The sequence below is a fragment of the Astyanax mexicanus genome, chromosome 4 (genome assembly GCF_023375975.1).
Source record: "Astyanax mexicanus isolate ESR-SI-001 chromosome 4, AstMex3_surface, whole genome shotgun sequence".
In the NCBI taxonomy this organism is placed as follows: Eukaryota; Metazoa; Chordata; class Actinopteri; order Characiformes; family Acestrorhamphidae; genus Astyanax; species Astyanax mexicanus.
In genome coordinates this window covers 30,054,467-30,174,405 of record NC_064411.1, presented here as the reverse complement: position 1 = coordinate 30,174,405, position 119,939 = coordinate 30,054,467, and the positions used below count along the sequence as shown (strand labels likewise).

The window sequence follows — 119,939 nt, the reverse complement described above, 5'->3', positions numbered from 1 at the left end:
TATATAAAATGTTTACACACTAAATTATAATATATTTATGTTTGTTACGTTTGAGCTAGGGCGCCGCCATGTTGCCCGTGCAGCGCTGGTGACGTCACGAGGTTGGTTGGTTAAAATCCCAGGCATATAGCTAGAGGAAAAGCGCTTATTGTTTGTGGAGATTATGGATGAAGATGAAGCTGAACTAGGCTAACATGGAGCATTTACTCAGAGATCTTTCCTGTATAAACCTGAGCAGAACTTTTCAGATGCTTTTCTGAGAGCGAGGGGTTTTGGGAGTGTTTATTCTCTCTCTACGTGGAGCCGTGCAGAACCCTGCAGCGCGACCACAGCAGGTACTACCATCCAGTTAACCAGCTATTTTATATACATTTAGCTATTTAACATGTAAAGTCCAGAGTCTATTAAGACTGAATGAAACGAACATGATTTAAGTGGATATTGAAACACCAAGGCGCTGTTTGGTTGATAAACCGTTCAGTTTAGAAGTTAGAAGGCTTACTGGGTAATTAGCTTCATCTAGTTAGTGTTAGCTAGTTAGCTAGCTATAATAAGATAGCTAGCTAAGTATCCAGCGCTAATGCTCCTGACTCAAACCCCTCTCCTTCACATAGTCCTGGTCTAGAAAGTGCTCGCCACTAACCCCTAGCGTTGCAGCTAACCGGAGGATTCTCATGCTTCAGCGCTGCGAGCCCCTGCTGAAGGTATGAAAGTGAAAGTAAATATTTCTCATTCCTCACCCTATTAAATTTCACTACTCCCAGTATTACTACACACAGGGACAATACAAAAGTGCCCCCCCGATCTGCATTGAGTTTTGGTTTGGATTTTATGATCTATTGAGGATCTAAATTACGGTATTCTCATAGATTACAGTAGTGAGGCGTGCGAGAACCAACCTCGTGACGTCACTTTCAGCGCTGGGACAAGATGGCGCTGCCCTTACTTAAAAAAATGACATTTAGATTGCTTATTATTTTAATTCCGCTTCACTGACAACTGTTAAACTTCTAAAATTTGTTAGAGTGAAAATACATCTTGTGAATTATACTAAATACTTGAAGTGTTTCAGGTCCCCTTTAAGCATCATACTTATGTAGAAGTACTAAAGTATTAAACTTTTTTTACTTAAGTATTGGAATGTTCTACTCAAGTACTAAAGGTATTGTGTTGTGTACTTATTACAGAACGTTTAAATATAATATTATTTATATTATTTTAAATGTTTAAGCTAAAGGACACTCTCAATACCTTTGGACAGAGCAAGAACAGGAATGTACAGGATAGAATACATTTACATGAAAAACAAACTTAGCAAAAAGAGAAGCTAAACAACAATTTTAACAAATTCAGCATAAAAGGTCACTAGTTGGTCTATCACTATTGTAAAATCAACTAAAGCTGTTAAAGGACAATGGATTAAAGCACCTTAAAACACTGTAAATGGGACTTTCCAGGATTTTGGTACATTTCCTGTCTCACCACTTAAATTTCAAATGTACATATCTAAAATATCTAAATGACTATTTTTTGTGAACAATGTACTTGTTATAAGACAAACTGTAAAATATGGTGGAAAAAATAAGCTCCTTAGATATTATATAATAGACCGAATACCTTTGGACCACCTCAGAAAATGGCTGTTTTCTCTTGTCCCACTCATTGGGTGACCAACTCCTTTGGCAAATTTAACAATTAAAATAAGCTCTAAATAAATGACTTCCTCTTGTATATTGTTGTTATGCATCTCCTTTACTTATGAAAACAACTTCTTTGGTCTACATTGTTTTGCATGTTACAGTTTTTATGCTATTAAGCTGTGTCCCACAACATGCGCTCAACCCTGTTACCATAAGGAATTTTACCTGGCAGAGAAAAAGTTACAAATATTTGTCTACTGGCACAAAGGAAGTGACATCACAAGGACATTTTCTGCCCACATGGCAAGACCAAGAGTAAGTGCTCTAACAATTTTCAAGTTTTTTTTCCCAAATATGTTTGTCCAAGTTGTGTGTGTCACTCAGTGAACGCAACCCTGTTACTCATATTGTAAGACTAAATTTCAAAATTTACTTTATATACTTATATAACCATGTTTGTCCTTGATCTTGTATGCATAGCTAAATTTTACAGTTAGCATCTGTTCCTGGGGTAAACCACAACTTAGCCTACATTCACAACCCTGTTACTTCCAACCCTGTTACTGTAAGTTACCAAATATATTGCATAATCTAATTTTAAAAAAACTGCTTTGATACCTGAGCTTGACGAATCAAATTTTTTGAAAGTCTATTACCTGTATTTAATAAATATATGACTAAAAATGATTAAATTGAAGATCAAATTTTCAGAAGTGACCACCCCTAAAATGTACCAAAATCCTGGAATGTCCCAATTATCTCTTTGTAAACAACAACAGATCAACTAAATCATCTCTCCCTTCTCTTCCCTACTCTAACAAATAAAACATGCATTCTAAGTAGGGCCAGCAATCTCCTTCCTCACACTCACCACCACCACCATCACTATCATTTCAAGCTGAATGTGGTGTTTCTGCCTCTTCCATCTCAAAACAAACTAACAAAGCTCCAGTGTTCTTGATGCAGGCAGCAGAGCAAAAGGCAGAATGGGAGTAGCATTAGCTTGATCACTCCAAATCAGTGATCAAATTAAGTTACTTACAGATACAGTACATATAAAGCATTTTACTACTTAAGTATGGTAGTGAAGTAGTTTTACTTTGTTACTATACATCTCTGTTCACGATACATGACTTATTGTGCTGTTGTTACATGACTGATCAGTGATATGGGGTCACACAATACATTTACAATTTTTCCCTTGGGAAATCGCCAACTCGTGGGCGTAAAAAACATGTTGGCTCAATAGGTGATATGTTCTCTCTATAGGTGATCCCATTGGTTGCACGTAGTTGCTGCTTCTGACTCACAGTCGGCGACTGGTCTAGATATTAAACCTGCTGGATGTTTGTTTTGCGAGCGTCTTTAAGCAGTTCACACTACACGACTGGTCCAGCGCCGAGAGCCCAGCGTGAGCAAGGCATTATGATGCATGGGCTTGAACGCTGTGAGTGTCATTTGACTTGAGACATTTTCTACACAGCATTAGCTTCACCGTGTCGTAGATCTTGCGATTGCGAAGGCCATACAAGTATGGAGAGCAAGCACGTGGCAGCAGCATCAGCACAGTCAGGTTCATTGTATTGAGCCACACGTTAACGTCCTTGTTCAGCCTGTCGAATTTTGCTAGCTGCACAGTAAAAACCAGACAGGGTGCGAAGTACATCACCAGCATCAAAGAATGAACTAACAGAGTCTGTCGAGCCCGCGAGTAGCGACTACTCCATATTCCTGAGCTTTTTGTGACGTTGTAGAGACGAATGTAGCAGTAGACGACCAGGACAGAACAGACAACCACCCAGCCGTTGTAGTACACTTGCAGTACAAACTGTAACTGTTTTACGCATGCTAGAGCAATGAGAACCACACAAACCTTAAGACTTTCAGGTCTGCTGTCATTACTAAGCTCCGTAACCAGCAACAGAACCATTGAGACCAGTGCATTGAATGCCCACACAAATCCAATGATCTTTATAATTCGAGAACGTGGCAGAATCTTGTTGTAATGTAATGGCCAGCGCACTGCAGCAAAGGTATCAATGACCATTAAAGTGACTGTTTGGACAGAGGAGCAGAATGTCGTCACTGTAGTGAAAATTATGGCCTGACAGCAGATATAAGGGATTTCTATATCTAGAGCGTTGGAGGACACTTTGACAAGGTTGATCAAGAGGAACAGAGCATCTGCCAAGAAGGTGTTGCCAAGGAGAAGGTATCGTGTTTCCTGACGGAGGGATGAGTTCCGGAGGATGCAGAAGAGAAGCAAGGAGTCGAGCAGTAAAGTGCTGGTGGTGAGGAGAGCAGCAGGGATGAGGTAAAAATTTATTCTGGCACATTGCATGATCGTGTACCACTGCACAGCGGTCGAGACAGGAGAGGAACAATTCATCTTTGTACGCTGAGATAATGAGTAATGAGCTCTTTTTTTGAAGGGTTCTTTTTTCTTGGTCATATGAGCCACTGGGAGGAACACAAAAACTTGACTACCTACAAGAGAAAGAAAAAAAAACATTAAGAAAGTAGATAACAAACTTTAAGTTGGCTTGCGAAAGCGTGCTAATAACTTTGAAAAAAGTTTATAAACAGTATTTTTAACAGTATTTTTAACAGTATATAACAGTACAAAAGGGTGCTCTCTGTTTCTGGGTTCTACTTATGTCACCTTTGTTTGCAGTTGGTGTAATAAACGATAAACCTGTTCTGCTTTATTGACAATGGTCTGCTTTAAATATGGAGACGTCATGGTGAGTGCTTCAATCTGGCCTTTGCTGGGGAGCAATGATCAGGAGATTGCTGGTTCGAATCCTAGTTATGCAGCTTGCCATCAGCTCCTGGGGCCCCGAGAGAGCACAATTGTTCTTGCTCTCTCTGGGTGGGTAGAGTGCGCTCTTTACCCTCCCCACATCTATGGGCGCTGTGAGCAACTCATTAATGCTGCATCAGCATTCAAAAAGAGGCAGAGTCTGACTTTACATGTGTCAAATGAGGCATGTAGAAGTCTTCACCCTCTTTGTGTTGATGCATTACTAGTGATGGAGGATATACAGCTGGCTGGCAGCTGATTGGGTGGGACAAATGGCCAGACAAATTGGGAGAAAATAAGAAATAATAATTAATAAATAGCTTACGACAGTTGGTCATCCCTAGTAGTAATATGACACTATGATATGACACAGATCAACAATATATGCAGAGCACATATTTTTTCAGCATAACGCTCACGCACATACAAAAAGGGTTTCACAGGAATGCCTCTGCTGAACTAAAACACCTCCTTGGTCTGGATAAATTAGTAATTACTGCCGGATTACTTACATATATTATCATTACATTCGTATATATGAAGTTGATTCATTTTGTTCCAGTAACACCTTCCTAGTTCACTATATTTTTGACCCTGAGTGTATTTCTAAACATAACATTTGAATATGCAAATACATATTGTGAACAAGGTTGTGAAACCTCTCCAGGCGATTCTCTGGTTTGTACCTACATTTTTTAATGTTACTTTAAAATGATCTGACATATAATAGATATACAGGACAGGATTTGCAGATAACGCATATGAATTTATAAAGTTAAAGTGTTGCAAGTGCATTAAACAGACCATCAATAGTGGTTATTTAAAGTAAACTATTAGGGGATGTTCTTATCTCCCGGTACTCTGCGTATTATCTGGACTGTATTTACTTTAATAACGGATAATACACAGAGGTGATGAATACACACCTTTAATATCCGCCACTGATAACATGGGCCAAACTCTTTCTGTACACTGGTTGGAGGTGATTAAAAAAGAGAAGTTATGAAGGTTTGCCTTTTTCAGATGCAAAATGTTAACCTCCCTGCTGAAAATGAAACTCATAACCAGAGGAAAACATACCCTATGTATCAGTTAAAAATAATTTTTATTCTTTATTTTAAAATGTTTATTTAAAATGTGTAGATTAACACTTAAGTAAAAAAAAAAAACAGTATATGTTTTAGATTTTACATTTTTCAAAGTAGCATCGTATGCTTAGATGACAGTTTTGCACATTTTGGCTGGATTTTGTCAGTCAGCTTTATGAGGTAGAGTCATCTGAAATGGCTTTTTTTTAAAACAGCTGTGCTGAACTTGTGAAGAGTTAATTACTTGAATCTATTGCCTCTTAATGTGTTTGAGAGCATCTGATGTGTGTATATATATATATATATATATATATATATATATATATATATATATATATATATATATATATATATACAGCTCTGGGAAAAAAATAAGAGACCACTTAAAAGTTTTGAGTTTCTTTGATTTTACCAAATTGAAAACCTCTGGAAGACATCAAACTAAGCTAAACTGCTTAAATGTTTTGCACCAGGAGTGGCTTAAAGTTATCCAAAAGCAGTGTGTAAGACTGGTGGAGGAGAACATGCCAAGATGCATGAAAACTGTGATTAAAAACCAGGGTTATTCCACCAAATATTGATTTCTGAACTCTTAAAACTTTAGGAATATGAACTTGTTTTCTTTGCATTCTTTGAGATCTGTGAGCTCTGCATCTTTTTTTGTTGTTTTCGGCCATTTACCTATTAATAGCAAAATCAGTCTCTTACATTTTTTCCAGGGTTGTATACACACACACAGATATATATATATATATATATATATATATATATATATATATATATATATATATATATATATATATATTAAGTTTTAGAGGTGGCAGAACTCCAGTGGAGCTGTTTATTTTGTATATTCGGTGCTATTATCTTTTTTTTCTGCATATATATCTCAATATAACTGCCCTCTTTCAAACACACACACACACACACACACACTGTTTTCGACAAATCATCGACTGACTCCCTCGAAGTGACCCTCATTCACTTACCTTTTTATCTTCCTCAGCTTGGTGTGTTTAATCTCCTCAGGCAGCTCCTCTCTCTCTCTTTGGGTGTTTTTCTCGCGCAGCCTTCCGCTAATAGCTTTTATTGACGCGCGAGGCTCTAAAGCCCTCCAGCCCTCCGTGGATACACCTGGATTACACCTGAGTTACACCTGAGTTTCTACTGCCACTCAGACCCTCAGAGCTCTGATACACTACGGTACACTCCCTGTGAGAGACTTCACACAGCAGAAACCAGCAGCTCCAGTCTCCACACAGATAACAATGACCGCTTTTTACTATTAATATTACTTTTACGTAAATTATTTCCATACAACCACAAATAGTGGGATTATAAACAGGGAAGTAGATAAGTAGAAGCCCCGAAAGTAGATAAGCAGGACCAGATTAAACAGTTGAGACAAACATATTTATTTACATAGGAAAACGATCCAGTGGGTCAATATCAATAAATGGTCCTTTTATACACACAGTGAGTAACATAATAAAGGAAGATGACAAATCCTGCACCTAACATCTGGGGTTAACATTGTTGCAATTACAGCTGCAAGTCTTTAGGGTTATGTGTCTACCAGGTTTTTTCATCTACAGACTGAGCTTTTTGTTCATTTTTCTTTGTAAAATAGCTCCAACTTAGCCAAATTACATGGAGAGCATCTGCGAACAGCAATTTTCATGTCTTCATGCCACAGAAGCTTAATGGGATTTAGGTCAGGACTTTGACTGGGCCATTCCAACACATGAATATTCTTTAATCTAAACCATTCCACTGTAGCTCTGGGTGTATTTTTAGATTCATTGTCTTGCTGGAAGGTGAATCTCCTTCCCAGTCTCAAATCTTTTGCAGCCTCCAACAGGTTTTCTTCCAGGATTGCCCTGTATTTAGCTTCTTCCATCTTCCCATCAACTCTGACCAGCTTCCTTGACATCCTGCTTTACATTTAGGCCAAAGATTCAACTTCAGCTTGGTTTCACCTGGCCACAGCACAGCATCTTCTGTTCGCTGGGTCTTCTACATGGCTTGTGGCAAACTGCAAAAACTAAAGGACAGATTTCTGCAGCTCAACACATTTTCAATAAATGCCAAATTAGTGCAGCTTGCCCTGACAGGGTGGAAAAATAAGGTGAAAATATAAAAATTTAAAATGAAAAATAATTAAGTTAAGAAAAATAAGATTGAGACTTTATTCTGAATTGTCAAAAGAAAAATTGTATTTCTTTAATTTTTTTTAGGACCAAAAGGCATCATATTTTAATAACCCCCCAGTTAAAAAACATACCCTAAGCTCTCCAGGTCTTTAACATTAAACCGTGTGCTAAATTTGATCCTGGTCATGCTTGGTCTTGCATATATGTTGGTCTACAAGCTTGGTCAGGTTGATCATTAAAGTTTTTAGAGTGGTCTAGTCAAAGTCTGGTTGAGATGCTGTGGCATGACCTTAAAGAGGCTGTTCAAGATTTAATGAATTAAAACAATTCTGCAAAGATAAGTGGATTGAAATTACTCCACAAAGATGTGAAAGACTCATTACTAGTTAAAGAAAGTACTTAATTGCAGTTGTTGCCTGCAAGGGTGGCACATCCAAGTTTTTTGAATTAGGAGCAAATGCTTTTTTCACATAGGGTCAGGTAGGTTTGGATAGTTTTTTCCCTTTGCAAATGAAATTATGGTTTAAAAATGTCTTTTCTCAGGTTGATTTTCTCAGGTTATCTTTGTTTAAATGCTAATTTGAAAAATGTAAGCATGATTTAAAAAAAAAAAAAGCAAAAACTGAAAATTCTGTAGTGGGTAAATACTTTTTCACAGCACTGTAAATGGCTGCTGTAGTGTCCCAGGTAGTTGGTACGGTGTTGCTAAATGGTTGTAATGGTATACCAGGATGTCAAATCAATGGTGTTGCTAAGTGTTTAATAGGGCGTTGCTTAGTGGTTGCTATGCTATTGCTTAGTGATGCTCTGGTGTTGCTAGAAGGTTGTCACAGTATGTACTTTATGGATAGTAAAGCTTTTAGTGTGTCAAGTATCTGCAGGGGCCCCAGTGTGATTGTCCCTCCTTCCTCCCCCGGCAGTTACATCACTGGAATGATGAGCTTTTAAAAGTTTTATTTTTAATACAGTACAATTCTATAACATTCTATACAGAATTAATAAGTAATTTAAGAGCTTTGCAGCAACTCCTTCATTACGGTTCCCATCTTTGCTTCCTCCTCTTATTGTAGCCAGTGTCTTTAACATCCTCCTCCTCCTTTGTCTCCTCATCATAATCCCCACTTTTATCACCTTCCTCATCACTACCTTCATCACTGGCAGTTCTAGTGTGCTCCCGCCCTCGCTCTTCCTCAAGCTCTCGCGCCAATAGTTTCCGGAACACGTCAAACTCCTCCTGCGTAGACAAGGCGATCTTGGTCAGGAACGTTTCTTCAGAGACGGGTAGAAAGTCTTTGAGCTTGGGATTGACGATCAGCGTCTGGCCCTTCTTATCGGGTGTTTGGTACAGTCCTCTGCGCTCCAGGAACCCATGGCGGCACTGCAGCTCCTCCACTGAGAGCCTGAAGAGCTTAGCTTTCACCATCTCAGCCTGCTGACAGCCCATACGGAAGTATGCATACTGCAGAGAGATAAGAGTAAGATAAGAGAACAGTGATGCTTATAATGAAGCAGAAAATGGTGTAAATGTAGGTCAACCATCCTTTTGTTCAGCCTGACATCACCCAACATCTTCAGAAGACTATTAAGACTTTGTTTATTATTATTATTGTAATGTATTGTTCATGGGCAAGGAGAAACAGACAAACACACAAAATAAAATGGACCACTGGAGAAATACAGTCCCTAAGTGACATATACTGAATATCCTGAGAGATTCACTACAGGACAGTGTGTGAATCTGTGGCTCCTTCTAAAAGTGTATTTTTTGCTTCTACAGGTCCGTTCCAACCATTTAACCATTGAAATGCACAAATTAATGTTTTATGTCCGATAGAACTACTTCTGACCTGATTTCTAGAACAAAATGTGAATAATAGTTCACATTGTTGTCATTGTCATTTATGTTACATCATGATTTCAACCTTAAAATATGTGCAGTCATGTTCACACAATAAGAAAATAACTATGCATGAGCTGCTTACTGAATTTTATTTGAATTTGATTAAATTTTGAAATTGTTATAAATATTCATAAAGGGATCTGGGTTCTTATGGGTTAATACAAAAATGAAAAATAAAAGTAGACTATAAGGCATACCATATTATAAGGCATTTTATGTGACAATAAGTAAGGAACAAACATTTTCTTTCAAAGTCAAATGAGCATTGGATGTTAATCTACAGAGTTTTCTCCTGAAAACTGTTTATTTGGGTGAGTAAAGCGCTTTGGTTTAGCACTTTACTTAGATTTCCAATATTTTAGCCACGGATAGCAGCAGCATTAGCGCTTAGTGCTAGTGCTAATGTCGCGAAAACAGCGCTTCACTGAGAAACCCTGAGTGTTCGAGTAGCTAGTGGTTCGTCCCACGTAGCTTGTTTTAACATGGTAAACACGCAGATTACAATCCGATATGCTCACCTCTGAATGGCAAAAGTGTTAGCGCTTAGTGTGGTTAGTGGCTAATGTTAATACTGCCCCTTACTGAAATGAAATAACCAACAGTATATGTGATTATACTATTCTTTCTGTTTGTTCTCTGCTCTTTGTGTTTATAGCCTGTCCAACCAAGCATGCATGTCATTCTTACCCACTGCAAATTTAGACCCTCTCCAAAAGACAAGACAATGACTGCCCACAGGGCACTGTGTAAGCAAGATGGCAGAGTGCAGGACGAAACATTCAGATCAAGGCAACCATCCAAATATTTTTCCACCACAAACCAATACACGGTTTACAAAATTTGGAGATTGGGATTGCTGCAATGCTAACAGTCGGAGTCAGCATGGTTGGAGCTGTGATGCTAACAGACACAGCAGGCAGCCTCAACAAGGTTGAAGCGTGTTAGCCATGATGCTAACAGCCAGGGCTTGGCAGGTTTGGAGCACGATCCGAGGACACGGCAGCCAGTCTTGGCTGGGATGGTATGGGTTTGGATGTGTGTGTTGGTCTCAAGGTCTTGTGCACTCACTAACTCTTGGCATTAGCATGCATCCTGAGTGATCTAATCAAGTGATTAGTGGACAGCACAAAGTACAGGTGTGATTAGGATAAAAAGTGCATTTGTGCGATTTTTTTTGTGCGATAATGGTCCAAGATGCATATAATAATTGTGATACCGAAGCGACCATCACCCACATGGGTAAGTTGAGCACGCTACAATAACAAGATAAAAGATGTAGGTCATACTTGTTGCTTCTGTGCAATTAAAACTTGGTGCCTTTTCTAGACTTGAACCGAGGAATCTGTCCAAAGAAAACGAGAATACTCTCATAAGAGAAGCATTTAAAATGCCAGATGTGAACAATTATGCACTTTGACAAGCATTTGTGATCAGATCACCCACAATTCATGTTAATACCCAGTGTAGACAAGGCCATATGTGCATATATTACTGATATAACCCAAGTGCAAACTTTGAGGAAGGACAGTTTATGTTCCCAGGGTTTAGTGCACAATTTGGGACTAGGCTACTGTACTCATAATTTAAGAGTTTCTCGTACCTGAAACACGTACTCCAGACTCGTGTGGTCTTCCTGCAGGATGTGAGGCGAGTCCCTGAGGATGTCAGTCACCTGCTGAACTGTAAACTGGCACTTTTCTCTAAGGAGCCGAGACACAGCGTTTACTTTCTTTATGGGCAGAGACAGGATCTGAGGGTAGTGGCTTATCACCCTCTGCAGACTGCCTGATGACAGAGACCAGAGTTTACTAGCAGCTTTTGCAACGGAAAATGAGGCCGACCCACTCCAAACATTACACTTAATGTTGCCATTTACTTTCACTAATAAAAGTGTTTAATTACCACAACTGCAGAAAGAAAAGCTGGCTTATTGGCAAACAAAGTATAACAGGTTCTATAATTACAGACTGTAATCCTTCCTTTTTATGCACAATTTATTATCCTCCTCTCCCTTCTCTCAGTCCCCCCAGAACCACCACACGGTAGCTAATATTATTTGTATCGTGGGTGATTTATTCTCAGCACTGCAGTGACTGTACTGACATAGTGGTGGTGTATGAGGTGTTAGTGTGTGCTGTGCTGGTACAAGTGGATCAGGTACAGCAGCAGTGCTGCTGGAGTTTTTAAACACTGTGTTTAATCACTCACTGTCCTCCACTCTATTACACACTCGTACCTACAGCTGAAACACCTGTAGATAAAGTGAAGTCAAAGACAGAAGCACTGAATCTGTTGCTGCACAGTTTGTGTTGGTCATCCTCTAGTCTTGCCTTCATCAATAACCACAGGACACTGCCCACAGGACACTGCTGGCCAAAAATTTGTAGCTGGTGACCTATTTTCTGACCAGCAGTGAGCACTGAGGTGTTTATAAATTCCAGCAGCATTGGTGTATTTGATCCACTTTTTCCAGCACAATCCTATTTCCTTTTTGTACCCCTACCCCTTGTTTTTTGAGTTTAGCCCTTCCCCTTAGATAAGAATTAACTACAAGGGAAAATATTGAAATCCTTTTCTTAAGAATTGGGAAAAACTCTTCAAGCATCTGATACAGATGTTAAGCAGTGCAGTGCAACCTAACTGTTTAGGTTGCTGTTTAGGAAATTACTCAAACTTGTGAGATTCCTTGGTTGCTTGTGCCGCCATCTTGCCAGTCAGTGGTAGTGTCACTGCAGTGCAGAGAATGACCCACCTCCCAAATAATCCCTGCTCTGTGGTGGTCCTGGAAGGTCCTGACCATTGAAGAACAGAGTGAAAGAAATAGAAGGACTACACTCTGTAATTAAAGAAAACGGGAAATAAAGGGAAAAAAAGCCAGCTTACCTTCAAGCAGGCCGAGTTTCCTCAGATTTGCTATACGCTGCTGTAACTGAGACTCTTTCACCACATACAGGTCAGGACACTTCTCCAGGACCTTCAGCATGCTGTCGGGGTTAAAGCCGAGGACGAACAGACTTGTCAGTATCGGCACCTGGTGTTTGCATCGTTTCTTCTTTGCAACTTCATACACTACTTCAGCCTGGGTCTCAGAGAAACCCATTTCAGCCAAAGCCCTCATCGTTAACTCTGGTTCAGGATGCTGTACTTTAGGAGGTGGCGGAGCAGAACAGAACAGTCTGGGGATGCCCACTAAAGCTGCCTGCTGTTTAACAGGAAACAGCAGAGGACTGCAGAGAGAAACGCTCCTCCAAGTCCAGCGTAGGACCTGCCACAAAAGATCAAAATGCAGATGGGACAGGACATTTAGGATATCCCAAAAACACCTTCTATTATTTTTCCCCAAAATTGAATTATTAAATGAATTTTAAATATTACTAGTGATTACATTCATTTGTATTTAGAATTATTCGTATATTTAATATAAAATATATAATAATAACTGATGTATACTTTAGACATAATTCATCATCAATTACAGGATGCCCACATATTATTGACTGTGTTATAAAATCAGTGCCCCAAATTATACATTTTCTGTAGAGTATGTTATTTCAATAATTAACAAAAACAAAACAACGTTCAAATAAAAAATATGTGACCTGCACTCAGTGATATCTCTTCCTCTGGAGGGAAGTTTGTATATTTTTTTGATTATCATGTTGAGAATACACAAACAGTATATTAATTATTGGTCAAATCTGTTATGATATTTTGTAAATGTCACATTCAATTAATTAATATGTTTTTAACTAACTGAATAAAGAGGTGTGTTCAAATGTTTGAGTTGTCCTGTTTTTGAAATGCACATTGCTACTAGTCATAACTAATCAGAGATATGTTGAATTACCATTTGCAGTAGTCAAAATTGACCTATTAATATATGGACATAAACCTTTTTCTAGCCAGAATTACAGAAGGATATGTAGCTAATGATGTGAATACGACTAGTATTGCAGGGGTCATTTTAGGGTATTTTACAGCGACTTTCTATTTAATAAATGTTTTTTACAGTGTAAATATCTGTTATATCTACAGTTTTAAGTGGAACGAAGAATTAAAGCAGTAATGGAATAGCCTCAAAACACAAGCACACACACACACACACTCAGTCAGACAGACACACACTCAGTCACTCACACAGACAGACAGACAGGCAAACACACACACATACACACACACACACACACACAGTGCCTGCTGTTCATCTGCCCCACTCCTCAGCTAACCGAGCTAATGGCTAAGCAAAACCAGCCACCCAATAATACACGCTTTTAACACTTATAATGTCTAAATAAAGCAGTGTTTTAGTCACAGCAGTAATAACCTCTTCACACTCTAATTAAAACATTATTAAACTGTGTAAAAGTCTCTTACTAACCCCACAAGCCTGAGCGCTCATGTTTATCCGGAGTCAAAAACATTCCCCTAAAACATCAACCCTGATAAAGTGGTTCCACCACAGAAGCTCATTTCCCCCACGCAAAAACAACTGCGGTCAAGCCAGCCCCCACTGCAAAACGCTTGGTCAAACTAGCCCCCACGCTGTTTCTCAGAGCGCGCATACACTAAACATTGCGGCAAGCGTGAGAAGGAACACATTTCAAAATAAAAGCCCCCCCCCCCCCCCTTAATATCATTATGCTGTGGAGTGGTATTAAAAGGAATCCACATGATTTCACATGTTATGTCTGATATCACATGTCAATTTCATGTAGTCCTGGTAGTACACAAAATAAAAGCCCTGTAAATTATAAAAAAATATGTTATTTTAATAATACTACTACTACTAATAATACTAATACTAATAATAATACTAATAATAATACTTATATGTGTCACTCACTTAATAACAGGGCATTATAATGTGTCATTTCAAAATAAAGGCCCTTTAAATTATTACAATATTTTATTTTAACACAATGTTTAGACTGTTATTAAAAGGAATCTGTCTGACGTCACAGGTCAATTTCATATAGTCCTGATAGTACACCACGTGTATTTGTCACTCACTTAATATCAGAACATTTTGATGTGTCATTTCAAAATAAGGGCCACTTAAATTGTAACATTTATGTAATTTTACACAATGTTTAGACTGTTATTAAAAGAAATCTGTCTGATATCACAGCTCAATTTTATATAGCCCTGATAGTACACTACTTGTATGTGTCACTCACTTAATATCAGAACATTTTGATGTGTCATTTTAAAATAAAAGCCCTTTAAATTGTAACAATATTTTGTTTCAACACAATGTTTAGACTGTTATTAAAAAAAATCTGTCTGATATCACAGTTCAATTTCATATATTCCTGATAGTACACTACTTGTATGTTTCACTCAATTAATATCAGAACATTTTGATGTGTCATTTTAAAATAAAAGCCCTTTAAATTGTAACATTTATGTAATTTTACACAATGTTTAGACTGTTATTAAAAAAAATCTGTCTGATATCACAGTTCAATTTCAGATAGTCCTGATAGTACACTACTTGTATGTTTCACTCACTTAATATCAGAACATTTTGATGTGTCATTTTAAAATAAAAGCCCTTTAAATTGTAACATTTATGTAATTTTACACAATGTTTAGACTGTTATTAAAAAAAATCTGTCTGATATCACAGTTCAATTTCAGATAGTCCTGATAGTACACTACTTGTATGTGTCACTCACTTAATATCAGAACATTTTGATGTGTCATTTCAAAATAAAGACCCTTTAAATTTCAAAAATATTTTATTTCAACACAATGTTTAGACTGTTATTAAAAAAAATCTGTCTGATATCACAGTTCAATTTCAGATAGTCCTGATAGTACACTACTTGTATGTGTCACTCACTTAATATCAGAACATTTTGATGTGTCATTTCAAAATAAAGACCCTTTAAATTTCAAAAATATTTTATTTCAACACAATGTTTAGACTGTTATTAAAAAAAATCTGTCTGATATCACAGTTCAATTTCAGATAGTACTGATAGTACACTACTTGTATGTGTCACTCACTTAAAATCAGAACATTTTGATGTGTCATTTTAAAATAAAAGCCCTTTAAATTGTAACATTTATGTAATTTTACACAATGTTTAGACTGTTATTAAAAAAAATCTGTCTGATATCACAGTTCAATTTCAGATAGTACTGATAGTACACTACTTGTATGTGTCACTCACTTAAAATCAGAACATTTTGATGTGTCATTTTAAAATAAAAGCCCTTTAAATTGTAACATTTATGTAATTTTACACAATGTTTAGACTGTTATTAAAAAAAATCTGTCTGATATCACAGTTCAATTTCAGATAGTACTGATAGTACACTACTTGTATGTGTCACTCACTTAAAATCAGAACATTTTGATGTGTCATTTTAAAATAAAAGCCCTTTAAATTGTAACAATATTTTGTTTCAACACAATGTTTAGACTGTTATTAAAAAAAATCTGTCTGATATCACAGTTCAATTTCAGATAGTCCTGATAGTACACTACTTGTATGTGTCACTCACTTAATATCAGAACATTTTGATGTGTCATTTCAAAATAAAGACCCTTTAAATTTCAAAAATATTTTATTTCAACACAATGTTTAGACTGTTATTAAAAAAAATCTGTCTGATATCACAGTTCAATTTCAGATAGTACTGATAGTACACTACTTGTATGTGTCACTCACTTAAAATCAGAACATTTTGATGTGTCATTTTAAAATAAAAGCCCTTTAAATTGTAACATTTATGTAATTTTACACAATGTTTAGACTGTTATTAAAAAAAATCTGTCTGATATCACAGTTCAATTTCAGATAGTACTGATAGTACACTACTTGTATGTGTCACTCACTTAAAATCAGAACATTTTGATGTGTCATTTTAAAATAAAAGCCCTTTAAATTGTAACATTTATGTAATTTTACACAATGTTTAGACTGTTATTAAAAAAAATCTGTCTGATATCACAGTTCAATTTCAGATAGTACTGATAGTACACTACTTGTATGTGTCACTCACTTAAAATCAGAACATTTTGATGTGTCATTTTAAAATAAAAGCCCTTTAAATTGTAACAATATTTTGTTTCAACACAATGTTTAGACTGTTATTAAAAAAAATCTGTCTGATATCACAGTTCAATTTCATATAGTCCTGATAGTACACTACTTGTATGTGTCACTCACTTAAAATCAGAACATTTTGATGTGTCATTTCAAAATAAAGGCCCTTTAAATTATAACATTTATGTAATTTTACACAATGTTTAGACTGTTATTAAAAAAAATCTGTCTGATATCACAGGTCAATTTCATATAGTCCTGATAGTACACCACTGGTATGTTTCACTGACTTAATATTAGAACATTTTGGTGTGTCATTTCAAAATAAAGGCCCTTTAAATTGTAACATTTATGTAATTTTACACAATGTTTAGACTGTTATTAAAAAAAATCTGTCTGATATCACAGTTCAATTTCAGATAGTCCTGATAGTACACTACTTGTATGTGTCACTCACTTAATATCAGAACATTTTGATGTGTCATTTCAAAATAAAGACCCTTTAAATTTCAAAAATATTTTATTTCAACACAATGTTTAGACTGTTATTAAAAAAAATCTGTCTGATATCACAGTTCAATTTCATATAGTCCTGATAGTACACTACTTGTATGTGTCACTCACTTAAAATCAGAACATTTTGATGTGTCATTTCAAAATAAAGGCCCTTTAAATTATAACATTTATGTAATTTTACACAATGTTTAGACTGTTATTAAAAAAAATCTGTCTGATATCACAGTTCAATTTCAGATAGTCCTGATAGTACACTACTTGTATGTGTCACTCACTTAATATCAGAACATTTTGATGTGTCATTTCAAAATAAAGACCCTTTAAATTTCAAAAATATTTTATTTCAACACAATGTTTAGACTGTTATTAAAAGAAATCTGTCTGATATCACAGCTCAATTTTATATAGCCCTGATAGTACACTACTTGTATGTGTCACTCACTTAATATCAGAACATTTTGGTGTGTCATTTCAAAATAAAGGCCCTTTAAATTGTAACATTTATGTAATTTTACACAATGTTTAGACTGTTATTAAAAAAAATCTGTCTGATATCACAGTTCAATTTCAGATAGTACTGATAGTACACTACTTGTATGTGTCACTCACTTAAAATCAGAACATTTTGATGTGTCATTTTAAAATAAAAGCCCTTTAAATTGTAACATTTATGTAATTTTACACAATGTTTAGACTGCTATTAAGATAAATCTGTCTGATATCACATTTCAATGTCATATACTACTGATAGTACACCACTTGTATGTGTAACAGTCTAAACATTGTGTATAATTACATAAATGTTACAATTTAAAGGGCTTTTATTTTAAAATGACACATCAAAATGTTCTGATATTAAGTGAGTGAAACATACAAGTAGTGTACTATCAGTACTATCTGAAATTGAACTGTGATATCAGACAGATTTTTTTTAATAACAGTCTAAACATTGTGTTGAAATAAAATATTTTTGAAATTTAAAGGGTCTTTATTTTGAAATGACACATCAAAATGTTCTGATATTAAGTGAGTGACACATACAAGTAGTGTACTATCAGGACTATCTGAAATTGAACTGTGATATCAGACAGATTTTTTTTAATAACAGTCTAAACATTGTGTAAAATTACATAAATGTTATAATTTAAAGGGCCTTTATTTTGAAATGACACACCAAAATGTTCTAATATTAAGTCAGTGAAACATACCAGTGGTGTACTATCAGGACTATATGAAATTGACCTGTGATATCAGACAGATTTTTTTTAATAACAGTCTAAACATTGTGTAAAATTACATAAATGTTATAATTTAAAGGGCCTTTATTTTGAAATGACACATCAAAATGTTCTGATTTTAAGTGAGTGACACATACAAGTAGTGTACTATCAGGACTATATGAAATTGAACTGTGATATCAGACAGATTTTTTTTAATAACAGTCTAAACATTGTGTTGAAACAAAATATTGTTACAATTTAAAGGGCTTTTATTTTAAAATGACACATCAAAATGTTCTGATTTTAAGTGAGTGACACATACAAGTAGTGTACTATCAGTACTATCTGAAATTGAACTGTGATATCAGACAGATTTTTTTTAATAACAGTCTAAACATTGTGTAAAATTACATAAATGTTACAATTTAAAGGGCTTTTATTTTAAAATGACACATCAAAATGTTCTGATTTTAAGTGAGTGACACATACAAGTAGTGTACTATCAGGACTATATGAAATTGAACTGTGATATCAGACAGATTTTTTTTAATAACAGTCTAAACATTGTGTTGAAATAAAATATTTTTGAAATTTAAAGGGTCTTTATTTTGAAATGACACATCAAAATGTTCTGATATTAAGTGAGTGACACATACAAGTAGTGTACTATCAGGACTATCTGAAATTGAACTGTGATATAAGACAGATTTTTTTTAATAACAGTCTAAACATTGTGTAAAATTACATAAATGTTACAATTTAAAGGGCTTTTATTTTAAAATGACACATCAAAATGTTCTGATTTTAAGTGAGTGACACATACAAGTAGTGTACTATCAGTACTATCTGAAATTGAACTGTGATATCAGACAGATTTTTTTTAATAACAGTCTAAACATTGTGTAAAATTACATAAATGTTACAATTTAAAGGGCTTTTATTTTAAAATGACACATCAAAATGTTCTGATATTAAGTGAGTGAAACATACAAGTAGTGTACTATCAGGACTATCTGAAATTGAACTGTGATATCAGACAGATTTTTTTTAATAACAGTCTAAACATTGTGTAAAATTACATAAATGTTATAATTTAAAGGGCCTTTATTTTGAAATGACACATCAAAATGTTCTGATTTTAAGTGAGTGACACATACAAGTAGTGTACTATCAGGACTATATGAAATTGAACTGTGATATCAGACAGATTTTTTTTAATAACAGTCTAAACATTGTGTTGAAACAAAATATTGTTACAATTTAAAGGGCTTTTATTTTAAAATGACACATCAAAATGTTCTGATATTAAGTGAGTGAAACATACAAGTAGTGTACTATCAGGACTATCTGAAATTGAACTGTGATATCAGACAGATTTTTTTTAATAACAGTCTAAACATTGTGTAAAATTACATAAATGTTATAATTTAAAGGGCCTTTATTTTGAAATGACACATCAAAATGTTCTGATTTTAAGTGAGTGACACATACAAGTAGTGTACTATCAGTACTATCTGAAATTGAACTGTGATATCAGACAGATTTTTTTTAATAACAGTCTAAACATTGTGTAAAATTACATAAATGTTACAATTTAAAGGGCTTTTATTTTAAAATGACACATCAAAATGTTCTGATATTAAGTGAGTGACACATACAAGTAGTGTACTATCAGGACTATCTGAAACTGAACTGTGATATCAGACAGATTTATTTTAATAACAGTCTAAACATTGTGTATAATTACATAAATGTTACAATTTAAAGGGCTTTTATTTTAAAATGACACATCAAAATGTTCTGATTTTAAGTGAGTGACACATACAAGTAGTGTACTATCAGTACTATCTGAAATTGAACTGTGATATCAGACAGATTTTTTTTAATAACAGTCTAAACATTGTGTTGAAATAAAACATTTTTGAAATTTAAAGGGTCTTTATTTTGAAATGACACATCAAAATGTTCTGATATTAAGTGAGTGACACATACAAGTAGTGTACTATCAGGACTATCTGAAATTGAACTGTGATATCAGACAGATTTTTTTTAATAACAGTCTAAACATTGTGTAAAATTACATAAATGTTATAATTTAAAGGGCCTTTATTTTGAAATGACACATCAAAATGTTCTGATTTTAAGTGAGTGACACATACAAGTAGTGTACTATCAGGACTATATGAAATTGAACTGTGATATCAGACAGATTTTTTTTAATAACAGTCTAAACATTGTGTTGAAATAAAATATTTTTGAAATTTAAAGGGTCTTTATTTTGAAATGACACATCAAAATGTTCTGATATTAAGTGAGTGACACATACAAGTAGTGTACTATCAGGACTATCTGAAATTGAACTGTGATATCAGACAGATTTTTTTTAATAACAGTCTAAACATTGTGTAAAATTACATAAATGTTACAATTTAAAGGGCTTTTATTTTAAAATGACACATCAAAATGTTCTGATTTTAAGTGAGTGACACATACAAGTAGTGTACTATCAGTACTATCTGAAATTGAACTGTGATATCAGACAGATTTTTTTTAATAACAGTCTAAACATTGTGTAAAATTACATAAATGTTACAATTTAAAGGGCTTTTATTTTAAAATGACACATCAAAATGTTCTGATATTAAGTGAGTGAAACATACAAGTAGTGTACTATCAGGACTATCTGAAATTGAACTGTGATATCAGACAGATTTTTTTTAATAACAGTCTAAACATTGTGTAAAATTACATAAATGTTACAATTTAAAGGGCCTTTATTTTGAAATGACACACCAAAATGTTCTAATATTAAGTCAGTGAAACATACCAGTGGTGTACTATCAGGACTATATGAAATTGACCTGTGATATCAGACAGATTTTTTTTAATAACAGTCTAAACATTGTGTAAAATTACATAAATGTTATAATTTAAAGGGCCTTTATTTTGAAATGACACATCAAAATGTTCTGATTTTAAGTGAGTGACACATACAAGTAGTGTACTATCAGGACTATATGAAATTGAACTGTGATATCAGACAGATTTTTTTTAATAACAGTCTAAACATTGTGTTGAAACAAAATATTGTTACAATTTAAAGGGCTTTTATTTTAAAATGACACATCAAAATGTTCTGATTTTAAGTGAGTGACACATACAAGTAGTGTACTATCAGGACTATCTGAAATTGAACTGTGATATCAGACAGATTTTTTTTAATAACAGTCTAAACATTGTGTAAAATTACATAAATGTTACAATTTAAAGGGCTTTTATTTTAAAATGACACATCAAAATGTTCTGATATTAAGTGAGTGACACATACAAGTAGTGTACTATCAGGACTATCTGAAATTGACCTGTGATATCAGACAGATTTTTTTTAATAACAGTCTAAACATTGTGTAAAATTACATAAATGTTACAATTTAAAGGGCTTTTATTTTAAAATGACACATCAAAATGTTCTGATATTAAGTGAGTGACACATACAAGTAGTGTACTATCAGGACTATATGAAATTGAACTGTGATATCAGACAGATTTTTTTTAATAACAGTCTAAACATTGTGTAAAATTACATAAATGTTACAATTTAAAGGGCTTTTATTTTAAAATGACACATCAATATGTTCTGATATTAAGTGAGTGAAACATACAAGTTTTGTACTATCAGGACTATCTGAAATTGAACTGTGATATCAGACAGATTTTTTTTAATAACAGTCTAAACATTGTGTAAAATTACATAAATGTTACAATTTAAAGGGCTTTTATTTTAAAATGACACATCAAAATGTTCTGATATTAATTGAGTGAAACATACAAGTAGTGTACTATCAGGAATATATGAAATTGAACTGTGATATCAGACAGATTTTTTTTAATAACAGTCTAAACATTGTGTTGAAACAAAATATTGTTACAATTTAAAGGGCTTTTATTTTAAAATGACACATCAAAATGTTCTGATATTAAGTGAGTGACACATACAAGTAGTGTACTATCAGGGCTATATAAAATTGAGCTGTGATATCAGACAGATTTCTTTTAATAACAGTCTAAACATTGTGTAAAATTACATAAATGTTACAATTTAAGTGGCCCTTATTTTGAAATGACACATCAAAATGTTCTGATATTAAGTGAGTGACAAATACACGTGGTGTACTATCAGGACTATATGAAATTGACCTGTGACGTCAGACAGATTCCTTTTAATAACAGTCTAAACATTGTGTTAAAATAAAATATTGTAATAATTTAAAGGGCCTTTATTTTGAAATGACACATTATAATGCCCTGTTATTAAGTGAGTGACACATATAAGTATTATTATTAGTATTATTATTAGTATTAGTATTATTAGTAGTAGTAGTATTATTAAAATAACATATTTTTTTATAATTTACAGGGCTTTTATTTTGTGTACTACCAGGACTACATGAAATTGACATGTGATATCAGACATAACATGTGAAATCATGTGGATTCCTTTTAATACCACTCCACAGCATAATGATATTAAGGGGGGGGGGCTTTTATTTTGAAATGTGTTCCTTCTCACGCTTGCCGCAATGTTTAGTGTATGCGCGCTCTGAGAAACAGCGTGGGGGCTAGTTTGACCAAGCGTTTTGCAGTGGGGGCTGGCTTGACCGCAGTCAAAAACAAGGGTCCTCCACTCACTCATATTTACTAGACACTAACTCGTAATTCGTAATTTATTAGGAAGTATGTCATAATTACGAGATATTTAATTAATTAATGAGACCATACTCCCAGACTTACCATCTCATAATAATGACGTACTATCTCATAATGACTGGGCATCTAAAAATGACTTAGTATCTCAACATAATGATTTTGTACCTCAAAATTATGATTTAGCAACTTATAATAATGACCTACTATCTCAAATTAACGACTTAGCATCTCAAACTAATTAAGTACCTCAAAATGATAAGCTTCCTAGAATAATGACTTAGTATTTTAAAACACTACTTCCTGATTATACGTGGGGGAAAATGGGCTTCCATAGCTTCCAAATTCCAAACTCACAACCAATAATAATATAAAAAAACTACCAGGCTTGGTTTATTTCTTTTATTAATAAATAAAAATTCCTTCTAAAATATTTCAAAAATGTGCACCTTTCTGAACAATGCAAGTTTTACAAAGCCCTTTTATATATTTTCAAAAAATAAAACAAAATGAATGTCAATAAAAAATACACTTTATTCATCTGCTAAAATATTTAAAATGTGAATAATTTAGAGCTTAAAAATCAACATAAAATTAGTTGTTTACACAACTGTTTTAAATCACATGTATCCTTCATTAAGAGGCCAGAGCAGAATGTATAAATACAGCAAGATCAAACATGGTCATGCTAGATTACAAAATGTATTAATCTTTTTGTATAGGAATTTTTTTCAATATGAAAAAAATATATATAGATTCTAAGCAATTATAAGCAAGAGTGCAAAATTACATTCAAGCCCTCTTTTAATTTGTGATTTACACACCTTCTGACAAAACACACACATACACACACTCTTCTCTAACACCACACAGTACAAAACAACAGCAAAAATAACATGACTTCAAGTGTTCTACAAATCCTTTGACACTGACCATTTAGTGGATTCTTTTTTTAAACACAGCCACTTGTGGATAAATGAAAGAAGTGGATATATCTCACCCCCTTATTCTCAGAAAAGAAAAAAAAATACAACAGGCAGCAGCAGGACATGATTAGTGTGAAGCACGATTATTTTTGTCCTCCACCTTTTTTCTTCTTCGTTTGGAATGTCTTCCGGACGGTAAATCTACCTCAGCTTAAAGGTTCACTCATCAGTGAGATACTTAAGGAGTTCAGATTCCAGTGCTGCCATTGTTCTCCTTTGCTCTTCATAATCATCCTCCTCCTCCTCAAGCTCATCTTCATCCATATCTTTATCATTTAGAGGTGTGCCCTCTGAAGCGTGACACCTGATGTCCTCCTGCTGCACACTTGAGGTGTTCTCAGCATGATCAGAAGAGTCTGTGTTCATATAGTTTAGGAAAAGAAAAGAAAAGAAAATATAAGGGTTACCTGACTGAGTGCAGAATAAAATACAAAAACAAACAAAAAAACATCAACATTGTAATTTAGAGGTAGGCAACATGTCAGTACTTAATTGATAATTAATCAACCAATGACAAAAATATAAATGCACCACAAAAGAAGGAGTTGAACGAAAGAAACTTTAAAAATGTGGGAATGTAATAATTATATAAGTAAGTAATAGAGCTGGGCGATATGGCCCAAAATAATAATCTTCGATTTTTTTTTTTAATCGATTTTCGATTTTAATAGATTTTTTTCCCCTACTAAAAATCCAATTACAGATGATAAAAAATGGTTAAAAACAAGCTTTCATTTTGTTTTCACTTAAATTTCCCCTTTGTGCTTAAAGTGCAGGCAAAAACAACCAATTGTAAAAACTATTGTAAACAGTGAGAACATCTAGTAACTTTTAGAAAGCTTTCATTCTTTAGATACTGACACAATGCACCCTCAAACTTAAAAAAATAAATAAATAAATAAACACACCCTCAAAAAACAAATAGAAATAAATTAAAAAAAATGGTGCCCTTTTGGATATAATTGACAAAATAGAAAACAAGTACAATTTAATATGCTATTAACTAAGTAAAGTGACTGAGACTGAGAGAGGGGCGGGGGTGTACGCGCGGGAGGGAGGGGCTAAGCTCACTCTGAACTACGGGAGCACACAGGGCAGCGTTGATGGTGGAAATTAAAACTCAGAGAAAATCGATTTTCATAAAAACACATCGTCCTTAACTGTAAATTCAAATGAATCGATAAAATGGACTAATCGCCCAGCTCTAGTAAGTAATAATTATTTTAGATTAGTATTGAATGTAGGCTCTTGCTCCCTGTTGCTGCCTCTGGCCTGGATACAAAATTAGATATGTTTGGGTATTGAGTCATACAGCTTCCATACAGCATCCTGCAGTCCCATAAATGCTCATTTGATGCTAAATATGGCAACTGGACAGGCAAACTTTTGCTCTGTGTGGGTGAGAATTATCTTGCTGAAAAATCCCAGTTGGAAGCCCCACCATAAGAGGAAACACATGTGCCTGCATACTGAGCTGTTATTGATTCACCATCATATCACTTTCAGTGGTGACCGAAGATACCCCAGATCATCACGTCAGCAGTTGGAGCAGTGTGTTGCTCAACAGCAATGGTAATATGGAAGCACTCATCACAAGGCCTCCATACTCAAACCTGACCGTTGTCAGATCCTAAACAAAACCTTACAGTTCTAATACAGTTCCAGTCCGCAACAGTAAATTTCATTACTTTTCACGCATCCCGCAAATAAAGACATTGTCCCGCATTTTTATTAAAGGTCAGACTCCAGTTTTAAAATGCGTGATTTATAATCTTGCATTTATTAAATGGCTGTAAGAGCTGTCATCAGGGGCAGGACAGGATGTTTTATCATGACAATCAAACGAGAATGCGGATGCAGGTCAGGGGCGTGCCTACCAACACAAACCAATGCAAATCAGGTCAGAGCAGCACCAGCATGTAGCACGAGATTATGAAGGAAAGAAATGAAAATGCAGCTACAACAAAGTCTGGGAAACTGTTTTCCCCTGGATGAAACCAACGCTAGGAGAGTCTGGTCGAGTTTTGTGTAAAGTTAGCTTGAGCCATTTTTCCCATTTTACACAGAGGTGAATACGACAGACAGTGTGAGACTCACAAAAAAAAAACTTGATGCTCAAAAGGAGGTTTCCCAGTCTATGCATACATTCCTGCTAAAAACCCAAACAAGATATATAAAGTAACAGCAGCCGAACTAACTACCATTTACCACACTGTGAAATATATATATATATATATATATATATATATATATATATATATATATATATATATATACTATATATAACTTTAAATATATATCACACTATTTCACAGTCTCAAGTTAAAACACCCGACTGTGTACTATTAAACAGAACAGACACTTGTAAATAAATATAAAAAACACATTGGGTGTCCCACATTGTCCCACACAAACATAGTCTTTGTCCCACATCTGGGGAATTGAAATCTGGTCACCCTAGATGCAGGTCAATTAGTCGAAATCAATATCCAATGATGCGTCTTCTCTCAAAGTATGCCAACTAGGCAAAAATACCTTCATTGCTTCATAGAGGCAGTCAGTGACAAAAGTAGTCTCTGAGCTCCTTTTTTAGGACAGCAAGGGAATGATTTTAAATCTACTCCTAATGGAGGACACCCAGTGTTTAATCAGTAGTGTGTATGTTTGTTTGTGACGCCTCACGTGTGAGCTCACCTTGGCTGCAGGGGAACACTTCACTCCAGCTGTACTCTCCTAAGTTAATAGGCTGCCGGATCCAGGGCTCCTGAAGCAGCTCCTCCAGAGTGATCCTCTGAGCTGGCATGGGGTGGAGCAAGCCAGCGAGAAGGCCATACAATTCTGATCAACGTCAAACACAATTAAGATTAAACCTTTTTAAAATGATTTGACTGTTGATTGCGATAAATTATTGACTTTTACTCCACTTACATTATGATAAAATAATGAGATTTTCTAAAAAAAAAAATAAATAATAACATTTAAGCAGTTATATAATTTAAAGAAGAAAAGGCAACACATTTTAATTAATAAGAATATATTGACATTGGAATTGAAATATATAATAATAATAATAAAGATAGAACAACGAAAACATAAAAAACACTTTTATTGTGGTCATGTCTGTCTATGTACCGCACAATAAGAGAATAATGTAATTATCTTGATAGGTCTATACATTACATAATAACCAGCTAATTAACACCATAACTTCAGTAAGTCAAATTGGGGGAGGGGGCGCTGTTCTTGCAGAGTTGAGAGCATGCACAGGGGTTGGACAATGAAACTGGAAAACCTGGTTTTAGACCACAATAATTTATTGTCCCGATGGACAGTTCTGGTGGAAACAGGAGAGTTGAGGTGCACATTGAATTCTGCCGTGATCTGGGCAGCTGTGGTTTTATGTTTTTTAGATACAATCCGGGTTAGCACCCGAACGTCCCTTTCAGACAGCTTCAGCTCTTGCGTCCACAGTTAATCCTGTTGGATGTGGTTGGTTCTTATTGGTGGTATGCTGACATTACCCTGGATACCGTGGCTCTTGATACATCACAAAGACTTGCTGTCTTGGTCACAGATGCGGCAGCAAGACGTGCACCTACAATTTGTCCTCTTTTGAACTCTGGTATGTCACCCATAATGTTGTGTACATTGCAGTATTTTAAGCAAAACTGTGCTCTTACCCAGCTAATTGAACCTTCACACTCTGCTCTTACTGGTGCAATGTGCAATTAATGAAGCTTGACCACCAGGCTGCTCCAATTTAGCCAGGAAACCTCCCACACAAAACACACAGTTTCATTGTCCAACCCCTGTATGTTTCATTAAAACATTTAATATTTAATTCCACATATCGCTATGATACAATACAATCAAAGCCAAGCTCAGTGATTGAACAAGAGGTAGGTTTTATAATCGCTCTGTGATTGGCCAGATGGTGGGTGTTGTACTTGTTCTGAGATTGGACAGGAGGAGGGATTTAAACCAGTTTAGTGTGTTGAGTTTCAACTTAACCAGTATGTTACCATGGCGACCTACCCAGCTGAAAGGATAGCCACGTTTGTGGTAAGTCAGGGCTGAACTCAAAGTTAGCTCGCTAACCCTGTAATCCTGCTTCGTGGTTCAACCCCCTGCTGAATTATAAAGAAAACATGGAGACACCCCTGTTCCTTACTAGTGTCTCATAATGCACCTTATAATCCGGTGCGCCTTATAGTCTGAGAAATGTTTTTTTTTTTTTTTTTTTAAACACACATTCTGTACCTGAAGAGATGTTGCAGGGAGGGTTGAGTTTTGCAAGTATGGTCTCCTCCACAGTGCTGAAAGGGTTCTCACTAAACAGCAGTGTATACAGAAGCACTCCTAAAGACCACATCTCCAGCTCTGGTCCTTCATACCTGTACACAAAGCACACTATTACACTAAATATCAGTATTTTACTCAATTTTTAAGGTCCCACTAAATTGATTAACATTTAAACCTTTATTTCACTCATTCACAGTATATATCTTTCTGCTTACAGTACTGCAGTATACTGAAATTCTTTAGTACGTACGGGTTCCCCTGCAGAACCTCAGGGGAGCAGTACTCCAGCGTTCCACAGAACGTGTGGAAAAGCTTGCCTGGCTCCAGCGTGGTGGCAGAGCCAAAATCAATCAGCTTGATGTGGAAAAGTGTGTTTATGATGATGTTCTCATCTTTAATGTCTCTGTGCAACACACTTTTCCCACGCAGATAGGTCACCGCTGACACCAACTGCAACACAGGCACACACGATTAGGAACATGAGATGAGAATTTTACAAAATATTTAAAAAATGTTTCCTTAATCTGGAAATATACAACAATATGGCATCCGAAAGTTTGTTGACACTTGCTTCTGTAATGAGTCCTCTGAAATCAAGAGTATTTGTAATAATAAATAATACAAATAAGTATTTGCACTAGATCTTGAAACATCGCTGTAAACATTAAATCAAATTCAGACAAACAAACAGCAACAGTGATCGGACACTCATTTGCAACGATAAGTTCTATGTACTAGAGACTGGGCTCAAAAAAAAAACAAAAAACAAAAACAGCCCAACACGGCTTGAGCCTGTGCACGTTCTGCCCAAGCCCGACCCGACCTATAAACTGTTTTTGTGAGCCCGAGCCAGATTTAAATTCAATATTTTTTAGAGCGTTAAAACTAAACTTTTTAAAAAACATTTACAGGCTGTTTAAATGAGCGAAATCTCTTCAGAATAATGTTAATTAACAATGCAACACTGAAGAAGCATAGAATGATTATTTAAGAGAAAATGTTTATTAAGAACCAATCTTCCCATCTATTCTAACATAACTATCAATGTTTAAAATAAGTAAACTTGTAAATGTTTTATGTTCTTAAACATGTAGCCTAAGTGCAAAACACAAAAACAGCAAACAGGATACGCACTGCACACTCATTGAACCGAAACAATAACATACCAAGAACAATAACATAATTTACAATTACTTTAGTATATTCTACTTTAATTAACAATGTTTTAGAATATAAAATGTTTTCTGGACAAATTTTTTATTTTATTTTAAAGCATCTAGCCTACGTGCAAAACACATAAAACAACAATAAGGCTATGCATAGACAAGCAGAGGAGCTCAGATGTGCGCAGTGCTCACTGCAGTTCCAGAGCTGCGTGATTATAACATTTTATTTACAACACAGTTTGATTTGTTACTTTACTATATTGCGAGTTCGGGTCAGGCCTCGTGTCGGGTCAGGTTCGGGCAGAGAAACTAAGCTCTATTCTCTACACACTAAAAAAGCAGCCTATTTTACATACTTGAATTCTTCCTGTATGTGGTGGAGACTCTAAAAGATGGCTCCATAGGCAGCTTGCTGTATTAGCATTCGTGCTAACCGATGCTAGACGATAAATGACTCATACCCTTAGTCCCATCATTAATAAGGTCTTTGACTGAAGCGTTAAAGTAGGGGAGGAGGGGCAGGGTGGTTGGATGAAAATTAAGCCCTCTGATTGGACGAAAGCACTTCACTTGTGCTCAGATCTCTGTAGCTCAGCGGCATAATCAACTTCAGTGACAAACGTGGTGACAACTTAACAAAAACTGGTGAGATTGCAAGACCAAATGATATGAGCAAATTAGAACATGGAAGAGGATAAAGTGTGCCCGTTACGCAAAACGTGTACATGTTGGCAGGTCTGAAAACTGAAAAGTCCGGACCAAACAAGGTAGTTATGATGGGTGGCAGCGAGCATAACATTAAATTCACATGCTTTCCTATAGTGATTATTCCAGCCCTGTGTGGACAACAGAATGCCTGTGTCAGTATTACAGACCTGTCTGAAGATGTAGCTGGCCAGTGGCTCATCCAACCTTGGCTGCATGTCGATGAACTCAAACAGGTCGAGACCATCTCCATGTTTCTCCATCACCATCTGGAAGAAGCTCTCGTTCTCAAAGACCTCCATCACCTGCTCCACAAACACACAGCAAGTTAAACAGAGCGCCAGCAGCCGATCAGTACTGTTTAAAAATGTCATAATTAATGGACCAATAGAAATACTGCAAAATTACAAGGATGTAGAGTGGTGCTTAAATGTGTGAGGATTTTTTAATAAATCTGCATTAAATATAATATAATAATATTAATAATAATAACGGGGGTGGGGGGGTGGGGGACGCAGGCATGTGGGAGCCCTCCCAGTTCGATGCTTTGGTCAGCGCCTAACTGAGTAGTTAGAAACCGGCTGCTTCTGTCTGATTTTACCAGTTAGTTGACCAATCCTGCTTTAGTGCAAGAAAAGGATCGGCTATCTAATAAATATATAAATGAGGAAAGAAAGACAGAAAGACAGAAAGAAAGACACTACTTACAGCCGCGTGACTCTGTTTACTACGTATACATCTGCGCTGCATGTTCAAACACTGTTTAAAAGGGCAGCGTTTCAGCGTTCGGTGTTAAAGCACAGATATACGCACTGTAACACAGAATCTTCTTGCTATATATATTTTTTTTCGTATGTTTAAATTTACTCCAACACCGGACAGCTCTGACCAATCAGAGAACATAGCCTGGTTTATTGGTGCGCATTTTGGTTCGTTAAAGATTTATGTCTGTGTGAAACCAAACCAAACAAAGGAAGAAAACGCTCCAAGTAAACAAACTCATCAACTGATCCGGAACATAGAAACAAACTACAGGTGTGAAAACTCCCTGAAAAGAAAATGCGTGGATTATGCAGCAAGACAATGACCCTAAGTACACTAGTCCCTCTACCAGTTGGAGAGGACAGTAAAGTTATGTACTTTTAGGAATCGTGTGAAATTTTTTTAAAAGAGTTCACAAACTTTAAAGCACCTCTGAAAGGTACAAAGTTGAAGTGTCCAGAACAACACGTTTACCTTTACAATATTGGGATGGCTTAGTCGGGCAAGTATGGCAATCTCCTGAGTGATCAGACCCAACTCTGAATCATCCACCCAACATTCTGTCACCACCCGGCTCTTCCTGATGAACTTTACCACAACCTGTATAGAAAAGGAAGGGGGGTATTTAGTTACATTTACCAACAGCTCTATATGATTTGCAAGCAAAATGAAGAATTATAGACACACACACACACAAACACAAACACACTTTACATATCAGGTCATAAACAGTTACGTGCCAAGGCCCTGCGTATGCCCTCCAGGCCTTTTCAGATACCAAGTTAGTATTAAAAACACATGCATGCGTACGGTTATAAAATAACAGGTCAAACAGGTTTAGTGCTATCATTCAGTTCTAAATATCTAAAGAGCTGATTATTAAAACTTTTTATTTAAGCCTTCTTGTGATTCTTATTATTGTGGATGTTGCTGCCAAGTAGCCTTATCTACTTGGCCAACTGAATCAACCTAATTTTTTTTTTTCCAGTCATTTGTTAAAATACTCCTAAATTAGCAACAGGTTTAAAGGAACACTCTGCAAAAGTGTTGCATCGTTCATTGCATGGTTGAAAGTATAAAAAAAAATATATATAAATCACAATGGAAAAATATGACAGCCTGCATCATGGGAACAGACGAGTCCACATTTATTTACTATGAAATCTCATGCAGTCGTATTATTTGTACGCCAGAGGTCAGAATTCCACTAGTTCAGGTCGGAGAACCAGTGGGCGTAAGCAAATGGTGGAAGAGAATCATGATTCAAATTGAATAATGAGCAGAGTGCATCGATACAATCCTAGTAATCAGCCATTCATTTTATTAATGTATTCAAATTAATAACACCAGGGTCTCCGAAGACCTGTATCTTTGTTCTAACCTCTTGTCCATCATGTCGTCGCGAGGCAAGCCACACAAAGCCGAACGCTCCTTTCCCCACAGTGCGCAGTGGCTGGTAGGCCTCCTCAAACTGTCCGTCACACGCTCCAGACTGCTCCAGGTCCACTGAGGAGCACAGGCCCTCGCCACGGGCTGCCTCACTGATTGCCTGTAGTATTTAGATATGAAGGAATTAGTTCTCACTCCCAGTGATCTGTACATGAGTGGTCCTTTCCTTGCAATAATGTACTTTTTTTTAACGAGATTTCAAGAGAAAAGCACAATTAATTAATAAACAAATGATATACAAATAGGGCTGGGAGGTAAATCAAATAAATTTTATTAAAATAACTACTTTTTTTAAATGCGATTTTTGAAATGGGATAATGGAGCAGCCAAAGGGAATCTCAGTGGACAGAAATTTTCTTCAGTTAGAAACCTCTACAGAACTATGTGGCAGTAATTTTTATATTTTTCACCATGTTTAATATTAAACCATGTTAGCAGGTAAAGTGTGTGTGTGAGAATGTGAAGAAAGTATATAACCATAAGACAGTTCACTGTACATGTATAGCTATAATATATTTTTCACATGCTACTTTGCAAAAATCCTATAAATTCTACATACAATATTAGGGTTGCTCAGTATTAGTTAACTGACAAATGGCTGTTCTCAACTGTTTAACTTCTTCTAAATAACAGTAACATTCATTAAAAAATTAATTGTTTGATGTAATGATGTAAGATCAGTAAATAAAGTAAAAAAAAAAAACAGATGTCAACAGGTTTAGATGATACAGTATATCAGACTGACCTCTCCCAGGCTGATAGCGGAGTTGTCCTGAACTGATGACTCTGCTGTGGGGGACCGTGTGCTCTGCAGCGTCTCCTGCTGCTGCAGGAGAAGATGACTTCCACTCAGCCACACACAGAACATAACATCTCCACAGGCCAGAGTCGCTCTCCGCACGTCATACTGCACCTCTACAGGAGGAGACACAAATGAATGACTGACAACATAAAAATGACTGAAATCCACTCAACACTACAGCAAGACTTGTAGTAATTTATACAGAACAAGTACTCTTACAATTATCTGTTTTGTATTCAATGCATCCCTAGTACAAGGCTTGATTTTTATGAAGTGAAGTGGATTACATTTTTCAACAGTTTCCAATTAGTAAAAAAACACTAACTTTCTAATAATGCTGCTTTCTAACAAGTGCTTCTTACCGATGGGTGTTCCATCTCTGTGGTAGCAGTTGGCCTGGAACCAGCCCTCTTGTATGAGGTGGAGTGGAGAATGTGGTGTGCACAGGGCAAACTGTGGCTTCTTTGGGGTGGAAGTTGCTGGGGTGTCGCACATCAACAGAATTTCACCACTCATCCCCCGAGAATCAAGAACATGGTCTTTAGAGAACTCTGAAAACGGGGTCCACGGCTCCAGATCGTTCAGCTGAGGGTCAAATTGGTGATTTGAATCTTTCTGCTGTGTGCTGAGGCAACCTTCTGCACTTTTTTGATCTAGGAGTGAGCTTCCCCGTGCATTTAGGGGCTCGGTTTCAGCATCAGACTCAACCACGTATGGAGAGGGTGTACGCAGGAGTTCGGCCGTGTCACACGAGGTCAGAGAGGCATCGAGGTCACCAGGATCATTGGGAACCTCTACGCTCTCGCTCAGGTCCAGGTTTGCTATAACGTGTGTGATAACATCGCCATTTGCGTCCAGGTTTAAGAAGCAGCTGCCCGAGTCCAATACTTCCACTGCTGCTTCTGCTTCCTGCTGTGTGTCGTCCGGCCTCTCAGGCCCCGCCCACTTCTCACAGAACCCAGAAGACGACCGGCTCCCGATGGATATCACCTCAAAGCTTGAATCCTGGAGCCCACCGTCCGAACACAGGCTGCCCACTGCTGTACACTCTTTTCTTGGGCACGGTACAGACCCCACTGGTTCTTGGACCCCTTGATCACGTTTGGGTGGCTGGTGTCCGTTCTGGGGTAAGTAATCCTGAGACTCCAAAAGGGCAAAGGTCTGTAGCAGGGCTGTGGTGGACTCCTCTGCGACAGAATCATTACACTGACCTGCTGCTGCTGCTGCAGCTGCTTCTTCACAAAGTTCGGATGTGTCCTCCAACCTGTTTGGAGAACATCATTAATCACTAGAGGATCCAGGCCAGAACCGGCAATGTCTGACCTTGGAAGGCCACAGCACTACAGCTGTTGGGTGTTAAACCAGTTCTAAAAAAGACCCAGCTCAAATCACCAAGGGTGAACTGACAGCAGAGACCACAGTACACTGTTGTGCACTGCCAAACTTTTCATATTTCTGCATTAATTTCAAGTACAAGTAAAAAATAAGAACTAATTTCTACTGAATTGAGATCAGGACTTTGACTTTGGCCCAAATTCAAAACCTTAACTTTATTCACCTTTAAACATTCTTTGGTAGCAGAACTCTGTGCTTACGGTCGTTGTCTTGCTGCATGACCCACATTAATTTACTTAAAACGGTCCTGATATTTTCCTTATTTTTTTTTTTCAAATACTGGATATTATTCAGAATTCATTTCTTCACCAGTGATAGCAAGCAGTCCTAGCCAAGATACAGCAAACAATACAACAGGCCCAAACCATGATACTACCACCACCATGTTTCACAGACGGGATTAAGTTTTTATGCTGGAATCCAGTGTTTTACTTTCTCCAAACATAACATTTAGTCATTTTGGTCTTATCTGTTGGCAAAACATTGATCCAGTAGTCTTCTGGCTACTGGCCAACCCACTGTTGTTCTGATGGTGGACTCGTAATTTCTCCCTCAAATTATCTGCCAAGGTTTGCATACACATTTTGACACTTACAAATATAAAACATTGGACCAATACATCTAACAGTGGTGCTTTAACTACATATTAGTGATGTATTGACATACCTCAGTGATTAAATCATTAAAAGACGTTTTAATCATTTTAAAGTCGAGCATTTAGGTTAAAATATTATTAGTCCATGGGTTGATCCAAATTGGTTTATGATATTTATAGCACTTTTAATGTATGTTGTGGAATAATGTCCTGAGGTGCGTACTATATGTTTTAATGAGAAGATAATTAATATATATGTGTGTGTGTGTGTTCTACAGTTGCTGTTGGAAAAAAATCTGAATACTAGAATAAAACACTGCAGCATGACTTTAAATAAATAAACAACTATCCAGTATGGACTATTCTGTGCTTTTAACTATTTTTTTGATTTCTCTCATTACTGTGATAAAAGTATTATAATGAAGCCTGTGTTCACCCATGGGCACACACAAACTCACAAAAAATCATCTTTAGAAAAAACAATAAATAAGTGGTTAGATGTATGAATGAGAGAAAAAAAAAACATTTAAAGCTGGCTTCAGTTACTGGTGCTTAACTTTTTCTGTCAAACGTTTCAAAATGGCCGGCCTGTACTTTACAGACACACTGGTGCAGCAGCAGGTGCTCTCTCACCTGTCCTGAGGCTTGTATGGAAATGCAGGAGAGGAACTGGTGCATGGAGCTGTGCCCTGCAGCACCAGTTTAGTCCGGACTCCAGCAAGAACTCTTCTTCCTTTCCCAACACATTCTCTTCTTTGTTTTGCATGATACATCATCATGCTGTCTCCAACCATCGGTGATTGAGGATCTGAAAACAGATTTATATAGAAAACTGGAATAGAAAGTGCTCACAATCAGTTTATGGAATATTTTAAAACATATGCTTAAGGTGGTCATACTATGATAATGAAATATTACAATAAAACCAACAAACTATTTGTGGTAAAAAAATCTGGTCTAACAATAAGCAAATTTAGAGAGACTTGCCTTCTGCTGCAATTTACAAAGGACCTACAGTGCTGTGAAATAGTATTTGCCCTCTTTGAGAATTCTTATGTTTATGCTTTTTGTCAAACTTACATTATCAGATTAACACAAAAAAATTAATATCAGACAAAAATTACCTGAGTAAACAGAAAAGACAAGGTTTTTTAAAATGGTGATTTCATTTAATAAGGGAAAAAAACTATTCAAACAAATCTGAAATACCAAAATTACTCCAAAAGGGCATGGGCAACTCATCCAGGTCCCAAATGAACCCAGAACTCTAAAGAACTGCAGCCCTTACCCATTTCAGTTAAGGTCAGTATTATTGATTCATAAAAATTAATAAAAAAAAAAAAAAATACATAAAAAAAGTGGTCACAACAGACGGGTTATGCTTGAAAACCCTTCAATGTGTCTGAATTAAAACAATTCTGTAAAGAAGAGTGAAACTAAATTCCTGCACAGAGATTGGTAAAGTTATCGGTAAAGCTTGATTGCAGTTGTTGCCGCCAAGGGTGGCACAACCAAGTTATTAGATTTAGGAGGCAAAACCTTTTTTTTTTTTTTTTTTAAACTGCTTTTTATATTTACTCAGTTTATATTTGTCTGATATTAATCTGAAAAATGTAAGTATGATAAAAAAGCAAAGCAAGATTTCAATTATTACACAACTGTTTTTTAAACTTTGTTTCTTACAATTGAATGATGCTGGTGTTCTAGGATTACATCTACTGGCAGAAAATGCATAGAACTTATTTAAGACAGATATTAAATAATATTGTAATTAATAATTTGAATATAGTCAAATGCAGGACAGACTAAACTGAAGAACTGCAGTATGGAAAGGCAAAGCTTAATTGGGATAAGCTGTATAAAACAGATGGTGCTCCTTCATAATGTAAGAAAAACAGTGACTTCGAATCTTTGTATAGCTTAATGTACAAATGTAAAAAAGTATTTCATGCTAGTGATAATTTAATGTGTGCCTGTATGAATAAACACACAAGAAGTCAATCACTCACTGTATGTGTCTTGCTGATCCTCCTTTTCCGTAACAGCAGCAGCAGTTAGGCCTGAAGCACCGTGTCCAACACCATTACAACCTGCACACAAATATGAGACAGTTGCAGAAATGTATATCAGAGGTGTCAATTGAAATACTAGTATATACTTGAATGTTTGAGGGGAGATAATGCTAACTTGGGGCACTGGAATAAATAATGCATAATAAATTGAAATGTTGTTGATTGTAAGGTTTTCTGAATTAAAAACTTAATTTGCTCAGTATAAAAGGGCGTTTTCACAATTGTAGTTGGTTTCTATGGTCCGGATCAGTTGATGAGTTTGTTTAGTTGGAGCGTTTCTCCTTCTGTTTGGTTTGGTTTCACACAGGCACAAACCTAAACCCACCAATAAACCACTAGAGCACATTCTCCTCTGATTGGTCAGAGCTGTAAGTAAAATAGCTGAAAGTAAATATAGTGAGAAGATTGTGTTTCAGAACTTATATATGTGCAGTGTGAAGCTGCTTTAACACAGAATGCTGAAAATTTGCTGCTGTGCTTTTAAAAAAAGTTTTCAGTGGGACATGCAGCACAGAGTTGCACGGCTGCGATCAGTGAACACTGCACATACTGAACTCTTAGTGTGTAAACATCAAGCAGCAGAGCAGTATATTATCTGGATAATATCTCAGATTAAACTGCAGTTTATCTGCAATTTAGCTCAAATAAAAGAAGTATATTTGATAGCTGTCTCTTAATTGTTTCCATGTCCTTAATATTAATCTACAATTTAGAAAACTAATTAAATAAAAGACAGCTTTTTGACGGGTACTGTAAATCTGGGATGAACTGGAGTGGTCTGTGAGGCTGTCAGTACACAAAATAAATAGGTACCAGTGTTGCTTGAGGGTTTTGGTGTGGCTCCATCCCGTTGATGAGCTACAGGGCTAGTGCTCTGGTCAAAAGCACACATTCTCTCATAAAAGGCTGGAATCAAGAAGGTGATATTCTGTAAACAAGCACAGACATACAAGTGGATTACGGACGAGAACAAACCTTTTTCCCTGATCTAGACCTATAATGGTAATTAAATCATACAATATATTGTACAATATAGATTATGGTACAATATATGAATATTGTCACTCATTGTCACTGAGATCAGTACTGCACATTATATACTGTACTAAACAACTAAAAATCAATAATTGTTTTTCTAAATCAATACAGTATTGAAAAAAATAAAACTGCCATATTTTCTTTACCTCTATTAAAAAAGGGCCATAAAATCATTTTATGGAAACCTGGATATTTACTCATAGCCATACAATGATTCCATGCAATCCGCATTACTTTCATCAAACTTGCCTTGGATGCCTTGGCTTACTGCTTACAATACTTTAACTTCCTGTACCACATGCACCATTACACACTTAATTCTGCTCACAATTGTTTTTACAAATGTCTAATATTCATGCTTCATTTGTGGAAAAAATTGCCTACCTTGCCAAGCAGCTGGGCCATTGTGTAGCCAACCAGTAGGGGGCAGTAGATGCTGCTGATGCTGTTTATGGTGCCATTAGGATGGAGAGTCAGAAGGCTGCTGGTTGGAGCAAACGCCCACAGTGACCCGGAATACACCACCCCCGACTTGGGTGAGGAAAGGCCATCATTACTGCTTTCATTTCCACCTGTTGAGTGAGGAATTAGTGAGTCTCAGAGATTAAATTTAGTCTTGGACTGCACCACATTATTTCTATTATTTTCCATTGAAAGAAAAATATTGTCCTAGACTATGCCTAACCAATACCAGCTTGATTTAAGGCATGTCAGTCTGTCTTTGCTATTTTAACAAAGGAAAAAAGTATGCCTTGCATACTAATTATATGTTTTGTTATATGTTTTGGGCGTAACATGAAGTAAACCAATCAGTGTGTCACCTGCCATTCCCTTTAAGAGCCAGGTGCGCTCTGACTTTGGCGGATCACTATTTAACAGCGCAGTCCTTCTGCTCTTCTCAGCAGAGGACACTGACCTGCTCGTTTACTCTGTGAAGGTGTGGGTTGGGTTTGTGCAAGATTGCCAAGGTAGCAATGAACGCCTCATGGTTGAGCAATTTGGCTGAGCAATTTCTGCCAAGCAATACACCAGAAATTTACCTGAACAGGCTTCCCTTCCAGACCACCACGCCCATCAGTGTCGATATATTTGTATATGCCTTTTAGGGGTGGGAATCGTTTACTATCTCACGATTCGATTCGATTCCGATTTTGGGGGCCACGATTCGATTCAAAATCGATTTTTGATTCAAAACGATTTGAATTATAAAAATTTCTGCTTCTGGCTTATGAATCTTATTGAAAAAAAACCCTCCATAATATACACTGGTCCTGGAGCAGGTAATGTGTTACAAAAACAATAAAATGTGCAGGAATGTGGGTCCTCAGTGACAGAGGAATCACTGGGATATCACAATGACGTTAATGAACAATAAATAAATAATAAATAACACTGCTTTATTACCAGGCTACTAGCGGTGGTGTGTATGTGACGCTGCTGGGCTGATGTGATGATAGCAGTGGAGCGCTAAAGTTCAGGAGCAGCTGCTGATTAACTAGTTAATTTAAGGTCGTTGTATTTCTTCAGAAAGGGGGCAGGAGGTGGAGAAATTAATTCATATGGTCCATTCCTTAATTCCTCTGTGATGAGGAGCTGAAATTAGCTCTGATTAGCTTATTGTATTTTTCCGTTCCGCCTTAAATGCTGCAGCCCGCTGCCACCTGTAGCGTTATTTAAGGTGGAACTGGAAAGTTAGCTAGTTAGCTAGCTAACAGTTACTGAAACTAACTACTAGCGATCTTTTTTATGCTTGTTATGAAGCATTCTGCCATAAAACATTGAAACTACACGTTAATCTAATGTAATATAGTGCTTGTTCTGCCATCTTACCGGTGATTCTCAAACACCTACGCTCTGTGTGTGTCTGGAAGATCTCCGTTTGAAAGGACAAACGCTATCCCCAGGGTTGCCAGGTCCAACAAAAATACCCAGCCCAAAATCAGTCTAAAACCCGCCCCTCAGAATCGATTTTGGGACATTTTAAATCGATTCTGAATCGTAGTAAATGAGAATCAAGATTCTTATGTGAATCGATTTTTTGGCACACCTCTAATGCCTTTGCTATTAAAAGACTGTTGGCGGGGTGTAAGATCGCAATAAGCAGTAAGCAGGGTCCCTCCATCTTGGAGATCCATTTTTTAAGACTTTGATACAATTCTGCTGGGTTACATTGTGACTTGTCCTGACCCTAAAGTTAAACTAACTACATACAGTGTTTGTGCAATTATCTAAACATTCAGTAAAAAAAATACAAAAAAGGTGTTCTAAATTGCAACACAAAAAGACCGACCTGGTTCAGGAGGGCTGATCTCTTTAGAGTTTCTGACTGAATTCTCACTGGGACTGGATCCAGCTGATGTGTTTATTTGGTTTGATAACTTCCCACAGGACACAGCAGCCCGCAGCCGAACACACACACGCAGAGCTGTACCACTGCTGCCTGGCAAATGCAACCTCTGCACACGCGACATCTAAAAGACGATATGTACACATGCAAACACACACACATAAGAGCAGTTACAAAATCAAGTCAAATAACAAGACAGAGTAACAGTTAGGACTTGGCATCAATATGAAAACTGAAATTAGTATAAATAATTTTATTTTGGTACAAATTTCTGGACAATCCAATTACAACTATGTGATTATTAATTCCCCCAAAAGGTTTATGTTTGAACAAGCAATTTAGGAATACTATGATAATAGTGAGCAAGGACTCATTTTGCTCTCATAACTATTTGACTAAGACTAAATCTTACTTTCACTTCACTGTAAGCTACCTGAATATTGCCCATGTTAAAAAGCCTCTGTAAGGGACCTTTGTCTCAGTGCTGGTGGTCTGCTTTCTCTCTCTTGCTCCTTCGGTTTGCTCTGGTTCTGGTTGGTGGGTGTTTTCATGTTCTTATATAAATTTTAGTTGTTGCAACAGTACCGAATTTGTTTAGTGTCACTATTGCAGCTTGCTGTGGCTCTAAACAGCTCTCCTCTGCTGCTCATGTCACAGTGAGAGAGTGAGTGCAGTGGAGGGGGGGGGATGGGAAAGGGGAGGGGCTAATTGAGTAGGAGTGAAGTGAGAGAAGAGCAGTGTTGTACGGCCAGTCAGTCACTCTGTAAATATTTGGAGTTGTACCTAAGAGAACCTGCAACTTAAGAATCGATCTCATCACACAAGTATCAATCAATACCCAATACCAACGTTAGTATCAATACTAGGGGTGGGCGATATGGCTCTAAAATAATACCACAATATTTCAGGGTATTTTTGCGATAACGATATACTTGGTGATATAGAAAAACTAAAATAATTAATTCATTTCAGGAATATAGTATAATAGTATAACAGTATAATCATAATGTGGCAAAATAAATAATAGAGCATAAAATAATATAATGCAGCAAAAAAATATTGCAGAATATTTAGTGCATGCATATAAACTGCAAACTAAAACAATTATACAATAAATACACCTAAAGCTTCACAGTAAATAATAGACTACTTTTAAGACAGAACAGCCCTATTATCACGATATGGATTTTTAATATCATGATATTTCTGTCACTATATATTGTATACGATATAAAATTGCCCACCCCTAATCAATACTATTGATATCATAAATCGATCCGCCCACCCCTAATTTAAAGAGAAAGCCTCTCTCAACACATTTGCTACACTACTGCATACTGCTTTGTGTGCTGATTGTCTAGTATTGTCTGCATTGTATTGTCAATTATTTTACTAATACAGATGTGAGATGTATTTAAACCATCATTTAAGTTATTGAATAATAGTTGCACTTTACCAGTTATTACTTGTCACTTTATTCATGCTTTGCATAGCATAATCAGTCTTTTTTATTTCATTATTATATAAGTGTGATGTGCACAATATTGCCACATATTTGTTTATTTTATTTAATGATCGTTTACGTCCTGTTCATTTATGTTCCTAGAAACCACACATACAAACAAATTAGTATGTTAATCCAGTAAATGAGTGGCATATTTATAGGACTGTGTGAATAAATAGTTTTGGAATTAAAATCTCCTTGTTCTTGTCGGACAACCTGAGGCGATTGCTGCTAAATCAGCCCTAGACTACACTTTTGTGCTGACGTCAATCCCAGCACAACCACCCTTCCCCCTTTGTTGTACTGTGATGTACATCGTAAAAAGAAAGAAAAAAAACAAAAAAACATTGTGTTATTAATAATACCTACACTGGGCAGATGCAGGTGCATCTCAAAAAAATTAAAACACATTGCAAAGGTAAATTTGCAGTGTGGGCAGTGTGCCAAGTCCTGCTGGAAAATGAAATCTGCATCTCCATAAAGTTGTCAGCAGAGGGAAACATGAAGTGTTGTAAGATTTTGTGGGTAAACAGTGCACTGACTTTAGACTTGATAAAATACAGTGGATCAACACCAGCAGAGGACATAACTCTCCATACCATCACTGATCATTAGGGCTGTGACGAGACACTAATATCACGAGAACTAGACGAGTCGAGATTTTAAAATAAATTTTTAAAGAAAACGTCAAAAATAAAAAAATGGCTTGAAAACTAGAGTTTTATTTGACAAAACCATATAACGCAAACTTAACAGACTGGTTTCTCTCACACATTGATTCTATAAGAAATAGAAATAAGAATAAAAATAAAACTTTTCTTATATAATAAGTGCAAACCACAAGCAGTCATATTAAGACTATGGTTTGTGTTTTTTTGTCCTAAATTTCTTGTAATTTAACTATGCATAACCATAACCAGTCATATTAAGACTATGCTTGAAGTGCAAACAGAGACAGAACATGTTTTTAAATACAGTACAGAGCTAAGGGATTAGTACAACTGCCTATGAAACAGTCACGTGTACCATTTACTTACAGTATTTACTAGGGCTGTGAAGCTTTGGGACAGTAAGAGCACTGTCGCGCGGAGCTCACCTACTGCCGCGCGGAGCTCACCTACTGCCGCGCGGAGCTCACCTACTGCCGCGCGGAGCTCACCTACTGCCGCGCGGAGCTCACCTACTCACATGCTGTTTTTTTTTCCCCCGCGAGACAGGTTTAAGCTTGACGAGAGACAGGTCTAAGCTTGACTAGAAATATAGTCACGTTTTAATCTCTAATTTTTAATTCTACAGGATATTGTGAGCTGAAACCTTGTAAAAGTTGGGTCATGCAACAGGACAATGACCCAAAACACCAGGTCTCAGATTCTATGGATTTCTCCTACTTCTGTGTTTCTGTGGTGTAATGTGATGCAAACCTTAGGTATGGCCCTGCAGTGCAGTGGAACATGCAGTGACGGCATCAGCGAAGTGATTGACAGCCCAGTCAGCTCATTAGCATCACAATACCCATGGAGATGAGCAAAGGTGGAATCACAGCTGAGGATCCCACCCTAAAGTATAACACACATATATATATATATGTATAATCAGAGGCCTTAATTCAGAACAGAAACACACATGTACCAAAACTGAATAACTAGAAATTTAAAAGGGCTACAACAATGCAAAATTACAAACAGTCTCTGATTAAAAAAAATACTTCAAACAAAAAAAAAACTATAAATAATTAATTATCGATATTTATTATGAAATAAAATATTTCAATAGTGATATTTTAGTTTTACTCAGTACACTTTCGAATAAAATATCGTAGAATATCTAAAACTGTGCAATTTATTAAACTATTGCAGTTATGAACTCTAACCTCTTGAGAGAAGGAGAAGTGGGCTGATATTCTCTCCACTTTCTCCAGAAGCAGCACACACGTGAGGTCATGTGACTGTGTCCACACTGACACAGGGAACTCTGCCCCAGTCTTACTCACTGCATTTACCTGCAAAAGAAAAACAAGAAAAGATTTAACGTCCAAAATCTTTGAATATTGTTATCGCAAAAATATTGTGATATTACTTAGTATATATAATAATAATAATAATAATAATAACAATATAAATATACAATATATTATTTATTTAACTAAAACAATGGCTATATTATTAGTATCATAACGTGGAATAATTGACCTCTGGTGAAAATCTTAATGAGGGGTGTTCCAGATCATATCAATAATAATAATAATAATAATAATAATAATAATAAATAATATCGCCAAATAAAAGTTAGTATTCATTTTGTTGCAGTAGTGTACTCTTGAAATTACATTTTTAAAATCCAATACTTTGTCATATCGTCAAGAATATTGTTATCACAAAAATATTCTGAAATATTTTTATTATTATTATTAAAGGTCCATAGCGACTACCTCTAAAAAAAGACTTGATCTTCTTTTCAATATAAAACGTTTAATCATAACAGCTTTCATACCACTTTTCCTAATATGGTAATCAAGTTCCCATCAGTGTCCAGATTTTCTTCACCCAGGACATTCTCTGTGGTCTGACTGGTCTTCAGGAATGATGTCACTGTTTGACCAATGAGATCACTGCACTTGCACTCCAATAGCTGGCATGCTTGCTTGCTCACTTCCAACACCTTCAATAAGAGACATGTTAACAGATTGAATTTCTGGGTTTCCATTGGCTATAAACCATAATCAACAAACAATAAAAGAAATAAACACTTAAAATAGATCACTTTGTGTGTAACACATCTATATAATAGTTGAGTAGCGCATTTTGAACTGAAGTACTGATAAAGTTACTTTTTAATGATATTCTATTTTTTTTCCAGATGCACTAGTATTTAAGCAACATTTTAGAGTCAGTTTTGAGAGGTTTGCTTTTAAGTTGTAAAATATATTCCAAGGAATGTACTTGCACCCAATTTACAAAATAAATGTTTATATAATTTTTCAGGAATATCCGTAATAACTCATTATTTACTTTAGTTTGTTAATGTCTTTACCAAGGTTTCATGAATTGGGCCCATCATCTGATTTACCTTCTCTGTGGTCCTGTCCACAGTCACGGTGGCCTTATTAGGGTTGTGTATGAGTTGTGGCCTCCTCTTTCCAGCACTGTGAGTTTGAGGAGATCCAGAGACAAGCTGTCTGAGTAAGGATCTCTCCAATCCAGCAGGCGACTGAGCTGGAGTGCAACAATGACCTGGAGAGCTGTGCAGGCTGGAGGCTGAAACGTCCCTCATGGATCCTGAGGGGGTTGTTTTGATAAAACCTACAGATACACAAACGTTACAACATTAATATGCATGTCTTACAGTAATTTGCAGCGTTATATAAATGGCATACGTCATTATTATAAAAACAAATCCAAAAGTGTAACTTTACAGAAGAAGGAAAGTAATTGTTAATTAACATTTTAGTTTGAATAATTTTAGATCATAATAATCATAATTGTTTACTGTAGGGAAAGCCAGGGAGCAAGAAATGCATGTAACAAATACTTGCATGTAAACATGTAAAATGTATCTAAATTGCTTACAGGGTTAATGCATGTGAATAATCAGTAACGTGTTGTGATGAGATATCTGATGCAGCTATCAAACATACTTCTTTTTAATTAAGCTAAATTGCTAATAAGGCGCAGTTTAATCTGATATATTAACCAGATAATTGCTATGAACAAACACTGTCTCTGCTGCTCCATGCTGTTTACACATGCAATTATGTGCAGCAATCTCTGCTCACATCTGCACTGCACATTTAATTGAAAACACTGAAACACTGAAACACTGTATTTAAAAGCGCAGTGGCAATTTTTTTTTGCGTTTTGTGTTAAAGCAGCTTCACACTGCACAGATATACACACTGTCTGGAACACACAATTTTCTCACTATTAATTTATTTCCAATTAGAGGAGACAATGTGCCCCCAAGGTTTATTTTTTTGCGCATTTTGGTAGCTTTAGGTTTATGCGTTTGTGAAGCCAAACCAAACAGAGGGAGAAACTCCCCAAATAAACAAACTCATCAATTGATCCAGACCAGAGAAACCAACTACAGGTGTAGAAACACCTTTTTGTACAGCAAATTAAGTTCTAATTAATAAAAGTAAAAGTACAATAAAGTAAAAAAAAAATCAGATGACAAACTCTTTGAACTTGAAACTGAATTTAAATAGTACAGCCAAAATCCTGTTTGGAGCACTAAGGAATCATGACAGTGAACAAAGCACCTGATGTTAGCTAGCTAAATGAATCAAAATAAATCATTTTTTTTGGTTGCTTGGTGTATTGTCCATAGATAAAAAAAACACAGTAAATATATCTAAAGCATACATCTTACTGCAGTGGGGATTTATAAGTGCTGCGAAATCTTACATCTCTATGGGTCCACTGAGTTTAAATGAGATTTCAGTGGATTAGTGAGCAGCAATTATGGTAGTAGGCATCACGCCTGCACTTAATAATTAAACAGGAACACAATTCTCAGGCTCACCTGTATTGGACTGTGGACTGCGCAGCAGACAGGTCTTGTTTCCAGCAGGCTGTAGATGCTGTAGACAGGGCTGTGTCTGCTTCATATCTGAGGAATCATCTCCCTGCAGGCCTGAGCTGGAGCTGTGGGGAAGTGTACACACACTGTCGCCCAGGGCGCCACCGCCACTGCCCTTCTGCTTATCAACAATGTGGCGCCAGAGCGACATCTTCTGCGCTTAAACACACAGAGAAGCACAGGAATTAGTGCTGGGCAGTATGACCGAAAATGTTTACTGTGGTATTTTTTAAGATCTGAAGATCTGATGAACTAGGGCTGTTAGGGTAAAGCATTAATGCTCTAATGATGATGTTTTTCAATTTTACTCTTATAAAAACACTCATACAGTGATGAACAGCAGCAGGGGCTCTTTAGATCAAGTGCTGTTCTCATATCACGTTTCTCCAGGTAAGACACAGCGAGATGAGCATTAGACTCCACAGAGCTGAGCTACTGTGCTCTCGCTTCAGTACAGACTGTGTTAGCTTGTTATGCTAATTGGTGTTAGCTAGCAAGCTGTACCAGTATGCTTCTTTGGTGGTGCTGTTCTACGCAGCACTCCGTAACTCTTCTAGTGATATGATGGTATGTGAAAAATACATAATGCATAAAAATGCGAAGGGGAAATTAAAACTGGTATACCAGATGAACCGCTATACCGCCCAACACTAACACGAATCTGGGGCCAGGCTGTGTTAAGAGCATTGGGAAAACTTTCTGCCATTTTTGTTGAGTATTAAGTAACAAAAGCACAATCTATCTCTCACTTTACAACAGATAGGAAGCTAGCTAAATAAATTTCAACTTTAGGGTTATTTACTAAATAGCTAGCAAGCTAGTTAGCTAGCTACAAGATATATGTAGCTATTAGAAAAATAAATAAAATGTTGTCCCTGTGTAGAACACAGCCAAAAAATGCACAGTAGCAGAGCTTGCTAGCTAACGCTAGCCAGTTAGCATAACAAGCTATTGCTACTGTAGTTCAGTTCAGCTCTGTGGAGTCTCACGCTGTTCTATCTGGAGAAACATGAGAATAAAACTACTGGAGCTTCTGCTGCTGCTCCATGCAATATAAGTAACAATAGCCATTTAAAATATATTAATACTGTAGCTTGAAGGATAATATTAATGCACACTGAACTGAATGTATTTGTTAACTGGAGAAAAAGCTGCTTAAATACTTTAACGCCTCTAATGGCTTTAATAATAATATATTGTAAACTGATATTAAACATGTGTCTTACTTGTGCAATAGAGCTTTTGAGAAAGATCTCCTTGAATACTTATATTTTACATATTTTAGGTTTATTTATAGTGATTATGGAACTATAAAAAATGTTTAGTTTTGTAAAGGAAGCTGTGTGATTTTTTTTGCATATCTTTTTTAAGGTCTATTGTTTACATTCTTCAGGTGTTTTTTTTGGTCTGATTTCTTCACATATTGTGCAATTTTGTGGGACAAAGTAAACCTATTATATGTATTCCTAACAGTAGAGTAAGTAACAAACCTATATTAAAGCCCAGTCATTCAAGAAATATATAAATAAATAAATAAAAATAATAAAAAATACTGTGATATACAGTGAACCCGTCAGAATATTGCAAAACACCATGATATGCATTTTTGGTCATACCGCCCAGCATTCAAACAAACATAACAGTTTGACCCTAGTAGTTCGTTTTATTTTATTTTATTCATGTTCACAAGAGAGCAGGGTTGTGCTCTGTTGATAGACAACACAGTTAAAACTGCATAAAAAACTAAACTCCTAAAACAACTTTTACTTAGGTGTTATCAATATAATAGTTTTTCTAAAAAATATTTAACCAAGGTCAATTTATATGCTTGCTTACATCGGTATATTAAATCATAAGCCCAGTATCGTAATGTGTATCGTATTGCCAAGTTCTTAGCAATGCACAGACCTATTCTTCCCACACGAAAAGGAACTGTTTGTACACTGAAATTGGGTCCAGTGCAAAAATAGGGTTATCTAACCCCCTAACTAACTTACAGTACTAAACTGCAGTTCAGATAAAACAGGTCTTCAGTCCTCTAGTCTCAGAGTCCTGCCTGAGTAGGCAGCAGGTATTAGATTTAAGACACAGCCTGAATTAGTAAATAAGACACAGCCTTACCCCTCTCTCTCTCTCTCTCTCTCTCTCAGTCTGAGCGTCTGACCGGCAGGCCTCCTGCACAGCCCGCTTGATTAAAGGCAGAAATCAGATTTATCAGATTCCGGCGCTGTAACGGTTCAGTACTGCAGTATTTAATTAAACTCCACATAAAACTGGAGCTATAAAAGTGCAGATAACGGCGGTAAAAACATCACAATCCAGCCGAGCTTCTCCCCCAGTCAAACCCGAACTCTGCAGTGTTTGGCGCGGATGTAACTGAATGAAACTGACGTCGCCTGATCAGCCAATAAAAACACTCGGTTTTCAAACCCGAGCGGTCCGATCGTCCAATGAGAAATAGCCTTAGGGCTGTAAACTCCTGTTACCATGGGCAACGGAAAGAAGCAAAGATCAAAACAAGAAGTGCTTTTGTTTTTTTTGTCTTTTAAACTGTGCTATATAAAATATATTTTTTACAAGTTCCTATATCATTAATATGTACTATTTTATTTTACAGTACCAGTCAAAATGTTTGGATACACCTTATTTAACAATTATCATATATTGAAACATTAGGATTCATGTAATAAACTTAAAAGTGTTAAACAAACTAAAACAACAACTCTGTGGAGCATTTAGATGCTCTTATCTGGGTAGCTGTCAACTAAGTTTCTGAGGCTGGTAACTCTGGTGAACTGTTTCTGTGCAACAGAGGTAACTCTGGTTGCTATTCCTTTCCTGGGGCTGTCCCAATGAAAGCCAGTTTCATCATAATTTGTGATTTGTGACTGCACCTGAGTATACGTTACTTTTTTTTTTCTTTACTTAATTGAGTAGTCCTTGTCATAACATGGATTAGAACATTACTCAAATACAGCTATTCACTGTACACCAACTCTACCTCTTCACAACTTTACAATTAATGCTCTCAAACACATTAAGAGGCAAGAAATTCAAGTAATTAACTCTTCAGAAACTGAAAGCCATTCCAGGTGACTATACCTCATAAAGCCAAGCCAAGATGTGCCAGCCAAGATGTGCCAAGCTGCCATCTAGGCATGAGTTCCTTCTTTAAAGAATTTAAATTATAAGTTTGGATTATTTTGGAATAATAAATTTAAGGTTTGTTCATAGGCCTGTCACAATAATTACATTATCGACTTATCGTTCAATAAATGGACATGACCTCAATCATTTTAATAATCTTGATATTGTCCATTGTGTTTTGTGTACACAAAATGCACTTACATATATTATGACTAAAAGCGTGGCCACCGTAGCCTAGTAGTGCGAAAGCACAGAAAAACACACACACAAAGTGAATGAACTCAAAACGTACCTTTATTAGGAAAAATGCCCCCCATCAACACATTACATTACATTACATTACATTTGGCAGACGCTTTTGTCCAAAGCGACTCAAATAGTGAAGTACAAAAGTAATAGGAGGTAAAAACATCTTTAGATAGGGCCTAAAGGAGGTCAAAGGGAGATAATGTGATAGAGGAGTGAAGGAGGGGAAGAAGGACATGAGGTTAGAAGTAGTTAGTTTGTTAGAGGTGTTAAGAGAGTAAGTTCTCTTTGAAGAGCTCTGTCTTCAGTGAGTGCAGATAGGAAGGAGCTGTTCTGTTATCACCTTGTAGGCCATTGTACGAGCTTTGAATTTGATGCGAGCATCAATTGGTAGCCAATGGAGCTCAATAAACAGTGGAACACCCAAAACTTACATAAAGTAATGGCCCAGTGTGAATCTAGTCACTTATCTAAGGCTGCCTTAGGTTTGTGTTGCCTCAACCTTCCTCTCTCCATATGCGTAACTCTCGAGTGAAGGCTGAGGTAGGGTCTTTATGTTGGTCCAACGAGGGCCAGCTGGGACAGACCAGGACTGCACGTCATGGTGTGGGGTGGCCCACGGTTCCCTGCCTCCGCACTTCGCAATGTGTATATATTTTGTATATAATTGTATACAATATTATGTACGTGAACATGTTTTTCAATGAGTGTAATACATTTGTTATGATATTATGTTATTATTATATTAATGCCATTTAATGGTCTTAAAAATGCCAGCAATAACGTTTATTGTTTGTGTATCTTTCGCAAAAAAAAATTATTGTGACAGGACTATGTGTCCAAACATTTGAATTGTACTGTATATCTGAAATGAATGGATTTTATATTTAGGAAGTAGTTTTTAATATACATTTGTAATAATGATATTTATTTTCTAAATACCAATTTTTTATGAAAAATAAAACATTCCATGGATCCATCCACTTTTTTTTAACCATTTCTTCCTGTTCAGAATTATGAGGTGGTCCAAAACCAACCCATCATCAATGAGCCCAAGGCAGGAATGCCATAATAGACGGGGCGACATTCAAAACTAACTGTGTATTGGGATTAATTTATTCATGATTTTTTTTCTTTATAAAAATGGCATTTCATAGCAGCATACTTTTTGTGTACATTTATGATTTAAATTTTTGTACAAACTCAATTCCAAACAGTTGAGCCGCTGTGTAAAATGTATATACAGTATCTCATTCTTGTGAATATTTTATTATATTTTTCATATTTAAACATTTTTAATAGGTATCTTAAAATAAATAATAAAATCTCAAAATTATGAGATAATATCTCAAAATAAATAATAATATAGCATCTCAAAAAATGGGATAGTATCTCAAAACAATAAGATTAGTACTTTAAAACAATGAGATAAGATAGCATAACAAAATAATGAGATCATAATAATGAGATTAGTGTGATAGTACCTTTTAATAAATAATTAAATAGCTTATCAAAACATTGAGATACTATCTAGTATTTGAAAATGATGAGATGAGTATGTAAAAATAATAATGTTATATTATCTTAAAATAAATAATAACATAGCATCTTAAAACAATGATATATGTAAAATAATGAAATAGCATCTCTAAACAATCAGAAAGTATTTCTAAATAAATAATAGGATAGTATCTTAAAACAATGAAATAGTATCTTAAAGTTATGAGTTAATATCTCAAAATAATGAAACAGCATCTCAAAACAATGAGGTAGCATCTTAAAATAATGAGATAGTATCTCAAAATAAATTATGTAATATTATCTTAAAATAAATAATAATGTAGCAGCTGAAAAAAAGAGATATGAAAAAAATGAGATAGTATCTCAAAACCATGAGAATGTATTTATAAATAAATAATGAGATAGTATCTCAAATTTTTGACTTAGCATCTCAAATTGATAAAGGTATTTTAGGTGGCAGGAATAGGCTTCCATATTTAAAGGCAGTCAGTACTTGTGACATCGATGGGCGTTTCTAGGTTTGGTCCGACGTTGTACCCCTAAAAGCTAGTCTGCAGGGTTGCCAGTTAAACCCCTTAAGAAGCTTAAAGTAGCCCAGAATATATGTCTGTCACAGGTTTTAAGCAAATTGCAACAAAAAAAAAAAAATGTATGTACGACTTTACCTGTATTTTTACCCGCGACTGTATTTTAAAGGTGTCCTTGTGCTAAAATCTACTTTTTCTTGTTCTTTGTGAAATACAATAGGTCTCTTTGAGCTGTATATGCATGCTGCATATGAAATGCATTGTCTGCAGTAGCTAGTAAAAGAAAATGTTTAAAAAAACAAGTCGATCATGAAAAGCATCCATGTCTACTTCAACCTGTGAATTACTATTCATGGCCTTGCCCACTTTGGCTCACGACTCCCCACAGGCAGAGCTGAGGCCAGGCAGTCACATCTCTTCAGATAGGAGCTAAAAGCATTATGAACAGCATGGGAAGTTTGTTACAGTTATTTAATAAAATGGGTCTATGGAACACCATCAGCGAAGTAAAATTAAGATAGATGGATAGGTGTATGTTTGATACAGTTCTGTTTACATTAGTTAAACTTAAAAATCCACCCCGGGATTGTTACAACTGCCTGGGTGGCTCTGCTGCGACTCAGTCAACAAAACCTTGGGGTAATTTTTTACTTTCTGGACCTGGACTACCCTTTCTTTGTGTGTAACTATAGGTTTACATAGGATCTCCGGTGTATTTGCCGTTTTACATAGACTTTAAGACTAGATCAGTGGCTAAATTGCACTTAGCAGGGCATTATTACACTATTACATTATTATGTTGTAAAGTAATGTAACATATGACATTGCAAAGACTATTATTAGTCTTTTGCTGCCTCACAGTGCTGTTAGCCAAAAAGAGGCGATACGTTTGCATGTATGAATATTCATAAGCAAGAGCCAAAATTGTATGCCCCCCCCACCCCATTCATACTAGAGATCATACTAGAGACCAACTAGACATTTTAAAATGAATGAAAAAACGATGCATTGAGACCTTTAAATAAGCCAAATTTGGCGGGAAACCCGCGAACCTGGCAACTCTGCTAATCTGTGTTCTCTGGAGTTTAACTCGGTGTACAGCTGCGCACAGTAAACAGCACAGTGACGGAGCAGCAGTATCTCAGCTCTGTGAGGGCCAGCGTCGTGTTTTTGCTGGGTTACAGAAGTTACCAGAAGAAGCTCAACAGCGTGTTTAGCTCTGAACATCCAGCTGCTGTTTAGAGACGATGGTGGAGAGAGATGGAGAGAGTAGACCAGAGTTTACCTGCTCTGCTCTTCTCAAACCCGCACCATTCCTACCGAGGATCCAGAGCCAGAACAAGACTCCTGACCCCTGAGGTATTTAATGAGACAATTCATCTGCTATGTTGACCATGGTTTGGACTAATAATAAAGCACCAAACTTACTTTATAAACTGCATTATTGCACTTTAAAATGAAAAAAATAAAATAAATAAATTAATAAATAAAAAATGAAGATTAATTTATTTAACCACAAGCAAGCCTGAACTCTGTCCGAAAAACAGACCGTCTAAAAAAGGGTGTCCTCTCAAAAATCATAAAAAATCATGTGATTTTTAAAGCTTCTAAAAGAGCAGCTAATTTAACCATCACGGTCCTGCACACAGCGCTGTTGGCCGGTGTTCTGTCGAGTTTTGTATCCCAATCAATATGCGGTATTTAGCTGTTGTGCGCATGCGCGGGCCCAGTAGTTTAAATGTTTTTATGTTAATTCCACTATTTTAGCGTTCGTTTGTTATTGGCGTGAATCCAGCGATTTAGGCTTTCCAAATATATTTACATATTTCTGGTTGGATAATTTTGTGTTTGGATGCGTTTAGCGTATAAAAATATAGTACCTGCTGTTTTTGTACTTATACATAAATATATAAATATACACCATGGTTGCACGTTTTTCCTTGGTAGCACAAATCGACAGAACACCCGCATCTAGTGCAGTCACAGTGCGGCTACCGCTGCCAGACCGTCCGCTAAAGCCCCAGACCAGCCTGTGGTTTACTTTTCCCGCTTTTTTGTTTATTTTCTTCACTCACTACCAACTTACTGCATTTAAAAGTTAGAATTTTGTTAAAATTTGATTTCTGACACGAAAGATGCCCCTACAGCGGCACTAACATTATATATATGCGGTACACTGTCGCCCCCTGTGGCCTGTTAATGAATTGCAGTTAAATCAGCACGTATTTGATGTTAAATGGCGCCACCGCGCGGCTGGTTTGGGAATTGCAACCAAGTCAAAAATAAGGGGAGCACCCATGGGCACTTTTTGGGTGTTTTTAGGGCGTTTTCGGGCAATTTAAAGAAAAGAATTGGCGCTTCACGATTTTGCGTGTCATCCTTGCGCAGGGGCCATGCTAATCTTCTCTGTATCGTTCCAATTTTAGTATATGTGCTGCCGTAGCAAGCACAAACTGGGTGTCAGAACAGCCCGAATATATAGCCGGGCCACCAGCTATGAGTTCTATCCATGGTTGGCGCAAAAAAACCCATACATTTATCTCAAAAGGCTCCAGAATGCCAAATAAATGTAATTTAAAGCCACAGTAAAAACAGGAATAAACCATATTTATTCACATTTATTTCACCTTATTTTTCTCTTTTACAGCCTCCAAGATTGACTTCCTGGGTACATGCAGAGTAGACGGCCATCTAGCAGCTCGCATTGGTGCCCAGAAGACTGACGTAAGCCGATTCTTTTTCATTCATTGCATACCATCCCCCTCAGAGGCGTTACCACTTCCTCCCCCACTCCAAACAGCCACCCCGGCCACGGTACAGCAGCACAGAACAAAGACTAAAGGCATACCAAAGCCCGTCTGTCTACAACTGAAAAAGACCAGAAACATGCGGTACGTATAGAATTAGGGCACTGCAGATGGTAAAAAAGCTAAAAAAGCTGAAACAGAGGCGTCCAGGCACTCATCTGTGTGATCAGTAAGTTGCCGTACCCCTGCACACCACAGGAGTATAATCTCACCACAAACAAAACTTCAAACGGTGATCAAAGTGTTACTATTAAAAAAGTTTAGCCCCTCTAACTTTACTTCCAGATCATTTACAAACATGTGTTCCAATACATTCAGGTCTGAAACTTCACATTACATAAGTGCATGAGTGTGTTTTAACACAATTTTACAGTTCACACTGTTTTTATACTGTTAAACAGTTTTTATCAGTTTTTTTAACCCTCTGCAATACTGCAAAAATAAATTTCATTGTTATATTAATTGTGTACTCTTTTGGTTAAATGGGATTTAAATTTAAAATATCTGTAAACATTTAAAATATTTATAAACTATTTTTTTTATATATATTTCCCTTTTCCCCATTTATTTTATTTTGGTGCTGTTTTGTGGCTATTTTATTGTATTCTATTTTAGTCTATATTTCTTTATTTATTTATTTTGGCCGGGCATGAAGGGGTTAATCTCCGTTGTTTACAGGTAAACACGGTGACCGGTAAGGGGCGCTCTCCGCCGGTCCCCCGCAGAGCGCAGCGGTGAGGCGCCTTACTTCAGTTTAGCCGCGGGTCCGGATTTTTATTTGTTTTATTTATTTGTTTGTTTGCAAAGAACAAGCATACATACAAAAGGCGCAATTTAGAAGAGCACTGCAAGTGAAGGAAAGGGTGTTTGATTTTCAGTTTCACCATGTGGAGTTTTTTTTCCTGTTTTTGTCTATCATGGCTATTCTGTGTAAGAATTGTCCTGCTAGACACATGAACTGAACTATCGCTATATATATGTAGTAAAATCACCCTTTTCGGGCAGTTAATGAATTACCACCAATCCAACATGTGTCTGTTGTTAAATAGCCCGTTTGGGAATTGTAACTAGGTCAAAATAAGGCGGAGCACCCACGGGTGATAAACAGGCGCTTTTTTGGGTGTTTTAGGGGGGGAAATCGGGAAATTTAAAGATAAACAATTGCCTCTGTCTCCTTTCCTACGGGAGCGCAATCTTTCGTGTTAAAGAGTTACAGTTCCTAACGCTATGACCTGCCCTTCCGGGCTTCCTATTGGCAGCTGGAAGAAGTGTTTCGCTGAATTGTTTCACTGAGGCCTCACCGGATTGGACGCAGTCCTCGTGCGATTGGTCAGAGGCGTCACGTGTCTGTTTTAGAGCGACGCTGACCAATCGTGCGAGGGCAGCGGCCAATCCGGTGAGGCCTAAAACATTGACGAAGTGTTTCACCTCTTCCAGCGTTCTGATTGGTCGCTGGATGAATTGTTTCACACGAAGTGTTTCACAGCAGACGGCGCTGATTGGTTGCTACGCCTTGCTGACGAAGTGTTTCAGACGGTTTTCCTCGCCTGGTTTGGAGTATACATAAAATATTTTGTCTGTTTAAAGAACTTTGGCCACATAAGAAGGGCAGAATTAGTCTAGTTTCTTTGATTTTGGTTAGTTTTTTTTAAAGATGTAGATTCTTAATTTGTGAAACCAAATAATTCTAGAGTTTGATGTATTAGTTAAAAGATGTATTTATTGTGGCATTTAGTATCAAATTCGAACTAAATATTGAGACATATAACAGTAAATTTAACTGTGAGTTTTTGAAATGTGGCATTATAGGTGAGTTGTATTTACTAAATAAATATAGAAAATATTAAATATATCAGTAGAAGTTTTTGTAATATGGATGTTTCAGATAATACAATTATGTATATTTACCATACTGTTCATCCCTGATAAGATACCTGTATTTGTATTTTTAAAGGATTCAAAGCATGGATGCAAAGCCAGCATTCCGTTTTGAGGAGAACGCGAGCTTCACCTGCAGCACAGGCAGCAGAAAGGAAGCACTTGGCATGCATAGGGTCACCTCAGGACAACCAGTTGGTAGCTATACAGTTTTGTCCAATACTGAAGGAAGAGTTTCAAATGGCTTCTGGAGAACAACATGGGCTACGCTTTCATGGTCCTCGCTGAGCATCAGAGGGAACGGAAGTCAGGCGAGACTGCCCTTATAAGCAATAAGGATGTTCTCCTCAAGTACACCAGCTTCCACTTTGATCTTGCTGAGGCCATAAGGCAGCAGAGGCAGAGGGCACACAAGTTGATGAATGCTTGGTGGGCTTTCGTGCACACAAGATGTGCACCTGTGAGGAGCTGTAGGAGTCTCTGGACAAGGAGAAAAAGAAGTAAAGAAACCCTAAGCCATACTGTTTTTATTATTGGGGCACTAGCAGTGTTACTGTAAATAGACAAATGTAACAGACGTAGAAGTAGAAATGCTAAGATTTAAAAGAAATTGATTGTTAACTTTTTTTTTGTTTTATTAAAATTCAGTTTCGAGGCACAGTCTAAAAGTGTTTATCAAAAATTGTTGTTCTGTTACACCCCGTCTGCCATATCTGAGCAAATCGCACCAAAACTTGCTTGATTTAAAATGTTTTTATTTGTTTATTAGTGTGATTTTATTTGGAATTCTACAATTAAACCTGTTTTGAAACCTCAAAACCCCCACTGATCAGACAACTTTAGTTAATCACAGCATTTGATACAGATAAGAAGAGCATAAAATAGTTTTTTTGTGGTATCAAAATCTCAAAAAGGCTTAATTTCACCATGTTGAGTTTTTTTTCCTGTTTTTTTGTCTGTTATGTCTAATCTGTATAAGAATTAGCCTGCTAGACACATGAACTGAACTAACGCCACATATATATGTAGTAAAAAGGCACATTTTTCGGTCAGTTAATGATTTACAGCTAATCCAACCTGTATCTGTTGTTAAATGGTCGGTTTGGGAATTGCAGCTAGGTCAAAATAAGCACCCTGGGTGATAAATGGGTGCTTTTTGGGTGTTTTTTGTGCTAAATCGGGCAATGTAAATGAAAAGAACTGGCTCTGTCTTGCTTCCTACGGGAGAGCAATCTTTCGTGTTAAAGTGTTACAGTTAACGCTATGACCCGCCCTTCCGGGTTTTCTAATGGCCGCTGGAAGAAGTGTTTTGCTGAATTGTTTCACTGAGGCCTCACCGGATTGGCCGCTGTCCTCGTGCGATTGGTCAGAGGCGTCACGTGTCTGTACCATACAGGGCCGGAGTGGGCCCTTTTTCAGCCCGGGAGTTTCGTGCCCAAATCCGGCCCACTTTTTCCATGGAGGAGGAATCTGAATAAATGAAACAGCAGCTAGCTCTTACAATGCCTTTTTATTGCATATAAGTTCAAGTATATGTTGGTAAGTTAACAGAACACCCTTCACTTAAACATGTGTGATTCAAATTTAAATCAGATAAAGATTTAAAAGGTAAAAAAAATATTTTTATGAATTAATATTACTTAGAAGCCTTTACAAAATTAAATGAAAACACTTAAAATGATTTAATTGAACATGTAATGGTAAAATATGGTAAAAAAAAAAAAAAAACAACAAAAGAAAACAGGACATTTTTAGGGCTTTTCAGATTTTCTATTTTATTTATTTTTTATTTTCAGACCAATAAAATGAAATATTTATATGGATGAAGTGTTTTTGCAGCTCTATATTTAATCACAGCATTTGATACAGATAAGAAGAGCATAAAATAGTTTTTTGTGGTATCAAAATCTCAAAAAGGCTTAATTTCACCATGTTGAGTGGTACTTTCTCCGATATTTGTGTTGAGTGTCTGGTAACAAGCCCCCACCTCATATCTCCCCCTGCAGAGCTCCCACCTGATACATATTTGATCAGACGAGACTTTAAGCTTAACGTTCATATATATTATATACAGGTAGTTTAAAGAGAAGTTGTGTTACAGCGGATTAAAACAGATATTCATTTTTTATGGCTCAAATTTCTTCAAGCACTGGTTTGTTGGATCTGCTGGTTTCTGGAGCGGTGTGAGGTGAGCGCGGGGTGGGGGCTGGGCGTGTGAGCGCGTGGCTGATCAAAGAGCCTGTTAATAAAGCTGCGGTTAAAAGTATAAGCACTCTTTTGGCTCTAATTCAGGAACCGTACATGGTAAAAAGGTTTACTGTTCCGTAATCCTGAGGTTTAGGAGCATGTATATATCCACATTGGATCAAATATAATAAGTACAAAACATGCAAATATAGAAATTATGAATCATAATTCTAATAAACAAGGCATATTTCGCCCTAAATGTTTATTTCCTGAAAAGATATCCAGCTAAATAGGCTAGATAACTGAAAAGCAGAGATTCTCAGCTTTAAATACAATAAATATACAATTAAATGTCAATAATTATTCATAAACACAGACAGATATTAGTTATGACATGTTTCTGGCCTGCTGGTGGGCCAGGGCGTGTTAAGAGGTTAATGATCTGTATTGGGCTCTACAAAATAAACTACGCTATTACAAACGTTACGCAACAGTTGACGATTCAAGATTATTTCCATATCTCTGTTTACCGGCTGCGGCTGGAGTCTGTCTTTTGGAAAACAAGTTTGTTAATTTTGCACATTTGGCAGCTTCTTCTTCCATCACCTCTCTTTTTTAACCTGGCCTTTTCGGCTCCGCCTGGCCTCTTTTTACCCTCCATCACAGCCGACTGACGCTTCGTGATATTCTGTTGCTATACATAATTTTATCACTCCAGAAAAGACCACTCGTGGGCGCAACCAACTCAAACATTTGGGAGGGGAGAATTCCCTCAGGTGGTTAAACCCATCTAATCTACTGCGAAGTAGAGGCTGTCAGATGAATAGAGAATGCATACCTAGTTGAATGGAAATTAATGCAAGAATAAGATTAGATAAGGGACAGATAAGTGGCAAAATTATTTTTTCCGTCCAACCGGCCCAAACTCGAGATTGACATGAGCCGGCCCATCGGGAATCATCCCGAATCTCCCGATTAGCCACTCCGGGCCTGGTTCCATATAAGAGCAACGCTGACCAATGACGAAGTGTTTCACCTCTTCCAGAGACCAATCAGAACGCTGTTTCACACAAAGTGTTTCACGGCGGGCGGCGCTGTTGCTTGCTACGACTTAGTTTGGAATATATTCACAAAACATTTTGTCTGTCTGTTTAAAGAACTGTGAACGCATGATAAAGGCAGAATAAGTCTTGTTTCTTTGGTTTTGGTTAGTTTAAAAAAAAATGCATTTTCTTATTATGTGGAAGCAAATGATTCTAGAGTTCGATATTATTTAAAAGATATGTATTTATTGTGGCATTTGGAATCAAAATCGAACTAAATATTAAGACAAACAACAGTTGATCAAACTTTAAGTGTTTGAAATGTGGCATTATAGGTGAGTTATATTTACTTAAGAAACATTACAAATATTAAGCCTAACAGTAGAGGTTGTTGTAATATTCAAATATTTCAGATATCAAAATAATGAAGTTTTACAATTTTGTTTATCCCTGATAATATATGCAAACAACACAATATAACTCCAAGTAAACCAAACTTGTGTGAAATCAAACTGTCCACTTAGGAAGCAACACGGATTGACTATCAATTCCACCTGCTGTTGTGCAAATGGAACAGACAACAGGTGAAAAAGTATTGGCAATTAGCAAAACACACTCAATAAGGGAGTGGTTCTGCAGGTGGGAACCACAGAACACTTCTCAGTTCTCATGCTTTCTGGCTGATGTTTTGGTCACTTTTGAATGTTGGTGGTGCTTTCACACTCATGGTAGCATGAGACAGACTTTACAACCCACAGAAGTGGTTCAGGTAGTGCAGCTCATCCAGGATGGCACATCAATGCAAGCTGTGGCAAGAAGGTTTGCTGTGTCTGTCAGCGTAGTGTCCAGAGGATGGAAGTGCTACCAGGAGACAGGCCAGTACACCAGGAGACATGGAGGAGGCCAATAACCCAGCAGCAGGATCGCTACCTCCTCCTTTGTGCAAAGAGGAACAGGAAGAGCACAGCAAGAGCCCTGCAAAATGACCTCCAGCAGGCCACAAATGTGCATGTGTCTGCACAAACATTTAAAAACTGACTTCATGAGGATGGAATGAGGGCCTGATATCCACAGATAGGGGTTGTGCTCACAGGCCAACACTGTGCAGGACCCTTGGCATTTGCCAATTGGCCCTGTGCTCTTCACAAATGTGAGCACATGTGACAGACGTGACAGAGTCTGAGTACTTTCTGATGGGCTTTGGTACACACAAGCTGTGTACCTACAAAGAGCTGTACGAATCCAAAGACTCAAAAAAAAAATAAAAAAAAAAGAGGTAAGGACTTTTTTTTTGTTTCCGCATTATGGACTATGTTAGAATATTCTGTATTTAAGTATTTAATGCAGCATTAATAAAAGTTTTTCCTTTATATTTTCTTATTGAAACAGCTACATCAAAAGGCTTGGAGGGAAGGATGTCTTTGGAGGCCTGCACAAACCTCCATGTGCTCGCTAGAGGTACCCTGACTGCCGTTAGGTACCGGGATGAGATCCTCAGACCCCTTGTGAGACCATATGCTAGTGCAGTGGGCCCTGGGTTCTTTCTGATTCTGACATCCGCCGCCTCATCAGGAGCTGCCCAGGCATTGAAAGAGGTCATACAGGCGCGTGGAACCACACACATACTACTGAGCCAGAGGCGGTTCTTTAATTAGGCAAACCTAGGCATTTGCCTAGGGCCTCGACCAAATCTGTCCTCCATAGAGGCCCCCTAATCTGACCATCCCAGCTACAGTAAATACACCAAAAACAATGTTAATACTTTTACTTATGTAAAGTACAGAAAAAACATATTTCTATAAAAAAAAATAACAAATATCAGTAAAATACCGAATTAATGTCTAAATACTAATTGTCCAAACACACATACCCCCCTCCGTTGCTTGCACTGTACTAGTCCATAATATGATGACATAGCAATGTGTTTCCTCTAATTACATCCACGCCAAAGCAAACACTGGTAATTTACACTGATAGTAAATAAACACAAGTGTTACTGACCAAAATAAACGCTTTTTAGAAGAGATATAAGTTGTGTGTAAATATTTATGAGACAATCTCTGACAAAATCGGTTTTAATGACGTTAATAAACATCACTGTGACAGCGCTAGTCGCAGTTTCACCGCAGCAAAGGACGAGGACGTGAATCACTTATCTAACCAGCCTTTACTGATTTCTGCCCCCAATAACCCTTTCAATAACCTCTAATAGCCTTTAATAGAAAAAAAACACTCCAGACTGGCTCAGCTGAGCCTGTAGCCCATGGCTGGGCTGTAGCTCTGACTGAGTAAAGACAGCGGGGGCTTGTATTGCTGCTGCTGCAGCTCCGGCTAGTGGTTGGATGAGGAACTGAAGCTTCCTGTAAGCGAGCAGTTTCACCGGTTTAACCAGTTTCATCCACACACAGCTCTGAAAAACTGCTTTACCCTAAACTCCTGAATCAGATCGGCTTAAATCAGAAGAATATCTGCCGACCGCCGATACCGTCTTTTGGCTGAAAATCGGCCGATACCGATACACTGCCGATCGATCGTTCCATCTCAAGTTATTTGGTTTATGTGTGTGTTTCAAGAATGAGGGCCCCTTCTTTATATTTTGCCTAGGGCCCCAAAATGGCTAGATCCGCCCCTGTACTGAGCTTCATTTGAACTTATTTTAAGGACATTACATCAAAGTTGAATCAGCCTGTAGTGTGTTTTTCCACTTTAGTTTTGTATGTGACTCCAAATCCTGGCCACCATTGGATAATAAATTAGATTTCCATTGTTGATTTTTGTGTGATTTTGTTGTCAGCACATTCAACTTTGTACAGAGCAAATATTCTATAAGAATTTTTAATTTTGTCCCCTTTATTTTTTTTTAGCAATAAACATGTATTTGCATTTTTAAAGGATTGAAAGCCTACCAGTCTGTGTGTCCTCTGGAGTTTCCCTCAGTGTACAGCTGTGCACAGTAAATTGCACAGTGACGGAGCAGCAGTATCTCAGCTGTGAGTGTGAGGTCCAGCATCGTATTTTAGCTGGGTTAAAGAAGAAGCTTAATGACGTGTTTAGCTGCCGTTTAGAGACTATGATGGAGAGATTGAGAGGAGACTAGAGGTTAACTGCTCTGCTCTTCTTAAACCCGCACCATTCCTATCGAGGATCCAGAGCCAGAACAAACCTCCTGAACCCTGAGGTATTTAATGAGACAACTTATCTGCTATGTTGACCATGGTTTGGACTAATAACACACCAAATCACACAAACTGTACTTTATAAACTGCACTAATAAACTTAAAAATAAAATAAAAAAAATAAAGATTGATTTATTTCAGCACATGCGAGCCTAAAATTCGATTTCTAACACGAAAAATCCCCCTACAGCGGCAGTAACTTTACATATATATGCGGTACACTGTCGCCCCTTGTGGCCTGTTAATGAATTGCAGCTAATCCAGCACATATCTGCTGTTAAATGGCGCCACCGTGGGGCTGGTTTTGCAATTGCAACCAAGTCAAAAATAAGGGGGAGCACCCATGGGTGTTATACGGGCACTTTGTGGGCGTTTTTAGGGCGAATTCGGGCAATTTAAAGCAAATAAATGGCGCTTCACGATTTTGCGTGTCATCATTGCACAGAGCGACGCTGATCAATCATGCGAGGACAGCGGCCAATCCAGTGAGGCATCAAACAATTAAGAAGTGCTGTGATTAAAAAGTAATTGATTGTAAACTTTTTTTGTTTGTTTTATTTTAATTCTGTTTTAACAGATATGTCCAGTGGCTGAGGGCTCTGGAACCAAGATGGATGCACAAAAAAAAAAAGAACATCCAGAAAAGGGATTTGGGCCAGACACTGAATTCCACCTCATTTTCTCCTCTGCTTGTGACACCTCTGCACTGCTCTCGATCGTCTTATAAAGCTCCTGGTAAGATTTAATCTCACGGAAAACCACATGTTTAAAAAAAAGTTTAATTTAATTGAATGTAAATGATCAAATAAAATGTTTTTATAATCAGTGTACTTTTCAGAACCCATTGATGAATTTTTCTGTACTATTGAGTATACAACATATTTCTTACGAAATGCGCAAAGAATGCATTGTAATGCGTTTCTTTAAATCCATGTGTTCATTAGTTCTTTTGGAATGATGCAGAGGCTCTTAAGGCAACTGGCCCGTCGAACGTTAGTCTGTCATAGTACTAGAAACAGTTGTTTCTAGTGTGTGTAGGGTAGTTTACCACTGCATGACTTGTATAACTCGCATGTGAGAAATCCCAGAAGATAAAAAGATGACCATTGAGTCAAAGTTTAGAATTTAAAATATGTTGAAGTTTACTGGAAACATTGTTTCAGTATTACAGATATATAAAAGAAACAAATTTAATAGATACAATTACAAAAGAGTAAAAGTACATCAACAAGTCAACACAGTATAATTATATTTCAGTAGGTCAACACATTTACAATCCAGAGAGAGAGAAAGCCAGAAGAGAAAGAACCCTTGGGTATTTTCTCCCCATACCCAAGACAAGATCCCGATTCCTGAAGTGCAAACAACCTCCAAAGCCTTGCGTCATTGACACAGTTAAAAAGAGAGCAAAGTTCATAAAGCTAAGTTAAGTAAACTGTAAAAATAATAAGTACATATAAATGTATAAAACAAAATAAAAATAAGATTATGAAGGTGAGGTTATCTCCAATCACACCCTTCACTCCTCCGTCTAGACCAAATGGAATCATCCAAGATTCCATGATAGCCTATATAACGCCTAAGAGGCCCCGGGAGTAATGACAAGTGTCCTCATACAGGGTCTTCATCTCAGCTGTGGACATGCTGCGGCCTATTGCACACCAGTCCCCACGCTGGACTCTCCCTGCCTCATTATGCCCACCATGGATCTGAAAAGACAACAAAAACAAAATGTTTATCATATTAACTTTGTTTGTTTCAACATAAAATTCAAAATCTTAAAACATAAAATCAAATCTTCACAACTATGTCATTGTTTTAGAATATATTGTAGAATACATAGTCAGAGAGTTCAGTTCCTTCAAAAACTATGTACGAGTATGTATCAATTATTAGACAACATAACTGATTTTGTAATCAAATCTAATAAAACTTTCCAGTGTCAAGTCAGGGTTAATGTGCAATATGCCTCTAATGTGTTAATCTGCCTAGCAACCATATCTGACTGGCAACTGCTTCTTGGCCTAAACTTCATTTTAAATTCCCAAAGTTTTTGGTGAAAAAAAAAAAAAAAAGCTAAAACCTCTCTTTTTTATTTGTCCTAAAAAGAAAGGTAAACCAGTCATAATTTAAGTCACCACCAGATTTAAGGTTTAACCAAACATTTCCTACATGAGGCATAAACATAAAAAGGTACATTTAAACATTTAAAAAAGTAAAATGCCATAAAGAAAAATCTGGTCTCACATCTTTGTTGCTGGTTCAGGCTGAGGGGCTGCTCGTGTGTGGCTGGTGGTTGAGGAGGTCCTGTTTGGAATGGCCTCTGATCGCTCAGTTCTTCCAGATCTGAAACCAGTTTCCTGGACCAGTGCTGTAACATTTCAATCACAGCAGGTTTGGGAAAGATGCAGTCCAGCCATCAACCGACAGCTGGACCAACACAGTCTCTCATTCGAGATTCTCCTGATGGAACTGCTGTTATGATGTTCATAGCACTGTAGCAGGGGACCCTGTCTCTGAGAGTCCTATAATGCAGTTCAAAACTCCCTTGATGAGCACCACCCCTCCTTCTCAAAAAGCCCAGAAAGCAGCACTGAGCAACATTCAAACAAAAAGAGAAAATCCAAAAAGGAAAGATTCCTGAAAGGAATTTTAAAATTGTTAATCTTTCAGCCTTGTTAAAAAAAAAAAAGCTTGATATTCCTAAACTTTATAAACATTATAATTATTAGAGTTTGTTGTGTTATCCAGCCCCTATGAGAGTTTTATGATGCTCGCAGCTCCATCAGTTCATGTCACACCACCTGCTCTGCAGACCCCATCTCGTTCTGCCAGGATAGCTGCACAGAAGAAAGCGACACCTGCTGCTGCTTCTGAGATGAGGTTATCATTCATCTGTAATGTTTTTAGTCCACAAGAACAAGTATGGAGAAAAACAGACTGACAGCCTTCTTTTTTGAAGGGCCCAGTGCTTCCACAGAGCTGGAAGCACCATCTCCCAAAGGAGCAGCATGAGTGGATCAGCCATGCTCTGTTCAGGAGGGACTTGGCCGCCATGTCCTGTCTATTGTTAGGACCCATCTTCACCTGATGCCTTCTTCACCTGGCCCTTCTGTCTGTGGAAGCCCTACCGCATGTGGTCATTCAAGCTTTTGTGCAGCAGACCAACTGCCATCGGACTGGTTAGCACCCAACATCCAGTGGCTTGTACAAGATCGTCAGGAGGGTGCTGGACGTTGACGGCTGGTACTTTCTGACCATAGAGTACCTTGACATGAAAGTGGTGCAGCTGATGAGAGAGCAGACTCTTGGCAACAGTGTCTGCATGGTCTACAATAAACTGAGGGAGCAGCACAGCAAGGCATGGATGGCAAGCACACGGCAATATCTTTCAATGTGTAAGAAATTCTAGGTCCCTGGCATGGAGGCACAGAGCATTGCACCATTACCTCCACCCATGGTGCCTGTTTTCTCTCACCACTGGCTTCTCACGGTCCACGCAGAGGCTGTGCAGACATGGATTGGTGAAATAAAGGCCAGGGTTACCTGTATTATGTCAACTCATCCATGCGTGTCTTTGTTTTTGTTTTGTGTGCATCCAGGTTACAAAAACGCTGGCTGGAGCAGCAGCTAGGACATCAGCCTGGGTGACCAATGTGGGCAATGAGCACGGTGGTTATGTTTGTGCTCACATCTCACGAGGGAGGTGGACTGCTGCCCATGGCAGCTGGCTTAATAGGGTCCCTCCGCCAAAGCTCCTGAGCAGAGCAGAGCAGTGGCCATGTTCAACGAGTGGGAGGAGCTGGATGTCAGCCTAGATGTGTGGCACTTGATGCAAAGGTTTGCAGCCGGGCTCACCACAGACAGCCACCAGATTTATGGCCTCTTCATGGCAAATCTCTCTGTCTGTATTTTTGTGTGGGATGTAGGAGATATGGCTCATCTGCACGAAGCCATGCAAGCAGAGCTGGAGGTGAAGCAGCACATCGTGGGTCTAACTGAGGTGAAGCTCATCAGCAAGCTGACAACAAAGCAAATTGCTCGACACGGTCGACACAGCATGCGAAGGGCAGAGGGGACGGAGCTGCTCATCAGTCAGCTGCTGGTGACTTTCCGCAATGTGACAGACACAATGGGCATCCCCCTGCTGGACACTGAAAGAAGGGATTTCATTTGGAACACCCAGCAGCAACACCTGCGCTGCATCCAGGATCCTCTAGGGCTGCAGCTTTATTCAAAGACAAGGCAGCTGACTAGAAGTGGTGTAGTCGTGCCTGTTTACCGTTGTGCACGGGGCATCACCTCCCTGGAATCATTTCATCACCATTTAAATTACTTTACAATTGGTGAGTGTACAGATTTGAATTGTGTGTCTCTGTATGTGTACGTGCATACTTGCATGTGCTTTTTTTTTATCGAAATCATTGTCTATATTTCTATGTCTTTGCGTCACAGGTACTTATACAAATACAGAATACTTCCAGGCATTCCTTTTGGAAAGATTGACAAGGTGGAATGAGGACTGTGCAGATGCAGTGGAAGATCAGTCAGGGGAAGGACTGCGCCGCTACAATGGCCATCTGCAGCACAGCCTGAAGCAGCTCAGTCAGCTGCCTGGACAAAGCCTGGGAATACACAGAATAATAACTATTCTCATCAGAATAATTACGCTGCTGTTGACCAATCAGAAAAACAAATGCAAACCTGTTATTCTAATTTAAGTTGTACTGTTTTTTTTTTTGTCCTTCAGGAGAGCTAATTGGTGTTGAGTACCTCTACTCCCAGCAGTGCAAAGAACTGAGGGGGACATCAGCTAGTACCCAGATGCTTTTGATGCCACCCCAGATGAGGCGAGTGGGATGAAAAAGGGTTTGACACGGTCGGGCAGAGAGGAGGAAAGATTGACCCCACAGTTGCACTGCTTTCTGGTTTCCAACCCCACCATGGATTGCCCTCCAGATGTTCTCCACCAGTGGCTCCAGCAGAACCAGTGGCTCCTACTCCTTCTCTGACCCAGTCCTTCAGTCCCCAGTAGCTACATTAGGGGTGGATGACAGCAATAATGTAAGTTTAGATCTCAATATTTTTAAAAACACTCATGTCTAAGCAATGTAAATTTGAATTTAATTCTTTTGTTTTTTGTTTATCTTGTCAAGTAGTCATAGTCCCCAATAGAGCACCGGGCTACAATCATGTGGTCAGGCTGGCCAGGTACCTGGTGGGGCTGCATGACTAAACTGGTCTCTCTTTGAGTCACTTTGCCAAAATAATTAGCCTTTGGAAGTCTCTGCCAGAGGCTGACAAGCAGCGTCTCTCCTACTTGCAGAGACACAGGGAGCGGCTTCTACAGGGGCGGTTTAAGGCCAGCCATTCAAAGAGCACCACATGCAGTGGAACAGAAAGCCTGAAACAGTAAGGGCATCACACCCACTTACTAAAATTTCAGTCATTATAGAGTTTGCTCTTTAATGACTGATAGGACTGGATAAAACTGTAAGCGAAACAATCTCAACAGTCTCCTAATATACAACTGATTCATTTTTAAAAACAGCACCGAATTCGATTTAATATACCAAACTTGTCTGTTTTTTGTGCGTTTTTCTTTGTAGCTGTTTGATGGGCCAAGGCACAGGGCCGGCGCAATGGCTGAATGCAGGCCACCTAGTTGAGACCATATGCCTGGAGCTGTGCTTTATTCATCCTAGTGGCAGAAAGCTGATGGGCTTCAGGACAAACCGGTGGGCTGTCATCCTGGATGACTTTGGCAGGATACGGAGTCTGACTTTGAACAGCCCTGGGCTCATGGGAGCAAGATGGCTTCAACTTTTTTAAATCAACCAGCGCACTCTCTCTCTGTGGTAAGGCTCTTAAACTTAAACACTATCACTGCAGTGCGGAAAATCCACAGCTGAACCCTGTAAATGCTTTATTTATTCATGTTTGTTTTCTCTTCTTTTTTTTTTTTTTTTGCTTCAATAGGAACAACATGCACATCCGAGGAACATAACATCCGAGACTTTGTAAGTTCATCTGTCCTCTGAATTGGTCTGGGCAGGCTGCACGGCAAGGACAGCATTCAGGTTTCTGCTGCAATGTCATACTTGCAAAGCCAACTGACTCCACAACAACCAGAGCCTGCAAATTTGCCAACTCCACTGCCTTGACCTGTTCGCTTGCCAGTTCCACCTCCATGACGTCAGTCACCTCTACTGGAAAACTTAGCTGTCACAGCCACCTCCACCAACTCAGCCTGTGCTTTTGTTGCAGCCACCTCCACCAACTCAGTCCGTGCTTTTGCCGCAGCCATCTCCGCCAACTCAGCCTGTGCTTTTGCCGCAGCCACCTCCACCAACTCAGCCTGTGCTTTTGCCACATAGCAAGCAGAAGCTGTGCCCAAAAGACTTTTGTCGTGGTTGGCCACATAGGTTGCAATTGTGGAAACCAAGCCTTTTCTTGTCCTTCAGGGTGATGCCAAACTCCTCAGCCTTTTGTTTCCCTTTGCATTCTTTTTTGTGTATTCCAGGCTGTGGTTCTTGGGACGTTTCTTCCCCTGCATGACCCATCCACCAACTTCTGCTCTGCCAGCCAGTCGGAGGCACTCTGGCCAGAGGCGGTGGAGCAAAAACTCCTTGTAGGTGATGTGGCCGAATTCCATTCTTCTGGGCTGGCCACAGAGATGGCAGGGGAGGCCAGGTGGCTTCTTTGTGTAAAAGACCCCCCCCCCCCCCCCCCATTCTTCTGCTGAACCTTCTTGTCCTCCTCCACACGGTTGCTCTTGTTGCCTTGGCTGAGGATTTAAAAAAAAAAAAAGCATGACAAAAAATGTAATCCCCACAGAACACAGTACAAGTAAAAATTTTGCACTTAAAAAGGGTCTGTCAGAGTACATTACCTGGTTTGGAAGCCCTCCTCCGCCTTTTCTTGGCCTGAGCAATTTGGTCCCTCTCAAGCTCCATCCCATTTCTTTTCCTCATCTCTATTGGGGAGATGACTGGTGGCCAGTGGGGAGGGCAGAACTGAGATGCACCTCTGCTCTCTGTGCCACCTGAGCGAGGGTCATGCCGGCTCCTAAGAAACTTGGAAACAGAGGCCTGGACTGCTTGGACCCACTCCAGCTCTCTTTTTGCACTCTTCCTTCTCTACCTCACCATTATGGAGATGATGGGCGGCCAGCGTGGAAGGCAGGATTTAGCTCCTGCCCGCAGTCTGCAGTGGACCTGCCAAAAACAAGGAGATGTGTATAAATAATAATATAAATGGGCAAAAAAGGTGGGAATTCTGATTGTTACTTTTATTACAATGAAATAAATCATTCTAATATACTTAAAAAAAACACATACTGAAAAAATACCTTCTATTTTTTTATCCTGGTGGATTCATGAAGCATCTGGGCAATTTTCTTCTCAGGTGAAACAACCAAAAACAAATTTTAGTTTTTAAACATTTATAAAACACACACAAGCACTCGCAGACAGTAATGGATTTTCTTGCCGGTGTTTACAGTGTTGTCCAGTCTTGTATCCTGCACCCGTGTTGTCCTGTCTTGTACTGGGAGTTATGAGAACACAAGCGCAGAATACATGAGAGCCTCCCCCTCCCTTTCCTCGCCTCTCGCTCAGGTTGGCTTGTGGGGGTGTTTGTCTCGCTGATAGAGACTGCATGAGCGAAAAATGTTCCCTGCCGCACAAAGCTCATTTTTGTTCCCGGAGATTCCCACATGGTCTGCGGAGACCCAGCCAAGATGATTGGGAAGTTTTTTGCGTCTGCAGAAGAGCAATCTTCTCTTCACCAATCTTGGCACACATAGTGTCAGGTGCTAATTTCCAGATGCAGGATTGAGATGTAACCTGGGTAGAAGCCAAAAGAAAGGTGGTGGCCTGAGAGGAAGACCCTCGGGAAAACCAGCTGGTAGCAAGTGCGAGCGTTATCCAGTTTGGCCAGTAACAAGGGAAGAGTTTCAAATGGCTTTTGGAGAACAACATAGGCTACGCTGTCATGTTCCTCACTGGTCACCAGAAGGAGTCGTCGTCCAGCGATCTGTGCGAGATTGCCCTTATGAGCAATAAGGGTGTTCTCAAGTACGCCACCTTCTACCCTGAGGTTGCTGAGGCCATAAGGCAGCGTAGGCAGGGGAGCACACGTCAGTGGTGGGCATCTCGGAATCCTCCAGGGCTGCAGCTTTATGTGAAGACGGAGCAGCTAACAGCTGACAGGGCACCACCTTCCTGGAATCATTTCATCACCATTTAAATTACTTCACACCTGGTGAGTGTACTGATTTGGATTGTGTCTGTATGTGTGCGTGCGTAGTCATCTGCAGCACAGTCTGACCCAGCTCAGTCAACAGTTGCTCAACTGCAAGCTTGTTGCCGACAGGTTACTATTCTCATCAGAATCATTACGCCGCTGTTGACCAATCAGAAACACAAATGCAAAACTGTTACTCTTTTTAAATTGTATTGTCTTTCAGGGAGCCAATTGGTGTTGAGTACCTCTACTTCTAGCAGTTCAAGGAGCTGAGGAAGGACATCCGCCGCAATCCAGAGGCTCTAGGTGACACCCCAGACGAGTAGTCAAAGTGGGAGGATGAAGGGTTTGATGAGGTAGGGTATTTGGTCAGAAAGAAGGAAAGCATTGACCCCACCACTGATTGCTTTCCAGATATGGTCCACCATTGGCTTCAGTAGAACCAGTGGCTCCAGCAGAACATCAATCAACCAACCTTTATTATTACTCTGTAGATACATTGAGGGTAACCCTCATTTTCAATGTAGCCGAGGTTACAGAGTTTGAAACTTAAATTTAAATTATAAAAACAAACAATGTAAGATTTAATTACGAAAAAATTAACTAATTTAAAATAAAAGAATATGCAAACAGGCTAAAATGTAGAGCAATAAAACAAAGATAAATATGTAGAATAATAAAATATAAACACAGTTTAAAAAAAATAAAGGACTAAAATAACCACAATTATAAAAATGTAAGTGATGAAATTAAAAGTAATAATAATAATAATAATAATAAGTAAAAGTAAAAAATATATATATAAAAAGGAAGAAAATAAATTAAATAAAAATGTAAAAGGCCAAAAGTAAAGGCAGTAACAAAACAAATAAAGGATGAAATGAATAAAATAAATAAAATAAAAGGGCTAAATGGTAAAACATAAAATTAGATAAATAAAAAACAAAATAATTAAAATAAATAACAAGGTAAGAAAAACTCAACTGAAAGTTACAGGCTGTCTGAGGGTGGTTAGATATTAAAAGTTTAAAATAATTGCATGAACATGCTAATCTTCTCTGTATACTAATATTGGAACGATCTTCTGTGTCGTTCTCTGTATATAGCATGATTTTTAATGTATTAATCCCAATAACCTGATTTAAAACTGAGGTTTTTTTTTTTAATAAAGCCTTAATTTGAGCTTTTTAAACACACTTGGGCTGTTTGATTAAGCGAAATCTGTTCAGAATGATGTTAAAATTGCAACATTTGACTTATTATTGACGAAAAGCGTTGATTAAGAACAGATCTCCGAAAGATTAAACACAAACACAAACAATGACCCACAGACCTAAACATCGGTAAATTAGGCTACAAAAATTATGTCTGAATGACTTGTATCTAATCTAATTATTTAACATGGTTTAAGAATATAAAATACTTTCTAAACAAACTAACTTTTTTATATTGTAGCCTAAGTGCAAAAACACACACACAAAAAAAACAGCAATACGGCTGTAGCAGACAGGTGTAGGCTTGGGTGATGTGGTTTTGGTGGTGGTTGTCATTTTTAATATCAGCTGTTCACTCTCTTGGTGAAAGTGAGTAGTAAGTGGGTGATGGGGGAAGCATACTTTTTGCTGACCACTCATGCTGTAGTTTTTGCCGATGTAAACATTCATTGTGGATCATTGCTGTGAAGTATGGAAGTATATGAACCGTTTCACTGATTATTTTTATGCCTGGATTTTTTTGGGTACGAAATAAAGGAACCTTAATTGAAGCTTTGAATTGAACAGCTAGCATGTCGGACGATGGTTTCCTGTATTCAGCTGCTCGGCGACTCAGAAGTTTGTTGAAAAGTATTTATTTATATAAAATAAAAATAGCATATAAAAAAAGGACACCTACATTACAGAGCATATTCTTGAGCCCGACGTGAAAGTGGTGGGAAATCTTGGCTCGACTTGGCCTTAGTTCGGGTCGGGCATCGGTTCAGGCAGATAATTTAAACTCTACTGTGCACTGGCACTTGTCTGGGGAAAAAAAGACTGAAAAATGTGTTGAATTTTTGGTGAAATTGAGTTTTCAATAAATTGTTATTCTGTAACATCCTGTCCTATATATGAAAATCTCACCATTATATGCTTGATTTAAAATGTTAAATAATGTTTTTGTTTATTAGTGTGATTCTATTTGGAATGCTACATTTAAACTTGTTTTTAAACCTCATCAGAGCAGACCACTTAAATTAAACCACAAAATCGAAATAATTTATTTTGGGACAACCAACTGATAGCAAGTGAGTGCGCTATTCACTTTGGCCAGTACCGAGGAAAGACCTTCAAGTGGCTCCTGGAGAATGACACTGTACTCGCTGTGTGAAGGTCCTGGCAGGGCACCAAAAGGTGAGGGAGTCTGGCAACATAAGTGACAATGTCCTTATGAATAATAAAGACATAATCCTCAGATATGCAGACTCCTTCCCTAAGGTTGCTGATGCCATCAAACATCGGAGGCAACAGGACACCTCATCTGAGGTCTATCTGGTGGGCTCCGGTACACACAAGCTAAAGGCTGAAAAGAAATAAAAAGGTAAGGACTTTCTTCTGTTAACGCATTATGAACTGTGTTAGAATATTCTGTGAAAGTATTTAATGCAGCATGAATAAAAGTGTGATTTTCTTCTATACTTCCTATTGAAACAGCTACATCAAAGGGCTCAGAGGGAAGAAGTGTAGGCCTGGAACCAAAATGGATGCCCTCCAGAATTACTTCCAAAAGATGGATGCAGAAAAGATGTATGGCTCCTCATCCTCTCTGGCTTACAGTACACTTTGGCTCCAGCAGCTACAGGACTGGCTGATTAAGCACCTGGCAAGAAATATTCTAAACATGCTTCATTGATTTAATAACTTAGCTCAGGAAATGGTCATTCTATAATCCCGTATTGTCGGTCATCACATTGAAGGCACAAATCATCTTGTGTTTCTCAGAGCCCACAGACGAGGAGCTGGTGGCATGTGCATCAGAGCTGGATGTACCAGGTATTAAATGTGTATAACCTATGCTAAACATGACCTGACAAATTCCCTGACATAAATCTGTGTATATGTTACTATATAAAGAAGGATGGTGAAGGATTTAAGATACAAATCCTAAATGGATTGCTGAATATTAGCCTGCTTGTAGTTTTGCTTTAGTGCACCTGCCTTGTCTGTCTGTCTTGCATTTGTAGACTAGTGGCATAGAGGTATTAGGTTGCCTTAAACACGAACATACACTGACCGACATTATCTCTGTTGCGAGCTAGAAGAACCATCTCCCAAGGGAGCAGCACGAGTGGCTTGGCCATGCCATGTTTAGGAGAGGTAAGGCATGGAAGGCTGTTCTTACAGACAGCCTACAAATGTGTTGGTATCCTCCACCACCACACTCCGTCCATCATCAGCACTCATCTTCACCTGAAGCCTTCTTCACCCGACCTTTCGGTCTTTGGATGCCCTACCGCATGTGGGGCTTCAAGATCTTGTGCATGGAACCGGACTGCAAATGGGCTGGTCAGCGGCTAACATCGTGCAACCTGTACAAGACAGCCAGGAAGGTGCTGGACTTAGACGGCTGGTACTACATGGCCACGAAATACCTTGAATGCCATCGTTGTTGGACGAAGGTGGCAGCATGGTTACATGACATTCTGGAGCAACTGGACCCTGCCATCGTTCTAGGTTTCCTGCCATTTCCTACCATGTACAGGTAGGAAAGAAATATAATATAAGACGTGTTTATCGTAATCATTTGGTAAAATGCTAACTAATGCATGAGAAGTTCTTGTGGACTTCTGATTTTTACTAAAAAGTGACGGTGCCAGACTGTGTCTGTGAAAAAAGGGGTTAAATGGGGGCTTAATAAGGACGTAAGTGTTTGACACTTCTCCCTCCCTTTGTTCTCTGGAATGCTTGCGTAGTGCCTTTTGAAATGCGTGTGCTCGTTAGCCTCTTTTGTTCACTGTGCCTGTTACCTCCTCCCCCCCCTTCTCCAAGTTGTTCTAGTGTCGTTAACCCCCTTTGTTCCCCCTACCTGTCACCTCTTTCCTCCATATTTTCCTGTGACATCAAGGTGGTCCGGCTGATTAGACAGAGGTCCCTTGGCAACAGCGTCTCCATGCTTTACCTGCAGCTGAGAGAGCAGCACAGTGAGGCCTGGATGACAAGAACTCTGCAGTATCTTGCAGAGTGTAAAAAGTTCCAGGTCCCAGGTGCTGCGGTTAAGCATGTGGCGGATCCACCGGCGATGTTGCCTATCCCCTCCCCTCACTGGCTCCTCACGGTCCACGCTGAGGATGTCCGTACGCGGATCGGTGAAATGAAGGCCAGGGTGAACTCCATCTTTGCATCCATTTTAAAAATGGATTCAACAAAGAAGGTAAAATCTATGTAACATTCACACAGACTTATTTATCTGAACAGTTACAGTAAATTAATATTAAATGAATAATAGTATATTAATATTGTTGTTTTGTGCTCAGGTTACCAAGAAGCTGGCTGGAGTTGCAGGTGGGACAGCAGCCTGGGTCACAAACGTAGGTAATGAGCATGGGCAGGTGCTCATGTCCGTGCTTACTGCTTGTAAAGGTACCGGGCTGCTACCCATGGTAACGGGAATTTCAAAAGAGATGCAGGAGTCCCTCCGCCTAAGCCCCTGTACATGGACAGGGACTGCTGCTCTGGAGCTGGAATGTCCAGGACTGCGGCAATGTTCAGCGACTGGGGGGAGCTGGTCATCAGGCTGGATGTGTGGCACCTGATGCGAAGATTCGCAATAGGCGTCACCACTGACAGTCACCAGCTGTACGGCCTCTTCATGGCAAAGCTCTCCGGCTGCATTTTCAAGTGGGATGCAGAGGATGTGGCTCGTCTGCGGGAGGCTGTTCAGTCGGAGTTGGAGCAGAAGCAGGGTGTCGTGGGTCTGACGGAGGACAAGCTCAACCATCATCTGACTGCGAAGATGCTTGCTCGACACTGTCGCCGCCACACACGTGGTGCAGAGGAGACAGAGGAGCTCATCGGTCAGCTGCTGGCTGCGTTTAGTGATGTCAGGGACACGATGGGCATCCCCCTGCTGAATGCTGAACGGATGGGCGCTATTTGGGACACACAGCGTCAGCACATGCGTTGCATCCAGGATCCTCCAGGACTCCAGCTCTACCACAAGACTGGGCAAGTGACCAAGGGAGGAGTCATCCTTCCTGTCTACCGCTGTGCACGGGGCTCCGCCTGCCTGGAGTCGTTTCATTACAACCTCAACAACTTCATTCCTGGTGTGTGCTTTTGCTCTTTAAACTTCATTGTGTTTGTATGTATTGTGGCGTGAGGAGGCGGGGGAGTTGTGGGTCCGCCCCACGCCAGAGCGCAAAGCCATGCCTGTCTCAGCTGGCCCGCATGAGGGCTGATTGAGCCGCCAGTTGAGACAGGCATATATACTCAGCCTCAGCCATCATTTGGGAGACTTGACACTGGGGAGCTGAGGGCTGAGACTCATATTTAAACTTAAACTAAAGTTAAGTAATTCTACAGACTCTAGAGCCCCATTGGGCTATGTTTGTTTAAGTTGTTTTTGGGTGTGGTGGAGGGCGTTTAAAATAAAAGGTATGCTTTGAGTTTCATTTAATCCCCGTGTCTGTGTATCTCTGTGTGCTTCCTCCTTCCGGGTCACAGTGGTCACGCCCCTAACCCCAGGGGCCTACCACAGTATTGTATTGTAAGTAGTCGTGCTTACAGTATGTTTCTCTGAATTTACAGGAACCTCTGCAAATGCAGAGAACTTCCAGGCATACCTCCTAGAAGGGTTGGTGAGGTAGAATGAGAACTGTGCCACAGCGATAGACAAGGTGGAGCCTGTGCTGCGCTGCTACAGTGGCCAGATGCAGCACAGCCTTAACCAGCTCAGCCAACAGCTGCTTGGCCGGAGCCTGGTTATGGATTGCACAAAGCCTAGAGAGTACATGGGTAACTATTGCGGACTGAACTTGTGTACTGTTGTTCGTCAGCCAAAAACGCAAATCTTTGTTCAGTTGGTATATTTACTTTACATTTTACTGTTTATTATTTTTTATTAAGGGAGCTGATCGGTGTGGAGTACCTCTACTGAAGTGCAAGGAGTTGAGGGAAGACATCGGTCGTGACTCTGACTCTCCAGATGGCACCCCAGACAGTGCTCCAGACTGGCAGGATGAGGGGTTCCAAAAGTACGGTTGGACCTCTTTCTGTTGCAGAGTTCCCCCACAGCCTGTTTTCCTTCGACACTTTGGCAGGAACAGAAGCAGCTGAACCTCAAGTGCCAGAAGACACCTCTGCAGATCCTGTCCTGTCCTCACCAGCAACGTCAGGGGTGGACGATGCTGTAAGAACGTTTCACAGCAAACATAATAAAAAACAAACTTAGCACAATATTGGAATTTTTGCTTACCCGGTTCATCTTTCTTTTCCTGTTTTGTTTTTCCTTGCCTCAGGTGTTCAGATAGCCCGATGGAGCTCCTGGGTATGACTGTGTGGTCTGGCTGGCCAGGTACTTGGTGAGCATACAGGTGGAGGACTGGATTTCTGAACAGCATGTTACAGAAATTACAGCCCTCTGGAACAGTTTGTCTGAAACTGACCAGCATCATGTCTCGTATTTGCCAAGATACAAAGAGTGTCTCGTTCAGGGTCGATTTAAGGCCAGCCACACAAAGACCTCAGTTTGTAGTGGGACAGAAAGGTTGAAGCGGTAAGGTTTTTTTTTTCTTCTTTACACACATTTTTCTATGCACATTTTTCTTTTATTGCCAAATTCTAATTTGTCTGTTTCACATATTTTATGCAGCTCTTTGCTGGGCCAAGGCACAGGGCCTACGCAGTGGCCACATGCAAGCTGTCTTGTGGAGGCCGTCTGCTTGGGAGCTGTGCGCAAATAACCCCGGGGGTGTCATCCTGTGGGAATACAGCAGGATAAAGAGGCTGGTTGTGAGCAATCCAGGGCTCATGGAAGCAACAGAATTTTAACTTTTTGAGCTAAACCAGCGGACACTCTCTGTGGCAAGTAAGGTTCTTAAGTTGACGTTAATAATGTTGGTGATGCACAGTGTTGAATGCTGAATAAGTGTATCATACTGACATGATTTGTTTTGATAGGTACAACAACTGGCAGAAGAAGCAGGAGCTGACAGTGTTGTCAAAGCGGATTCCTCTTCCACGCCCCAGCCTGAGCCCAGACAGGTTCCTGACAAAACTGAACACTCAAGGCTTTTGGTCTTCCCATCACCTCTGGATCTGTCTGGACAGGCTGTGCAGCGAGGACCGCCTTCTGCCACACATCCACCCTGCTACACCACTACACCTTTGCCACCTCAGCCTGCTATTTCCACTCCTTCTGCACTTCTGCTTCCTAATCCCACCTCTTTCGTACAACCTGCACCTATGCTGCCACAGCCTGCCTTCTCCACACCATCTGCTCAGCCACCAAAAACGTGGAGCAGGACTACTGAGTGGAGGAGAAGAAAGGCAGCTGAAGATGTGGCAAAGCAATATCATGGCATCCTAGTCTCTTCATTTGTTGATTTTGAATTTTAAAGTCAGAGCTAATGACACTGGCTGAAATTAATAAAGTAAAGAAATAAAAATGTTGCATGTGTCTTCAAACATACCTACAGCATAATAATTGAAGTGTACTTTGCTTATGTGAATTAATAAAGTTTATTACAATTAGATAATCTTTAACACCCCACTTTAGTTAAAATTAAATTATATTGATTGATCAACTCTTATGTGGAAAAAGTATTTAGACATAACCTAGACTTTTATATTTAAACATAGAATTAGGAATAAGTATAAATACAAATATGATTAGTAAATTTAAATATAAAAAAAAAGTTAATCATCCAAAAGAATGAAATAAAACTTATGTTCAATTTGTTTTATGGGATATTCTTCACCTGAATTTCAAAAGAAATATCCCTTCTTTACTTCTTTGTTTCTACAGTATAAACTTCATTTTTGAAATTATGAAAATACATAAAATAAGTTTTTTTTTTTTATAAATAATATTTTTTTTGTTATGGAAAATGTACTGTCAATATGTTGGCATGTCTATATATTTATAAGCAAGAGCCAAAAATCACGTCTTTCTTCAGAGACCTAATTCAGTGATCTAAAGCAGGGCTAAATAGAAACTTTTTTCCCCAAAAACATGAAATGAAATTCATTCATACTAGAGGACACAACTAGACATTTTAAAATTAAGTTATAATCATTTAATCATTTAAAAATAGGAGGAACCAATCTAACAGGTTTTACAGTGACTGGAGCACTTCTAAAATGTGTTTTCAAAAGAGAGTCCTCCGTTTTTGCCTTCAAAACTAAACATTCATTTTGCCAATAACCACTGGCATGACAGTAATGGCACATATTTTCAAGATTTCTAACCTTAGGTAAATTACTCACTTGCTCCCCTGCAGCACACATCCCAGAGTTAGAAGAATGATGCCAAGTAGAGTCCCTCTTAACAGACTCTTCACTTCACTGACAATCAAATGAAGCCTTAATAATCAAGACAAATTAATCCAAAAACAGTAGCCTTATAGACAGTCAGATGTAGCTGAAGATATTTAACTACATCAAAACTGGTTGACTTAACAATACCAGCTGAAAATCCAGCCCCAGAGAGCCTCCCTGCCTTAACAAAATCCAAACGATATTGCTCAACCTTAAGTCTCTTCTGCTCCAACTTATGCCTAGACAATTCCATCTGCTTTTCCACCTCTAGCTGTGTCTGAATCAACTTCTTAGCAGCAGCCTCCAACAAAATTAACTCCTTTTGCTGTTCAAAATTAAATAAGTACGCAAAGTTAAGGGACTACTAGAAACTGGTAAAGCCTTTAAAAACACCCTGCTCTACCAATGCAGACTTCAAAATAGCTTTTATGTTCTCCTTCAATCGCTTATCAGTGATTGATAACCCAACATCATGACGACTCACTTCAAGCAGCTGACCTCAGAAGAAATATGACCAACAGAAGCCATAGATAACCTGGATAAATTTAGCAACCAGAAGAAATATGACTAACAGAAGCCATAGATAACCTGGATAAATTTAGCAACCAAACAACAGAAGGAGAGGGAAATGAAATTGCAGTTCCCACTAACTATTAAACAAAACTACCTAAACTCAACCTAGTCTTCATACAACTTCCAAGAGTCAAGTCTCTTTAAGCACCCAAATACCAGTAGCGTTGAAGTCCCCTGGCCAAAGCCACAAAACCCAACCACCATGGCGGTGCCCTCAACCCAAAAGTTGTACCAAAAAAAAATATCACCCAAAATCCACCCCCAAAAGAAAAATGGTGTGACCAAACATGGACACCCCACTAGACCTAACAAAAGGGAACTGCAACACAAACCCACCCCATCCTGCAAAGTTGTACTAACCAACAGATGATCAAACAAATCAAAGGCTTCAGCATGCTATCCAGTGGACCAAAGTAGGCCTATTCCAACAAACCTACATCATATCAAACCAAATCATACATAACCAAACCAAAACATTTAAGGTAACAGTCTTAATTTATATTAATTATTATATTAGCCTAATTGTAGTGCTGGCGGCTTTAGTTTGGCTTAAGGGCAACTGTCCTGTCTTTGTAGAATAGTTGCATAGAGTTCTCATTTTTAGGTGACTCCATGCTTGTCACCCGAGCTTGGCTGGGATTCACTTACGATTTTTTATTAATTTCTTCCCTAATTTATAAACTTTTTTTTTTTTAGGACAACCTACAAATGTGGTGGTATACTCCATTATCAACCTCCATCTTTCCCTGACACTTTCTTTACCCACCTTTTCTGCTTATGCCAGATGCAAACCCTACAACAGATGAAGCGAGGAGCTTGATCCGTCCCCATTTCAAGACAAGGGCATGCATTGAAATGGCATTTGGACAGTTAAAGAGCAGATTTAACTGCTTGCACCATTTAAAAAAATCATGGAATTTAAAAATGAGCAATTTCCAGGACATGATAAGTTTTGGAAAAATAAAAATACCCTGAAAGTAAAAAAAACAAAATCATAAAATGTGCTCTACACATCTTAGTGTTTCCTTTTATGGACCGAGAAAAGCTATTTTGGTTTTTAAAATAATGTAATGTTTGGTTAAATCCATCACATCAGCGCGTTAGCTAGCTGACTTCAGCTGCACTGTAAATTCACTCAGTGAAAGAAACATGCTGATTTAATGCGGTCTGGCTTCATTAAGACTGATAAAAGGCAGAGATGCGAGGACCTGAACTGCAGGAATGTTATATTTGTACACAGGAGAAGCTGCACGGAGCTAGCTAGCATTAGCTAACTAAACACCAGGCTGCTGCTGTCACAGGAACTTACAACACAGCCCCGGTATTTCCCCCGGGAACAGCGCGGTGCCCCTGCAGCGATAAAGCGGCCGAAATCGCGCTGTTCCTTAAAACTGTGAAACAGACTGACCGTATTTAGCTTCTCCAAAACACACCGAGACCAGAGCGCCCAACGCTGCCTGTAGGACTGAGTGAGGGACTGAGAGGGGTGTGTGTGGTTTGTGTAACTAACCTACAGCACTAAAATGCTTAAATCAGTGTAGTTTGGTTTATAGACATAAATATCTTTACTGAATTCAGGGTTGCCAGGTCCAACAAAAATATCCAGCTCAGAGTCATTCTAAAACCCCGCCCTTCAGAAGCTTAAACTAGCCCAAAATATATGTCTGTCACCCATTTAAAGTAAATGGCAACAACTCTGTGTACGACTTTACGACGTATTTTGTTTATAGGGATTTCTTATTAGTATTGCTATTTATGTTAGTCATTAAAATATTTTAACATTAATGTATACATTAATTTGGGCACCTTTGACGTTTTATTGATTTGAATACCTATAGAATTAATTACTGGAACAGACCATTTGTTTTGTAAGTTTATTGACCCTTAACCTACATACCCAGGTGAATCCAAATATAAGAAAGAGTTAAGGTGCCAAATGCAAGCTTTTCTCCTCTTTGCAGAAAGATTTCAGCTGACAGTTTCCACTGTGATGAAAACAATGATGAAATGGAAGACCACAGGCACAGTTCTAGTTAAGACCAAAAGTGGCAGGCCAAGCAAAATCTAATATAAGCTGAGGAGAAGTCAACCCACAGACCAGCTCCAAAGACCTAGAAAAAGCCTTTTCTGCACACATGCTACAAACACAAACAAAGAGAACATTTTCGACCAGTCCAAAAAAATGTAAGTATGGAAAGTACGGAGCCCCTAAAGGGACGTTTTTTTTTTTTTACATAGAACGTCGTGAGCAGGACATACTTAGTTGTGAGCACCACATACTTAGTCGTGAGCACCACATACTAGGGCTGAACGATTTTGGAAAATAATCTAATTGCAATTTTTTATCTATAAATTGCGATTGCGATTTAAAATGCGATTTTTTTTGTCTTCAAGTATTTTTCAACAACAGAAGCAATAAATCAATCTGTTTAATAATAAACAATGTCAGATTTACTTAAAGCACAGATAACAATAAAGCAAAAAAATATATGCTTTTCCTTTTCACCATTTGTTTTTTTTTTTAGAAAAATAAATAGATAAATAGCTTTTCCTTTTCACCATTTTTTTTAATTAGGAAAAACAATAGATATACAAAATTTAACTTACTGCTCTCCAGCTAGTAACATCATGAAAAATTAAAGTGCAAAAAAACATAAAGAGAATCTGCTTTAACCAACTCGTTATTTTCTGTATTTGAAGATGCAGCACTGGTCGTTGGCATTTTAGCCTTGCAAATACCACACAAGGCTTTGTGGTGTTTTTTTAAATGCTGAAAAAGGTTTGTAGCGTCGTAGCAACAGTAGCAAGGCACGTTTAGCACAGTACCTGACGTTGAGCAGCATCTTCTTTTTTAAAGCCAAAGTAATTCTACACAACTGATGTGTTCTGTCGAGCCTGAAGCCATTGTGCAACAAGGGCGTTTTCACACCTGTAGTTCGTTTCTAATGAGTTCGTTTACTTGGAGCGTTTTCTCGCTCTGTTCGGTCTGGTTTCCCACAGGCATAAATGTAAACGCACCAAAATGCGCATCAATAAACCACGCGAGCAGCCTGTGTCCTCTGATTGGTCAGAGCTGTCTGACACGGGAGTACATTAAATATAAATATACGAAAAAAGTAAATACAGCGAGAAGATTTTGTGTTCCAGCGCAAATATCTGTGCTTTAACACTGAACGCTGCACTTTCAAACACAGTGTTTCTGCATGCAGCGCACATTTATACATAATAAACAGAGTCACGCGGCTGTGAGCTATGAATGCAGCGCAGATTTATACATAATAAACAGAGCAGTGAATGCAGCGCGTGCATGGACACAGTGTTTGTTCACAGCTGTGGTAATTAGCGTTATCTGGCTAATATATCAGTTTAAACTGTGCTTGCTTTATCAGCAGTTTAGCTCAAATAAATGGCTTATATTTAATAGCTGGATCCAAACGAGACCGGATCACGTTCTCACCACAAGCGAACAGCTCCAGAGTTCGTTTGGTACCGGACCGAGACCACCTCCTCTAGCTGGTCTCGGTCAGGTTCTTTTGATCCGCACCTGAGTGCGATTACTGTTTTTACACCTGCTCAATCGAACCGCACTAATGTTACAAACGGACCAGAGTTCGTTTTAACCGGACCAAATAGTGCTGGTGTGAAAACGCCCAAAAGTGCGCTGTGTTGACTTCACTTCTCCACCTCCCTGCCTTCTGCTCGGGTATGCTCCGCTCGTCCTCGGCTTGGCTCGCTCCCAAGTCACGTGACCAGTCAAATCGCAGCCAGTGCGGTTAGAGAATCGCGTTAAAATATCGCGAGATTATCGCAAATGCAATTAATCGTTCAGCCCTACCACATACTAAGTTGTGAGCACCACTTACTAAGTCGTGAGCACCAGATAATGGTAGCTAGCAAGCTATAGTTTAGGGTGACCAAACGTCCGTATTTCACGTCCTGTCCCGGGCGTCCCGGGTTTTTTCCAGAAAGTGAGGAAATGTCCTGGTTTTTAAATTACCTTCATTGGACGAGAGAGCAGAAGACCTCCCCCCCACTTCCGGTGCAGTCTTACAGTAAGAGCACACACTACGTTAGCTAGGTTAGCTAATGATAACTACTTTATTTCAGTGGGGAATGTTTTAGATAACAGTAGCCAGTCAACTCTTATTAGACGTACACAGAAAAAGCTTTTGGGCGCACACACACTTTCACCCAAGCCTACCATATATTGTACAGAGCTAAGCTAACTTAGCATTAGGTTGGCAAGCCAGATCTTTGTAAAAGTGTTTGAGGCGTGTGCTTTATAAAATAATAAGTGGTGCTCGCCACTTACTATCTGGTGCTCACCACTTACTATATTCACTTGTCTATACCTGACTTTACAGACTGCTACATTATGCTGTGCATCCAGTTATCAAAATCATATTTATTTAGCTGCCATGTGTGATCAAATGTAGGCTGTGATTAAAATATCTAGCTTGCTAACCTAATGCTATTTAAGTTAGCTTAGCTTTAAGGCTTTCATTGCTCTCTGTACAATATATGGTAGGCTTGGGTTAAAGTAGCCGCTGTGTTTGGTGTGTGTGGGTGTGCCCAAAAGCTTTTTCTGTGCACATGTAATAAGAGTTAGTAAGAGTTACATTGCTAGACTCCTGTCAGGAGCATTTTAAAATATGATGCTTTTTATTTTTTACCGTCATTTTCCCCTAAATATACACTAGGGTAGCACGTTTTTATGGTGCAGCACAACTACAACACCGGATTCCGCATTTTAACGCTAGCTAACCTAACCTAACTAACATACAGCACGTACAGGTATAACAGGTCTTCAGTGCTCTCGTCTCAGAACCCTGCCTCAGTAGGCAGCAGGTATTAGATTTAGGACACAGCCTCACCTCTCTCTCAATCTGGCCGTCTGACCTGCAGGCCTCCTGCACCGCCCGCTGGATTAAAGGCAGAAACTATCTTTATCAGATTCCGGCGCTGTAACGATTCAGTACTGCAGTATTTAATTAAACTCCACATAAAACTGGAGCTATAAAAGTGCAGATAACAGCGGGAAACCCATACAAACCAGCCGCGCTTCTCCCCCAGTCTAACCCGCACTCTGCATTGTTTGGCGCGGATATAAGTCAACTGAGTGAAAATGACGTCGCCTGAACAGCCAATTAAAACACTCGGTTTTCAAACCGGTGCCATCCCATCATCCAATGAGAAGAATTTTTTTTTTGCTGACTTTACACCTAACGATTTTAAATCTCGATCATTCAGTGTAAGGTACAATTTAATTTAATACTTAATATACCTGTCCAAGAAAAAGTATCTTGGTATCACTATCACTAAATGCTTCAGCTAAAATGATTTTTAATAATTGGCTTCAAAGAGATCTTTCAATATTAGGGAGGTTTCTTTTGGTCATCTCTAGATTTGTTTACCCTGCTTTATCCCCTTTTGTTTCTGACTTTACATGTAAGCTTGTTAATGATTTATTTGTTCGATTTAATAATAAAAAAAAAGCAACACCAGCTTAAAAAACACATTCTTTCGGAACCAAGAACAGAAGGAGGATTTAAAAATTCCTGATCTAAACTACAATTTTAAAATAAAATAGCTGAAGAAATGCGTAGATAACCCAAGTTAGAAAAAATAGACCACGAGGGATATCATATTGGAATTCACATTTTACAGAAATCTCTTGGAGGAAAGCTCAGTCACTCTCTTAAAAGTTTTGTTTTTATAATAAAATCAGAGAAGTACATTTAAAAATCCTGCATAATATCTATAATTATATATATATGTGTGTGTGTGTGTGTGTGTGTATGTATATGTGTAACCCCCTCGTCTTGGTCCCTCATTAAAGAAACTGCACAGCAGATATATATATATATATATATATATATATATATATATATATATATATATATATATATATATATATATATATATAATGTAGTATATATACATTATATATACTACAATATTAATGATTGACTGCATTGGCACAGACAAACATGGGACAGGTTAGGAATGGGACATCACCTGTCTTATATCTTTTATAATTCTGTAATATTAATAGTTTCAGCATTGGCTTACTAAATGTAAAACATGTCAGAAATAACAGCAACAAGTGCTGTTTGATGTAGTTTTTTTTTTTTAGCTTATTAGAGACATCAACAAAAAATACAGAGGTATGTTGGACCCTGAGGTTCCTGTCCCCTTTCCGGCCAGATTGATGGAAGTTTCTGAAGTCAGTCTTCCGCCTAACCCACCACAGATCAGCTGCCCATCATCCAGTGTTGCAACATGCCTCGGACTATCTTCTTACTCTCCACTACTAATCACATCCAAATTTACATGAACTCTAATAACTTCCATTACTGGAGCTACTTTACAGCTGAATATGTTGGAACTGTGTGGATGTGTAATGACTTTTTAAAGTTAAAAAGCTGTCTGATCAGTGGTAAGATGGTCCCCCCTTGGTCCTAATTTCTGTAAAAAGCGCTATACAAATAAATTTGATTTGATTCTAATCAGTGCTTGAAACACAGAAAAGAACGTCAAACACGTTTAGTTTTAAGGCAATTAAGGCTTAATTAGGGTTTTGAACGTTAATATCTGAAATAATTTGCGTAGGAACCAGGAGATGTGTCCCACCCAATAACAGAAATATATTTTTCTCAAAAAATATACCACAGAAAAGAAAAAAATGTATCATGTGCTTGCTATGGCAGCACATCTACTAAAATTGGAACGATACAGAGAAGATTAGCATGGCCACAAAATGGGGCCCAATCTTCTCGGTTGAGCCCCCGCGGGCCGTGCGAGAACCTCCGGGAACGAAAACGGGCTCGGCCGTGAACGGGGATCGCCCCGACGCGGTCTCGGACAGCGGGGTGGGGAGGAGTTGTTTCGTTTTGGGGAGGAATTGTTTCATTTGGGGGCGGGCAGAGCTTGAGCTTCGGGCGGGGAGAGCTTGAGCCAACCGGAACGAGAGGCGGGGAGATGGAGGGGCGGGCTCTAAAAGGAGGGGCGGGCTCTCGCGTAGCGGGAGTTATGAAAACACCGGCCCAGCATACACGACAGGAGAACACCAGGATACAGAACCGGACAACGTGGAGAGAGAGAGAGAGAGAGAGAGAAGGCAAGAAAATCAATCACCGCGAGTGTGTTTATAAAAAAGTATTACCGGACAACGTGGAGAGAGAGAGAGAGAGAGAGAGAGAGAGAAGGCAAGAAAATCAATCACCGCGAGTGTGTTTATAAAAAAGTATTACCGGACAACGTGGAGAGAGAGAGAGAGAGAGAGAGAGAAGGCAAGAAAATCAATCACCGCGAGTGTGTTTATAAAAAAGTATTTGTGTGTGTTTAAAACCTATAATTTGTTTGTTTTTCTGTTCTTGTTTTTCACAGAATGAACACTTTTGAAAAGAAAATTATCCAGAGGCTTCATAAATCCACTAAGTTAAAGGATAAAAGGTATTTGTTCAGTGTGCATTTTTTTTAGTATATTAAGACTGTTGTATTAATATATCTGTATATTATTATTCATGCACGTCTGTTTTGTTATTGTATTTTTGTGTTATATAGTTACATTGGCTGGCTGAGGCAGGTCCACTGCAAACCGGGTGGGCATTTGCATGCAAAGAAGGCACTAGTTTTGCAACTGGACGAGGAGAAAAAGAGAGCAGCTAAATTCTGCCTTCCACGCTGGCCGCCCATCATCTCCATAATGTTGAGGGAGAGAAGGAAGAGGGCAAGAAGAGAGCTGGAGTGGGTCCAAGCAGTCCAGGCCTCTGCGTCCAAGCTTCCAAGGAGCAGGCCTGATCCTCGCTCAGGTGGCACAGAGAGCAGAGGTGGGTCTCAGTTCTGCCCTCCCCACTGGCCGCCAGTCATCTCCCAAAAAGAGATGATGAAAAGAAGCTGGTTTCTGCGGGAGCTTGAGAGGGCCCGACTTGCTCAGGCCAAGAAAAGACGCAGGAGGGCTTCCAAACCAGGTAATGTACTTTGGCAGACCCTTTTTCATGTACTACAATTCTTACATCTACGTGTTCTGTGAGGACTAAATTTTGTCATGCTTTTTTTAACCTCAGCCAAGGTGACAAGAGCAACTGTGTGGAGAAGGAAAAGAAGTTTGGAAGAGGACAAGAAGGTCCTGCAGAAGATTAGATATGTTTACACACAGAAGCCACCTGGCATCCTCTGCCATCTCTGTGGCCAGCCCAGGAGAATGGAATTCGGCCATGTCACCTACAAGGGCAAGAGCTTTTGCTCCACCGCCTCTGGCCAGAGTGCCCCCGACTGGCTGGCAGAGCAGAAGTGGGTGGATGGGTCATGCAGGGGAAGGAACGTCCCAAGAACCACAGCCTGGAATACTCAAAAAAGAAGGCAGAGGGAACAGGAAGCTGAGGAGTTTGGTGTCAGGCTGAAGGACAGGAAAAGGCCTGGTTTCCACATTTGCAACCTGTGTGGCCAACCCCGACAAAAGGATTTTGGGCACAGCCGCTACAAAGGGGTCCCCTTCTGCTCGCTATATGAAGGGATATCAGTCGAAGAGTGGCTCGCCAAGCAACGCTCCGCAGACCGAAAAGGCAGACCTGTAAAGAGCAAGAGTGGGAGGAAGAAGGACTGAAGAACTGAAGAAAAAAAATCCCTGCCCAGCCCTCCAGCGCTTAAGATTTGTAAAAAGCTGAAGTTTAACCATATTTCTTGTAAATATTTAAATTTCTGTATTTTATTTGTACTTTTCAAATGTTGAAGAAATTTAAGGATTCTGTTCTCCTCCTGCACTGTGTGGACCTACTCAGCACTTTGCCAACATGTTCATGGTCTGGACGAGGTGGTGGAGGTGGCTGCGGCATAAGCACAGGCTGAGGTGGTGGAGGTGGCTGCGGCATAAGCACAGGCTGAGGTGGCTGCGGCATAAGCGCATGCTGAGGTGGCGCAGGTGGCTGCGGCATAAGCACAGGCTGAGGTGGCTGCGGCATAAGCGCATGCTGAGGTGGCGCAGGTGGCTGCAGCATAAGCACTGGCTGAGGTGGCTGTGGCAACAACACAGAGTGAGGCAGTAGACGTGGTTGAGGTGGCACTGGAAAGCGACCAGGTTGTTGTGGTGTCAGCTGGCTTTGCAGTTACGACACTGCAGCAGAAACCTGACGCTGTCCTCTCCGTGCAGCCTGCCCAGACTGATCCGGAGGAGTGATGAACTCAAATGGCCTCGGATGTTCAGGCTTTGGATCAATCTGCCTGGGCTCAGGTTGTGGGGTGGCTGACAGAATGCTGGGATTTGGTGCAGGGATCTGCATTGACAGCACAACCTGTTCCTGCTTCTTCTGGAAATTGTTGTGCCTATTAAATCAGAAAAAAAGAAAAAAGAAGAGAAAACAAACACATAAATAAATAATTTTCAGGGTTCAGCTGTGAATTGTCTGCACTGCATTGATACTGTTAGGTTAAGAAACTTACCACAGAGAGAGAGTGCGTTGGTTAATTTCAAAAAGTTGAAGCGCTGTTGCTTCCACGAGCCCGGGGCTGTTCAGAGTCAGACTCCGTATCCTACCATAGTCATATAGGACGACAGCCCACCGGTTCATCCTGAAGCCCATCAGCTTTCGGCCCCTGGGATGAACAAAGCACAGCTCCAGGCAAATGGCCTCAACAAGGCGGCTTGCATTCGGCCATTGCGCCGGCCCTGTGCCTTGGCCCAGCAAACAGCTACAAAGAAAAACACACAAAAACAGACAAGTTTAGTATATTAAATCGAACTACTGTTTCGGTGCTGTTTTTTAAAAATAATCAGTCGTATAATAGAAGACTGTTTGGATTGTTTTGCTTACAGTTTTATCCAGTCCTATCCGTCATTAAAGAGCAAACTCCTTACCGTTTCAGACTTTCTGTTCCACTGCATGTGGTGGTCTTCGAGTGGCTGGCCTTAAACCGGCCCTGGAGAAGCCGCTCCCTGTGTCTCGGCAAGTAGGAGACACGCTGCTTGTCAGCCTCTGACAGAGACTTCCAGAGGCTGATTATTTACAGGTTCATCACGCAGCCCCACCAGGTACCTGGCCAGCCTGACCACATGATCGTACCCCGGTGCTCTATCGGGCCCTATGACCACCTGGCAAAATAAACAAAAGAACAAAAGAAATAAATTCAAATTCAAGTTGCTTTGACATGAGCGTTTTAAAAATTATTTAAATCTAAACTTACATTATTGCCGTCATCCACCCCTGATGCAGCTACTGAGGACGGAAGGCCTGGCTCAGAGAGGGGCTCCTTGGACAGAGGAGGAGAAGGAGGAGTAGCCACTGGTTCTGCCGCAGTCAATGGTTCTGCTGGAGCCACTGGTGGAGCATATCTGGACAGCAATCCGTGGTGGGGTTGTAAACCAGAAACCGGCGCCACTGTGGGGTCAATGATTTCCTCCTCTTTGACCAAATAGCTGACCTCATCATCCTCCCACTCTGACTCGTCATCTGGGGTGTCATCTGGGGCGTCTGGGTCCCGACCGATGTCCTCCCTCAGCTCCTTACACTGCTGGGAGTACAGGTACTCAACACCTATTAACTCGCCTGCAAGACACGCACAAAAAAAAAAAATCACAATACAATATTAAAAAAAAAGAATAACAGGTTTGTATTTGTGTTTGATTGGTCGACAACAGCGTCATGACTCTGATGAGAATAGTTACCTGTGTACTCTCCTGGTTTTGTCCAGTCTGCAACAAGCTTGCAGTTCAGCAGCTGTTGACTGAGCTGGTTCAGGCTGTGCTGCAGATGGCCACTGTAACAGCGCAGTACCTGATCTGACTGGTCTACCGCTGCGGCACGGTCCTCATTCCATCTCGTCAATCCTTCCAAAAGGAATGCCTGGAAATTTTCTGCATTTGCAGAAGTTCCTGTTACGCAAAGACACAATTTAGATATTGAGTTCAATAAAAGACACATGCACATATGTACGCACACACATAAAGACACATAGGATCCATGGTACAATACTCACCAGGTATGAAGTTGTTTAGATGATGATGGAATGATTCCAGGGAGGTGGTGCCCCGTGCACACCGGTAAACAGGCAGGACTACACATTGGTCACCCAGGCTGCTGTCCTAGCTGCTGCCCCAGCCAGCTTCTTTGTAACCTAAATGCACAAAAAAAAAAAAAAAAAAAAAGACAATGCATGAGTTGACATATTACAAAGTGTGCTGTTTTACAATGCTTGAAAGTCGGTCAATTAAAAATATTACCTTCTTTGTGGAATCCATCTTTAAGATGGATCCAAAAATGGAGGTGACCCTTGACTTCATCTCACCGATCCGCGTACGCACATCCTCGGCGTGGACAGTGAGAAGCCAGTGGTGAGAGGGAATAGGCACCATGGGTGGTGGTGGTGCAATGCTCGGTGCCTCTACGCCAGCGACCTGGAATTTCTTACACACTGCAAGATATTGCAGTGTGCTTGCCATCCACGCCTCGCTGTGCTGCTCCCTCAATTTATTGGAGAGCATACGGATGCTGTTGCCAAGGGTCCGCTCCCTCATCAGCCGCACCACCCTCATGTCACAGGACAACCTGTAAGCACACACATTAACAGAAAAAAGGTTGGACAGGCTGTAAATGGCTGCGAGTTCTGTGTTCTGTGATCTGTACAGGTGGGTTGCAGGGAGAGAACAATAGAGGAGTTAACGGCCGTACAAACGGGCCGACATTCCAGACCAAGGACATGAAAAGGTGACAAGACAATACACTACTGCTCACTTAACATGACAATACCACCCCATCAATGGACCTTAATTGGTCTGTAATGTGTGGGCCTTGTGTTTGTTTGTTTTACCTGTATGTGAGGACAGCTGGAAACATGGCACGATGTGCAGGATCCATCTGCTCCAGGATGTCCTGTGACCACCCTGCAATCTTCTTCCGACAACGATGGCACTCGAGGTACTCTGTGGCCAGAAAGTACCAGCCGTCAACGTCTAGCACCCTCCTGACCGTCTTGTACAAGCCGCTGGACGTTAGGTGCTGACCAGCCCGATGGCAGTTGGGCTGCTTGCACAAGAGCTTGAACGACCACCTCCGGTAGGGCATCCACAGACAGAAGGGCCGGGTGAAGAATACGTCAGGTGAGGATGGGGGCTGATTATAGACAGGGCGTGGAGGCGGGGGATACCACCACATATGTTGGCTGTCCACAAGAACAGCCTTTCCTGCCTGGTCCCTCCTGAAAAGAGCACGGCTGACCCACTCATGCTGCTCCTTTGGGAGATGGTGCTTCCAGCTCTGTGGAAGCACTGGGCCCTTCAGAAAAGAAGGCTTGTCAGTCTATGTTTTTCTCCATACTTGTTCTTGTGAAGTGATAAAACACTACAGATTAATGATAACCTTACCTCGGAAACAGCAGGAGGGGTCGCACCTTTCTGTGCTACAATCCTGGCAGAACGAGATGGGAGAGCAGGTGGTGTGACAGGAACAGGTGAAGGAGCTGCAAGAATCATAAAAAAGTCTGTCAATAGAGATTCTAAACAATGTATTTCGAATTCGTAATATAGTTGTTATTGCACTAACAAACATATACTACATCTACTGCTAACTATGTAAATGAGTGCCAAAAAAAGCAGGAAACAATGAAACAAGAGTGAGTAAAACATGGAAACCTTCAGGAAATTTCAGCCAAATAACAGTGATGGAAGCACAGAGACAAGTGATGCTTACAATTTTTTTTGCAATTATTCCACCCAAGCAAAGGACGAAGGGAGAGGGCATGCACACTAGAACCAACTACGTTTCTAGTATAATGACAGGGACTAATGTTCGATGGGCCAGTTACAGCAGTTACCTTAACTTCTTCTGCATCATTCCAAAAGAACTAATAAAACACATGGATTTAAAGAAACACATTAAATACATTATTTAAGATTTTTGTAATTAACATTTTGTATAATCAAAATTAAATCCAGAAACACACACCTGATCTCTCCACCTCCTCTGCACACATCATCAGCTCATCATCAGTGGGCTCTGAAAAGTACAAAAATTATAGAACTTTTTTATATGATCATTTTCATAAAATTTTTTCACATGTGGCTTTTCATCAGATTGAATCTCACCAGGAGCTTTGTGAGACGATCGGTGCAGAGGTGAGTCACGAGCCATTGGAGGAGGAGGAAATGAGGTGGAATGCAGCACCTCCAAATCCCTCTTCTGGATGTACTTTTTTAGTGCATCCATCTTGGTTCCAGGTCTGGTCTTCTGAACCCTCAGCCACTGGACATAGCTATTAAAACACAGAATTATGGGGAAAAAAAAAAGTTTACAATCAACTTCTTTTTAATCACATCACATATCTAATTATGTTACATCTACGTATTTACAAAGACACTGCTAGTACACCAAAAAAATTACAGTATGGCTTAGGTTTTCTTCACCTTTTTTTCTCCTTGTCCTGAGACTCGTACAGGTCCTTACAGGTGCAAGTCTTGTGTGCGCCAAAGCCCACCAAGCAATCACCGACTGTGCCCCCCTGCCTCCGCTGCTTTATGGCCTCAGCGACCTCGGGGTAGAAGCTGGCGTATTTGAGGAGAACATCCTTATTGCTCATGAGGGCAGTCTCGCTCAAATCGCCGGACTCACGCTCCTTCTGATGCCCAGCGAGGACCATGGCAGCGTAGCCCATGTCATTTTCCAGAAGCCATCTGAAGTTTTTCCCTCGGTACTGGCCAAACTGGATGGTGCTCACACTGGCTACCAGCTGGTTGTCCCGAGGGTCTCCTCCTCCAGCCACCACCTTCTGCTTGGCTTCTGCCCAGGCTACATCCCGATCCTGCATCTTGAAGGGAGCACCTGACCCTATGCGTGCCAAGTGCTCCCTCTCTGCTGCCTGTGCTGCAGGTGAAGCTCGCAGGGTGAGTTCCCCATTCTCCTCAAAACGGAATGCTGGCTTTGCATCCATGCTTAGAATCCTTTAAAAATACAAAAAATGTATATTATCAGAAATGAACTGTATGGAAAAATACATTTTGACATCTGAAACATTTATATCACAACAACTGTTACTGTTATAATTAATATTTTTCATGTTTATCTATTTTTAAGTACATAAAATTTACCTATAAATGCCACATTTCAAAAACAATTAAAGAGTACGATTCACTGTTACATGTTAAATATTTAGTTTGCATTTGACTCAAAATGCTACACTTAATAAATATCTTTTAACTAATATCCAAACCTAGAATTATTGGTTCCACATTTTTTAGAACTATTTACTACATTTACAAAAATAACCAAAACCTAATAAACAAGACTAATCCTGCCCAAATGTGGTAACAGTTCTTTAAACAGACAGAAAAAAAGTTCCTTAAGTTTAAGTTAAAATGGTCTGGCAATATATCATAATATTATTATAACAATTATTATACTACTACAATTAGATTATTATACACTCACATATAATAACCAAATCACAGCCCTGATGTTTAACACACCCTGTAGTATTTTATTGCTAAATTCGACAACATAATGCTATAATATTAATTACAAATAAATAAGAATTGTTACAGTATTCATTACAGAATTATAAAAAAGGGATTAATAGCATTTACATATTGCTTTAGGTAAGTAAACGTGGAAAATATGATAACTTAGTTGATAAAGACAAATACGACAAAACGGAGGATTTTTACCGCGACAAAACATAACACTTTGTAGCTGGTTAAACTAGTTAAAATCTTCTATTACTTGGAAAAAAATACGCTTACATTTCGAATCAAAAACCAAGCTTTTAGGACGCTAGAAAACACGGGGATATGTATCTAGCCAGCCAGTGACCAGTAACTTACATTAATACAATAAAAACGTCTTTCCAACGAGACAAAATGTACATATATATATATTTTCGTTAAGTACAAAAAATCCCGCAATCGAAAGTTATTTTAAAAACTGATGACTTACGTGTTAAAGTGCTGAGGCTGGAAAAGATCCGTCCGCTCCGAAGTGCTCTGAAACGCTCAGGTTTCAAAAATGCCGCCTCAGAGCCCGGGCCAGGAGGGGAAAGCAGTCTGAAACACTTCGTCACCAAAACACGCCCACTGGCCAATCGCGGGGGCTCTATACGCATAGCAACCTATCAGCGCCGTCCGCCGTGAAACACTTCGTGTGAAACACTTCTTCCAGCGACCAATCAGGGTGTGAAACACTTCTTCCATCGACCAATCAGGAGGTGAAACACTTCGTCATGGTTCGCCCGAAGATTGTTCCACTGTAGTGGCCTAAAATGGGGCCCAATCTTCTCGGTTGAGCCCCCGCGGGCCGTGCGAGAACCTCCGGGAACGAAAACGGGCTCGGCCGTGAACGGGGATCGCCCCGACGCGGTCTCGGACAGCGGGGTGGGGAGGAGTTGTTTCGTTTTGGGGAGGAATTGTTTCATTTGGGGGCGGGCAGAGCTTGAGCTTCGGGCGGGGAGAGCTTGAGCCAACCGGAACGAGAGGCGGGGAGATGGAGGGGCGGGCTCTAAAAGGAGGGGCGGGCTCTCGCGTAGCGGGAGTTATGAAAACACCGGCCCAGCATACACGACAGGAGAACACCAGGATACAGAACCGGACAACGTGGAGAGAGAGAGAGAGAGAGAGAGAAGGCAAGAAAATCAATCACCGCGAGTGTGTTTATAAAAAAGTATTACCGGACAACGTGGAGAGAGAGAGAGAGAGAGAGAGAGAGAAGGCAAGAAAATCAATCACCGCGAGTGTGTTTATAAAAAAGTATTACCGGACAACGTGGAGAGAGAGAGAGAGAGAGAGAGAGAAGGCAAGAAAATCAATCACCGCGAGTGTGTTTATAAAAAAGTATTTGTGTGTGTTTAAAACCTATAATTTGTTTGTTTTTCTGTTCTTGTTTTTCACAGAATGAACACTTTTGAAAAGAAAATTATCCAGAGGCTTCATAAATCCACTAAGTTAAAGGATAAAAGGTATTTGTTCAGTGTGCATTTTTTTTAGTATATTAAGACTGTTGTATTAATATATCTGTATATTATTATTCATGCACGTCTGTTTTGTTATTGTATTTTTGTGTTATATAGTTACATTGGCTGGCTGAGGCAGGTCCACTGCAAACCGGGTGGGCATTTGCATGCAAAGAAGGCACTAGTTTTGCAACTGGACGAGGAGAAAAAGAGAGCAGCTAAATTCTGCCTTCCACGCTGGCCGCCCATCATCTCCATAATGTTGAGGGAGAGAAGGAAGAGGGCAAGAAGAGAGCTGGAGTGGGTCCAAGCAGTCCAGGCCTCTGCGTCCAAGCTTCCAAGGAGCAGGCCTGATCCTCGCTCAGGTGGCACAGAGAGCAGAGGTGGGTCTCAGTTCTGCCCTCCCCACTGGCCGCCAGTCATCTCCCAAAAAGAGATGATGAAAAGAAGCTGGTTTCTGCGGGAGCTTGAGAGGGCCCGACTTGCTCAGGCCAAGAAAAGACGCAGGAGGGCTTCCAAACCAGGTAATGTACTTTGGCAGACCCTTTTTCATGTACTACAATTCTTACATCTACGTGTTCTGTGAGGACTAAATTTTGTCATGCTTTTTTTAACCTCAGCCAAGGTGACAAGAGCAACTGTGTGGAGAAGGAAAAGAAGTTTGGAAGAGGACAAGAAGGTCCTGCAGAAGATTAGATATGTTTACACACAGAAGCCACCTGGCATCCTCTGCCATCTCTGTGGCCAGCCCAGGAGAATGGAATTCGGCCATGTCACCTACAAGGGCAAGAGCTTTTGCTCCACCGCCTCTGGCCAGAGTGCCCCCGACTGGCTGGCAGAGCAGAAGTGGGTGGATGGGTCATGCAGGGGAAGGAACGTCCCAAGAACCACAGCCTGGAATACTCAAAAAAGAAGGCAGAGGGAACAGGAAGCTGAGGAGTTTGGTGTCAGGCTGAAGGACAGGAAAAGGCCTGGTTTCCACATTTGCAACCTGTGTGGCCAACCCCGACAAAAGGATTTTGGGCACAGCCGCTACAAAGGGGTCCCCTTCTGCTCGCTATATGAAGGGATATCAGTCGAAGAGTGGCTCGCCAAGCAACGCTCCGCAGACCGAAAAGGCAGACCTGTAAAGAGCAAGAGTGGGAGGAAGAAGGACTGAAGAACTGAAGAAAAAAAATCCCTGCCCAGCCCTCCAGCGCTTAAGATTTGTAAAAAGCTGAAGTTTAACCATATTTCTTGTAAATATTTAAATTTCTGTATTTTATTTGTACTTTTCAAATGTTGAAGAAATTTAAGGATTCTGTTCTCCTCCTGCACTGTGTGGACCTACTCAGCACTTTGCCAACATGTTCATGGTCTGGACGAGGTGGTGGAGGTGGCTGCGGCATAAGCACAGGCTGAGGTGGTGGAGGTGGCTGCGGCATAAGCACAGGCTGAGGTGGCTGCGGCATAAGCGCATGCTGAGGTGGCGCAGGTGGCTGCGGCATAAGCACAGGCTGAGGTGGCTGCGGCATAAGCGCATGCTGAGGTGGCGCAGGTGGCTGCAGCATAAGCACTGGCTGAGGTGGCTGTGGCAACAACACAGAGTGAGGCAGTAGACGTGGTTGAGGTGGCACTGGAAAGCGACCAGGTTGTTGTGGTGTCAGCTGGCTTTGCAGTTACGACACTGCAGCAGAAACCTGACGCTGTCCTCTCCGTGCAGCCTGCCCAGACCGATCCGGAGGAGTGATGAACTCAAATGGCCTCGGATGTTCAGGCTTTGGATCAATCTGCCTGGGCTCAGGTTGTGGGGTGGCTGACAGAATGCTGGGATTTGGTGCAGGGATCTGCATTGACAGCACAACCTGTTCCTGCTTCTTCTGGAAATTGTTGTGCCTATTAAATCAGAAAAAAAGAAAAAAGAAGAGAAAACAAACACATAAATAAATAATTTTCAGGGTTCAGCTGTGAATTGTCTGCACTGCATTGATACTGTTAGGTTAAGAAACTTACCACAGAGAGAGAGTGCGTTGGTTAATTTCAAAAAGTTGAAGCGCTGTTGCTTCCACGAGCCCGGGGCTGTTCAGAGTCAGACTCCGTATCCTACCATAGTCATATAGGACGACAGCCCACCGGTTCATCCTGAAGCCCATCAGCTTTCGGCCCCTGGGATGAACAAAGCACAGCTCCAGGCAAATGGCCTCAACAAGGCGGCTTGCATTCGGCCATTGCGCCGGCCCTGTGCCTTGGCCCAGCAAACAGCTACAAAGAAAAACACACAAAAACAGACAAGTTTAGTATATTAAATCGAACTACTGTTTCGGTGCTGTTTTTTAAAAATAATCAGTCGTATAATAGAAGACTGTTTGGATTGTTTTGCTTACAGTTTTATCCAGTCCTATCCGTCATTAAAGAGCAAACTCCTTACCGTTTCAGACTTTCTGTTCCACTGCATGTGGTGGTCTTCGAGTGGCTGGCCTTAAACCGGCCCTGGAGAAGCCGCTCCCTGTGTCTCGGCAAGTAGGAGACACGCTGCTTGTCAGCCTCTGACAGAGACTTCCAGAGGCTGATTATTTACAGGTTCATCACGCAGCCCCACCAGGTACCTGGCCAGCCTGACCACATGATCGTACCCCGGTGCTCTATCGGGCCCTATGACCACCTGGCAAAATAAACAAAAGAACAAAAGAAATAAATTCAAATTCAAGTTGCTTTGACATGAGCGTTTTAAAAATTATTTAAATCTAAACTTACATTATTGCCGTCATCCACCCCTGATGCAGCTACTGAGGACGGAAGGCCTGGCTCAGAGAGGGGCTCCTTGGACAGAGGAGGAGAAGGAGGAGTAGCCACTGGTTCTGCCGCAGTCAATGGTTCTGCTGGAGCCACTGGTGGAGCATATCTGGACAGCAATCCGTGGTGGGGTTGTAAACCAGAAACCGGCGCCACTGTGGGGTCAATGATTTCCTCCTCTTTGACCAAATAGCTGACCTCATCATCCTCCCACTCTGACTCGTCATCTGGGGTGTCATCTGGGGCGTCTGGGTCCCGACCGATGTCCTCCCTCAGCTCCTTACACTGCTGGGAGTACAGGTACTCAACACCTATTAACTCGCCTGCAAGACACGCACAAAAAAAAAAAATCACAATACAATATTAAAAAAAAAGAATAACAGGTTTGTATTTGTGTTTGATTGGTCGACAACAGCGTCATGACTCTGATGAGAATAGTTACCTGTGTACTCTCCTGGTTTTGTCCAGTCTGCAACAAGCTTGCAGTTCAGCAGCTGTTGACTGAGCTGGTTCAGGCTGTGCTGCAGATGGCCACTGTAACAGCGCAGTACCTGATCTGACTGGTCTACCGCTGCGGCACGGTCCTCATTCCATCTCGTCAATCCTTCCAAAAGGAATGCCTGGAAATTTTCTGCATTTGCAGAAGTTCCTGTTACGCAAAGACACAATTTAGATATTGAGTTCAATAAAAGACACATGCACATATGTACGCACACACATAAAGACACATAGGATCCATGGTACAATACTCACCAGGTATGAAGTTGTTTAGATGATGATGGAATGATTCCAGGGAGGTGGTGCCCCGTGCACACCGGTAAACAGGCAGGACTACACATTGGTCACCCAGGCTGCTGTCCTAGCTGCTGCCCCAGCCAGCTTCTTTGTAACCTAAATGCACAAAAAAAAAAAAAAAAAAAAAGACAATGCATGAGTTGACATATTACAAAGTGTGCTGTTTTACAATGCTTGAAAGTCGGTCAATTAAAAATATTACCTTCTTTGTGGAATCCATCTTTAAGATGGATCCAAAAATGGAGGTGACCCTTGACTTCATCTCACCGATCCGCGTACGCACATCCTCGGCGTGGACAGTGAGAAGCCAGTGGTGAGAGGGAATAGGCACCATGGGTGGTGGTGGTGCAATGCTCGGTGCCTCTACGCCAGCGACCTGGAATTTCTTACACACTGCAAGATATTGCAGTGTGCTTGCCATCCACGCCTCGCTGTGCTGCTCCCTCAATTTATTGGAGAGCATACGGATGCTGTTGCCAAGGGTCCGCTCCCTCATCAGCCGCACCACCCTCATGTCACAGGACAACCTGTAAGCACACACATTAACAGAAAAAAGGTTGGACAGGCTGTAAATGGCTGCGAGTTCTGTGTTCTGTGATCTGTACAGGTGGGTTGCAGGGAGAGAACAATAGAGGAGTTAACGGCCGTACAAACGGGCCGACATTCCAGACCAAGGACATGAAAAGGTGACAAGACAATACACTACTGCTCACTTAACATGACAATACCACCCCATCAATGGACCTTAATTGGTCTGTAATGTGTGGGCCTTGTGTTTGTTTGTTTTACCTGTATGTGAGGACAGCTGGAAACATGGCACGATGTGCAGGATCCATCTGCTCCAGGATGTCCTGTGACCACCCTGCAATCTTCTTCCGACAACGATGGCACTCGAGGTACTCTGTGGCCAGAAAGTACCAGCCGTCAACGTCTAGCACCCTCCTGACCGTCTTGTACAAGCCGCTGGACGTTAGGTGCTGACCAGCCCGATGGCAGTTGGGCTGCTTGCACAAGAGCTTGAACGACCACCTCCGGTAGGGCATCCACAGACAGAAGGGCCGGGTGAAGAATACGTCAGGTGAGGATGGGGGCTGATTATAGACAGGGCGTGGAGGCGGGGGATACCACCACATATGTTGGCTGTCCACAAGAACAGCCTTTCCTGCCTGGTCCCTCCTGAAAAGAGCACGGCTGACCCACTCATGCTGCTCCTTTGGGAGATGGTGCTTCCAGCTCTGTGGAAGCACTGGGCCCTTCAGAAAAGAAGGCTTGTCAGTCTATGTTTTTCTCCATACTTGTTCTTGTGAAGTGATAAAACACTACAGATTAATGATAACCTTACCTCGGAAACAGCAGGAGGGGTCGCACCTTTCTGTGCTACAATCCTGGCAGAACGAGATGGGAGAGCAGGTGGTGTGACAGGAACAGGTGAAGGAGCTGCAAGAATCATAAAAAAGTCTGTCAATAGAGATTCTAAACAATGTATTTCGAATTCGTAATATAGTTGTTATTGCACTAACAAACATATACTACATCTACTGCTAACTATGTAAATGAGTGCCAAAAAAAGCAGGAAACAATGAAACAAGAGTGAGTAAAACATGGAAACCTTCAGGAAATTTCAGCCAAATAACAGTGATGGAAGCACAGAGACAAGTGATGCTTACAATTTTTTTTGCAATTATTCCACCCAAGCAAAGGACGAAGGGAGAGGGCATGCACACTAGAACCAACTACGTTTCTAGTATAATGACAGGGACTAATGTTCGATGGGCCAGTTACAGCAGTTACCTTAACTTCTTCTGCATCATTCCAAAAGAACTAATAAAACACATGGATTTAAAGAAACACATTAAATACATTATTTAAGATTTTTGTAATTAACATTTTGTATAATCAAAATTAAATCCAGAAACACACACCTGATCTCTCCACCTCCTCTGCACACATCATCAGCTCATCATCAGTGGGCTCTGAAAAGTACAAAAATTATAGAACTTTTTTATATGATCATTTTCATAAAATTTTTTCACATGTGGCTTTTCATCAGATTGAATCTCACCAGGAGCTTTGTGAGACGATCGGTGCAGAGGTGAGTCACGAGCCATTGGAGGAGGAGGAAATGAGGTGGAATGCAGCACCTCCAAATCCCTCTTCTGGATGTACTTTTTTAGTGCATCCATCTTGGTTCCAGGTCTGGTCTTCTGAACCCTCAGCCACTGGACATAGCTATTAAAACACAGAATTATGGGGAAAAAAAAAAGTTTACAATCAACTTCTTTTTAATCACATCACATATCTAATTATGTTACATCTACGTATTTACAAAGACACTGCTAGTACACCAAAAAAATTACAGTATGGCTTAGGTTTTCTTCACCTTTTTTTCTCCTTGTCCTGAGACTCGTACAGGTCCTTACAGGTGCAAGTCTTGTGTGCGCCAAAGCCCACCAAGCAATCACCGACTGTGCCCCCCTGCCTCCGCTGCTTTATGGCCTCAGCGACCTCGGGGTAGAAGCTGGCGTATTTGAGGAGAACATCCTTATTGCTCATGAGGGCAGTCTCGCTCAAATCGCCGGACTCACGCTCCTTCTGATGCCCAGCGAGGACCATGGCAGCGTAGCCCATGTCATTTTCCAGAAGCCATCTGAAGTTTTTCCCTCGGTACTGGCCAAACTGGATGGTGCTCACACTGGCTACCAGCTGGTTGTCCCGAGGGTCTCCTCCTCCAGCCACCACCTTCTGCTTGGCTTCTGCCCAGGCTACATCCCGATCCTGCATCTTGAAGGGAGCACCTGACCCTATGCGTGCCAAGTGCTCCCTCTCTGCTGCCTGTGCTGCAGGTGAAGCTCGCAGGGTGAGTTCCCCATTCTCCTCAAAACGGAATGCTGGCTTTGCATCCATGCTTAGAATCCTTTAAAAATACAAAAAATGTATATTATCAGAAATGAACTGTATGGAAAAATACATTTTGACATCTGAAACATTTATATCACAACAACTGTTACTGTTATAATTAATATTTTTCATGTTTATCTATTTTTAAGTACATAAAATTTACCTATAAATGCCACATTTCAAAAACAATTAAAGAGTACGATTCACTGTTACATGTTAAATATTTAGTTTGCATTTGACTCAAAATGCTACACTTAATAAATATCTTTTAACTAATATCCAAACCTAGAATTATTGGTTCCACATTTTTTAGAACTATTTACTACATTTACAAAAATAACCAAAACCTAATAAACAAGACTAATCCTGCCCAAATGTGGTAACAGTTCTTTAAACAGACAGAAAAAAAGTTCCTTAAGTTTAAGTTAAAATGGTCTGGCAATATATCATAATATTATTATAACAATTATTATACTACTACAATTAGATTATTATACACTCACATATAATAACCAAATCACAGCCCTGATGTTTAACACACCCTGTAGTATTTTATTGCTAAATTCGACAACATAATGCTATAATATTAATTACAAATAAATAAGAATTGTTACAGTATTCATTACAGAATTATAAAAAAGGGATTAATAGCATTTACATATTGCTTTAGGTAAGTAAACGTGGAAAATATGATAACTTAGTTGATAAAGACAAATACGACAAAACGGAGGATTTTTACCGCGACAAAACATAACACTTTGTAGCTGGTTAAACTAGTTAAAATCTTCTATTACTTGGAAAAAAATACGCTTACATTTCGAATCAAAAACCAAGCTTTTAGGACGCTAGAAAACACGGGGATATGTATCTAGCCAGCCAGTGACCAGTAACTTACATTAATACAATAAAAACGTCTTTCCAACGAGACAAAATGTACATATATATATATTTTCGTTAAGTACAAAAAATCCCGCAATCGAAAGTTATTTTAAAAACTGATGACTTACGTGTTAAAGTGCTGAGGCTGGAAAAGATCCGTCCGCTCCGAAGTGCTCTGAAACGCTCAGGTTTCAAAAATGCCGCCTCAGAGCCCGGGCCAGGAGGGGAAAGCAGTCTGAAACACTTCGTCACCAAAACACGCCCACTGGCCAATCGCGGGGGCTCTATACGCATAGCAACCTATCAGCGCCGTCCGCCGTGAAACACTTCGTGTGAAACACTTCTTCCAGCGACCAATCAGGGTGTGAAACACTTCTTCCATCGACCAATCAGGAGGTGAAACACTTCGTCATGGTTCGCCCGAAGATTGTTCCACTGTAGTGGCCTAAAATGGGGCCCAATCTTCTCGGTTGAGCCCCCGCGGGCCGTGCGAGAACCTCCGGGAACGAAAACGGGCTCGGCCGTGAACGGGGATCGCCCCGACGCGGTCTCGGACAGCGGGGTGGGGAGGAGTTGTTTCGTTTTGGGGAGGAATTGTTTCATTTGGGGGCGGGCAGAGCTTGAGCTTCGGGCGGGGAGAGCTTGAGCCAACCGGAACGAGAGGCGGGGAGATGGAGGGGCGGGCTCTAAAAGGAGGGGCGGGCTCTCGCGTAGCGGGAGTTATGAAAACACCGGCCCAGCATACACGACAGGAGAACACCAGGATACAGAACCGGACAACGTGGAGAGAGAGAGAGAGAGAGAGAGAAGGCAAGAAAATCAATCACCGCGAGTGTGTTTATAAAAAAGTATTACCGGACAACGTGGAGAGAGAGAGAGAGAGAGAGAGAGAGAAGGCAAGAAAATCAATCACCGCGAGTGTGTTTATAAAAAAGTATTACCGGACAACGTGGAGAGAGAGAGAGAGAGAGAGAGAGAAGGCAAGAAAATCAATCACCGCGAGTGTGTTTATAAAAAAGTATTTGTGTGTGTTTAAAACCTATAATTTGTTTGTTTTTCTGTTCTTGTTTTTCACAGAATGAACACTTTTGAAAAGAAAATTATCCAGAGGCTTCATAAATCCACTAAGTTAAAGGATAAAAGGTATTTGTTCAGTGTGCATTTTTTTTAGTATATTAAGACTGTTGTATTAATATATCTGTATATTATTATTCATGCACGTCTGTTTTGTTATTGTATTTTTGTGTTATATAGTTACATTGGCTGGCTGAGGCAGGTCCACTGCAAACCGGGTGGGCATTTGCATGCAAAGAAGGCACTAGTTTTGCAACTGGACGAGGAGAAAAAGAGAGCAGCTAAATTCTGCCTTCCACGCTGGCCGCCCATCATCTCCATAATGTTGAGGGAGAGAAGGAAGAGGGCAAGAAGAGAGCTGGAGTGGGTCCAAGCAGTCCAGGCCTCTGCGTCCAAGCTTCCAAGGAGCAGGCCTGATCCTCGCTCAGGTGGCACAGAGAGCAGAGGTGGGTCTCAGTTCTGCCCTCCCCACTGGCCGCCAGTCATCTCCCAAAAAGAGATGATGAAAAGAAGCTGGTTTCTGCGGGAGCTTGAGAGGGCCCGACTTGCTCAGGCCAAGAAAAGACGCAGGAGGGCTTCCAAACCAGGTAATGTACTTTGGCAGACCCTTTTTCATGTACTACAATTCTTACATCTACGTGTTCTGTGAGGACTAAATTTTGTCATGCTTTTTTTAACCTCAGCCAAGGTGACAAGAGCAACTGTGTGGAGAAGGAAAAGAAGTTTGGAAGAGGACAAGAAGGTCCTGCAGAAGATTAGATATGTTTACACACAGAAGCCACCTGGCATCCTCTGCCATCTCTGTGGCCAGCCCAGGAGAATGGAATTCGGCCATGTCACCTACAAGGGCAAGAGCTTTTGCTCCACCGCCTCTGGCCAGAGTGCCCCCGACTGGCTGGCAGAGCAGAAGTGGGTGGATGGGTCATGCAGGGGAAGGAACGTCCCAAGAACCACAGCCTGGAATACTCAAAAAAGAAGGCAGAGGGAACAGGAAGCTGAGGAGTTTGGTGTCAGGCTGAAGGACAGGAAAAGGCCTGGTTTCCACATTTGCAACCTGTGTGGCCAACCCCGACAAAAGGATTTTGGGCACAGCCGCTACAAAGGGGTCCCCTTCTGCTCGCTATATGAAGGGATATCAGTCGAAGAGTGGCTCGCCAAGCAACGCTCCGCAGACCGAAAAGGCAGACCTGTAAAGAGCAAGAGTGGGAGGAAGAAGGACTGAAGAACTGAAGAAAAAAAATCCCTGCCCAGCCCTCCAGCGCTTAAGATTTGTAAAAAGCTGAAGTTTAACCATATTTCTTGTAAATATTTAAATTTCTGTATTTTATTTGTACTTTTCAAATGTTGAAGAAATTTAAGGATTCTGTTCTCCTCCTGCACTGTGTGGACCTACTCAGCACTTTGCCAACATGTTCATGGTCTGGACGAGGTGGTGGAGGTGGCTGCGGCATAAGCACAGGCTGAGGTGGTGGAGGTGGCTGCGGCATAAGCACAGGCTGAGGTGGCTGCGGCATAAGCGCATGCTGAGGTGGCGCAGGTGGCTGCGGCATAAGCACAGGCTGAGGTGGCTGCGGCATAAGCGCATGCTGAGGTGGCGCAGGTGGCTGCAGCATAAGCACTGGCTGAGGTGGCTGTGGCAACAACACAGAGTGAGGCAGTAGACGTGGTTGAGGTGGCACTGGAAAGCGACCAGGTTGTTGTGGTGTCAGCTGGCTTTGCAGTTACGACACTGCAGCAGAAACCTGACGCTGTCCTCTCCGTGCAGCCTGCCCAGACCGATCCGGAGGAGTGATGAACTCAAATGGCCTCGGATGTTCAGGCTTTGGATCAATCTGCCTGGGCTCAGGTTGTGGGGTGGCTGACAGAATGCTGGGATTTGGTGCAGGGATCTGCATTGACAGCACAACCTGTTCCTGCTTCTTCTGGAAATTGTTGTGCCTATTAAATCAGAAAAAAAGAAAAAAGAAGAGAAAACAAACACATAAATAAATAATTTTCAGGGTTCAGCTGTGAATTGTCTGCACTGCATTGATACTGTTAGGTTAAGAAACTTACCACAGAGAGAGAGTGCGTTGGTTAATTTCAAAAAGTTGAAGCGCTGTTGCTTCCACGAGCCCGGGGCTGTTCAGAGTCAGACTCCGTATCCTACCATAGTCATATAGGACGACAGCCCACCGGTTCATCCTGAAGCCCATCAGCTTTCGGCCCCTGGGATGAACAAAGCACAGCTCCAGGCAAATGGCCTCAACAAGGCGGCTTGCATTCGGCCATTGCGCCGGCCCTGTGCCTTGGCCCAGCAAACAGCTACAAAGAAAAACACACAAAAACAGACAAGTTTAGTATATTAAATCGAACTACTGTTTCGGTGCTGTTTTTTAAAAATAATCAGTCGTATAATAGAAGACTGTTTGGATTGTTTTGCTTACAGTTTTATCCAGTCCTATCCGTCATTAAAGAGCAAACTCCTTACCGTTTCAGACTTTCTGTTCCACTGCATGTGGTGGTCTTCGAGTGGCTGGCCTTAAACCGGCCCTGGAGAAGCCGCTCCCTGTGTCTCGGCAAGTAGGAGACACGCTGCTTGTCAGCCTCTGACAGAGACTTCCAGAGGCTGATTATTTACAGGTTCATCACGCAGCCCCACCAGGTACCTGGCCAGCCTGACCACATGATCGTACCCCGGTGCTCTATCGGGCCCTATGACCACCTGGCAAAATAAACAAAAGAACAAAAGAAATAAATTCAAATTCAAGTTGCTTTGACATGAGCGTTTTAAAAATTATTTAAATCTAAACTTACATTATTGCCGTCATCCACCCCTGATGCAGCTACTGAGGACGGAAGGCCTGGCTCAGAGAGGGGCTCCTTGGACAGAGGAGGAGAAGGAGGAGTAGCCACTGGTTCTGCCGCAGTCAATGGTTCTGCTGGAGCCACTGGTGGAGCATATCTGGACAGCAATACGTGGTGGGGTTGTAAACCAGAAACCGGCGCCACTGTGGGGTCAATGATTTCCTCCTCTTTGACCAAATAGCTGACCTCATCATCCTCCCACTCTGACTCGTCATCTGGGGTGTCATCTGGGGCGTCTGGGTCCCGACCGATGTCCTCCCTCAGCTCCTTACACTGCTGGGAGTACAGGTACTCAACACCTATTAACTCGCCTGCAAGACACGCACAAAAAAAAAAAATCACAATACAATATTAAAAAAAAAGAATAACAGGTTTGTATTTGTGTTTGATTGGTCGACAACAGCGTCATGACTCTGATGAGAATAGTTACCTGTGTACTCTCCTGGTTTTGTCCAGTCTGCAACAAGCTTGCAGTTCAGCAGCTGTTGACTGAGCTGGTTCAGGCTGTGCTGCAGATGGCCACTGTAACAGCGCAGTACCTGATCTGACTGGTCTACCGCTGCGGCACGGTCCTCATTCCATCTCGTCAATCCTTCCAAAAGGAATGCCTGGAAATTTTCTGCATTTGCAGAAGTTCCTGTTACGCAAAGACACAATTTAGATATTGAGTTCAATAAAAGACACATGCACATATGTACGCACACACATAAAGACACATAGGATCCATGGTACAATACTCACCAGGTATGAAGTTGTTTAGATGATGATGGAATGATTCCAGGGAGGTGGTGCCCCGTGCACACCGGTAAACAGGCAGGACTACACATTGGTCACCCAGGCTGCTGTCCTAGCTGCTGCCCCAGCCAGCTTCTTTGTAACCTAAATGCACAAAAAAAAAAAAAAAAAAAAAGACAATGCATGAGTTGACATATTACAAAGTGTGCTGTTTTACAATGCTTGAAAGTCGGTCAATTAAAAATATTACCTTCTTTGTGGAATCCATCTTTAAGATGGATCCAAAAATGGAGGTGACCCTTGACTTCATCTCACCGATCCGCGTACGCACATCCTCGGCGTGGACAGTGAGAAGCCAGTGGTGAGAGGGAATAGGCACCATGGGTGGTGGTGGTGCAATGCTCGGTGCCTCTACGCCAGCGACCTGGAATTTCTTACACACTGCAAGATATTGCAGTGTGCTTGCCATCCACGCCTCGCTGTGCTGCTCCCTCAATTTATTGGAGAGCATACGGATGCTGTTGCCAAGGGTCCGCTCCCTCATCAGCCGCACCACCCTCATGTCACAGGACAACCTGTAAGCACACACATTAACAGAAAAAAGGTTGGACAGGCTGTAAATGGCTGCGAGTTCTGTGTTCTGTGATCTGTACAGGTGGGTTGCAGGGAGAGAACAATAGAGGAGTTAACGGCCGTACAAACGGGCCGACATTCCAGACCAAGGACATGAAAAGGTGACAAGACAATACACTACTGCTCACTTAACATGACAATACCACCCCATCAATGGACCTTAATTGGTCTGTAATGTGTGGGCCTTGTGTTTGTTTGTTTTACCTGTATGTGAGGACAGCTGGAAACATGGCACGATGTGCAGGATCCATCTGCTCCAGGATGTCCTGTGACCACCCTGCAATCTTCTTCCGACAACGATGGCACTCGAGGTACTCTGTGGCCAGAAAGTACCAGCCGTCAACGTCTAGCACCCTCCTGACCGTCTTGTACAAGCCGCTGGACGTTAGGTGCTGACCAGCCCGATGGCAGTTGGGCTGCTTGCACAAGAGCTTGAACGACCACCTCCGGTAGGGCATCCACAGACAGAAGGGCCGGGTGAAGAATACGTCAGGTGAGGATGGGGGCTGATTATAGACAGGGCGTGGAGGCGGGGGATACCACCACATATGTTGGCTGTCCACAAGAACAGCCTTTCCTGCCTGGTCCCTCCTGAAAAGAGCACGGCTGACCCACTCATGCTGCTCCTTTGGGAGATGGTGCTTCCAGCTCTGTGGAAGCACTGGGCCCTTCAGAAAAGAAGGCTTGTCAGTCTATGTTTTTCTCCATACTTGTTCTTGTGAAGTGATAAAACACTACAGATTAATGATAACCTTACCTCGGAAACAGCAGGAGGGGTCGCACCTTTCTGTGCTACAATCCTGGCAGAACGAGATGGGAGAGCAGGTGGTGTGACAGGAACAGGTGAAGGAGCTGCAAGAATCATAAAAAAGTCTGTCAATAGAGATTCTAAACAATGTATTTCGAATTCGTAATATAGTTGTTATTGCACTAACAAACATATACTACATCTACTGCTAACTATGTAAATGAGTGCCAAAAAAAGCAGGAAACAATGAAACAAGAGTGAGTAAAACATGGAAACCTTCAGGAAATTTCAGCCAAATAACAGTGATGGAAGCACAGAGACAAGTGATGCTTACAATTTTTTTTGCAATTATTCCACCCAAGCAAAGGACGAAGGGAGAGGGCATGCACACTAGAACCAACTACGTTTCTAGTATAATGACAGGGACTAATGTTCGATGGGCCAGTTACAGCAGTTACCTTAACTTCTTCTGCATCATTCCAAAAGAACTAATAAAACACATGGATTTAAAGAAACACATTAAATACATTATTTAAGATTTTTGTAATTAACATTTTGTATAATCAAAATTAAATCCAGAAACACACACCTGATCTCTCCACCTCCTCTGCACACATCATCAGCTCATCATCAGTGGGCTCTGAAAAGTACAAAAATTATAGAACTTTTTTATATGATCATTTTCATAAAATTTTTTCACATGTGGCTTTTCATCAGATTGAATCTCACCAGGAGCTTTGTGAGACGATCGGTGCAGAGGTGAGTCACGAGCCATTGGAGGAGGAGGAAATGAGGTGGAATGCAGCACCTCCAAATCCCTCTTCTGGATGTACTTTTTTAGTGCATCCATCTTGGTTCCAGGTCTGGTCTTCTGAACCCTCAGCCACTGGACATAGCTATTAAAACACAGAATTATGGGGAAAAAAAAAAGTTTACAATCAACTTCTTTTTAATCACATCACATATCTAATTATGTTACATCTACGTATTTACAAAGACACTGCTAGTACACCAAAAAAATTACAGTATGGCTTAGGTTTTCTTCACCTTTTTTTCTCCTTGTCCTGAGACTCGTACAGGTCCTTACAGGTGCAAGTCTTGTGTGCGCCAAAGCCCACCAAGCAATCACCGACTGTGCCCCCCTGCCTCCGCTGCTTTATGGCCTCAGCGACCTCGGGGTAGAAGCTGGCGTATTTGAGGAGAACATCCTTATTGCTCATGAGGGCAGTCTCGCTCAAATCGCCGGACTCACGCTCCTTCTGATGCCCAGCGAGGACCATGGCAGCGTAGCCCATGTCATTTTCCAGAAGCCATCTGAAGTTTTTCCCTCGGTACTGGCCAAACTGGATGGTGCTCACACTGGCTACCAGCTGGTTGTCCCGAGGGTCTCCTCCTCCAGCCACCACCTTCTGCTTGGCTTCTGCCCAGGCTACATCCCGATCCTGCATCTTGAAGGGAGCACCTGACCCTATGCGTGCCAAGTGCTCCCTCTCTGCTGCCTGTGCTGCAGGTGAAGCTCGCAGGGTGAGTTCCCCATTCTCCTCAAAACGGAATGCTGGCTTTGCATCCATGCTTAGAATCCTTTAAAAATACAAAAAATGTATATTATCAGAAATGAACTGTATGGAAAAATACATTTTGACATCTGAAACATTTATATCACAACAACTGTTACTGTTATAATTAATATTTTTCATGTTTATCTATTTTTAAGTACATAAAATTTACCTATAAATGCCACATTTCAAAAACAATTAAAGAGTACGATTCACTGTTACATGTTAAATATTTAGTTTGCATTTGACTCAAAATGCTACACTTAATAAATATCTTTTAACTAATATCCAAACCTAGAATTATTGGTTCCACATTTTTTAGAACTATTTACTACATTTACAAAAATAACCAAAACCTAATAAACAAGACTAATCCTGCCCAAATGTGGTAACAGTTCTTTAAACAGACAGAAAAAAAGTTCCTTAAGTTTAAGTTAAAATGGTCTGGCAATATATCATAATATTATTATAACAATTATTATACTACTACAATTAGATTATTATACACTCACATATAATAACCAAATCACAGCCCTGATGTTTAACACACCCTGTAGTATTTTATTGCTAAATTCGACAACATAATGCTATAATATTAATTACAAATAAATAAGAATTGTTACAGTATTCATTACAGAATTATAAAAAAGGGATTAATAGCATTTACATATTGCTTTAGGTAAGTAAACGTGGAAAATATGATAACTTAGTTGATAAAGACAAATACGACAAAACGGAGGATTTTTACCGCGACAAAACATAACACTTTGTAGCTGGTTAAACTAGTTAAAATCTTCTATTACTTGGAAAAAAATACGCTTACATTTCGAATCAAAAACCAAGCTTTTAGGACGCTAGAAAACACGGGGATATGTATCTAGCCAGCCAGTGACCAGTAACTTACATTAATACAATAAAAACGTCTTTCCAACGAGACAAAATGTACATATATATATATTTTCGTTAAGTACAAAAAATCCCGCAATCGAAAGTTATTTTAAAAACTGATGACTTACGTGTTAAAGTGCTGAGGCTGGAAAAGATCCGTCCGCTCCGAAGTGCTCTGAAACGCTCAGGTTTCAAAAATGCCGCCTCAGAGCCCGGGCCAGGAGGGGAAAGCAGTCTGAAACACTTCGTCACCAAAACACGCCCACTGGCCAATCGCGGGGGCTCTATACGCATAGCAACCTATCAGCGCCGTCCGCCGTGAAACACTTCGTGTGAAACACTTCTTCCAGCGACCAATCAGGGTGTGAAACACTTCTTCCATCGACCAATCAGGAGGTGAAACACTTCGTCATGGTTCGCCCGAAGATTGTTCCACTGTAGTGGCCTAAAATGGGGCCCAATCTTCTCGGTTGAGCCCCCGCGGGCCGTGCGAGAACCTCCGGGAACGAAAACGGGCTCGGCCGTGAACGGGGATCGCCCCGACGCGGTCTCGGACAGCGGGGTGGGGAGGAGTTGTTTCGTTTTGGGGAGGAATTGTTTCATTTGGGGGCGGGCAGAGCTTGAGCTTCGGGCGGGGAGAGCTTGAGCCAACCGGAACGAGAGGCGGGGAGATGGAGGGGCGGGCTCTAAAAGGAGGGGCGGGCTCTCGCGTAGCGGGAGTTATGAAAACACCGGCCCAGCATACACGACAGGAGAACACCAGGATACAGAACCGGACAACGTGGAGAGAGAGAGAGAGAGAGAGAGAAGGCAAGAAAATCAATCACCGCGAGTGTGTTTATAAAAAAGTATTACCGGACAACGTGGAGAGAGAGAGAGAGAGAGAGAGAGAGAAGGCAAGAAAATCAATCACCGCGAGTGTGTTTATAAAAAAGTATTACCGGACAACGTGGAGAGAGAGAGAGAGAGAGAGAGAGAGAAGGCAAGAAAATCAATCACCGCGAGTGTGTTTATAAAAAAGTATTTGTGTGTGTTTAAAACCTATAATTTGTTTGTTTTTCTGTTCTTGTTTTTCACAGAATGAACACTTTTGAAAAGAAAATTATCCAGAGGCTTCATAAATCCACTAAGTTAAAGGATAAAAGGTATTTGTTCAGTGTGCATTTTTTTTAGTATATTAAGACTGTTGTATTAATATATCTGTATATTATTATTCATGCACGTCTGTTTTGTTATTGTATTTTTGTGTTATATAGTTACATTGGCTGGCTGAGGCAGGTCCACTGCAAACCGGGTGGGCATTTGCATGCAAAGAAGGCACTAGTTTTGCAACTGGACGAGGAGAAAAAGAGAGCAGCTAAATTCTGCCTTCCACGCTGGCCGCCCATCATCTCCATAATGTTGAGGGAGAGAAGGAAGAGGGCAAGAAGAGAGCTGGAGTGGGTCCAAGCAGTCCAGGCCTCTGCGTCCAAGCTTCCAAGGAGCAGGCCTGATCCTCGCTCAGGTGGCACAGAGAGCAGAGGTGGGTCTCAGTTCTGCCCTCCCCACTGGCCGCCAGTCATCTCCCAAAAAGAGATGATGAAAAGAAGCTGGTTTCTGCGGGAGCTTGAGAGGGCCCGACTTGCTCAGGCCAAGAAAAGACGCAGGAGGGCTTCCAAACCAGGTAATGTACTTTGGCAGACCCTTTTTCATGTACTACAATTCTTACATCTACGTGTTCTGTGAGGACTAAATTTTGTCATGCTTTTTTTAACCTCAGCCAAGGTGACAAGAGCAACTGTGTGGAGAAGGAAAAGAAGTTTGGAAGAGGACAAGAAGGTCCTGCAGAAGATTAGATATGTTTACACACAGAAGCCACCTGGCATCCTCTGCCATCTCTGTGGCCAGCCCAGGAGAATGGAATTCGGCCATGTCACCTACAAGGGCAAGAGCTTTTGCTCCACCGCCTCTGGCCAGAGTGCCCCCGACTGGCTGGCAGAGCAGAAGTGGGTGGATGGGTCATGCAGGGGAAGGAACGTCCCAAGAACCACAGCCTGGAATACTCAAAAAAGAAGGCAGAGGGAACAGGAAGCTGAGGAGTTTGGTGTCAGGCTGAAGGACAGGAAAAGGCCTGGTTTCCACATTTGCAACCTGTGTGGCCAACCCCGACAAAAGGATTTTGGGCACAGCCGCTACAAAGGGGTCCCCTTCTGCTCGCTATATGAAGGGATATCAGTCGAAGAGTGGCTCGCCAAGCAACGCTCCGCAGACCGAAAAGGCAGACCTGTAAAGAGCAAGAGTGGGAGGAAGAAGGACTGAAGAACTGAAGAAAAAAAATCCCTGCCCAGCCCTCCAGCGCTTAAGATTTGTAAAAAGCTGAAGTTTAACCATATTTCTTGTAAATATTTAAATTTCTGTATTTTATTTGTACTTTTCAAATGTTGAAGAAATTTAAGGATTCTGTTCTCCTCCTGCACTGTGTGGACCTACTCAGCACTTTGCCAACATGTTCATGGTCTGGACGAGGTGGTGGAGGTGGCTGCGGCATAAGCACAGGCTGAGGTGGTGGAGGTGGCTGCGGCATAAGCACAGGCTGAGGTGGCTGCGGCATAAGCGCATGCTGAGGTGGCGCAGGTGGCTGCGGCATAAGCACAGGCTGAGGTGGCTGCGGCATAAGCGCATGCTGAGGTGGCGCAGGTGGCTGCAGCATAAGCACTGGCTGAGGTGGCTGTGGCAACAACACAGAGTGAGGCAGTAGACGTGGTTGAGGTGGCACTGGAAAGCGACCAGGTTGTTGTGGTGTCAGCTGGCTTTGCAGTTACGACACTGCAGCAGAAACCTGACGCTGTCCTCTCCGTGCAGCCTGCCCAGACCGATCCGGAGGAGTGATGAACTCAAATGGCCTCGGATGTTCAGGCTTTGGATCAATCTGCCTGGGCTCAGGTTGTGGGGTGGCTGACAGAATGCTGGGATTTGGTGCAGGGATCTGCATTGACAGCACAACCTGTTCCTGCTTCTTCTGGAAATTGTTGTGCCTATTAAATCAGAAAAAAAGAAAAAAGAAGAGAAAACAAACACATAAATAAATAATTTTCAGGGTTCAGCTGTGAATTGTCTGCACTGCATTGATACTGTTAGGTTAAGAAACTTACCACAGAGAGAGAGTGCGTTGGTTAATTTCAAAAAGTTGAAGCGCTGTTGCTTCCACGAGCCCGGGGCTGTTCAGAGTCAGACTCCGTATCCTACCATAGTCATATAGGACGACAGCCCACCGGTTCATCCTGAAGCCCATCAGCTTTCGGCCCCTGGGATGAACAAAGCACAGCTCCAGGCAAATGGCCTCAACAAGGCGGCTTGCATTCGGCCATTGCGCCGGCCCTGTGCCTTGGCCCAGCAAACAGCTACAAAGAAAAACACACAAAAACAGACAAGTTTAGTATATTAAATCGAACTACTGTTTCGGTGCTGTTTTTTAAAAATAATCAGTCGTATAATAGAAGACTGTTTGGATTGTTTTGCTTACAGTTTTATCCAGTCCTATCCGTCATTAAAGAACAAACTCCTTACCGTTTCAGACTTTCTGTTCCACTGCATGTGGTGGTCTTCGAGTGGCTGGCCTTAAACCGGCCCTGGAGAAGCCGCTCCCTGTGTCTCGGCAAGTAGGAGACACGCTGCTTGTCAGCCTCTGACAGAGACTTCCAGAGGCTGATTATTTACAGGTTCATCACGCAGCCCCACCAGGTACCTGGCCAGCCTGACCACATGATCGTACCCCGGTGCTCTATCGGGCCCTATGACCACCTGGCAAAATAAACAAAAGAACAAAAGAAATAAATTCAAATTCAAGTTGCTTTGACATGAGCGTTTTAAAAATTATTTAAATCTAAACTTACATTATTGCCGTCATCCACCCCTGATGCAGCTACTGAGGACGGAAGGCCTGGCTCAGAGAGGGGCTCCTTGGACAGAGGAGGAGAAGGAGGAGTAGCCACTGGTTCTGCCGCAGTCAATGGTTCTGCTGGAGCCACTGGTGGAGCATATCTGGACAGCAATCCGTGGTGGGGTTGTAAACCAGAAACCGGCGCCACTGTGGGGTCAATGATTTCCTCCTCTTTGACCAAATAGCTGACCTCATCATCCTCCCACTCTGACTCGTCATCTGGGGTGTCATCTGGGGCGTCTGGGTCCCGACCGATGTCCTCCCTCAGCTCCTTACACTGCTGGGAGTACAGGTACTCAACACCTATTAACTCGCCTGCAAGACACGCACAAAAAAAAAAAATCACAATACAATATTAAAAAAAAAGAATAACAGGTTTGTATTTGTGTTTGATTGGTCGACAACAGCGTCATGACTCTGATGAGAATAGTTACCTGTGTACTCTCCTGGTTTTGTCCAGTCTGCAACAAGCTTGCAGTTCAGCAGCTGTTGACTGAGCTGGTTCAGGCTGTGCTGCAGATGGCCACTGTAACAGCGCAGTACCTGATCTGACTGGTCTACCGCTGCGGCACGGTCCTCATTCCATCTCGTCAATCCTTCCAAAAGGAATGCCTGGAAATTTTCTGCATTTGCAGAAGTTCCTGTTACGCAAAGACACAATTTAGATATTGAGTTCAATAAAAGACACATGCACATATGTACGCACACACATAAAGACACATAGGATCCATGGTACAATACTCACCAGGTATGAAGTTGTTTAGATGATGATGGAATGATTCCAGGGAGGTGGTGCCCCGTGCACACCGGTAAACAGGCAGGACTACACATTGGTCACCCAGGCTGCTGTCCTAGCTGCTGCCCCAGCCAGCTTCTTTGTAACCTAAATGCACAAAAAAAAAAAAAAAAAAAAAGACAATGCATGAGTTGACATATTACAAAGTGTGCTGTTTTACAATGCTTGAAAGTCGGTCAATTAAAAATATTACCTTCTTTGTGGAATCCATCTTTAAGATGGATCCAAAAATGGAGGTGACCCTTGACTTCATCTCACCGATCCGCGTACGCACATCCTCGGCGTGGACAGTGAGAAGCCAGTGGTGAGAGGGAATAGGCACCATGGGTGGTGGTGGTGCAATGCTCGGTGCCTCTACGCCAGCGACCTGGAATTTCTTACACACTGCAAGATATTGCAGTGTGCTTGCCATCCACGCCTCGCTGTGCTGCTCCCTCAATTTATTGGAGAGCATACGGATGCTGTTGCCAAGGGTCCGCTCCCTCATCAGCCGCACCACCCTCATGTCACAGGACAACCTGTAAGCACACACATTAACAGAAAAAAGGTTGGACAGGCTGTAAATGGCTGCGAGTTCTGTGTTCTGTGATCTGTACAGGTGGGTTGCAGGGAGAGAACAATAGAGGAGTTAACGGCCGTACAAACGGGCCGACATTCCAGACCAAGGACATGAAAAGGTGACAAGACAATACACTACTGCTCACTTAACATGACAATACCACCCCATCAATGGACCTTAATTGGTCTGTAATGTGTGGGCCTTGTGTTTGTTTGTTTTACCTGTATGTGAGGACAGCTGGAAACATGGCACGATGTGCAGGATCCATCTGCTCCAGGATGTCCTGTGACCACCCTGCAATCTTCTTCCGACAACGATGGCACTCGAGGTACTCTGTGGCCAGAAAGTACCAGCCGTCAACGTCTAGCACCCTCCTGACCGTCTTGTACAAGCCGCTGGACGTTAGGTGCTGACCAGCCCGATGGCAGTTGGGCTGCTTGCACAAGAGCTTGAACGACCACCTCCGGTAGGGCATCCACAGACAGAAGGGCCGGGTGAAGAATACGTCAGGTGAGGATGGGGGCTGATTATAGACAGGGCGTGGAGGCGGGGGATACCACCACATATGTTGGCTGTCCACAAGAACAGCCTTTCCTGCCTGGTCCCTCCTGAAAAGAGCACGGCTGACCCACTCATGCTGCTCCTTTGGGAGATGGTGCTTCCAGCTCTGTGGAAGCACTGGGCCCTTCAGAAAAGAAGGCTTGTCAGTCTATGTTTTTCTCCATACTTGTTCTTGTGAAGTGATAAAACACTACAGATTAATGATAACCTTACCTCGGAAACAGCAGGAGGGGTCGCACCTTTCTGTGCTACAATCCTGGCAGAACGAGATGGGAGAGCAGGTGGTGTGACAGGAACAGGTGAAGGAGCTGCAAGAATCATAAAAAAGTCTGTCAATAGAGATTCTAAACAATGTATTTCGAATTCGTAATATAGTTGTTATTGCACTAACAAACATATACTACATCTACTGCTAACTATGTAAATGAGTGCCAAAAAAAGCAGGAAACAATGAAACAAGAGTGAGTAAAACATGGAAACCTTCAGGAAATTTCAGCCAAATAACAGTGATGGAAGCACAGAGACAAGTGATGCTTACAATTTTTTTTGCAATTATTCCACCCAAGCAAAGGACGAAGGGAGAGGGCATGCACACTAGAACCAACTACGTTTCTAGTATAATGACAGGGACTAATGTTCGATGGGCCAGTTACAGCAGTTACCTTAACTTCTTCTGCATCATTCCAAAAGAACTAATAAAACACATGGATTTAAAGAAACACATTAAATACATTATTTAAGATTTTTGTAATTAACATTTTGTATAATCAAAATTAAATCCAGAAACACACACCTGATCTCTCCACCTCCTCTGCACACATCATCAGCTCATCATCAGTGGGCTCTGAAAAGTACAAAAATTATAGAACTTTTTTATATGATCATTTTCATAAAATTTTTTCACATGTGGCTTTTCATCAGATTGAATCTCACCAGGAGCTTTGTGAGACGATCGGTGCAGAGGTGAGTCACGAGCCATTGGAGGAGGAGGAAATGAGGTGGAATGCAGCACCTCCAAATCCCTCTTCTGGATGTACTTTTTTAGTGCATCCATCTTGGTTCCAGGTCTGGTCTTCTGAACCCTCAGCCACTGGACATAGCTATTAAAACACAGAATTATGGGGAAAAAAAAAAGTTTACAATCAACTTCTTTTTAATCACATCACATATCTAATTATGTTACATCTACGTATTTACAAAGACACTGCTAGTACACCAAAAAAATTACAGTATGGCTTAGGTTTTCTTCACCTTTTTTTCTCCTTGTCCTGAGACTCGTACAGGTCCTTACAGGTGCAAGTCTTGTGTGCGCCAAAGCCCACCAAGCAATCACCGACTGTGCCCCCCTGCCTCCGCTGCTTTATGGCCTCAGCGACCTCGGGGTAGAAGCTGGCGTATTTGAGGAGAACATCCTTATTGCTCATGAGGGCAGTCTCGCTCAAATCGCCGGACTCACGCTCCTTCTGATGCCCAGCGAGGACCATGGCAGCGTAGCCCATGTCATTTTCCAGAAGCCATCTGAAGTTTTTCCCTCGGTACTGGCCAAACTGGATGGTGCTCACACTGGCTACCAGCTGGTTGTCCCGAGGGTCTCCTCCTCCAGCCACCACCTTCTGCTTGGCTTCTGCCCAGGCTACATCCCGATCCTGCATCTTGAAGGGAGCACCTGACCCTATGCGTGCCAAGTGCTCCCTCTCTGCT

At 40.3% G+C, this 119,939-nt stretch overlaps 5 protein-coding genes, 1 long non-coding RNA gene, 1 other non-coding gene and 1 pseudogene across 17 annotated transcripts; 4 read left to right on the top strand and 4 right to left on the bottom strand.

Annotated features, from left to right (window-relative positions):
• Positions 1 to 2,700: 2,700 nt before the first annotated feature.
• Positions 2,701 to 4,121, bottom strand: LOC103030290 (probable G-protein coupled receptor 148). Its single transcript, XM_049479034.1, has one exon. It carries the CDS (start codon positions 4,090 to 4,092, stop codon positions 3,064 to 3,066), a length of 1,029 nt encoding a protein of 342 aa, XP_049334991.1. The 5' UTR covers positions 4,093 to 4,121; the 3' UTR covers positions 2,701 to 3,063.
• Positions 4,122 to 8,621: 4,500 nt separating this feature from the next.
• On the bottom strand, positions 8,622 to 14,067 carry mterf4 (mitochondrial transcription termination factor 4). Its single transcript, XM_007236376.4, has 4 exons — positions 13,963 to 14,067; positions 12,468 to 12,849; positions 11,185 to 11,369; positions 8,622 to 9,143 (listed from the first exon to the last, which is right to left on the bottom strand). Exons 1-4 carry the CDS (start codon positions 13,981 to 13,983, stop codon positions 8,718 to 8,720), a joined length of 1,014 nt encoding a protein of 337 aa, XP_007236438.3. The 5' UTR covers positions 13,984 to 14,067; the 3' UTR covers positions 8,622 to 8,717.
• A 9,403-nt stretch (positions 14,068 to 23,470) lies between these two features.
• On the bottom strand, positions 23,471 to 49,151 carry pask (PAS domain containing serine/threonine kinase). 4 transcript variants are annotated; one of them, XM_022673138.2, is made up of 20 exons: positions 48,905 to 49,151; positions 46,727 to 46,942; positions 45,272 to 45,504; positions 44,696 to 44,863; positions 44,076 to 44,204; positions 43,627 to 43,761; positions 40,645 to 40,825; positions 38,739 to 38,926; positions 38,130 to 38,244; positions 37,254 to 37,334; positions 35,878 to 36,076; positions 33,617 to 34,518; positions 33,198 to 33,367; positions 32,385 to 32,552; positions 31,478 to 31,603; positions 30,412 to 30,546; positions 28,621 to 28,820; positions 28,329 to 28,462; positions 26,763 to 26,906; positions 23,471 to 24,424 (listed from the first exon to the last, which is right to left on the bottom strand). In XM_022673138.2, the coding sequence occupies exons 2-20, from the start codon at positions 46,932 to 46,934 to the stop codon at positions 24,228 to 24,230; spliced, it is 3,813 nt and encodes a 1,270-aa protein (XP_022528859.2). In that variant the 5' UTR covers positions 46,935 to 46,942; positions 48,905 to 49,151; the 3' UTR covers positions 23,471 to 24,227. The 4 variants fall into 4 exon arrangements, with proteins under 4 accessions (XP_022528859.2, XP_022528861.2, XP_022528860.2 ...); XM_022673140.2 differs by having other exon boundaries at positions 35,878 to 36,052; XM_022673139.2 differs by having other exon boundaries at positions 46,727 to 46,937.
• Positions 49,152 to 53,333: 4,182 nt separating this feature from the next.
• Positions 53,334 to 57,728, top strand: LOC111197187 (uncharacterized). The gene is made up of 3 exons (XR_007438614.1): positions 53,334 to 53,583; positions 54,872 to 55,115; positions 56,986 to 57,728. It is a non-coding gene; the product is annotated as an uncharacterized LOC111197187 (long non-coding RNA).
• LOC125802083 (U6 spliceosomal RNA) lies at positions 54,568 to 54,674 on the bottom strand. The gene has a single exon (XR_007439044.1). It is a non-coding gene; the product is annotated as a U6 spliceosomal RNA (small nuclear RNA).
• A 6,166-nt stretch (positions 57,729 to 63,894) lies between the features above and the next one.
• LOC111197179 (uncharacterized) lies at positions 63,895 to 69,247 on the top strand. 2 transcript variants are annotated; one of them, XR_007438613.1, is made up of 4 exons: positions 63,895 to 64,050; positions 66,918 to 67,661; positions 67,771 to 68,727; positions 68,925 to 69,247. XR_007438613.1 is itself a non-coding variant. In XM_049476871.1 (3 exons), exons 2-3 carry the CDS (start codon positions 67,097 to 67,099, stop codon positions 68,034 to 68,036), a joined length of 831 nt encoding a protein of 276 aa, XP_049332828.1. In that variant the 5' UTR covers positions 63,895 to 64,050; positions 66,918 to 67,096; the 3' UTR covers positions 68,037 to 68,814. The 2 variants fall into 2 exon arrangements, 1 of the variants encoding a protein (XP_049332828.1); XM_049476871.1 differs by lacking the exon at positions 68,925 to 69,247 and having other exon boundaries at positions 67,771 to 68,814.
• A 5,268-nt stretch (positions 69,248 to 74,515) lies between these two features.
• On the top strand, positions 74,516 to 79,185 carry LOC103032619 (uncharacterized). 7 transcript variants are annotated; one of them, XM_049476878.1, is made up of 5 exons: positions 74,516 to 75,300; positions 75,724 to 75,969; positions 76,073 to 76,864; positions 77,346 to 77,552; positions 77,664 to 79,185. In XM_049476878.1, the coding sequence occupies exons 3-4, from the start codon at positions 76,252 to 76,254 to the stop codon at positions 77,402 to 77,404; spliced, it is 672 nt and encodes a 223-aa protein (XP_049332835.1). In that variant the 5' UTR covers positions 74,516 to 75,300; positions 75,724 to 75,969; positions 76,073 to 76,251; the 3' UTR covers positions 77,405 to 77,552; positions 77,664 to 79,185. The 7 variants fall into 7 exon arrangements, with proteins under 7 accessions (XP_049332835.1, XP_049332833.1, XP_049332831.1 ...); XM_049476876.1 differs by having other exon boundaries at positions 75,664 to 75,969; XM_049476874.1 differs by having other exon boundaries at positions 74,516 to 75,969; positions 77,664 to 77,946; positions 78,056 to 79,185.
• Positions 79,186 to 87,342: 8,157 nt separating this feature from the next.
• LOC125802095 (U6 spliceosomal RNA) lies at positions 87,343 to 87,403 on the top strand (annotated as a pseudogene).
• The last annotated feature ends 32,536 nt before the right edge of the window (positions 87,404 to 119,939 follow it).

What these genes read in the sequence shown, in the direction of transcription:
- pask (XM_022673138.2), bottom strand. Translation starts at nt 46,934, where the DNA reads ATGTCGCTCTGGCGCCACATTGTTGATAAGCAGAAGGGCAGTGGCGGT. An exon ending in GGATCAGCAAGACACATACA is followed by an intron (nt 36,077 to 37,253) that starts GTGAGTGATTGA and finishes TTTCTATTCCAG; the next exon opens with TTTTCTATATAAATCTGTTT. An exon ending in CAGAGATGGAACACCCATCG is followed by an intron (nt 33,368 to 33,616) that starts GTAAGAAGCACT and finishes CTCCTCCTGTAG; the next exon opens with AGGTGCAGTATGACGTGCGG.
- LOC111197179 (XM_049476871.1), top strand. Translation starts at nt 67,097, where the DNA reads ATGTTCAACGAGTGGGAGGAGCTGGATGTCAGCCTAGATGTGTGGCAC. An exon ending in TTTAAATTACTTTACAATTG is followed by an intron (nt 67,662 to 67,770) that starts GTGAGTGTACAG and finishes TTTGCGTCACAG; the next exon opens with GTACTTATACAAATACAGAA.
- LOC103030290 (XM_049479034.1), bottom strand. Translation starts at nt 4,092, where the DNA reads ATGACCAAGAAAAAAGAACCCTTCAAAAAAAGAGCTCATTACTCATTA.
- LOC103032619 (XM_049476872.1), top strand. Translation starts at nt 75,523, where the DNA reads ATGCGTGTGCTCGTTAGCCTCTTTTGTTCACTGTGCCTGTTACCTCCT. An exon ending in AAATGGATTCAACAAAGAAG is followed by an intron (nt 75,970 to 76,072) that starts GTAAAATCTATG and finishes TTTTGTGCTCAG; the next exon opens with GTTACCAAGAAGCTGGCTGG.
- mterf4 (XM_007236376.4), bottom strand. Translation starts at nt 13,983, where the DNA reads ATGAGCGCTCAGGCTTGTGGG. An exon ending in TGAGCGCTCAGGCTTGTGGG is followed by an intron (nt 12,850 to 13,962) that starts GTTAGTAAGAGA and finishes CTTTTGTGGCAG; the next exon opens with GTCCTACGCTGGACTTGGAG. An exon ending in GAAACTCGGCCTGCTTGAAG is followed by an intron (nt 11,370 to 12,467) that starts GTAAGCTGGCTT and finishes CTCTGTCATCAG; the next exon opens with GCAGTCTGCAGAGGGTGATA.